Source organism: Brassica rapa, chromosome A02, assembly GCF_000309985.2.
Source record: "Brassica rapa cultivar Chiifu-401-42 chromosome A02, CAAS_Brap_v3.01, whole genome shotgun sequence".
NCBI classification, from domain to species: domain Eukaryota; kingdom Viridiplantae; phylum Streptophyta; class Magnoliopsida; order Brassicales; family Brassicaceae; genus Brassica; species Brassica rapa.
Window position 1 is genome coordinate 17482483 of NC_024796.2, and position 142324 is coordinate 17624806.

General features: G+C 34.7%; 12 protein-coding genes, 5 long non-coding RNA genes, 1 other non-coding gene and 2 pseudogenes across 38 annotated transcripts; 11 read left to right on the plus strand and 9 right to left on the minus strand.

Moving 5' to 3' along the window:
• Positions 1 to 789: 789 nt before the first annotated feature.
• On the plus strand, positions 790 to 4070 carry LOC103853500 (hydroxymethylglutaryl-CoA synthase). The gene is made up of 12 exons (XM_009130401.3): positions 790 to 1037; positions 1625 to 1731; positions 1813 to 1945; positions 2034 to 2177; positions 2268 to 2426; positions 2496 to 2569; positions 2655 to 2730; positions 2818 to 2873; positions 2954 to 3041; positions 3123 to 3263; positions 3371 to 3520; positions 3614 to 4070. Exons 1-12 carry the CDS (start codon positions 975 to 977, stop codon positions 3806 to 3808), a joined length of 1386 nt encoding a protein of 461 aa, XP_009128649.2. The 5' UTR covers positions 790 to 974; the 3' UTR covers positions 3809 to 4070.
• Positions 4071 to 8158: 4088 nt separating this feature from the next.
• Positions 8159 to 10335, minus strand: LOC117131968. The gene is made up of 4 exons (XM_033285231.1): positions 9588 to 10335; positions 9408 to 9504; positions 8678 to 8737; positions 8159 to 8589 (listed from the first exon to the last, which is right to left on the minus strand). The coding sequence occupies exons 1-4, from the start codon at positions 9917 to 9919 to the stop codon at positions 8209 to 8211; spliced, it is 870 nt and encodes a 289-aa protein (XP_033141122.1). The 5' UTR covers positions 9920 to 10335; the 3' UTR covers positions 8159 to 8208.
• A 5459-nt stretch (positions 10336 to 15794) lies between these two features.
• On the plus strand, positions 15795 to 21680 carry LOC103853501. Of its 3 annotated transcripts, none has more exons than XM_009130402.3 (15): positions 15795 to 16809; positions 17239 to 17807; positions 17875 to 18123; positions 18210 to 18325; positions 18401 to 18499; positions 18600 to 18687; positions 18786 to 19015; positions 19093 to 19277; positions 19358 to 19557; positions 19653 to 19985; positions 20061 to 20162; positions 20248 to 20545; positions 20634 to 20782; positions 20863 to 21147; positions 21300 to 21488. In XM_009130402.3, the coding sequence occupies exons 2-15, from the start codon at positions 17289 to 17291 to the stop codon at positions 21486 to 21488; spliced, it is 3042 nt and encodes a 1013-aa protein (XP_009128650.2). In that variant the 5' UTR covers positions 15795 to 16809; positions 17239 to 17288. The 3 variants fall into 3 exon arrangements, with proteins under 3 accessions (XP_009128650.2, XP_009128652.2, XP_033141500.1); XM_009130404.3 differs by lacking the exon at positions 15795 to 16809 and adding an exon at positions 16884 to 17156; XM_033285609.1 differs by lacking the exon at positions 15795 to 16809 and having other exon boundaries at positions 17289 to 17807; positions 21300 to 21680.
• On the minus strand, positions 21650 to 24247 carry LOC103853502. 8 transcript variants are annotated; one of them, XM_009130406.3, is made up of 9 exons: positions 23990 to 24247; positions 23621 to 23743; positions 23376 to 23447; positions 22888 to 23218; positions 22738 to 22791; positions 22550 to 22647; positions 22225 to 22350; positions 22061 to 22150; positions 21650 to 21975 (listed from the first exon to the last, which is right to left on the minus strand). In XM_009130406.3, exons 1-9 carry the CDS (start codon positions 24047 to 24049, stop codon positions 21865 to 21867), a joined length of 1065 nt encoding a protein of 354 aa, XP_009128654.1. In that variant the 5' UTR covers positions 24050 to 24247; the 3' UTR covers positions 21650 to 21864. The 8 variants fall into 8 exon arrangements, with proteins under 8 accessions (XP_009128654.1, XP_033141510.1, XP_009128653.1 ...); XM_033285619.1 differs by having other exon boundaries at positions 22738 to 22782; positions 23376 to 23463; positions 23616 to 23743; XM_009130405.3 differs by having other exon boundaries at positions 23376 to 23463; positions 23616 to 23743.
• Positions 24248 to 26766: 2519 nt separating this feature from the next.
• Positions 26767 to 28892, minus strand: LOC103853582. Its single transcript, XR_004455586.1, has 2 exons — positions 27877 to 28892; positions 26767 to 27673 (listed from the first exon to the last, which is right to left on the minus strand). It is a non-coding gene; the product is annotated as an uncharacterized LOC103853582 (long non-coding RNA).
• Positions 28893 to 36944: 8052 nt separating this feature from the next.
• LOC103853505 lies at positions 36945 to 43923 on the minus strand. 2 transcript variants are annotated; one of them, XM_033285616.1, is made up of 4 exons: positions 40292 to 43923; positions 38723 to 40242; positions 37828 to 37945; positions 36945 to 37726 (listed from the first exon to the last, which is right to left on the minus strand). In XM_033285616.1, the coding sequence occupies exons 2-4, from the start codon at positions 39575 to 39577 to the stop codon at positions 37224 to 37226; spliced, it is 1476 nt and encodes a 491-aa protein (XP_033141507.1). In that variant the 5' UTR covers positions 39578 to 40242; positions 40292 to 43923; the 3' UTR covers positions 36945 to 37223. The 2 variants fall into 2 exon arrangements, with proteins under 2 accessions (XP_033141507.1, XP_009128660.1); XM_009130412.2 differs by having other exon boundaries at positions 38723 to 43923.
• A 9859-nt stretch (positions 43924 to 53782) lies between these two features.
• On the minus strand, positions 53783 to 60009 carry LOC103853506 (dehydrodolichyl diphosphate synthase 5). Of its 8 annotated transcripts, none has more exons than XM_033285626.1 (7): positions 59160 to 60009; positions 58963 to 59028; positions 58501 to 58695; positions 56784 to 58403; positions 54626 to 54848; positions 54453 to 54520; positions 53783 to 54390 (listed from the first exon to the last, which is right to left on the minus strand). In XM_033285626.1, the coding sequence occupies exons 4-7, from the start codon at positions 56936 to 56938 to the stop codon at positions 53946 to 53948; spliced, it is 891 nt and encodes a 296-aa protein (XP_033141517.1). In that variant the 5' UTR covers positions 56939 to 58403; positions 58501 to 58695; positions 58963 to 59028; positions 59160 to 60009; the 3' UTR covers positions 53783 to 53945. The 8 variants fall into 8 exon arrangements, with proteins under 8 accessions (XP_033141517.1, XP_033141516.1, XP_033141515.1 ...); XM_033285625.1 differs by having other exon boundaries at positions 58501 to 58746; XM_033285624.1 differs by having other exon boundaries at positions 58963 to 59067.
• Positions 60010 to 60758: 749 nt separating this feature from the next.
• Positions 60759 to 61992, plus strand: LOC117132086. The gene is made up of 2 exons (XR_004455578.1): positions 60759 to 61324; positions 61405 to 61992. It is a non-coding gene; the product is annotated as an uncharacterized LOC117132086 (long non-coding RNA).
• A 1655-nt stretch (positions 61993 to 63647) lies between these two features.
• Positions 63648 to 66523, minus strand: LOC103853583 (annotated as a pseudogene).
• Positions 66524 to 84369: 17846 nt separating this feature from the next.
• LOC117132259 lies at positions 84370 to 84475 on the plus strand. The gene has a single exon (XR_004455819.1). It is a non-coding gene; the product is annotated as a small nucleolar RNA R71 (small nucleolar RNA).
• A 2020-nt stretch (positions 84476 to 86495) lies between these two features.
• Positions 86496 to 88946, plus strand: LOC103853509. The gene has a single exon (XM_009130415.3). It carries the CDS (start codon positions 87972 to 87974, stop codon positions 88317 to 88319), a length of 348 nt encoding a protein of 115 aa, XP_009128663.1. The 5' UTR covers positions 86496 to 87971; the 3' UTR covers positions 88320 to 88946.
• LOC103853507 (plant UBX domain-containing protein 8) lies at positions 88560 to 91520 on the minus strand. 2 transcript variants are annotated; one of them, XM_009130414.2, is made up of 10 exons: positions 90992 to 91520; positions 90856 to 90917; positions 90530 to 90779; positions 90358 to 90453; positions 90162 to 90283; positions 89866 to 90049; positions 89421 to 89741; positions 89134 to 89277; positions 88990 to 89046; positions 88560 to 88859 (listed from the first exon to the last, which is right to left on the minus strand). In XM_009130414.2, the coding sequence occupies exons 3-10, from the start codon at positions 90746 to 90748 to the stop codon at positions 88752 to 88754; spliced, it is 1251 nt and encodes a 416-aa protein (XP_009128662.1). In that variant the 5' UTR covers positions 90749 to 90779; positions 90856 to 90917; positions 90992 to 91520; the 3' UTR covers positions 88560 to 88751. The 2 variants fall into 2 exon arrangements, with proteins under 2 accessions (XP_009128662.1, XP_009128661.1); XM_009130413.3 differs by having other exon boundaries at positions 91151 to 91519.
• A 2820-nt stretch (positions 91521 to 94340) lies between these two features.
• LOC103853585 lies at positions 94341 to 95594 on the plus strand (annotated as a pseudogene).
• A 95-nt stretch (positions 95595 to 95689) lies between these two features.
• On the plus strand, positions 95690 to 97121 carry LOC117131969 (F-box protein At4g00893-like). The gene is made up of 2 exons (XM_033285232.1): positions 95690 to 95795; positions 96664 to 97121. The coding sequence occupies exons 1-2, from the start codon at positions 95690 to 95692 to the stop codon at positions 97119 to 97121; spliced, it is 564 nt and encodes a 187-aa protein (XP_033141123.1).
• A 327-nt stretch (positions 97122 to 97448) lies between these two features.
• LOC117131970 lies at positions 97449 to 97916 on the minus strand. Its single transcript, XM_033285233.1, has 2 exons — positions 97907 to 97916; positions 97449 to 97819 (listed from the first exon to the last, which is right to left on the minus strand). The coding sequence occupies exons 1-2, from the start codon at positions 97914 to 97916 to the stop codon at positions 97449 to 97451; spliced, it is 381 nt and encodes a 126-aa protein (XP_033141124.1).
• A 4980-nt stretch (positions 97917 to 102896) lies between these two features.
• Positions 102897 to 105229, plus strand: LOC117132091. Its single transcript, XR_004455584.1, has 2 exons — positions 102897 to 103910; positions 104118 to 105229. It is a non-coding gene; the product is annotated as an uncharacterized LOC117132091 (long non-coding RNA).
• Positions 105230 to 105332: 103 nt separating this feature from the next.
• Positions 105333 to 107219, minus strand: LOC117132085. Its single transcript, XM_033285631.1, has one exon. It carries the CDS (start codon positions 105938 to 105940, stop codon positions 105491 to 105493), a length of 450 nt encoding a protein of 149 aa, XP_033141522.1. The 5' UTR covers positions 105941 to 107219; the 3' UTR covers positions 105333 to 105490.
• A 2130-nt stretch (positions 107220 to 109349) lies between these two features.
• LOC103853510 lies at positions 109350 to 113324 on the plus strand. Its single transcript, XR_004455582.1, has 2 exons — positions 109350 to 110277; positions 110483 to 113324. It is a non-coding gene; the product is annotated as an uncharacterized LOC103853510 (long non-coding RNA).
• An 11778-nt stretch (positions 113325 to 125102) lies between these two features.
• On the plus strand, positions 125103 to 130685 carry LOC103853512 (osmotin-like protein OSM34). The gene is made up of 2 exons (XM_009130418.2): positions 125103 to 129425; positions 130154 to 130685. The coding sequence occupies exons 1-2, from the start codon at positions 128968 to 128970 to the stop codon at positions 130491 to 130493; spliced, it is 798 nt and encodes a 265-aa protein (XP_009128666.2). The 5' UTR covers positions 125103 to 128967; the 3' UTR covers positions 130494 to 130685.
• A 1892-nt stretch (positions 130686 to 132577) lies between these two features.
• On the plus strand, positions 132578 to 134148 carry LOC103853514. Of its 3 annotated transcripts, none has more exons than XR_630266.3 (4): positions 132578 to 133353; positions 133471 to 133566; positions 133656 to 133826; positions 133913 to 134148. It is a non-coding gene; the product is annotated as an uncharacterized LOC103853514 (long non-coding RNA). The 3 variants fall into 3 exon arrangements; XR_001957660.2 differs by having other exon boundaries at positions 132580 to 133353; positions 133471 to 133561; positions 133690 to 133826; XR_001957659.2 differs by having other exon boundaries at positions 132581 to 133353; positions 133471 to 133561.
• Positions 134149 to 142324: the final 8176 nt, after the last annotated feature.

The window sequence follows — 142324 nt, forward strand, 5'->3', positions numbered from 1 at the left end:
TAAAACCGAATAAACCGAAAACCGACAGTATATAAACCGAACCGAACCGAAGTAAATATGGATTTAGAATGGTAGTTATATTTTACTAACCGAAATACCGAAAACCGAAAAAAACCGAACCGAAACCGAACCGATATCCGGATTAAACACCCCTGAGTTTGGTTCTTATGTATATGAACCTAAAAATATCTAAATAACAAATGTATTTGAAACGGATTTGGATATTTATTAAAAGCTGATCTCAGCATTCGGTAGGTGCTTAGGTGCAGAAGTTATAAATGATCAATATTAGAGAGTTATACTCAAAAACTAAAACCAAAAGGATCAAAACTAAAATCAATAAAATGGGAAATAAACAAGATTTAAAAGAGTAAATAAAGAAAGAAAGAGAAGCACGAGGGAGAGGAGCTAAGTCACGAACCCTGTGTTGTCCAAAACCCGGAGGAAACAGTCCCCTGCCCTCGTGCCCAATCTCACGCACTCATACAAACAAACCTTTTTCTTAGTTTCCAGGTATTTAATTATTAATTTTTAAATAAATTCTTCGTTTTTTCTCAACTGTTATCAAATAAATTCTCTTTTTTTTTAATCTATACATTTTTTTTGTTTAACATGTAATTGTCGTTTGAAAATGTACTTTTAGTAATATATAATACTTTACATAATATTGGATAAATTAAATCAACAAAAGTTGAATATTTGAAACCAAAATATTCATGAAGTACAACTGTACAAGTAATATGCTGACGTAAAAAAAACAAGAAAGCACAACTAATTTTAAATTAATTTAAACAGAAATTAGCGAAATATTTCTCCTGGAGTTGTTTATTAAAACAAATTGAGTTTCATTTCTGTTTTCAACAGATTCATATATTTTCTGATATACACAGCTTCTCTAAACTCTCTCTCTCTCAAAGACCGAACCTTCGATCTCATTCTCTGGAGAAGAAAGTTCAATCCTTTTTGATTCAACAATGGCGAAGAACGTAGGGATATTGGCTATGGACATCTATTTCCCTCCCACCTGTGTTCAACAGGTTCAGCTTTCATTTTATTTTCGTTGGTTTAGTACATAGTTCAATTCATACTCTGTTTCTTTCGGATCTTTCTCTGTTCTTTTTTTTTTTTAATTTTAACATAATTGAACTCGCCTTTTGACGTTTTGATTTTCATAAATCTTCATGAAAATTTCCGAACATGATTTCGAAATCTTATACATCTTCTAGAAGAATTTTCTAGGGAAGATCTCATAGCTTTCAGACAAGACTTATGTTTTGTTCTCTGTCTCTGGGTTTTGTAATGCCGCTGAGTTTTGGTGGTACAAGTCAGAAGATGCTAAAGTTTTTTTTTTTTTTCCTCTGTAATTGTTTTTATTTTATTTTGATTAAATGGTATCTACTTGATTTGACATTAGAGGTTTGAAGGTTCTTTGATCTTGAGATTTATACAACTTTGTGGTTCTTATTAAGTTGAGATTCTTTTCCATCTACTTGTAGATATTTTATTTTATCAGCTAATATAAAAAAAGTGATCGACAACATTTTGTTTCAATCTCTCTTGTTTTAGTTCTTGATTAAAGGTTTGAAACTATGATTGATGAGTTAGATCAATATCTATTTTGTAGGAAGCTTTGGAAGCTCATGATGGAGCAAGCAAAGGGAAATACACCATTGGACTTGGTCAAGATTGTTTAGCTTTTTGCACTGAGCTTGAAGATGTTATCTCAATGAGGTAAAAAGTGTTTTCTTGGTTTGCTTAAGTATTACTCTCATGCAAAGACTGAGTTTCTATATGTTGATCTGTGTTTCTTAGTTTCAATGCGGTGACATCTCTTCTTGAAAAGTACAAGATTGACCCCAAGCAAATTGGGCGTCTTGAAGTAGGCAGTGAGACTGTCATTGACAAGAGCAAGTCCATCAAAACCTTCTTGATGCAACTCTTTGAGGTAATTATCCTTTGCTCAAGCTTCTTTTTTTCTTTCTAAAAAAGACAGCTAAAGTTTTTCTTTTGCTTTTTTTTTTGTGAATGAACAGAAATGTGGAAACACTGATGTAGAAGGTGTTGACTCGACCAATGCTTGTTATGGTGGAACTGCGGCTTTGCTAAACTGTGTCAATTGGGTTGAGAGTAACTCCTGGGATGGACGCTATGGCCTTGTCATTTGTACTGACAGTGCGGTATAACATCTGACCATAGAAACACTTTTTTTAATGCCCTGAGAGTCTTTGCATAAATCTTCACATGCTTATATATTTGAGTGCTTTCAGGTTTATGCAGAAGGGCCCGCAAGGCCCACTGGAGGAGCAGCTGCCATTGCTATGTTGATAGGACCAGATGCTCCTATTGTTTTTGAGAGCAAATTGAGAGGAAGCCACATGGCTCATGTCTATGACTTTTACAAGCCAAATCTTGCTAGCGAGTACCCGGTACATCTTCAATGCATAATCTCAAGTGTTTGGCACAGAGAATGAAAATTCTTATTTGTGTTCTTGTAGGTTGTTGATGGTAAGCTTTCACAGACATGCTACCTTATGGCACTTGACTCTTGCTATAAACATTTATGCAACAAGTTAGTATTTTTGCTTTTTTACTGTTACAAAACTCAGATTCTTTCTTCTGGTGTTCTGTATTGGCTTACTACAAAATTTTACTAGGTTTGAGAAACTTGAGGGCAAAGAGTTCTCCATCAATGATGCTGATTACTTTGTCTTCCATTCTCCATACAACAAAGTAATCTCTCAATCCTCCAAGTAGACTAGTTTTGTTCTTTCTACCTGAAATATTCACTTACCAATCTTCTTGTCTTTGCTATTGCAGCTTGTGCAGAAAAGCTTTGCTCGTCTCTTGTACAACGACTTCTTGAGAAACGCAAGGTTCTTCAATCTTGTTCTTCGAACAAAGAGCTCTTTACTTGTATATATTTATGAGTAACATATTTGTTTCTATACTGCAGCTCCATTGATGAGGCTGCCAAAGAAAAGTTCACTCCTTATTCCTCCTTGTCCCTCGATGAGAGTTACCAAAGCCGTGATCTTGAAAAGGTTTTTCATCATTTTCCTTTTCTGATTGTTTTTGATACGGGGAGTTATAATATAGCTCAATCTTTTGGTCTGTTTTTGCAGGTGTCACAACAACTAGCAAAAACGTATTATGATGCTAAAGTGCAACCAACGACTTTAGTACCAAAACAAGTCGGTAACATGTACACTGCTTCTCTCTACGCAGCATTTGCTTCCCTCGTCCACAACAAACACAGCGATTTGGTAACTAAAACAAAACAAACTTCCCTTCTTCGAACCCTATTGAAACCCATTCTTACATTTGGTTTTGATATTTTTTACCTTTGTGTTTGGACGTTCTTGATATATAGGCGGGAAAGCGGGTGGTTATGTTCTCATATGGAAGTGGTTCAACCGCAACAATGTTCTCATTGCGTCTCTGCGAGAACCAGTCTCCTTTCAGCTTATCAAACATCGCTTCTGTAATGGATGTTGGCGGTAAATTGAAGGCTAGACATGAGGTAACTAAAAAAAAAACAAAAGGGTGCATAATCTTGAATGTCCGTAACACTTTGAGTGAGTTGTATCTCCTTCTTGGCCTTGTTAATTTGCAGTATGCACCTGAGAAGTTTGTGGAGACAATGAAGCTAATGGAACATAGGTACGGAGCAAAGGAGTTTGTGACGAGCAAGGAAGGCATCTTAGACCTTTTGGCTCCGGGGACTTATTATCTGAAAGAGGTTGATTCATTGTACCGGAGATTCTATGGCAAGAAAGGAGACGATGGATCCATAACCAATGGACACTGATTCTTGAAAGCATAAATCACTTGAAAGATTGTGTCTACTCATTGCTCTTTATGTTTACTTTCCAAAATTCTAGACGTTTTTATAAGGTTCTTGTTACTTTGATTTAGCGACAGTTTGCATGCTCTTGTTTTTATTTATTTGCCATTGATTCTCTGAAGCTTTTTTTTTTTCTCTTAGTGTGTGTTTTAAATAAGCCCGTTAATTTTAGGAATTATTAAGATGTTATAATAATAAACCTTTAAATTATTCATCATGTGGATTATTTATGGTGTTCTTCTTTTGGTTTGCTCACTTGTTATCTGAACGTATGTCAATTTTAGATTTTTAACTATGATAAGTGAATTTGTACTATGGTAAATGCGTAAACATAATGTAAAAATATGTATGGTCATATGACTAATATTAATTAGGAAGAGGTGTCAAAATAGGTTTAAATTAATCGATCAATCCAAACCAGTCCAACCTATAGATTTTAATGGGTTAGAAACTTGGATGTTAATGGATTAGTAGGTTTAATATGTTGGATTAAAATGGTTTGGACTGAAATGAGTTTGACGCTCTAACATATAAGGCAATGAACGTGCTCATCATTTCTATTACTATGATGATAGCTTCTGAATATTCCCTTATTATTGGATCTTATGTTATAACAAAATATTGGAGTAGATTATTGCCTGTAATGTCTAAGCTTTAGTTTGTGCTAGTTTCTGAATACATGGTTACATGCTTAATTATTAAGCTATAAGTATTATTTCCTATTGATTAGCATGACTGGTTTAATGTTAATTGATGATGTATGTTAACACTACAAACACTATTGGCTTATGTATTGTAGTACAATGGTAAAGGCGAGCTGATTATTATTCGATCAGGTCCGAATGGAGTGGAGAAACAATCCGTAAACAACCAAAGCGACATCATCACACATCCACCAAAAGAGTAAGTCTTAATTGTAGTTCAAACTAATTATCTCTGATATTTATTTGAGTTTTAAGAGTCTGAAATATATTACAAATGGTCCAGATAGATTCTGAGTTTTCGAGAAACTAGAAATAAAAAAGAAGAAGTTAATTCAAAAAGTTGTTGATATGTCTCCTCTTTCATATTAAAGAATAAAGAGTTATAATCTTTAGTGCACTGAGACAAGTTTTTAACTGATTCATTAGTTTCTATATTTGTGTTTTTTACATGAAAGTCTATATAAAGACAAAGAAATGGACATGTTCACATAGTGTTGTTTTCAATGAAAATATTTTGTTTTAATTTTACGTTTTTTTAATTCCATTCATTTTACTTTTGTTACTTCTAAATTTGCATAATTATATATATTCGTTAATGACTTTATCATTTAAAAATTACATAATTATTTACTTATTTTAATTAATTTGTAATATTAATAATATTTAGTAATGAGTTAACTCATTAAAATTATTACCCCATTAATCTAGATGAATTCCATAAATGATTTAGTTCATATGGATATAGATTGGTTTGAGTTGGTTTATCCATTTTGACACATCTAATATTACGTGATGATGTGGTTGACTTCTCACACAAGTGTAGCTGATTATATACAAGTATGGTATGGTTAGATGATTAATATTATTTGACTACAAGTATAGTTGATTAAAGTTTTTGGATATGCACATATGGTTAGGTAACTAACATTAGGATATTATTATTTCTTTGTTATAAGTAGAAAAGAAAGAAAAGAATTGGTGTGTCTTATTCCATGAATAATGAGATGGGCAGTTGACAAAAAAAATCTATTAATGAGTTCTTTATATAGGAATACAATAGAATGGTTTAGTTTGGAGACCAAGTACAAGTAAACCTTGGTGAATAAGTAAATTTATTACTTTCTATATTTTACATTACATAATATTCGTCACATTTCTCCTTGATGTCCATTATACCAAAGTGCTTTCAAAACGTCATTGATGCCGCCTCGTTAAAAACTTTATCAGGAAAATCCAATGAGAAAAACCATGATTAAGGGAAATAGAGTGTAACATGTACTGACTTCCCCTCATGTGTACATACATCGAGTTCTATGAGAGGCGTAGTTCGATCAGAATAACTAATTTCTTGAAAGTAACAGTGGTTAACGCCTTGGTGAATAAGTCAGCAGAATTGTCACTTGAACGAACTTTTAGGAAACGAACATCACCATTCTTCTACATTGCATGTCTTGATATGATTCATGTTGATTCTTGATAAGACTCATAATCTTAAAGAATTTAGAATGATGATAGACTTTCATTTTTTAAATTATAACATTCCTTTTAGGTGTCTATCATTTGTGTGTTCTTTGTTGTCTCGTTAAAACCTTGTCATGGAAAAATCCAGTATGATAAAAATCAATAGTACAACCACACATATTATTACATTTTTTCCCCTGGAAGCAGTATCTTCGGGATATGCATTCCGGAAAAATAAATTTCTTTAAGAAATTGAGCTTAGCAGAATAAACTCTTTTAATTTATATTATAATATTTAGAGTCTTTAGCCTTCTCGTCTATAATTCTCTTTTGACATATACAACATTTTCTTGGTTTATTTGAACATTCAATACACTTTATACTACCTTTTATTTTACTCACACTTGTTTTCTTTCATCTTTAGATAATTGAATATCTCTTTTTTATCACCATTTTTATTTTCTCAACTTCAAATGAAAGTGTGAGTTCTAAAAAAAAACTCTTTGGATCTTGACCTTGACTATAACCATATATATATATCTACATTCATGTATACCACTTCTACTTTCACTTTTTACCAATATTTTTTGTGTGGATTTTCTTTTTTCAAAGTGTTAAATTCTTTTTAAGAGAATGAATCATAACCAACTAGACGTGATTTATAATCTTACATCAATAACTCATTGTTTTTCTTAGTCTCAAGGAGACAAGATACAAGTATAAACTTCTTTAATCTCATTTCTTAATCATATGTCTTTTGGACAACATTACTGATGTGAAAAATGTATTTTTCAATATATATGCATCAATACTATTAAAACAGGAACATGACCTATTGATATAGGTGTGGTCCAACTATTTTAATACAATTATTAAATTTTCTTATTAATCATTTAAGATAAATATTATATAAAAAACATATATATAACTAAAAACATAAATATAAAAATTAAATTTCAACAAAAATGTAAAACAAAAATATACCCGCCCTTTTAAGGGCGGGTCAAAATCTAGTTTTCTTTTAAACTTAACATCCAACATAATTAAGATTTATTTACAGATTTTAGGTCTTGTAATCTTTAGATGCAAAATACATAATGAACTTTAAGTAATCACATTCATTTGATCATACCTTTCTTTGGATTGTTTTCTAAAACTTATGGATCTTTACGGTCAAGCATTAAGCTTAAAACCCTCGTATATACAATGGTAATAAAACATAATGATAAAAATAATTCAAATTATATAAAGATATGTATTATAATACAACCTTATTATATGAGGAAATAAATAATATTTATGTAGTAATTATTTATATGGACTTGATCTTTCTTTTAATGCTATTTAACAAGGTTTAATCAATAAATCAATTTAGTGAACAATTGTTATATCACATTTCTCAGTTTTCATATAAGTTATTTTTATCTAATCAAATTTCAGTTAACCTTGTATATAATGCATGAAAAAAATACTTATCTCAATACGCAAGCAATCGAACAGACGACCAATTATTAGAAATAAACAGATTAATTACAAACGAGTTTATTCAGACATTTATCTCTTTAATTTTAAAGCTATATTGTGATATGGTCGAGTATAAAAAAAGTTAATGAAACAATCACTACAAGAAAACACAAGTTTTACGAGGGCATTTTTCCTCGTTACTTCGTCGTAAAAGCAGTGTTACGAGGAATTAGCGAGGAAACCCGTTTCGTCGTTATACGTTTGTCGTAACGCATATATCCTCGCTAATTCGTCGTAACATAGCGAGGAAATTATTTCGTCGTAAAAGCGAAGGAGAATATTTCGTCGTAAAGACCACGCTAAGATTCCTCGTAAATACCACGAAAAACTTTCCTCGTAAAACCCACGTAAATAAATACTCGTAAAATAAACGTAAATACCTTGACAGCTTTCCTCGTAAAGTAAACGTAAATACCTTGATAGGTTTCCACGTTATTTCCTTGTAAATTATTCCTCGTAAAAACCACGTTAAGCTTCCACGTAAAGAAGCCGCAAAATTAGCTACGAATTTACTTCGTTTCTTTATTTTATAGAAATATAAAATATTATAATTAAAAAAAAATTTAAATTATTTAAATTATTAATAAAATAAAAATTCTTAAAAAATCAAAACCAAAATATTTTATATATAAATAAGTTTTTAATTCATAATACAAGAACCAAAATTAAAAAGAACTAAGGGTGGTGGTCGTTAATCGTCTGGTAGAATTCATCACTCCTCGCCATTACATCCGCCTCGGCATGTGAGTCGTCGGTTGGTGACTGGCCTGGGATAGGATTTTGTTGTCGCATGGTCCTCAACAAAGTCTCCCATTCCGGATTTGTGGCCGCTACAACGTCCAAGAAGCCCTCCAGTCCACCCATACGAGCTGTGAACGCAGATTGCGTCAAGCTCAACTCGTGACGCAGCTGAGTAGACTCTCTACGCAGCTCTTCGGACTCCCTACGCAGCTGAGAGACTTCATCATCCCGTCGCTGAACATAAGACGATGTCGCTCTCGGAACATCGTTGACGGAACCAATCCCCAACGTCAGTCCCTTTTTTTTAGGGACAACCTTAAAAACAAAAAATAAATTTTGTTTGTAAAAATTTAAAGTTAAATTAAATGAATATTAAAAAAAAATAAAATTTTAGAAAATTTACCTCCTCGTAAAGCTTATCCACTTCAGGTATAGATAAGACGACGGGTAATCCATCGGTGGACTGCTGGGTCAGCTGGGTCTGGCGTTCTTCAACCCGAGCAGCCAAATCGTTGTAGATTTGCTCGGACTTGCCATCTATAAATCGGCCCGCCTTGTTCTTGTGGGTCCTCTCGTAAAGTTGCATAAGAGACGTAAATTCTCCCGTCTCTTTGGCCTAAAAAACATTTAAGAAAGTTGTTAGAATATATATAAAAATATACTAAAAATTTAATATAATTAAATTTTTAATTACCATTTCCAAACGGACACCGGCGTGGGGTTTTTGGCCCGTAGTGTGAAGCATCGGCCCGTTCCCGTGCTCATCGACTGTGTTACGGGAGTTAGAGCAAAACTGGGCGATTCTAATGGAATCAGGAAGACGCCAATATCGGATGAGGCCATCCCAGACATCCGTGGTGAGCTCAGCGGGTTTGCCACGCTCATACCCCTTCACGATCCAGTCACCCTTCCAGTTGGAGACCGTGTCCAACAAGCGAACTTTCGCCTTCGCGACAAACTTCTTCCTCACCCTCTCAGTGATCCCCAAGGCCCAATTATATTTTTGCTGTTGGAAAAAATAATTTATAATTAATTTTTCAGAAAAAATATATATATAAATAATGAAAAAATTTAAAGATATATAATTAATTAATAGAACTTACAGCGTAAATTTTGAACCACGTCTTTCTGACGTAGTGATGCGTCTTTTTCCAGTTCGGATGTGCCATGGAGAAGTAACCTTTTATCGTGTCGGATACGTCCGATGCAAGACATTCGTCAATCCCAAACCTGGAAAACACAAATTTAAAATATAAATTATTTTTTAAAGTTATAAAAGAATTTAAAATGAATAAAAAAATAATGAAACATACCACAAAGTTCCGTCCGGTCGGTCGGGGTCGATGACTGGTAAACCTTCTCTGCCTGGCAGACGGAGAATGTCCTCTACGGTGTACTGCGAGTAAGGAGCACTCGGAGGCACCATCAAATCGGGATGAATCTCGGCGGGCATCGGAGGTGCCATCGGAGAAGCCACAGGAGGAGGAGCCATCGGGGGAGGCACGTGAGGAACCGATGGTGCACTAGAAGAAGGAGATCCAAAGACTCTCTGAGTGTACTGAGTCTCGGGGACAGTTTCCTGACCCGAAGAACCGGGAGCTGAAGAATACGACGGGTCTAAACGACTACCCGGCTCACCGAACATCTCTCTGTAATGGGCAGTAAGTCTACCTTTTCAAACCTGAGAAAAAATTTTAATTTTTTAAATTTTTGTAAAATACTTCCCAACATTATCCACCTAATCAACACTAAATAACATAAGATCCGTAAACCTATCTAAATTCCCTATACTAATCACCTAATCTATCCTAAACTAATCAAACTAGAGAGGAATTAGAGAGACTTACCATTGCTGCGAAATAGGGAGAAATTGGAGAGGAAGTGGAGAGGAAAGAAAGAGCGAGCTCGCTCGGGGATATATAAGATTACTTGTCCTCGTTATTTCCTCGTAAAGTTACGAGTAATTACAGAGGCCCGCGTTTTCATTTACGAGGAAATAGCGACGAAATACAAAGGCCCGCGTTTTCGTTAACGACGTTTTTACGAGGATTTACGTTACGTGGAATTAACGAGTTAACTTGTTACGAGGAATTAGCGAGCTTATATTTTCTATAAATACCCACAACTTTCCTTCTCAAACCACACACAAACTCACAAAACACACCCTATCTCAAATCACACACCTCACCAAAATGCTTTTCAAATTAGAAATATTTGAAAAAAAAAGAAGAGAAGAAGATATTAGAATTTATGTGGGTGAGACTTAAGTCTCGCCACATATAATTCCAGTATTTTTTTTTTTCTTTTTTTACTAGTTTTTATACTATGAGGAAGTAGCAAGTCCTGCTTTTCACCAATTTAGAAAATTTGGAAAAAAAAGAGGAGAAGAAGATATTGGAACTCATGTGGTTGAGACTTACGTAAGTCTCGCCAAATGTGATTCAAGTATCTTTCTTCTCTTCTTTTTTTTAGTATTTTTAATATTTTCGTCGTAATATCGTCGTTAGTTTACGACTCGTTTACGACGATTTTGGCTTACGTGGAATTAGCGTGTCCTGCTTTCTTTATTTTTTTAATTTTGTCGTAAACTTCTCGTGGCCTTACGACAACCTTACGACGATTTTGGCTTACGTGGAATTAGCGTGCCCCGCTTTCTTTATTTTTTTTTAAATTTCGTCGTAAACTCCTCGTGACCTTACGACAACCTTACGACGATTTTGGCTTACGTGGAATTAGCGTGCCCCGCGTTATTTATTTTACTTTTCGTCGTAAGTTCCACGCTATGTTACGAGGAATTAACGAGTTCTATGTTTAAATCCCTAAAATCCGAAACCCCAAACCCCATCTTCCTTATCTTCTACTTCATATATTCCAAACCCCAAACCCATCTACCCTTGAACCTCAATCTATTCTTTCACCTCAAACCTTATTTATAATATATTCCAAACCCCAAACCACAAGTCCTTATTGGAAGTGTTTCATGTACGTTTGTTGGAAGTAGCTCCGCAAATGCAAAGGGCAGTAGTCGTTGCATAAAGACATGACAATCATGACTCTTCATCCCGGAGAACTTTTGACCCTTTTCAACACATCTAGAGAGATTTGAAACATACCCATCGGGGAACTTCACTTCTGATGCCACCCAGTTGAACAACACCGACTTTTTTTCTGAAGACAGTCTGAATATCGGAACGGGAACTTGTCCATTGCTTTTAATATGTAACTCGCTTCTTGAGCAAATATCCGGCAAGTCCAACCTCGATTTTATGTTGTCTTTTGTCTTCTCTGGAACATTCAATATTGTATTCATGATGTTCTCAAAGAAATTCTTCTCTATATGCATCACATCGAGGTTGTGGCGCAGAAGAAGATCCTTCCAATATGGCAACTCCCAAAATATACTCTTCTTGTGCCAGTTGTGATGAACACCGTAAGAATCAGGCATATTACGAGGGACATGCCAATTACCACCCCAACGAACTGTTTCGTTAGCTCCGTAGTAGTCGATTTGTGCTTCAATTTGTTCTCCAATTAGATATGGTGGAGGAGTGTCTCTCACAACCCTTTTGTGCCTAAACAAATTCTTGTTTCTTCGGTAAGGATGGCCAATGGGAAGAAATCGACGATGACAATCAAACCAACTTGTCTTCCTACCATTCTTCAGTTGAAACGCATCTGTCGTTCCATTACAATATGGACAAGCTAATCTCCCATGTGTAGTCCATCCAGACAACATCCCATATGCAGGAAAGTCACTTATGGTCCACAAAAGCATAGCTCGCATCGTAAAATTCGTCTTCGTTGAACAGTCATACGTCCTCACCCCTGTTGACCACAAATCCTTCAACTCTTTTATCAGTGGTTGTAGGAAAACATCCAGGGACCTTTTTGGATGGTTCAGACCAGGTATCAATATCGTCAAGAATAGCAACTCCCGTTGCATGCACATCTCCGGTGGCAGGTTGTATGGCGTAAGAAAGACTGGCCACAATGAATATTGTCTCCCTGACATTCCGAACGGACTAAATCTATCTGTGCATAATCCGAGATACACATTCCGGCTATTGCTAGCAAAATCCGGATGTACTTTGTTGAAATGTTTCCAGGCTCTTGCATCTGATGGATGAGTCATCTCACCATCCGTCTGAGTATGCTCGGCATGCCATCTCATCTTTGCAGCAGTCTGCTCTGATTGATACAATCTTTTCAATCTGTCTGTAATTGGTAGGTACCACATCCTTTGGTACGGTACCCTATTACGTCCCCGTCCTTGCGGCTTGAATCATGGCTTCTTGCAGAATCGACATTCTTCTAGCTTCTCATCATCTCCCCAATAGATCATGCAGTTGTCGATGCAGACATCTATCATCTCCGAAGGCAACCCAAGACTATAAACCAATTTCTGAATCTCATAATAAGAATCAGCAGACACATTGTCTTCCGGCAAATACTCTTTAAACAAGTCCGCCCATTCGTTCATGCAACTTTCAGGTAAATTGTGATCAGTTTTAATATTCATCATTCTAGCAGCCAACGACAATTTAGAGAGACCTTCTCTACAACCACTGTAAAGTGGTTGATTTGCCGCGTTTAACATTCCGTAAAACTTTTTTGCATCTATATTAGGTTCTTCATCTTCATCATGAGCTACGAATGCATCAGCTACCATATCATGAACCCTATCATAATCTACCATCTCCTCCTGATGGTAACTATGTTCATTATGCAAATGATGATTAACCGGTTCTTCCTGAAAATTGCTATTACTACTACTAGCTTCATTCTGATCATAATTAAAACCTTCCCCATGTTGAAACCAGATATAGTAATTTGGCGTGAAACCTCTATTTATTAAATGCTTCCAAACATTTTCACGGTTTGCCAATTTCGAATTGTTGCATTTCCGACAAGGACAAAACATCTTACCACTTTCTTGGGCGAGCGGTGTTGAATCTGCTTGGTGCATAAATGTCTCCAGCCCCGCAAGGTATTCTTTCGTCACTCTCCCGTTAGCATCTCTATGCATATACATCCAATTCCGCAACTCGTAAATAGTCCCAGAGCCAGCCATTTTTTTTTCTTTCACGTTTTTTGTTGTTGGTGTGTTTAAAATGATGTTCAAACATCCATATTTATAGGAAATTTCGAATCTGGTAGTTGTAATTTTACTATGAAATTACGACGAAAATTAATTGGATGGCCAAAAAAAAACGTGAGCCACCTACCAAGTTGGTGGATTCAAAATTTCCTCGTTAAGTACACGTAAAATATTTCGTCGTAAAGAACTCGCGAAATTTACGTCGTCTTTACGAGGAAATAGTTTTTCCTCGTAAAAGCCACGTCAATTTACATTGTCTTTACGACGAATATGTTTTGTCGTGACCTTACGACGAAATAACGATGCTTTTCTTTTTCCACGTACTTTCCTCGCAAAATCAACGTACTTTTACGAGGATTGTTTTTCCTCGTTAAATTTCCTCGTTAAGCCTGCGTTTTTTTGTAGTGAATATGTTAACCAAATATGAATCTCGACTAAACAAACCACTTTAACCCAACAAAATTCTAGATCAGTATTTACCAAAGCATAAGAGTAGTAAAGAGGATAATACGCACAACCAAATTAAACGAAATCAATCCACCGCAGATCCACATTTATGAATCAATAAAGCATTTAAGCAAATTAAACATCGCGGTGTGCAAGGTTACAAAACTGTCCCAAAACCAACATGAACTAGCATGCCATGAAATTATTTATGCAGCCATTTATGAAACAATTATGACATCTAGATATATTACTGAAAATATTGATACGTTCAGCAAAGCATGACTCGATTTAATATTCAAGCATGTTAAATCACATCTAAAGTAAACATACTTATGTCATGTACATGTAATAAAGCAAGATCGAGCATAAACAAATTACGATTGGTTAAAGCACAAGTGATACTTAGCTCGAGAGAAGAAAAAAGCAAGGGACGGAGTGGAAGCTATGTCTACTGAGATTTTGAACTTTATTTAGCGACTAGAGTTTCGTGCTGATAACGTGTTATAAGTAGAAAAAAGAAAAATAGAAATTGATGTGTCTTAATCCATGAATAATGAGTTCTTTATATATGATATAATAAAAAGGTTTAACTTGGAGACCAAGTACAAGAAAACCTTGATGAACAAGTAAATCTATTACTTTCTATATTGGACATCACATAATATTCATAACATTCTTGTTAATTTAGCCAACTGTGTTGCTTTTCTTCCACTAGAGAGCCAAATTTTAACCAAATAATCAATTTTCTTAAACTTAACTTGGTACATTTTTTTCTCTTTTTATAACTTTTCTCTAAAGAAAGAAATCTTTCGTCTTCTTCGCGCTTAGTCCCTCTGGTTTCCGGGATTCTTGCAGGTGTCGTGAGGGACACATCCTTCTATTTTTGGATGGTGTTTCATCTTTGATTTAGTAGATCTTTTCTGGTTTTGATGTGGCGGTGTTGGTTTTTTTTTGGCGTTCCGGTTTCGTTTGGTGGTCGTTCTTGGTATGAAGGTCATGCATGTTTGGATCCGGGGAGGACAATACCCGGTTTTGTGTTTCCACTTGGCTGTGTGGTACCTATCCATCTCTATGACCCTTTAAGCTTTCGAGATTTTAATCGACGGTGGAAGGGAAAGTGGTGAATCGTTATTGTGAACTGGTTTTGGTAGAGGTTGAACTGATGGGACCAATGAGTAAGCTCGTCATTAGAGGATGGTGGCCTTAAAAGGGTCTACGGCAGTGGCTGACTACAACGGGAGGAGACGGATGGACCGGCTCCAACATCTCCTTTTTCCCTCTCGATGAGTCTTCTTGTCCATAGTGCTTTACCTCCATTTTTTCTTGGTTCCGCTCAGGTTGTGTTTTCGATGGAGCTTGTACAAATCCTTCTTGTGCTTTGTCTTCTCCTCGCTTTCATGGTAGCCTTGGCGGTTCTCGCTTCCGGTGAGTGTGTGCTTGCGGCAGCAGCTCTGGTCGATTGGAGCTAGATTTTCTAGAGATCTTCGTAGTTGGATTATTTTGTGGATTTAGTGCATTTTGAGATTTTTTAGATCCAAGTCCATTAGATTTTTTTTGGAGTTTTGTACTTTTTTTTTCTTTATATATATATATATATATTTTAGAAACATAATGAAAAGATATAGTTATTGAAAAAAGTTAGCTTGTATCCACGATTCACACATGGTTTAGCCAAACCGACCATTTTTAGCCAAGCCGACCATGTCCACTACAATACTCACACTTTCCTCCTCCCCTAGTTGAATAAAGCAGCTGCCATTTATGTTCCTTTCTGGAAAAACTTCACCATCTATTCCAAAGAAATCTATGTGTAAATGGTACTGTTAGACCTTTGTTTTTCATTTCATTAATTATTTTGTTACTTTTAAAGCCAATAATATGTGCATTAAAACACCTTTGTTTTAAAATGATGTTAACATTTGTAGTTTAACATGTGAAGTCACAACATAAAAAATGAGAAATAAACAACATCCACTAGATAGAACTAGAAGAAAAGAAAATAATAATACTTGTGGTTGGGGTAGGTTTAATAAATGTGCACAGCTCAAAGACATTGCATGTGTATTTGAGTTTATGAAATCTAGCATTTATTCACCTAACACGTTTATCTATTGACTCACAAGGTTAATTAACTTATTTACACACTTTTTGTATAAGTTTTTATTTACCTAATATTATTATTTATAAACTTAATTAGTTAACCATAAAGATTCAACAATCCATTTTCAAATAACAAAGCCTAATATCATTTTTCTTACTTGGTTCGCTTTTCTTTAAGACATTGTTGATATGGTTCACCCAAGCCGACCATATCCCACTACTGCTACCATATTCCATCTCGTTTATCTAAACATCCTATAGACTTTTTATTTTCTGAAACTCTATTATTAAAGTTTCTCTAAAGGATTTTCCACCAAGAGTTGTGTGAAAAGAGAAGTCTCTTAGTTTATTATTATAAAAAAATAAAATATCAGATTAGAAAACAATTAATAGATTATTACATTACTTCGATTACAAGTTCCACAAAAATGTACACGCAAATAATCTGTAACTAAGAAAAGATTCGGACATTTTTGAAGGGAGAAATGGAATCATTCGTTGATTCCCTCCAATCCATTTATATTATTTTATTTATTTATTATTTATCTTTTTATTTATATATAAAAAAAAAGAAACTGAAGACGAAAATGGCGATCAGTGTGGAAACCGCCTCTTTCATATATATTCCTCTTCTCTCCCTCTCTCACACCAAAAGGAAAGAAAAAAAAAAGAAGTTATTCAAAGAAGCAGAGCCACGTGACTCGTTCTACGCTTGACTCATCACATATCATTCTTCTGTAAAGCTTCAATTTTTCAAAATTAGGGTTATTGTGTGTATTTGGGCGTAAGCTCCACCGCATTGCTATTTGACAAAATCAATTCCGATTATTTCGATTTTGCTCCAAACGGGTTTCGAGATTTCACCTTGATTCGTTGCACCCAATTCACAGGTATGATTAGTCTTCGTTTCTCTTAGTTAAAAAGTAACGAAAAAGTCTCCGCCTTTTTTTTTTTACCAAAGTTCATAATTGCTTTTGAAATTGGATGTTTACAGCTTTTATTGAGAATGTTTTTGTTGATGGGTCAGAGTTTTTTCTCATCTTATGTACTCAGACTCAGAGTTAACAAGTCCAGGTTGTTTGTGTGTTGATTACTACTACATCTTTGGAAACTTGAGTTCTTGGCTATTAAATTGCTTTAAGAAGCTTAGTTTAATACAATCAGTGGTATTCAGGGCGGGTTCAGACAGCAGTTTTAGATTCTCCTCCAAGTGAAATTTGAATATCCAATATAACTTGTAACCGCTTTATCAAAACTTACTGTTTCATTAGTGGATCAAAATGTCCTAAATATCTTCTTCTTCTATTCTTTTTGATTAGGCACAAGGTTTTGTTTGAGCTTTGACCAAGAAACTCAAGAACCACATGATATGGGCCCTGACAAACACTCGACTCGTTTATTGAATACCCTCAAAATGGAGAGGGTCAGAACGATTCTAACCCATACTTACCCTTACCCGCATGAGCATTCTCGCCATGCTATCATTGCTGTGTTTCTCGGCTGCCTATTCTTTATTTCTTCCGATAACATGCACACCCTCATAGAAAAGTTTTCCCTCAAGTGGTGGTCCATGTACGCATGCCTGCTCGGATTCTTCTACTTCTTTTCTTCTCCTTTTATTGGCAAGACCATCAGACCAAACTACTCCAACTTCAGTCGGTGGTACATTGCCTGGATTTTAGTTGCAGCTTTGTATCATCTTCCTAACTTTCTGTCAATGGGTTTGGATTTGAGGATGAATTTGTCCTTGTTTTTGACTATTTACATTTCTTCAATAGTCTTCCTTGTTGTCTTCCACATCATTTTTCTTGCCCTTTGGTACGTTGGTCTTGTTTCTCGCGTGGCTGGAAGACGCCCTGAGATCTTAACCATTCTTCAAAACTGCGCTGTAAGTTCGCAAACTAAATGCAGTTTTTACCTTAAAACTTAAAATTTACTCTCTTTCATCCCTGCAGGTTCTTAGCATGGCCTGCTGCATCTTTTACAGCCATTGTGGTAATCGAGCTATTCTCAGGCAAAAGCCTCCTGGAAGACAGTATTCTAGCTTGTTTTCATTCTGGAAAAGAGAACATAGGCACAATACATGGATCGCACAATTAATTCGTATGAATAAGCTGAAAGACCAAGTGTGCTCCTCGTGGTTTGCTCCTGTTGGATCTGCAAGTGACTATCCACTGTTATCCAAATGGTTCATTTATGGAGAGGTATCTCTTTTTAAGCTCTGAGTATGATTTATTTGTTCACCCCTTTTTCAAATCATGTTCCTACCTTGTTTTTTTTTTCTTTTCAGATTGCGTGCAATGGTTCGTGTCCTGATTCATCTAGCGAAATTTCTCCCATATACTCATTGTGGGCCACATTTATTGGTCTTTACATTGCCAATTATGTAGTGGAGAGATCAACAGGGTAAGTTGCTTGATCAACTTTGGTCTTACATTCCCATGGGCATGTTTCATCTATAGGTTCTGTTATGCTTTTTAGGTGGGCTCTGACACACCCTCTGTCAGTAGACAAAGTTGAGAAGCTGAAGAAGGAGCAAATGAAACCAAATTTCTTAGATATGGTTCCTTGGTATTCAGGGTATGTCTATGCCAAACTAATATTTCCCTTTATTGCTTAGGAAAAAAAGCAAGACACTTGACTGACCAGGTGCTGATTCCTCTAATTATATATATTTCAGAACATCGGCTGATTTGTTTAAAACTGTGTTTGACCTCCTCGTATCAGTAACGGTCTTTCTTGGCCGCTTTGACATGCGGATGCTGCAGGTATACTTCTTTTCTTTATGGTAATTTGATTCTTCTTTCTGCGGCCAGACATTTATGATAATTACTTTTTTGCCTCTTTTTTTTTGGAAAATGTTTAGGCTGCAATGACCAAATCTTGTGATGGAACCAAGAGGGAAGAACTTTTATATGACCACCTTGCTAATAAGGACAATTTTTGGTTTGATTTCATGGCGGACACTGGTGATGGTGGGAACTCATCATACGCTGTAGCGAAACTTCTTGCTCAGCCTACTCTCCAAGTCTCGGTGGATGGTGAAACTAGACCGTTGCCTCGGGGTAATGTACTGCTTATTGGAGGAGATCTTGCGTAAGTGCTTTACATATTCTCTAGCTTTCGGCAGTTCTAAATGTAACCGCTGATGTCTTTTCGATGTTGTACCTCAGGTACCCCAATCCATCAGCGTTTACATATGAAAAACGTCTCTTTTGTCCATTTGAGTATGCGCTACAGCCTCCCCATTGGTATAAAAATGACTCTATCGCCGTTGACAAGCCAGAATTACCTGAGGGAGTGAAAGATCTAAAGGATTATGATGGTCCCCAATGTTTTCTCATCCCTGGAAACCATGGTGAGTTCCAGGCCCCACCTTCATTTTGGTTTGTTCTCCCATTTCCTCTGACTATACCATTTTATTTATTTATTTCGTAGACTGGTTTGACGGACTCAATACATTCATGAGGTATATATGCCATAAGAGTTGGTTAGGCGGCTGGTTAATGCCCCAGAAGAAAAGCTATTTTGCGTTGCAGCTACCTAAGGGATGGTGGGTGTTTGGTTTGGATCTTGCACTTCATGGTGATATTGATGTTGACCAGTTCAAATTCTTCGCCGAATTGGTGAAGGAGAAGGTAACTTTTTTTATATCATATTCTAGATTATATAGTGGCTTTGTCTTTTCAGATTATTCAATTTTCCTAAAGTTTAAATATTTTTCCTCAATTAGGTTAAGGAGGATGATGCAGTGATCATTATCACGCATGAACCGAGCTGGCTTCTTGATTGGTACTGGAGCAGCGATACAGGGCAGAACGTGAGGCATCTGATATGCGACGTTTTAAACTACAGGTGTAAACTCAGAATGGCAGGGGATTTGCATCATTATATGCGACATTCATGTACTCAATCAGATGCGCCTGTCCATGTCCAACATCTTCTTGTTAATGGCTGTGGAGGAGCTTTTCTACATCCCACCCATGTGTTCAGCAAATTTTCAAAGTACTATGGGGCTTCCTATGCAAGCAAGGCTGCCTACCCTTCTTTTCATGATTCTAGCAAGGTAAAACTTTTATTCCTCCAGTTTCTTTTACTATGCGCTCTGATGTTAAATGGTAGTGGTTTCTGCTGTTTGCAGATTGCTTTGGGGAATATTTTGAAGTTCCGGAAAAAGAACTGGCAATTTGATTTCATAGGTGGCATTATATACTTTATCTTGGTCTTTTCATTGTTCCCTCAGGTGCGTTTTAAGCTCGGTCTTCCTATTTAAACAGTGCACAAGAAAATTGATATCTCATTCCCTCTCGTTCATCAATTGGTTTCAGTGTAAGCTAGCCCACATCTTACGAGGTGATTCGTTTTCTGGACACCTGGAGAGTTTCTTAGGAACAGTGTGGAACGCTTTTGTGTATGTGATGGAACAATCATACGTGTCGTTTACGGGTGTCCTGGTGTTGCTAATCACTGCAATCATATTTGTGCCCTCAAAGATATCTCGGAAGAAAAGAGTGGTAATCGGAGTTCTCCATGTTAGTGCTCACCTGATGGCAGCTCTGATTCTCATGTTGATGTTGGAACTAGGCATAGAGATCTGTATTCAACATAATCTACTTGCAAATTCTGGTCAGTCTCCATTCACCATATATTGACTTGTTTGGGGTTTCCATGGCAAAGTGAGTTGTCTAATTTGTGACACTTTTGTTCAAAACAGGGTATCATACATTGTATCAGTGGTACAAATCAGTGGAAAGCGAGCATTTTCCGGACCCTACTGGCCTTAGAGCCCGTATTGAACAATGGACGTTTGGCCTTTATCCAGCGTGTATCAAGTATCTTATGTCAGCATTTGATGTTCCTGAGGTAATTACTGTAATTTTGTTTTGTGTCTTAACCGAGAATCCAACGTGAAAAGCCGATCTTGAGTGTGCTTTCATCATCAGGTGATGGCGGTTACCCGGACCAACATATGCAAAGAAGGAATGGAATCTCTGTCCCGAAGCGGAGCTGTCATATATTATGCTTCTGTCTTCCTTTACTTCTGGGTCTTTTCAACACCTGTGGTGTCTTTGGTGTTTGGAAGCTACTTGTATATCTGCATCAACTGGCTCCACATCCACTTTGATGAAGCTTTCTCTTCACTCCGCATTGCCAATTACAAATCTTTCACTCGTTTCCACATCAAAGAGAATAAAGACATTGAAGTATTCACTCTCGCGGTTGACAAGGTAAAAAAGAGAACACTCCACAGTTGCAACAAAACTGATATTGAAGATGCTTAGATGATTGTGATGAACCAATCTTTATGGACACTGTCGTTGATTAAATGCATGTTTAAGGAACTTTAACGAGAATTATGTGTATATGATAATGAGTGTAGGTGCCAAAAGACTGGAAGCTAGACAAAGATTGGGATGCAGAGCCGAAACAGAGTGGGGTGATGAGCCATAAGAGAGAGTTTCCAAGTAAATGGTGTGCATCATCAGCGCAACAAGACCCTGTTGCTACCGTGAAAGTAGTTGATTATTTCCTTATTCATAGATCACAGAACCAAAACGGAGAATGTTAGATATTGTTCAGTTCCTTGATTGTTTCCCTCTTATATGTATAAATTTAGAAATGTAGTGAATGAATGGGAGATTGATGGAATACATATAGATGGCTTTTATAGGTTCTAAAGTCTAGTATTCTGTACACTTGTTTATATCATAGTTAAACAGACGAGTGATATACAAAAAGAAATGATTTTATTGTTTCTGGATTTTAAAGTTACAAGTGCCACAACATTCTCTAACAAGCTACAAGGTAACTTTGGCTCTTTCTCACAATCAATACAACAATCTTATCATGCCCTTATCTTAAGACCCGTCCTAGTATTACAGATCAAGTGAGAACAAAAATATAGTGGATGGCTCCACAAGATATAAAAAGGGTTAAGGGCATTTTTATGAAGAAGGTGCGTATTCTTGGATGGCTGTTGCTAACTTATCCCTAGCCTCTGCTGTCTTTGTCCTTATCAGGAAGGTTCTAGGTGTTACATTCTCGTTGGAATCCTCCTGTTGCAGGTTAGATAAAAATGAGAGAAACTACCAAACCACCATGAAAACGCTAAAGAAAAAGCTTCAGCAGATTCTCATTTACCGAGGAGTGAAATATTGCAACAAGTGCGTTCTTCTGTGCATTCGTCTTGATTCCAGTGTACAGTAGAGCATTAAGAAGCAGCTTCCCGACCTAGTTAACAAAATCAGTTTAGAATCTATGGACCAAAGTTGGAAGTTAACTGTGTATGTGTATTGAAATCATACATCGTTTCGGACAAGAATTGTGGGTTTAGATTCTTTTGTCCCCTTGTCGACGCCTTCTTTGCATTTTATGCAGAGATTCCCAGCTCCTTTATCTTTCCATGCACCTTTATCTGTTGGGTCATTTGACTGCATAATAACATTGATACACAGGTTATAATCAACCAATTACTACAGTCACAGCAAGAACAGATCATCAAGGTAACTAAAGTAGAGAGAGAGAGAATAAACTCTTTTACAAGTCTATGACAGACAACTAAGACGACTTTGATGATGACACCCTTAATGGTTTGCATACATACGTTATTCATATTACTTTGATTATTACCTTGACATAAAGTTTGCATTTGACTTCATGGACCACAGTAACACCCTTCTCTTCGGTCTTTCTGACAGATGGGCTGCTCGGTTGAGGTTCTTCATCTTCTGCAGATTTGAGAAAGAAGACAGGTAATTCACAGCATAATCTTTCAAAGACGAATGGTTATGAAGCAGGAAGAATAGTGATAAGCTCACCACCGTCTGCATCTTCCGGGGAATCCCGCTTTGTAGGTATGGACACTGGAGTAACTAATACCAGAAAACAAGGAAATTAGAGGTTACGTCTCTGTGATATAAACTATTGTCCAGAAAATGATTCTTTAAATGGCAAAAGTATCTAGATACCTCTGGATGAAAAAGGATTTTGATTATTAGAAAATGAGAAAGAAGGTTGGCTATTGCTTTTGGCTAGACCAAACTGGCCACTACTAAAAGATCCACTTTGGCTATTGGATGCTAAACCAAATGGACTGCTGGAAAAATTGGAAGATTGATTGGTGGAGAAGATGCCAGGTTGAGTGTTTAAAGCAAAGAGGCTGTTATTTGAAGCTGGTTTAACGTCGTTATTCTCGACTTCACCCACCTGTTTCTTCTCTGCTCCAGTAGATTCAGGGGACACATTATCCCCCTTTCCCTTACTTTGTTTTACCCAGTTGACAACATCTTTAAACTTTTCCTGCAAGAGAGAAAATGGACGTGAAGTAGTGAAGTAACCAAAAGAAGTAACCAAAAGAAGCACGACATAGCAATAGACAAAACCATACCCTAACCAAATATACTTTTCATGTTGTGAAAAAAAAAGTATCATGATGTAACTGTAGAATATTTATTACCAGAATGTTGGAAGCATGGCTAATGTAGTCATGCATCCCATCTTCCCAGAGTTCATCAGGATGATTCTTCAGCTGCATTTGCACCCAACTGATTGATTATACATTGAAGCATAATTAGGTTCTTGTTGAAGTCATATAACCAAACAAACAAACAAAAAAAGGGTAATATGTTTCAATTAACTATATAGAACACCCAACAAGTACAAAGACAATAACTTAATTTTTTTTCCAAAAATTCACCTTACAAATTGATTATTAAGAGCTCTGACATGCTTCCTAGCTAACTCAGCTCTCTGTTTATCCAATGACGACGAACTATGCTGAGTAGTACCAAACAAGGTTCCTTCCACTGGTTTTGCATTCTTAAACTGATTATGAGATTGAGGCCACAGATTCAGTTCCAATAAAAGTTAACCCTTAAAATTAAAAGAAACAAAAAAAAAAACCAAACCAACTGGTTCAGCTACTACTTGGATTGAAAGATGGAGACTTTATATTCATATAAGTCATCCAATACCTATAGAGAGCTTGCTAAAACGTTACTAATCAAGAATACCCAAAGTGTCAATTTTTTAATCTGACTTGTTAACGAGAAAAAAAAAGAAGAAGCTCACTGGAGATTGGTTGACTTCGGGAAACGATTCGGAAACAGCGGCGCGTTTGAGTCCCCTCATGATTCAGTAACGGCGTTTTACTCGGCGGAAGGAGAATCGAACAAAAATGAGGCAGCTGGTAAATGGGGGAAATTTTATTTAGGGTTTTATTGTGCCTTTCTTCAAATTTTAAAAAAGAGAAATGAAGAAACGAAGATCTTTTGCAGATGCTTTTCCCTAGGAAATATGCTTTGTCAATACAATACAAGATTTTTTCTAAAGTTTGAAACTTATTAAGAATTCAATAAATGTTTATAATTTAATTTTTCTTTTATTTTATTATATACTAGGTGTCTTGCCCGCACATGCGAGCATAATATTCTTATATTTTAAAAAAGATAAATCAAAAATTAAACTTTATATTTTATATTTTATAATAAAAAATATTATTTCAGATAAAAACACAACATATTTAAGAATTATCTTATGTTTTAAAATGTATTTTATTTTTGAGAATTTTATTAAATTTACTTATAGTCAATTATCAGATATAACATATAAATAAAATATTATTAATATATATATTCATTACTTTTTATCAATATATATATATTTATTGTTGTGTTAAATTTTAAAGACATTCACATATATTTTAGAAAATACATTTATTTGTTTGATTAGCATTTCATTATAAATTTTTTAATATCTAACTATAAATTTTATAATAAAATATTATTTTCAGATAACAACAGAATATATGTAAGAATTATCTTATGTTTTAAAACATGTTTTAATAAAATATTATTTTCAGATAACAATAGAATATATCTAGCAATTATCTTATGTTTTAAAACATGTTTTTATTTTTGAAAATTTTATTATTTTTATTTATAGTCAATTATCTAATATAATATATAAATATAATAGTATTAATAGAAATTCGTTTTTAATTATTTATATTTTAGATAATTCTTATTATTATTAATTTTAATCACTTATTTAATCAGATATATTTTAAATTCATTTTTATTTTTGACTATTTATATAATTTTTTCATTAAGGATATAAACGATTTATTATTAATTTATTCATTTTTTAATCAGATAGATTTGAAATTCGTTTTTATATTTTGACTAATTTATATAATTATTCATTAAGGGTATAAACTCATTAAGGGTATAAACGATTTATTATTAATTTTAATTATTTTTTAATCAGATAGATTTGAAATTCGTTTTTATATTTCGACTAATTTATATAATTATTCATTAAGGGTAACAACGACATTAACCGCTCTAATTTTTAACGTGAGAGCTCGATTGCAAAAATTTACTTCGCCAATAATAGTCTAGATGTCTTATCCGCACATGCGGGCATAATCTTCTTATAGATATACTAGGGTCGGCCCGCCCTACGGGCGGGATATATTATTTTGAAAATAATTAAAACAGTTAAAATAAATATTTAATATAAATTTTTATTAACTTAAAATTAAAATAGTAGTCTAGTTCTGTATTTGTTTTCCTTTTTTTTAAATCTAAAGAAACTCTGCTATCTTGCAAATTAGTTATGTTTTCTTTTTTTTCTTTGGATGGCTTTACATCAGTTCTTGCTGAAAATTCATGTTGTTTACTGTAAGTTATTATCACTTATGTGGTGCATATTATATTTATTATTATTGATTATATATATATAAGTGAGAAGTTATTAATATTGTATACTTTGTGGTTGAGATGTAAGAGTAAATTGTAGTATTTGTTAACTTGTTTTTTTGGTCTTTTTCGTATTTGTTATGTTTTTAACTTTAAAATTTTAGAAGTTATAAATTGGTAAATTTTCATTGAAACTTATGATTGGCGTTTAAATAATTATACCATAATACAAATGATTACAAAAACATACGGTTTATAGAATTGTATTGGATTATGAAGACTATTTTCATATTTCTGTCACAAAAATAGATCATAAGGAAAAAAATGACCAAAATATTTTATTTAATAGGTAAAAAGATCCTAGTATTTTAAATTTATAAATACAAATAATAAATAAAAATTTATTGTTTCAGATTATATGTTTTTAAATTCGAATTTTTTTATAATTTTTTTCGCCATTTTTTTCCGTAACCCAAGTTGTTCTTTTCATCTCTGCATCTCAATACATGTTTTGCTGATACATCTTCTAAATTCCGAGTCTTCTCCTCAAACTGTGTTTTTTTTGTATCTGCAGTTCAAGCACTGATCTGTAGAGTCACATTTTAGTCATTCGGCTTTCAAGCCAGAGATTTTCTAAAATTTTAGGAAAATCACGAAATGCTCCTTCTTCTTCTTACTGATGATTCATAAGAATTTCTTAAGAGAGAAAGAGAGAACTTAGCTGTTCACACAAACCTTAAACTTGAAGCTTCCTGCAGTTATGGCCAATTTCTTGTGAGATTAATTTTTTTTTCAAAGACGTGTATAAAAGAATGATAACATTTAGAAAATAGAAGAAGAAGAAGCATTGGCGAATCGCGAATGTTAGCATGGCATGGCTGAGCACTACCCGTGTTCAGAAAGGTCTCGCACCCACGTCCCACGCCGTCTTCAGCATATTAGCTCAAATAAGATTTTTCTTTCTCTATTTATTTCAGTTTTGGTTGAATAGTATAATAAGCATTGCTTTATCATGGTTTCGCAGATATACTAATTAAGTAATATGAGTGCATTATAAGCTCCTTTATGAAATATATACGTTTTATCGAATCACAGAGACTCTTAAAATATGTTTTGAGATACAGAAACAGTGGTGAAAATACTCTGTTTTTTTTTTATAAAATTGCAAACAACGTATTCATATTTACTTACTGAGAATAACATCCGTGAATATTAACTACATAGACCAACACAACATCTAAACAAAGGTGAGTTGATTATACAAATTGAAACATTGGAAAAAAAAACACCAAAGATGATGAATCTTGAAATAGTAAAAAAAAAAAATATATAACTCACGAATCAGTCTCGTGTTTGACTTTAACATTGAACCTTGTAATCGTTTTGTTCCAAACAACAAATATGACTTGTTGTATAGTAACAAAAAATATCATACGTCTTTGTGAAGCACTGCAGCCAAACACCACCAAATTTACGTTGGCCGTTGAAGCACACACCAAACAGAAACTCCTGTAACAATACGACCACCATATCCATCAATAGACGGAGGCTCCGACCTCAGTCTCCACAGACCCGTCTCCGCTTCTTGCGACGAACATGCTCCATAGTCTTTCATCGCCGTTTGCTTACTCTCAGTAGACAAAGACTCTTCTCTTAACCATGATTGAAACATTCACGATTCCACAGTTATCCCCAAACTCTTCTCTTAACCTATAGCTCAAGAAATTCAAACGACCACGGTCTAGCACAAATCTATATGATCAAGATATCAGTTTCATCATCATTTGGTGTATATCAGTACATGATTAGCACAAGTCTATATGATCAAGATAATTTTTTTTACTGGTGGTTTAAAACAAAGAAACCTCAGATGATAATAGCAACAACCAGATGATGATGATATGATATCTTCCTGGAGTTTAAACGCAGAACTAACCAGACAGATTCTTAAGCGTTGCAACCAGAGACCATGCATCTATGAAGTATGACGCCAGATTTGTCCCAGAGTTGTCATCGTACTTATCAAGAAAGGATGTTCCAGATATGAACATGGCTAAAGAATAGAAGCACAAACGGTTTCTAAATTAATCTTTCAGAAGATTGTTAACTGAGATCCGAATATAAAAGTTTCATATTGTTCAATTTAAGAACACTATGAACATGAGTTTAAGAACATAAGAAGACTATGAAGAACACTATGGACATGAATTTATGAACAGACGAACACTATGAACATGAGTTTAAGAACATATTCACCTTTGAAGAGCATAACTCGTCACCGCGTTTGACATTCATGTCTTCCCAGAATCTGAGCAATCTAACCTCAACAGCGGAAGAACAACATTGGCCAAACTTCAGATCAGAAAGAAGAATTGATGAGGAAGCCATTTTAGCGGAAGTAAGATTGCTTCGTCGTTTTCAAGGAAAGAGGGATTAACTTTATAGAGGCAGAGAGACCGACTTACAGAGAGATAAGATGTATTCAATGTCTGATTGGTTGACGGTATTAAGAAGTTTGTTAAAGCGATGTATTAATGACTTCTAACGTTTCGAAGGATAAGAAATGAAGCCGTAAAGACGCAATCAAATTTTCTAACAGAAATTTTGCAAGACCATTCAACTCACGCCTCCTCCAGGAACTCCATTGTTGGTGGTGAAGATGCTCACGGATCGAAGACTAAGATGAACCCTAAAATCGAAGAAGAAGCTAGTTTCGATCTTATGGGCTGTTCTCCACATCGAAACATAAGCCTAAAACACATAGCAAAGCCCGCAATAATTAGAGTTCTAAGTTAAATGAAACGATGCGTTTTGAGAGAGGGAGATGACGTGTCGCGCTCTCCTTGCACGACTTTCCACGCTGGATCCTAGGTGGCGCGTTCTGGAGAGAACCAAACAATTTTTTATATAATTAGATATTATTTTATATTTTGTTAATTCAAAAACAATATGTTAAGTTATTATTTATATTCTTAACAAGTTTATACAAAAGATAAAATAATTTATATACCACCAAAAATTTCATTTAAATATATATATACTAATTATTGTGTTGAAGTTTTCAAAACACTCATATATTAGAAATGTTTTAGAATATATTTTTATACAAATGTTTTTTCTTCATTAATATTTAATTATATATTATTTTATATCTTAATTTTTATAATAAAAATATTATTTAAAGATAACAAGACAATATATAAGTATTATCTTATTTTTTAGAAATACAAAATATTATCTTGTTTTTGTTAATTCAAAAACAATATGTTAAGTTATTATTTATATTCTTAACAAGTTTATACAAAAGATAAAATAATTTATATACCACCAAAAATTTCATTTAAATATATATATACTAATTATTGTGTTGAATTTTTCAAAACACTCATATATTAGAAATGTTTTAGAATATATTTTTATACAAATGTTTTTTCTTCATTAATATTTAATTATATATTATTTTATATCTTAATTTTTATAATAAAAATATTATTTAAAGATAACAAGACAATATATAAGTATTATCTTATTTTTTAGAAATACAAAATATTATTTCAAGATAACAACAAAATATATGAGAATTATCTTTTTAGAATTAATATTATTAATATAAAATTCGTTTTTAATTAAATTATTATATATAAAAATTCATTACGGGTAACAACGATATTAACCGCTCTTAATATTTAATTATATATTATTTTTTATCTTAATTTTTATAATAAAAATATTATTTAAAGATAACAACACAATATATAAGTATTATCTTATTTTTTAGAAATATAAAATATTATTTCAAGATAACAACAAAATATATGAGAATTATCTTTTTAGAAATTTAATATTATTAATATAAAATTCGTTTTTAATTAAATTATTATATATAAAAATTCATTAAGGGTAACAACGACATTAACCGCTCTAACTTTTAACGTGAGAGCTCGATTGCAAAAATTTACTTCGCAAATAATAGTATAGACTTTCCAATAATTTTTCACCAATGAAATTTAATCAATTCAAATATTTTTATTTAATATTTTTTAAGAGTATAAAACATACCTTAAAAGTTAAATCTATAGAAAATTTATCTTTGTGGAACAAGTAAAAATTTTAAAACATCTTTACTTTCAGGAACGGAGGAAATATTAATAAACATAAATTGAAAAATAGTGGAAAACACATCAAAACAAAAATCTACTAGTAAGCATTTTTTCCCAATTTTTTTTTTGAAAACTCCCAAATTACAATATAGCTAGGATGTTTTCATACCCTATCTTATTTTATAAACTAGTGTTTTACTCACTCCTGAAACTGCGATATGGGACTCCATGTCAGAAAGTCGAGCTCCTACGTACATTGTGCGACGTGTCCATTTAAATGAAACTCTGAGTTTCATTAAATCAGATTTGTTATGTATGGGCTAAGCCTGGGCATTCAGGTACCCGTTCGAGATCCGAACCGAGAACCGAATGAGTATCCGAAGACATCCGAAATGTAAATATATATTTACAAATATTATTTATAATTATATGTATAATTATTTTAATAATTTACATTTAAATTATAAATTAAAGATATTAATTATTTTCAATACTTTTATGTATTTTCGGATAAAATATGATAGTTTGGATAAAAAATACTCAAACAAAACCGTATATAATGAATATTTTTGGTTATTTTTTGGTACTTTTGGATAGTTTGAATACAAAATTCCCAAACCGAATTGGGTAATATAGTTACTTTGGGTACTATTATCCGAACCCGTTTCAGATACATTGCATTCAGTTATTTTTAGGTCGCTCTAAAAGCAAAGAGTGTAGCTACTAACAACTTATTAAGCCAAACAACCGTTAGAAAAAGGAAGGTAAGCTAGACGAACATCATTACAAAATCTGCTAACATAGGAAAATCAATCACATGTGCATGTTTCATGTCTCCCACAACAGATATTCTCAGATTTTTTTTCAAAACCAACAACCTCTAAATAATTAAATGGTTAAAGGATCTACAAAAATATGGGCCAACGCGACGGCCAACCCTTCACAAAGCAAATCACTTTCAAAGTGCCACATTGCCGTAATAAACAGAGCATCAATGTCTTTTCAGGAGGAATGAAGGATCAAGCTCTTAGGCAGGTAGGAGATAACAACAAAAACCCACGGTTAATCAATATGAAAAGTTTGAAAACACAGTCATAAACCGTTGACTTTCGCTTTCTGTGTTTTTGTTTTGCAGCCGTTTTAGAACTGTAACCATGGTTGAAGTAGAAATTTATTAAAGCTCAACAAAATCATTAGGTATCCTTCTTCCAGGTGGATACAAGGATTGACCGTCCAATGACATTAACACACACACGCTATATTTTGTATAACCGTCCAAGACTTATCTTACTCTGCTGATCAAGTGCCTCGAGCAATATCTAAGAGAGTTTTATTCATTTTTGAGTTATCATGTTGTCTTAAGGAGGTATACTCCTTTTTTGGTACAAAATCCTGCTACCTTTTAGTTTGTTTCTCAACGATATTGGATAGGTTAGTTAGTGTTGATTTACTCTCCCACATTTGTTGTAGGGTGGTGCATGGTTATGCATACCCAACAAACAATGCAGAATGGTACAAGATTTTTGAAAAGAACGAGCCTGAGCAGCTTTCTTTTCTGTGCCAGTACTGTTATATGTTTTTTATTCGTTCATTTTCAAGGTTGTGTGTCTGAAAATACTTATTTTAAGTAACTATCAATTACATGAAAATTGTTGCTTCTTTGACAATTTCTTAGGGGGTTGGTGATGTTTTGTTTTATATTCTAAAACAGGGTAAGTATATATTTATGACAAACATGAGTCTAAAGTGTATATTTTGGTGGATAACATAGACGAATTATTTCTATTATGTCAATACCAATTGAATCAATGTTATTAGCTGTGAATTCAAACTTTTTGGTATTTTCCATTTCTTCGGATGATATGAGGAGTCAAGTATTTTCTTCATTGGTTACAATGGTGGCAGGTGTGGAATCCGCTATTGGGTTAGCCATTTTCGTTATAATTTTTCGAGTCCGAGGGACTATTGCTGTAGGAATTATTAATAGCATTCAAGGTTAATCAAGATACAAAACTGCAAATGACATAACAATTCACATGGTGATGCCATAAAAGCAAAAAATCAAAACAAAAATTACTTACAAACAAACTAACCAATAACTTAAATTAATAAATCTTAGCAAAAAAAAAAACTTAAATTAATAAAATAGTATATTTCAATACCAACAAACATTCATTACGCAACGTCTCTATATTGAAATAACATGGAACTAATATAATCTTTATAATGCCACAAAGAAAGTGCCATCTCAATAATCTGGAAAATCGTAGCCGTGATTGTTATTACTATACACAAATGGAAAAGTTCTTGGAGTTAGTTTTATGGTGAGTAACAAGTGTCTACACTCATCGACCACTATTCATTTTTCACACTTTACAGTTTCAATGTTTTTTTATTTTGATTAGCTTTGCTTGACTACCTTCTTCGCATTCAATATAACAATCTATTTTTAATAAGAAATACAACTTCAAATAATCACCATTTCCACTCCAAAAGACTATGATTTCAACATATAAAGTGATTACTCTTATAACATACACACAAAAATTTATCCACAACTCAATCCTTCCGAACTTAAAATATTACAAACCACAAATAACCCACCAAATATGGGATCAAAGTTTTGTAAAATGAAACAACATGAAGACCATTTGAAGCCCGCAGAGCATATCAATGGCACATCTCTTTAATATCGAAACAACTAATGTTTTTCATAAAAGACAAAAATCATTATCATACACATCTTTTGCAAATGCAAACTTAAAACACAAGCTATAAAATCATACAAAAAATAATAACCTAGATCACAAGTAAAATATATCCTCCCATAGGGCGGGCCGATCCTAGTTTATCGTATTATAGAGTTAAATCAACCTTTGTTTTGTCTTACCAGAAACACGTTTATATGAATATTATATGCAATAAGTTAATTCATGTTATGACTATTGTCTACTGAGGAAAAGCTAGAAAACATGGTGATAATTCAAATTTTCAGCTTGGATTCATTTTTTTTGAAATAAAGTTAAATTAATTTAACCAAAAAAAACTTTTTACAGCACAATTGCTCTTGCTTGAGAAAACCAAAACTATTTGGTTTACATCATATCTTTTGTTATCTAAAAAGGAACCATGTTGCCATGGCCTTCCGATAGATTGAATCCTCCTTTGTTTTCCAACTTGAAATATGGTTTTTGACCTGTTTGTTGATGAGCTAAATAAAACTAACATCTGAATCAGCCGCTTCACCAAACTTTCTACCATACAATTCCTTCCAAATAGAATATATGGAGGCTTAAAACACATATCTTAGGAGGAATATAGCTCAACCTTACTTCTCCTAATCAGTATCATTATAACTTCTCAATCTTTTGAATACAGCGTGGACAGTAGTTTGTGTGTGAGATTTTTCCAAACTTCTTCAAACTATCGGCAGTTATGGTTTTTGTTTCTGGCTTTGTCTTGCATAAACCGCACAATGTCAAAACCTCAAAACCCCTCTGTTCCACTGTGAAATACGATATCTAGTAGGAAATCTATTTTGAATCGCTATCCCAGCTGTAAAAGAAAACTTTGGGGGTGTTGTGTTGAAACCAAATACCTCGGTGCCAGTCCACCTAAGGGTGTGCTCCACGCATGAGGTACCGTGTTTTTTCCGTTGACAAACCAGGATTATATTCATTGCTCCTTCAGAGCCTGACAACATCTCCTTTATATGATTCATTGACAAGCAATTTAAGTATGTAAAAAATCGGTTACTACGATAAGAATAACATAATAAAAGTCTCTAAGCCTGATTTCCTGTTTTCGAGTAAGAAAAGTGGATGAAGCAGCGCGGATTTAGTAGATCGAGTGGAACAAAAGTGGATCTAGCATATCTAGCGGTATAAATGTGGATCACATAGATATAGAAGTATAAAATATATGGTTGAATGGTAAAAACAGATAAAAGTGGTTCAATACATTGTATAAATTTGAAATAATTTATATAAATGTTTAAATTGCTATATATTTTTATAATTAAAATTCATTATTTTAAAAATACTGATAATATGATAAATATAATAAATATAATAAGTATACATTTTATATTCAAAATATAATACATGAATACATTTAAATGAAATTCAAATAAGAAAATAATATAAACTTTTGATAGTAATAGTCATTAATTAATTATACTAAATTTAAAATTATTATATTATGTCATTTTAGACAATATATATTTTATTATGTCAAAAATTAACTATAATAATACATTGATAACACTTATAAAAAAAGTTTTTATATAAATTTTTATATATTACTAAAGCTAAATTTTCTATAATTTTCAATATCAGTTTGTTAAAAATACATATTTCTAATAATAATAGTAAAAAATACATAAAATACCATAAAATAGTTCATTTACTCCAAATATACAATATTTTTCTGTATATAGTGGAGCATATATATTTTTTCTTTGTAAATTCTCACCCACAATTTACTGTTACGTTCCAGATTTGTTTAATTATTATATTTCTGGAAAACTACTATGCTTCGTTGTAAATGTAAATGACCAAATTCGGATAAGAAAAGCGGATCAAGCACTGCTGTTTAAACTGATCTAGAAGTATAAAAGTTGTTCAAGCGGATCTAGTAGTCCAAAACATATTTTCAAATGGTGAAAGTGGATGAAAATCGTCTAAAATATTATACAATTTTTTTTTAATAATTTATAATTTCAGTTAATAAAAATATTCAAAATATAATATAAAAATAATTTTTATATATAGTTATTTTAAATTTTAAATTAAATATATATTTCTTGGATGAATTAAAATAATTCTAATTTGGGTAATATTTTAACCATTATGTATAAGAAATGTTGTATGTGATTTGGTTTATTAATTTAAATAATGATAAAAATATATAGTAGATAGTTTAAAATAAAATATCTTATTCAACATTAAGAGATCATAATGTTTCAAATAGATAATCAAAAATATAAAGTATTGACTGTCATTACACCTTTTTTGAAGTGTTTTTACTGTTAAGGACAGTTCATTAATTTTGTTACACTTGCTCACACATTTGAACCACTTGTAAATCATATTTTTAGAACACAAATTTTGTTATTTTTTTCTAGAATGGGAAATTTTAGGTGGAGCATCCATGTTGGCATGAAAACCACTTATTAATCCACCATTCATGCTCCGACTGGAGATAGCGGACCAGCATTGCGGATCTAACGGATCAAGCGGAATAAGTGTGGATCAAGCATTTCGAGTGGTACAAGTGTGGATCAAGCGGATCTAGCAATTCAAAACATATATTTGAATGGTGAAAGTGGATAAAAGTGGTCCAAAGTACTCTAATACATATAAAATTTTATAATACTATTTATTTCATAATTAAAAATACTTTATAAAAAATATTCAAAATATAATAGAACACAGAAATATATATTATTCTTTTGAGTTTTAAAATTAAATATGTATCTGATTTTGGATGATTTTAAAATAAATATATTTTGATTAAAAAAGTCGTGTAAAATAAATTTTAAATTATTTTTCAAGGAATTGATTTGTTATTTACTTTTGAATTAAATTAAATTATTTCTAAAATAGTTGTTTTTGACTTCATTGAATATTAAAAACAAAATAAAATAAAATATATTGTCATAACTAATTCAACATATCTCCTCATTGAATATTTTTGAATATAATATATAAACTCTTATAGATATTAACTATATATAAATATCAATGTGCAAATTTAATATTGATGTGAATTATTAATTTAGTTTATTTAATATTATGAAAATATTATTTACTTAAGTGTAAATATTAATTTAGTATTGTTATTATTAATTTTAATTGGATAGAAGTAATTTTATCAAGATAATGAATTACCTATATATAGATTATTAAATAAAATCATAAAATTATATTTAGTACAAGCGGTAAACTTAACTAGTAAATATGGGTAGTTAAAATGCTCCACTTGCGATTTAAAAATTTAGAACAAACAATAATTTTTTTTTAAACAGTCTAACTACTTATTCACAGAAATACTACCTTTTTGTTGAATGGTGAGAAAAAAAGTGGATTCTAAATATATCTGTTCCCTCCACTAATTATTCATCTCACACTCAAACCTTCAAACTCAAAGGCTGCAACTAGAATGCATTTTTTGGAATTAAAACTTCCTGAATGCTTAATCCATGTGCATTCCAAAAAAATTTCACCACTTACAATTAAAAAATAGAATATGTATTCAATTTCATTCCATAACATTTCATACCATTCTAAAAAAAAATTAACTATCATTTGAAAAATCATTCCACATCAAAAACGTTTTGGAATAAATGGAATGCTGATACATTCAATTAAATTTCAGAAATAATAATTTCTATCTTTACACATATTCCTTTTAGTTGTTACCAGTAACACCAAAATTGTAAATGCTTCAACCACCTTGTAGTAGAACCATCTTTAGTTCTTTTTCCCAGTCAAAACCTCAGTTTCGAATTTGTGATAATTAACCATCTCAAATTATAAGTTCATAAATATAAAAAAAATCATTTTCTTTTAGTTATTTCAACATTTCAAAAAAAAAAGATGTTATAGCTATCAATAACATCATGATATATTGGCAATGATAAGTGTTGTCAATGGTTTACAAAAAGGTTGATGATAGTAATTTACAGTGTTCTAAAAATAGGTTTAGTGGTGCCTATGCTCCGTCTTGTCAATAATTCAAATGTGAACAAAACGATGCATTCAAAAAATTGGTCTATGCTTCTTCCTAAACATTAATCCAATAATCTTTTATAAGACGCCTAATCTCCACCTAACGGGTTTTTGAACATTGATAATTTATATGAGTACAATAGACATCACTTGACTATTCTTATGTTAAACACATGTTTCGTTTTTCTTTTAACCCGGAGGTGTCTGACAGTCCAAATAATCTTCTAAATCCGGAACTAGATATTGCTAGCACTATATATGGGTGTAAATCCATGTTCTAAACAACGAGCATCTAGTCAGATAAACGGATGGAGATACAGTCGGCAATGGGAGAATGTGGTGAATCAAACATGATCGGCATAGTCCTACGGTGAGATGCAATTTACCAAACTAAAGCGTGGAATATACGAAATTGCCGTGAAATAAAAAAGTCCAGATCAATTCCTTGTTGAAATAAATAAACATAGGCTCATTAAAAAACTGAAATCGTGTCTTTAGGAAAAGATGGAATCCATTGATTGTGTAAAATACTATAGGAAATAAAAAAAAGATTTATGAACTAAACACATAATGACTACGGACTCTAACTCTCACTCTAGACTCTTAAGTTTGAAAAACAAATGTATAAGCTGATAAGTATTCCCCTTATGTCAAACAACATATAGTTTTATTCTGATATAACATATTTCTAATACATTATGAAATCTAATCTTCAACAAAATGTCAAAATCTTAACTTCTCTCTGCCCCCCCCATATAAAAAAAACTATTTATCACGAAGCTAAGTCGCTGATAAATTCATCCACCAATAAAGTGAAGAGTCCATTAGCCAAATCTTCAACCACACACTCGCTCTCATCCTCATTAATGCAACCCCATTTCATTTCCTTCACATAAACTTGTCTCATCTCTCTAACTTCCCAGCTCATAAACATCTCATCTTGTCTATCCATCACCCAATCTTCTACTATTTTCACCATTAACGCCTCTTCTTTTGGCCCAATATTATCTTCTTGAAAATAATCTAATAATAGATTATCCGCTACGTTAGAAGCCAGTAGTATGTTGTTTGTTTCACCGATTGTTAACTTCAGCAGAGCAAACAAGCGGTTTGCTCGGCTTTCTGATTCGTCCTCTTCTGTTTCTTGAGTGTGATATGAGTACTCATCTTCTTCACTCTCTACTTGCTTCTCTATGAATTTCTCCAAGTTTAGTGGCTCAAGACGTACAAAACCATTAAACCTCCTGCTTTTTCTTGCAGTTTTCTCGTATGTATCTGCGAATATTAAGCTTATTAAGTTAGTTCTAACAACATATTTTCATGTAGTTTATAACAATTTCTTACATATTTGATGAATAGATTATTGATAAAATTACCTTTTTGGTGGGAAATATGATCAGTGATTGCATCCTCTTCATCATCATCATCGTCTTGAAAAGGACACTCCAGGATCGATACTGGACTAAGTTGTTCCTTTTCTTCATTCACACTTTCCTAAAAAAATTGCAATTAAAATCAAATTAGTTTCAAATTTGATCACACAACATTATAAAAGAAAAAAAACATTACAAAAAATGATCAAAAATAGAAATAGTCACAACAGAAACAAAATCATATGGCAATAATAAGTTGACGAAAGTCAACCATTGCCATGACCACATCATGTCTCTCTACCTATCTGTCTCTGCCCCCATACATTAATTATGGTCGGATCCTGCCTTTTATCTTGATTGATATTATAAATTTATAAGTTTTTTTTTTTAGTTGATTGAGATTATAAGTTTTATACTTGAAAATATCATTTTTGTGTTATCAAATCCAAGAATTAATCATCGAAGATTTCTAAATAAATTTCATGAACGTGGGTGCTAAATTAAGAATCATTCTTAGATATTATAAGCATTACAACTTAAATGTGTTAATTTATGCATAATAACCAAACTAATACTAGTTTCTTATGAAATTGTGTACGAATATCTTTGACCTTGAGAGTAATTAATTGCGTACGTGTAGTACCATGAAAAAAAACTCGCGGGATCATGTGCCGTATAATCCGCATTAGAAGCTACGTATGAAAAATCTCAGCCCTCGATTTCATCACTAAACTAAATCCTACACCACACGTGAGTTGCACGCGTTCCCCGACAAGTTTCAATATATGACCTATTTTTTTATTTTTCTTTAATTATCATTAAAAAAAAATCAAATGCATTCACACTGTACAGTTGTACACTGAAGTCCCGAAAGAAAACGATCTTTTAACGAACTAACCTCTCTGTTACACATGCTGTTGCCGTTGACAGATGATCCGTCACAGTCACGTGCGTTTAAACTCTCTTCGCTCTCAACCACGGCGTCGTTTCTGGTCGACACTTCTTCAGCTTCACCGCTCGTCGTCGGTGATGAGACCGATGAAGAAGAAGACTGCACAGCCTCCGACGACGACGAGTTCGTGAAAAACACGCTACCGGAACTCGACGAGTCACAACCGGAGATAAGTTTCTCGGTGGTGATGACCGCCGCAGCTTCGGAGGCCGAGAATGTTGCTGCCTCGTCGGCGACGGCGGAGATTTGAGAAACCAGATCGGGCGGTTGATCTAAATTCTCTTCGTCAGGGAAAAACGCGGCGGATATCCACCATTGAATCTCTCCGTCTCCGAGTTCGACCGTTACTTCACGGCGAGATTGACTTACCGGTTTTCTCCAGAAGCGTTTGCTCAAGAGCCGTTTAGAGAAACTTCTAGAGAAAACGCCTTGTTGTTTCTGATCTCCTTTCCGTGACGTAACGGTTGCATGGAATGGTATAAGTTTCACGGCGTTGAGAAACGCCGTCGAAGCTTTATGAACGGCGTGACTTATGGCCGTTCCGCAACTCGTACGGTTTCGTCTAGTGAGACGTGGCTTGTGGTGATGATGATGGCTCAATCCTGACCGTTTGATCTCAGCGTCGAGGAGACGACGAACGGTGGATGATGATGAAGGAGGTTGACGACGAGGGAACGATTTGAAGCCGTTGGATGAACAAGAGCTGAGGTCATCGAGTAAGTAATCTCTTAACATCAACGGCTTTAAACGTCTCTTGCTTGTGGAAAGACGTTGGTCAGAGGAACAGGTGATCGACGCCATTCGATTTTGAGCTTCTTGTGTTTGTTTTCAGTGGTAAGATTGAGAAAACAGTCAAAAGATATATAGTGAAGACTGTGAAGTCCGAAGAAGCTTCTATGTGAGGTGTGTGATCATAAAACCGAGGCTTTTAAATTTTTTTATAATTAATATTTGAATTTGAAGTTACGTTTATTTAATTATTAATTGGCTTAGATTTGAAATCAGAATCTACTAATTAAGTAAGATTTAGAAGTGAGAGAGAGACCAGAAGTTGACCTTGTAATAAAACAGGAGACGAGATTCATGCGGCTAAAATACAGTTTTTGCCTCTCACGTGTGTGTGTGCACGTCAGTATTTCGAACCTCTACGTCCTTTCCTCAACACACTTTTCTATTAGATTTACGACAATTTATATTTTAATATATACCTATTAGTGTATTTTCCAGATCCATATTAGCAGGTACCAACTGTTACATCGAAACTATAATAAATTTCTGATTTGTTTATAATCGATTTTGTCTCTAGTAGTAGGTAGACATTGTGACTGATAATGTCGTTGCTGTGTTACACCAAGAATTGTAAAAGGATTAGAGCAGTAAACCAAGTTGTTTGAAAAAACAAAAACTTATAAGAAAAAGAAAAATTCTTTCAAATAGATATTTTAAAGTTTTTGTTATAAAAATAGCTATTATTTTGAAGTTTTTGTTACAAAGATAGCTTAAGAAAAAAAAGACCAAAATAGTTTTATTTTATTTTATTTTGAAACTCTATCTTAAAAATCAAACCCTTTTAACTCTAAACCCTAGATTTAGATTAGTTAACCGTAAGATAAAAATATATTTTTATTTTGGTCATTGAATGCTATTTTTGTGAAAATAAACTTAAAAAAACTATCTTAAGAAATTTTTCTAAAAAAATGTGAGTAAAACAAGAGAAAAATTAGTCCAGACTTATTGTGATCAAATGTCGAATTGGTTCGAGAAATGAGTGTGGTCGTCTGCTGATCTTGTGTAGATTTGGTAGATTTGCTTTTATAATAAACAGTTCAGTATATATATATATATTATTTTTTTTAATAAAGGATTTTACTTCACATATATTTTTTGCTTCTATATATAATATATTGGATAATATTTTGTAAATATTGAGTATGAAAAGGTATTCTCAAAGTTGGTAGAAATTTGTTAAGTTTCTTTAATTTCAGTTTAATATAATTTAAAGTTGCAATTAATATCTATTGTATCAGATATTGGGAGGGTAAGACAAAATTATGAAAAAAACACAAGAGAAAAAAATTAAAATAACATTAGTAGACTATTGTATCAGATAATTTTCTAATCTGAAACTTATATATATATATCTAGAAAATGTAAAAAAATTCAATCAAAATCTGAAACCTTCAAAAATTTAAATTTACGCTAAAATAGCAAAGCAAAACATAGTTTGAATCTATAATTTTATTTAAATATAAACACAAAAAATACATTTAAAATTTATAGATCTAAATTTTAAAATTCTGAAGGGGAAAAATGAAATTCATTAAAGAAAACACCTGCAAAAAAAATACTATGAAAATATAAAAAATTAAAATTATATTTTAATAGGCTTAAGCTGATTTGAGCTTCCTAGCAGCTACTGCAGCTAGCTGAGCTTAGACATTCAACTGATTGAACTAATCCAGCTAGCTAATATCTAGACTTGAGCTCAATCCAGCTGGTTTTGTCAGCCAAGCTTGGTCCCTTAACTCAGTCAAGTTCATTCTTATGCTTCCCTTGACCTCTTCACTAAGGTCTATTATTTCCAAATTTAACCCTTCTCTCGAGACCGTGGAACACTTGCTTTAACGTCTTTTGACTGATGTTTGTTTCCTCTGTAGAAGCCGGTAAACCGGACTGACGTAAACAATAAAATAAAAACGAAGTTAAGGAAACAGACGAATATAAAAAAAACAAATACAAGAACGATAAGAAATCGTATTCACAAACAAACATGGAGTCGAAATATGATATCTTTTCTTAACTCAAAATATTCGCTCCGTTAGTGAGACGAGACTGTACGAATATAGAGTCCTAGGATACAACAATGAATGAAGAGGAGAGGCGATATTTAAAGAGACAGAGAAAACCCACTTCCTGCAACTGCTGCTGCACGTGGGCGAGAATCTCGCGGAGATCGAGGGAAGTTGAGTTGCGAAACTTATGCCCCAAGACTCTCTTATCTCGTTTAAAACTTTCGAGAGGATAAAATGCATGACGTTTTTATTTTCTGGACAAACTACTTATCGTTTTAAATAAAATTGCATGTTGTTCCTGAAATGAAAGGCAAAACGTTGAGCTTAACTTGGTCCAAAAATAATCTTATTGGGCCGGAGGCCCTCCACCAAGACCCAAGACCCATGCCCAAGCCCACGCTGAACCGAGCCGAGTCGGCCGGACAGCGGCCGCCGCGCGTGGAGAGCCTTCCCCTCTCTCCAAGCTGTTTACACACTCATAGCACATGAGCTTATATATATTGCTCATTTCTCTAGCTACTCCTCGATGTGGGATGTTTCTCATATCTCTTCATTAAAGCCAATAGGCTTTTCCTTATTGCCATGAGGCCCATTTCGTTTTCACTTCATACAATTATTTAAAAGCCCATTGATCTTAAATAATTAATCTAACAATCTCCCACATGAATATAAATGACTCTAAACATATGAAGACTCAATATACTCTTAAAAACTCTACTTATTCTAATCTTGACTAGACTAGATAGACTTATCGAGAGCGTTTGCAAAAAATTCACTGTGTTTGAGTTGGTGGCATTTTAAGCCTTGAACCATTCATAGTTAATATATGTCGGGTTTACTCTACCAGAAGATGAACATGATGTCTTGAACCAACCGATATGTAGACCGAGACAACAAGCATAACGCAGCTTTATTTTCTCGAAGAACTTAGTTCTCTATTGTGTCCATTGTGGCCCTGAACTATTCCTGGTTTTCATGAGTGAACTTAGAGAATATAGCCTTGCAATCATTCTCCTAGAAACGGCCCCATTTCACACTCATTAGGTGATTGACCATGAAAAGTATTGAGTAATACTCTGCTTTGGAAGCTATGGAATCATTAAAAGCTTATGCTTATCCTTCTCACATTTGTTAGCACTTTTATCATCTTAAGAGCTGGGAAGAGACTTGTCTCAAGTGCTTTGGTTAGATTCAGTTTAATTTTGTTTTTCCTTGGAACCTACATCTTGGGATCTCCAGTCATGATAGGTAGGGTTGCAATCAAACATCCTCCTTCGTTATACGCTTTAAACCCATTCCTTTTGATGATTTAGCAACAACATCTCGTGGCAAACCTTTTGTAAATGGATCCGCTAGGTTGTTAGCCGATTTGATGTAGTCTATTGTGATTACACCAGTTGAGATAAGTTGTCTAATGGTTTTATGTCGTCTTCTGATGTAACGAGATTTACCATTGTAGAGATTACTCTGAGCCCGAACTATAGCTGATTGACTATCACAATGTATGCGTATAGCTGGCACATGTTTCTCCCACATAGGAATATCTTCCAAAAAAATTCTAAACCATTCAGCTTCTTCTGCTGCTTTGTCTAAGGCTATGAACTCATATCACATAGTGGATATGGCTAACACTGTTTGTTTGGTAGATTTTCATAATATTGTTGCTGCTCCTAGTGTAAAGACATATCCACTTATGGATTTTGAGTTTTTAGAATGTGATATCCAGTTCGCATTACTGTATTCTTCTAAAACTGCTGGTTATTTACCATAGTGAAGCCCAAAATCTTTGGTGTAGCACAAGTAATTGAGTACTCTCGTTATAGCTTTCTAGTGTGTATGACCTGGATTACTTGTGTATCGACTAAGTACGTTTACTGCATGCGCTAGATCTGGTCTAGTACAATTGGTCAAGTACATGAGACTTTTGATCACACGTGCATACTCATTTTGTTAACCCGCTTCACCTAAATTCTTTGTCAAGTGCATTTGGGGATTTAACGGAGTTTTTGCCGTACTATTAAAGTAATTTTTAAATCTCTCTAATATTGTTTGAGCATAATGAGATTGGGTTAAGGTAATTCATTTGAATTTCTTGTGACTTTAACCCCGAGAATGACATTTGCTAATCCTAAGTCTTTCATCTTAAATGTCCCTTTGAGCATGTTCTTTGTTTGATTGATAATTTATTTATTGCTTCCAATAATGAGCATATCATCTACATATAGACATAGCAAAACATACACATTTTTGGTTGCTTTGTAGTATATGCATTTGTCACATTTATTTATTTTGAAACCATTTGACATCATTGTATTGTCAAATTTTTCGTGCCATTGTTTAGGAGCTTGTTTAAACCCATAAAGTGACTTCACAAGTCGGCATACTTTGTCTTCCTCTCCGGGAATGACAAAACCTTCAGGTTGCTTCATGAAAATTTCCTCTTCTAAATCACCATTTAGAAAATCAGTTTTTACATCCATTTGATGGATTTCTAGGTCTCTTAAGGCTGCGATTGCTATCATCAGTTTTATTGATGTTATTTTCGTTACTGGAGAATATGTATCAAAATAGTAAAAGCTTTCCTTTTGTCGGAATCCTTGAACTACAAGCCTAGATTTGTATTTTCCACCAGGTTTTCGTGTCATTATCCATTTATTTCCTAATGCTTTGCAGCCAGGTGGTAAATCTGCTATGTAACATGTATAATTTTGCATGATAGAATCAAATTCACTCCTGACAGCTCTGTTCCAAAATGGAGTTTTTGGTGAAGCCATGGCTTCTGCCAAAGTTTTGGGAACATTTTCGAATAAAAATTCCATTAGGAAATCTTTACCAAAAGATTATTCCTTTCGAGCTCTTTTGCTTCTACGAGGTTCATCTTTTTCTTCATTTTCTGAAATATCATTTATAGAAATATCGACGTTTGTCTTAGTTTCTGAGTTCTTGTCATTGTTTCTTTCTTTTCGAGTTCGTTTTGAACCTTGTTTTTCCTTGTGTGGAAAAATATTTTCGAAAAAGGATGCATATCTTGATTCTATGACTGTTTTTTCATGAATGTCTGATATTTCAGATTTATGTACCAGAAATCAATATGCATTACTATTATGTGCATATCCGATGAAAATGTAATCCATAGTTTTAGGTCCTATAATGACCCTTTTTGGTGGCGGTACCGCAACTTTTGCCAAGCACCCCCCCCTACGAAGGTAAATTACCTTTCCATAATTCATATGGATTTTTGCCAGTTACTTTGTGTATAATTTTATTGAAGATATAATTAGTGGTAAGCAACGCTTTTCCCCACATGTTCTGGGGTAACCCAGATTCCTGCAACATTGCATTCATCATCTCTTTTAGTGTTCAATTTTTGCGTTCAGCAACTTCATTAGATTCTGGTGGGTAAGGAGCTGTAGTTTTTTGGATTATGAAGGTCACATAGTACTTTTTCCCACCTCTAGTTTGTATTTATTTTAAAGCACATAATTCAGTGTGAATTAAATCTAGAGGTTTGTTAGTTCTTTCAACACGAGGTGATGGCGTTTTTGTGAGCTTAGCCTGTACGCATACTTCACATTTTTGTTTACTTGTTTTGCATTTATGAATTAGATTTAAATTCATTAATCTTTGTATAGATTTGTAATTTACATGGCTTAATCTTTCATGCCATATATTAAAAGACTCAACCAAATAAACAACTGGCTCTTTCTTATTCATTGAAACTTTTGGAGATATAACTTTCGGAGAGACTGTCATTAAATTCATCTTGACAAGTCCATCCTTAACATACCCATTTCCCAAATACATCCCATTCTTCTTAATCACGAGCTTGTCTGCCTTAAGACTTGTGGCGAATCCATTCTTGCTGAACAAGGTACCCGATACCAAGTTCTTCCTCATGTCAGGCACATGCTTCACATTCGTCAAAGTGACTTCACGTCCAGATGTTATCTTCAAAACCACATTGTTGTGGCCTTCAATCTTGGAGACTGCAGTGTTTCCCATAAACAGTTTCTCCAGAGTCTTGCTTTTCTGATAAGTGTTGAACATCGCCCTATCAGTGCAAATGTGGGTTGTCGCTCCTGTGTCATACCGCCATTCTTTGGGGTTGTTGCCGTCAACCATGTTGTCCTCAGTCACCATTGCAACAACATCCTCCTCAGTAAGATTCGTTTGATGCTTCTCATCTTTCATCTTACTACGACACTCAGCAGTCTTGTGTCCCACTTTGTGGCAGTAGTGACATTTCCCCTTGAATTTCTCCACATTTGCATCATTGATTTCAATGTCTTTGTTCTTGAAGTTTTTTCCAGAAGCCTTTGAGGGCTACAACAGTTTTGGAAGGCTTGGCAGGAGAATGAGTGTCTGCCTTTCCTTTGCCTTTGTGCTCAGCCATGTAGACACTATGCTCCTTAGCAGTGACCTTGTCAGCAGTTCGGTTTTTGCATTCCATCTGAAGCCTCATGATGAGCTCTTAGAAACCCATCTTTTTCATCTTGTGCTTCAAGTAGTTCTTGAAATCCGCATAGTTTGGCGGAAGCTTTTCAATGAAGCTGAGAGTTGTGAATGTCTCGCAGATGGACATTCCTTCAGCAGCGATTTCATGGCAGATGAGCTGAAACGCCTCCACCTGGTCCATGATGGGTTTTGAGTCCACCATTTTGAAGCCGTGGAATTTTGAATCCACATACTTGTGGCAGCCAGAATTCTCACCTCTATACTTCTTATCCACGGATCTCCACAGCTCCTTCGCAGTGGGAATCTCACAGTAGATTCGGTACAATGGATCAATGAGGCAACCCAAGATGTATCCTTTGCAGACAAAGTCGGAATGCACCCAGATATCAACACTTGCGAGAATGTGCACATCATCAATCCCGTAAGGGACAAGAGGCTTGTCCTCCTGAATGAATTTCTCCAGCTTCAGTGTTGTGAGGAAGAAAAACATCTTCTTCTGCCACGTTTTGAGGCCTTTGCCCTCAAACTTGTCTGGCATCAGTCCTTGAGTGAACACGCTAGGTACAGACGAAGTAGTTTGAACTACCACTGGACCACTTGTGGTTCCTGAAACTGAATCCGTCTGACAAAGACCATCACCGAATAGGCTATGGCGCGTGGTTTCATCAGCAGCATTACCCATTGGAAGGGTAGTTGTTGTTGTTTCTGCAGCGGTTGACGCTGTGATGTTTCCAACATTTGTCACTGTTGCATCAGTTGCTGCAACGTTGAGTGGTGGGGTGTTATTATCGTTCGTTATTATTTTTCCTGTAGAGAAAAAAAACATGAAGGCGAATCAGTACTCCATTCAACACATAACATATTATTTTAAAGAAAAATAATGGTTTTAAAATCGATGGTCATTTTTGGTGTTTGAACCAAATCATATACTCCCTCTGTTTTTAAAAGATGCATATTTTAGATTTTTCACATATATTAAGAAAACTCATTAAATATGCATTGTTTTTTGTGAATAACAATTTTCCATAACTTTAAACCAATAAAAATTCAATAAACACCATTAATTTTTTTGAAACTTACAATTTTTCATAAAATCATACATTGAAAAAGTAAAAAATGTATCTTTTTAAAACAATTTTTTTTTCCAGAACATACATCTTTTAGGAACGGAGGGAGTAGATATTATTCTGAAAAAACGTTTTGCAAACTCGCTTAGAAAAGCGTTTGCAGAAACTGTTTTGTATAGATTTAGAATGTTTCATAAAGTCGCTTAAGAAAGCGGTTATGGAAATGATTCGTATACTTTTGTTTCAAGAATCGTATATAAAAAATGTTTCACGATAATGCTACAAAGCAATCCGCAAATCGTTATGAAATAAATAAGAAACGTATCGCGGAAGTGCTAGAAAGTAAATCGCAAACACAGTTATGAGATAAGAACAAACATTTTGCGGAAGTGCTAGAAAGCAAATCGCAAACCCTATTATGATATAGGAACAAACTTTTCGCGGAAGTGCTAGAAAGTAAATCGCAAATACGATTCCAAAACCCGTTTTTATTAATTGTTTCTCAACCCGATTAGAGCATTAACCATAAAGCGATTTTGAGTTACTATTGTAGAAGCCGGTAAACCGGACTGATGTAAACGATATAATAAAAGTGAAGTTAAGGAAATAAATGAATATAAAAAACAAATATGAGGACGATAAGAAATTGTATTCGCAAAAGACATTGAGTCGAGATATGATATATTTTCTTAACTCAAAATATTTGCTCTGTTAGTGAGACGGGACTGTACGAATATAGAGTCCCAGGATACAACCATGGCAGACGAATCATGGCTCACTCGTGATCGCCCTATCGAACTATAAACTCTACGAAACACTCTCGTATTTATGACTTACACTAAGAGATTTTTTCTGTTGGTTTTGATACAGAAAAAAAGTTAGAAATGGATGAAGAAGAGATGCAATATTTAAAGAGACAGAGAAAACCCACTTCCTGCAACAGTTGCTGCACATGGACGAGAATCTCGCAGAGATCGAGAGAAGTTGAGTTGCAAAACTTATTTCCCAAGACTCTCTTATCTCGTTTAAAACTTTCGAGAGGATAAAATGCATGACGTTTTTATTTTCTAGACAAACTATTTGTCGTTTTAAATAAAATTGCATGCTGTTTCCGAAATGAATGGCAAAACGTTAAAGTCAATTTAGTCCAAAAAGAATTTTATTGGGTCGGAGATCCTACACCCAAGAACCACGCTCACGCCGACCCGAGCCGGCCAATGTTTACACATTCATAGCACATGAGCTTATATATATTGCTCATTCCTCTTGCTACTCCCTGATGTTGGATGTTTACCACATCTCTTCATTAAAGCCAATATGCTTTTCCTTATTGCCATGAGGCCCATTTCGTTTTCACTTCATACAATTATTTAAAAGTCCATTGATCTTAAATAATTGATCCAAAACCCTCGCCCATGGTGCGTCCCGTCGATCTTCGCGAAGATAGAAGACATGATACTTCCATAGTGAATAAACCAAACAATTTGAATATTCTTGTGTTTCAAACCCAGAAAGACATAACTATGACAACTTCCTTAACTTTTTTTCTAATACGGAAACATTGGAAGTAAATGACTGGAAAACGCCCAGATAAAAGCTTGACGAAAAATCAGATCTCGATCAGATCTGCTGAGATATCACAAGGAGCGAACACAAACCACAACCGATTCCACTAACCACAAACATTTGAGATGGGGAAAGATGGAACTGGAGCAGCAACACCACGGCAAAGAGAGACCACCTGCAAATTCATAAACAAGACTAAAAGCACATTTGGCAAAGATGGGAGCAACCAAAATGGAACCACTTAGAGCACCTCCAACCATTAGAAACTAAGTGGGATTCTAAAAAAATAAAAAAATAAATATTTTAATTAAATGACTAAATTTTCTATTTTTTTTAATTCTAAAATGCTAAATACAAGACAAGTGGAAGGTTTAAAATTTAGAAGTGGTTCTAAAAACACTTGTTTTCGAACTTTTCTTCACACTCTCTCCTGTTTTCTTTTTTTTTATTTCTTTATTTTTAGTGGTGGGGTTCTAATTAAAGAACCTCGAATGGAGATGGTCTTATTTACCTAGCGAGAAGACATGGCTTTTGAGAAGAGAGAGAAAAGAAGATCGTTATTTAAACTCAATATTTAAGAGATAATTACTCGATTAGTTGAGAAAAGTTTTGATATTACTAGAACATCATACATTTTCTGAATATTATTCAAATGTTGGTTAACCCCTAGTATATTACAATAAACACCTTTGGTTAGTTGATATACCATAGATTTTACCCATTTTTAGCCATGATATATAGGTTTTTTAGAAACTATTCATTATGTTTTGGAGTCTTTTTAGTATATTTACAGTTTTAGAAGAAAATTGTGATTTTGGTGCATTTTGGAGATAAATTTAAAAGAAACCCGTAGCTGACCATAGAACCAATGCCAATCCAAAGGTCGACAATCAGAGATAAACATCGGTCGATGCACATCATATGCCGTCGATCGACAGCGAAGCGCGCAAGTTCCGAGTAGGTTTTCAGCCGACTTAAGTCCCAAGTCACAACACATTTACAGAAATACCCTGGCCAATTTTAACATAATATTTATGTGCTCTGTCATTTTCCTAGGTAACATATGCTCTCATATTTTCTACTTTTCACAGCAAACAATACTTAGGGTTTTTAGTATATTCTGAGAGAAGATCAAAGACTCATTCAGAGATTTGTATTGGAACTCCAATATATCTAACTCTATTCTATTTAATCATTTTATTCTGTCTATGTTCATGAATTCATTTTTATGTCTCAGTAATTCATCTGTTATATTTAGGGTTCAAATAGGTTATGAGGAATTAGCCCAAAATATAGAATTACTAAGGTGATAAATATCTTTCAAATAATTGTGATTAATGCATGTGTTCTAGAGTAGTTAACTATAACCTTGAACTTAGGATTGTAGACAACTACGACGGTATGTTCTGCACCAGAACTAATTCCTTTGAGCTAGTATTGCTAGAAACAAACGAAAGTTGATTTAGACAATACTAGTGAACCTATCGATTAACTCGCTAAAGCCTGTCTAAGAGAACATCGATCGACGTTTTTACCATAACATCGATCGACGTTCGATCCGTATCAACAAGAGACAACTGAGATATTGGACTTAGTCAAAACATAAGAATCACATGCGAAAACTGGATATCTTTACACTAGAAGTCGAGTTCTACGATTGACAACCTAAGTATTTTATACTTCTATAGTCCTAATTGCATGAGTAGAAACCCTAGATCTAGCGCTTTCATTTAACTGTTTACAAACTTCAAAGCCAATCAACTGAACAACTGTCTTGTTTGCTTTGCTTGCTATTTACTGTTTTCATAATTTACCTAGCTTAATCACTGCTGATTAAGATCTATTGTATGCCCTAGCTCCTTGTGGATTTTATCACTAAGTAATATAACTGAAACTTTTATTTGAGAGAGTAAATCACTCCTTAGGGTAATTTGAGTGATATCAAATCTGGTGCCATTGCCGCGAAGCTTTGATCGCCATTAGATCTTATCTTGTTAGATTTAGTCTAGGTTTTTCTGCTATTCAAGAAAACTGATAAAAAAATTTCTTAATTTCTTTCAAGTGCATGCCTAGTAGTACCAAAAACAACAAGGAAAAATCACTGTTATTCTCAGACCATGCACTCCTGGAACGCACGATCCGGAAAGAAAACAGAACTGCATCGATCGACAACAACTTCAGTTCGTCGACCGACACTTCTCAAAAAACGTCGACCGATCCTACAAATCCGTCGACCGACACTTCGCGCTTGATTTAGCTGTTACCACCAAGATCTCTTACATCCTGAACTAAAATCAAGAATGCGTTCCTGCGCAATTTCTTTGATGAGTCATGAGTTGAGGACTTAAAGAGCAATAATGCTACACACATGAACCTACATAATCATTCAGAAGCTCCTAAATCAAATTCAAGTCCTATCAGAGAGACTGTCCACACCATGGATTCAACGAAGTGCAGCTGCTCATCACTTTCGTTAGAGTCATTGCGTTGGCATATCAGATGGATCTGAACACTTCTAGTGAAGGAAACTTCAACACTAGAAATCTAGAAGAGGTTGTGAGACTGATTGAGAACTTGGCATCCAACAATAGTACCAAGAACACTGATTTTTAGAGGAGAAAAATAGGCACCCTAGGAATGGAGTAGTTGGATGATGTTAAGGCAAAGTTGAAGGCAAAGTTGAACAGTGTTCACAAGCAGAGATTTAGAAGAGGATATGAACTTCTCAAAAGAATCCTGGAAATCAGGTTATTTGCAAATGGACAGATGAGTAACTTCTACCAGATGAATATAAATAAATCGCTAATCTTCATCCTAGACCAAAATACAAATTATTAAGTTGCCATGAATCACGCCCTCACCTTAGTTTAATCTCAAGGATTCGAAGACTCTGAACTACCTAGCGTTTTCAAGCGATGAACTCCTTAGCTCCTCCTTGCTGAATCCCTCTTCTCGGACTTCTCTCTTTACCAACTTGTTTCTGCTCTCTAACTTCTCTCTAATCTTGCTTTTTGAATTGTGTGAAAAAATGAGAGCTCAAGGGGTCCTTATATAGGATTTCCCAAACTTTCTCACCAAACCGGGCACTTAATGCCAGTCTCCTTATTTGGCTTGGTCAAAGATCACCATCAATGGCTTGACTTGATATCTTTGATTCTTTCTTTAGCTGACTCCCGCAGATCCGACCTTCCTTTTGTTTTACCCCGCAATTATGGTAGTCAAACTTTCCTTACTTGGAACCCGCATTATCCAACAACCAAACATTGTTTAATTGGTCTTGCGGTCTTGATTTCTCTGTATGTATGCTATGATCATTCCATGATCGGTTTACCATCGCTAAACCCATTCTGGATATTTTCCATGGGCTCATTGAAGATCCGACACTTAGTTAACAGTACATTTATTCTTCCAGTCTTCATGAATACAAGTGTCTCTACACTTAGAAAAATATGCTACTTGTAGAATAAAACCTCTCCGGTTCTATTTTCTTCAAAATTGAAATACTCCGGGAGCGGGTCGTTACAATACCCCCATCGTAATCTTTGTATCTAGATTCTACTTCTGAGCATTCTACACTGAATAACCTTTTCTTCTTATCTCTCGCACTGTCATTCCCACTAATTGCGCTATTCTTTTTCTCAGTAATCTCCACACATAGATGTAGCTGTTCGATTTTCCTTAGGCTTAAAAACACCATTCAGTTGTCGAGTAATGGAGACATAAACTGGTGGGGTATCGTGTGCCATTGTTTTCAAAGCTTTATTCGAGAACATGTAGGTCAACCGAATATGATGGGTTGAATCCTTCAATCCGTAATCATCGAGTACCAACTCCGCAAGTTCCACCTGTGTTGCTTCCTCATCTATATGCATAACTCTACCCCCTCTACCGTCGGCGTTGAATACATATCTGTTTGTCTTGATCCAATTACTGGAAACAATAACCGGATCCATATGATCTCCGATAAATATGAGACAAAAGAACAAGGGTTGAAGAAGATAGATGAAGAAGAAGAAGAACAAGACATGGCGTCTTTAACATAAACCCTAATTTGACTGTCGTAACATTAATAATGACTTGGAAAATAAATGATGATGACATGGAAAATAGAAGCTGATGCCATGGAAAATCGGCAAGGCAGCCACAAAACGAACTTAAAACTCAGCCTTAATAAATCATCCATAACTACAAATTTATGTCAGTTGCAACGTGAATACTATATGAGTAACTAATATTTCGTTAATAAATCAGCGGTGACAAGGCTGTAAAACATTAAGTCAGCTGTGTCGTCAAATAACTCAGCTGTCAAATAAATGTTATTCTAGTAATTAATCTTTCACTAATATGTCAGCCGTAATTAAGCTGAGTTTACAGTTAATCCAGCTCATTACAGCTGAAAATACGAAAACCAGCCATAACTACCTCCAATAAGTCAGCCGTACATTAAATAACTCAGCCATCCAATGTCACTAAATCAGTCGGAGAAACACAACTCATCCATGTCTTATCTAAAACTCAGCCAAGTTTTCGAGAAATCAGCCAGCCGATGTATAATTCAGCCGTAACAAATGTTCGTAAGTCAGCCGTTATCTCATAAATCAGCCTCATTTCTGTAAATCAACCATCATGTGTGGCTGATTTATGCATGGAAGTCAGTCCATATCTCATAAGTCAGCCGAGTTTTATAAATCAGCTGCAATGTAACCGTAACTCAGTCGTTAATACCGTCGTTGTGTTTTACGCCTGAGTTCATTAATATACGTTAGCGATTTTGTACGTGGCACCCGATTTTTCCGACGTGGCTTTAAAAAGTAATAGCATTTTTGTAATTACGTTTTTTGTCATGACATAATAAAATGGCACAATGGAGATTTAGAAATTGGTAGTAATAAAAAAAGTTTTACATGGTTTTGGTCATTTCACCTAATTTGTAGGATGATTAAGTTAACTTCCCAATAATTAAAGATAATATTATGTTTATATATCGACGGTTCAAAGCACAATGTAGTGATCTACCTAGTACTTTGTTTGTGTTAGTGCTTGTCCATGTATGCAAACCTGCATGATGGATGTTTTTGAGTAAACAAACATAAAATTGATGCATTTACCTACGTGGGTTAATACGATATTATTCACACAATAAGATTTTAAAATTATAAACTTACAATGATGTTTATTAGAAACAATAACAACTGAAGTAGCATCTTGAACTAGTAAACGTGAAAACAAACGCATACAGTTTTGAGTAGTTAAACCATTTATGAATAATACATAAAAAAAACTGAAAGTTTAAACCCTTAGACCGAATCGCCTCTGTCTCTTCTGATACCAATCTAAGGCCTCGAGATACTCAGCTCCTCCGAAGTCAGGCCATAGAACACTAGGAAAGTAAAGCTCTGTATAAGCTGATTGCCATAGGTAGAAGTTACTAATCCTTTGTTCTCCGCTTGTTCTAATCAATAGGTCAGGATTTGGGAACTCACTACAGCTTGTCATCAACTCTTTGTCCATCAAATTTTCGTCGATGTCCTCTATATTGATCAGCCCGTTTTTTGCCTTTTCAGCAAGACTTTTGCATGCTTGTAAAATATCGAACTTTCCACTATAGTCTAACGCCATAATGAGTTGCTTCTCTTTGTTGTTCTTTGTAGCTTCTTCTGCTTCTCCTATCAAATGTAGAAGTGACTCCGGAATATTCGTCCGTTTTCCGATGACCGAGACTTTGACGCCATATCTAAAAGAAGAATGGAAAAATTAACTTATAAAACTTAAAAAGGATAAAAACATGTTCAGTACCTGCGCAAGTTAGGCATCTCAGACTTGACGATTTTCTCAAACATGTCCATTATGTACTTAACTTCATCCTGATCAAAGAGTTGATTACTAAAAGGATTAGACAGATGGAAAATATACGAAAAATCTTGAAATGATATGACAAAATGATCCGTCTCTCATATTTTTATAATTACCCCGGGTCTTCCCCAATTTTCTGTGGAGAAAGCAAAGAGTGAAACAGTGTTAATCCCCATAGAGAAATAGTCCTTAACATTCTCCATAACAGTTCTCGCTCCGGCTTCTTGACCTTGCGATGGCCCGAGTCCTCGTTTCTCTGCCCAACGTCTGTTTCCGTCCAATATGATCGCCACATGCTTTGGCATTCTCCCTCCTTTCTCCTTCTCTCCGGTTGTACCGCTACAGATTAGTAATAACAAAAGAAAGCAACACATTGAGCAAAAACCGTTTTCCTTGACATCCAACACATATATATTTTGCTCAAAAAAAATATTATATATATATATATATATATATGAGTTTACTATACAAAACAAAATTATAATATTTCGAAGAGGTATTTTCTATCAGTTAATTATCAGTCCATGAGTCCCGGTTATCTATAAAATTATAAACTTAAAAGTATAAAATGTCAATTTTTTTCATTTAGCAATATGAACTTGTGCACTAGAATACATTGAATAAACGGTTTATCCAATATGGACCGGATTTTGGCGAGAAACATAAATTTATTGTTTTAAACGGAAAATCGATTTGCTATTTTGGGAGAAAAACATATTTTTGAAATCTTTGTTTTAGTTTATTTTTGAACTTCAGTTTTATTTTGAATAATTTGTATGAAGAAAAATCATGGGCAAAAACTTAATCCTCTTAAAGATGAATTATGTCCGGCCCATTGTCTATGGTTTTTGGTTTAGTTTTTGGTTTTTGTTTTTGCAAAAACCATTTTTCATCCAATCAAATTTTAGTTTTTTGTTTTTGTAGAAACCATTTGATTTGCCAATCAAGATTTCTAATAAATAGATTCCCTAAAATGTAGGGAAACTAGTTTTTGAAAAGTTTAACCAATTTGTGAAGAAAAACCAAAAACCAACTTTTGTGAGCTTTTAAAAGGAAAAACGAATTTTGATTTTTTTGGGTAGAAACTACAACATTTAATTAATTAATAATTAATAAATAATATTTTCATAAAGATAAATAATCATACAATTTTTGGTACATTAGCTATAATTTAAACAATAATGTGATATTTATTTGTGCTTAATATCTGTAAAATAAATTTATATAGTTTATAAATAATATTAATTAATTTTAAAGCTTAGTTATTAATTTCTCTATATAAAATAATAGAATAATTTTAATAATTACTAGTCACATTAAAAATAACTAAAGTTATAAAAACATAATATGTTTTAGTAATACAATATATTTTATTAGTCATGAAAAATTAAAATAGCCATTCAATTTTAAGAAAATATAAATAATTTATATGAGAAATTTTATATTAGTTTCAAAATTTTAAGTATTTTTATTTTTATATAATTTATAATATTTAAGAAAAACTATTGCTATTTAAGTTTATAAAATTAAAAATAATTTATATAAGAAAAATTTCTAAATAGTTTCAAACTTTTAAATATTTTTAATTTTTTGCAATTTATATAAATTTTATGATAAATATTTTATTATAATATAATTTTTTATAAAACTATAATAATTAAAATATGTTATTGTATTTTATTTTAAAATAATTATCACAATATTTTGATAATTTTAATTGTAAATATAAATATTTATTTCTATTTTGCTGTATTATTTCAAAGTAACGCATTAATTAATTTTTGAAAAATAAAAACATACTGCAAAACCAAAAACCAAAATCAAAATCTAAAAACTAAAAAGTAAAAACCAAAAACTAAAAACCAAAAACCAAAATCTAAAAACCAAAAACTAAAATCTAAAAACCAAAAACTAAAACTAAAAACTACTGAAACAATCATCACCTAAGTGTTTTTTTTTTGTAACTAAAAACTAAGTGTTTTGGGATTAAATTTTTTGCTATATGATTAGGTTAACCTTTTTTTTAAAAGTTGAATCCATGTTAACATCCCAAGATACACCAAATGACTTTATCTATATAGTCTAATAGTTTTTGTAGGTTGGTTGAGGACGGACATTTTTGGCTAGCTAGGTTGTAGTTTCTGAGATTAGTTAATACTTATCAGATTTGACTGAGAGATACCATTTATTTTAGCAAAATATTAAGAATATTATTAATTTTTATTAATATATATTATCATGTACAATGAACTAAGATTAGCAGAAGCACCCTACCTCTCTTCTTTATCATTGCATTGAGAAGCTGTGGTTTTGATGAATCTGCGGATATTTGTAATGGAGAGGGGAACACGTAGACGCCAAGAGACGAAGAGACAAGGCATGACAATAAGAGAAAGAAAAGTCAAGACAATAGAGAGTAGAGACAACATTGTTTTTTTATTTGTTACTAATGGTTTGTATTTACGGATCAGTTACTTCTCTATTTATACATACTTCAAGGGCTCTGGGTTCAATGACGCACATGATCAACGCAACTCTCTTTCTCTCTCTCTTGCTCTCTGTCTTTCCTTCATGCCACGGAGAGACAGATCATTTTTTTCTTTCTTTTACGGGAAGACAGATCATCTGAATTAAGGTTATTGTTTACGACACTTGAATATCACTAAATGATTTCATCACAAAATTTTCTTATTAAACGAGGGCCACATTTTTGACCTTTTAGATTGCTCTAACCTTTGTATTAGTTAATTACATCAATGATGAAAACTCCTAAACTATTAAAAATTATGGTATCCCAAAAGACAAACTGTGGTATTATAAATTTGATATTAGTAATGTCGAAGCTAATTTAATATATATGTAGTAATGCTCTTCCAATTTGTTTGCATGCATAGTTTTTTTGTTCGCTTCATAAAAAGTAATAATCAAACAAGCAAGCACTAGAGCCTAATAAGAACGCACGTTAGCATTTAGTACGCTCGTGACGATTACATGCAGTTACTTAGTTTATAGAAATAATAGCTTATTCTTTTTTCTATAAAGGTTTTCATATTAATTTTTTTGTTTCTTTTGTGTAATGTACAAGACAGCTAGAATTTTTTAAAAGACCTACGAAAAAACAGCCAAAACAACTTTAAACAAAAGTAAGCCTGTTATACTCAATCTACAAGCATCTCCAATCCATCTCTATAATAAGATAGATTTGAGATAGTCTAATAGCATGATTATTGGAGAGTATCTTTCCAAAGGTTGTTAACTAATTTAATATTGATAGATTTCTATAATTTAGTAAAAGGTTAAATGTAAATCCCAAAAGTTAATGTAAGCCACTAACAAATCAAAATGTATAAAAGGGTATCTAATTTTTTTTGTTTAAGGCATCATTAGTGGTGAGAGACTCCACAAATCTCTCATAAATTATAAAAAATGAAATTGATTACATAATTATGTTTTAGCTAAAATCAATCATTAAAGAATTGACATGTGTCAATAGAGTACTTCATGATGGTGTCAGAATTTCTTTACGAAGAGACTCTCTCTTATTTCACTTCTTTCATAATTTTTTATTGTTAGAAACTGCCCTAGCAAATCATGTAGAAACTACCAATGCTAATGACATTAGGTTCGCTGCAGAGAAACTATTTAGTTTCTCAATTCAAAGCGTTGATAGATTTCCCTGACGATGAAACCTAAACAAGCATAACATAAGTCGTGAGAAAAAAACTAAAGCCCACAACATTTGAGTAAAGTGACTGAAGCCATACCTCAGTGTTGGCATGCACAACCTATTGAAGTTCATAAAGTAACATTGAGTTAGATCTGTGTGCTCCTGACAGTATGATCAGTAAAGTAGTGTATTAAATCAACTCATGGAACTTTCCTCCATCTAAATTCCTGCTCATATGTCCAAAAAATCAAATTTTCATGATCAAATTGTTTCTTAAGATTAATCCATGCCCTGAATACATATATGAAATGGTTGCAGTGATACCTTATTTACTGCCAAGATATGAGGGAGTAATTGTAGGGGCACCATCACCGGCAAACTTGAACTCCTACAAGTCCTTGCAGTTCAATCTTGACCTCACAACAAGCCCATGTGATCTCCATGGTAAGATGATTCAACGTTCCTCCTACAAATTTTTTCCTTCGCGTTCACCGTCCACACAAACTCAACCAATGCATTCTGCGATTTTGAAAAGAAGAACCCAAACCGTCACTCAATAAGTGATGATCACTGCCAAAACATACCGAGAGAGATCTATATAAAATGCTCATCATCCCCTATAAAAAAAATCCTAAGATCCACACAGCCAATTGAAAACACAAAATATGCGAAGGTGTATGGTAACTGAAAGCTAGATGAAGAATTAAAAATAACATAAATCGCACTCCGTATGAAATGAAAATCAAAGCAGAAGCATGAGTCGAGATGAAAAGAGACTGGACAAACCTTAGCGTCAAGGAGCACCACCACAGCGTTTCAAATTTCTAGCTTCCCAAAGTCGGAGCAGTCGCACTTCGGCAGTGGAAGTACAACGGCCAGACATTAAATCAGCTGGTAGGATAGATGAGTTTGCCATTCTATTGAAAATAAGGTTCTGGTGGTTTTGGAGTTGTGAGGATGAGTTCTACGGGATGAAAGTTTACCTTTTTTATAGCTGGAGATATACCGATTTGGTGAGAGTCAAGATGCATTGAATGCGTTATCGTTGATGGAGTGGGGATAAAGAGTTAAGAAGGTCGTCAATGGCGTTCCTTCAGTGCTTCGCGTAATGGTTGCCTCCAGAATCTACACCGTGTATTGCCCTAATTACATAAAGAAGAAGATGATGCTATGAACCTATGAATCTATAAGAAGCAAGTGTTGAAGAAGGAGATATAAAGAAGAAGACGACGACAAGAACCCTAGTAATCTGAAACAACCATTGTTGGAGGGGAAAGCTCCAGCAGTCGACATTCGGGATTGGTTTTTTGTTACTTTTCTCAGCCAAATCTTAATCCACCCCAACACGATAAGCCCAAGCAACTCGTTCTGGTCCAATTAAGAAAAAAGGAACACGTGTTGCGCTGTGGGTTAACGACTTAATGATGTGGCACTCTCACAGGAGGTATAACACTTCATTATTATATAAGAAGCTATTAGGTAATTTTGTACCTTTATTTAAGGAAAGAATGAAAACATTAATTGTACATTATTAATTAATTTTATGATTAGTTTAATGAGAATTGTAATGTACATGTTCAGATAAACCAACGTATTTCTCTAACGGGTTTGAGAAACATTATAGTGATGACAAGTATCATAGCTAAAATGTTTCAATGCTTCTCAAATAATGGTTTAAAGCCAAATATAAAAGTTTATTTGAAATGAAATCTTCTAAAACCATATTTATTTTTTTTAACATCAAAAGTCTATTCTATTACTCAAAGCTTGAGATGATCTGGGGGAACTAGACCGAAGTAAAACAACCAACAAAAATCAAAGCACTATAAAATATACACGATAAAATAGACGAGCAATCCTAGCTAAGCCAATTTTATTTGAAGTGGAACCATCCAAACAAAAAATTAAATTATTTAAATCCAACCATAAGTTATCTTAAACTAGAGAAGCCTAGTAAGTAAAAGAATAGGCATAGTGTATTAGAGTGTGTAAAAGAATGTACGAAAGTTTGTTTTTCATAAACTTAAAAGAAAGCACAAAGTACCTGAGAAAAGTACAAGCAGAAAAAAATGACGAATGGAGTTACTGGAAAATGGAGCGGCGGGGTAAACAAATATTGTACATCAACACAACATTCCAGCGTAATTGCAATTGTAAATGCAACCGCAAACGCAATCACTGTTACAAGCAATATTTTTAAATCCGATCCGGACACTGAACCAGATGATTTACTGGGTTGCTGGGTCACTAGATCGACCGTGGATGAACTACAGATTAATAAATGATTTAGTTTTATTATATAATAATATATCAGCTATGTAAATAAAAATATAGAAACTAAAGTTTAATATTTTATAATTTGTTTTAAAACATAAAATAATAGTTTGGATATTTATATATTTTATATTTAAAAACATTTAGAAATACTTAACTTTAGTTTTTATATTTATATTTTTATTTGACATACAAAATATCAAAAAATAGTTTAGATTATTTAAAATTTTCTCTAACAATATAAGAGGTATGACATCTAAAAAAAACAAGACATTAAATTTATAAATATTTAAATGTCTAATGTGAATGATAAATTAAAGGGAAAATTTTACTTTTACACTTTATTGAGTACCACTTTTCAAATATACACTTAGAAAGAGGTCATTTTCATAAATACACTTTTCATTAATGACCAAAAGACCATACTAGCCCTAACCTTATCTCTCTCTGGCGATCCTCTTTTCTTCCTCTCTCTCGCGATCTTTTTTCTTCCTCTCTGCCTCCGATTCACCGGAGATCCACCATCTCTCTCTCGCGATCTTTTTTCTTGTGGATCTTCACTCTGTTTACGAGAATCACTTTGTCTTGCGGATCTTCACTCTGTTTTCGCAACGTTCTCGATGGCTTGGGCTGCAGATCTAGTTTGAGAGAGTATATTTGTGTGGTTAAAGGTTCAAATCGATCCTCGTTTGCTCTCATTGGGTTCGAGAACCGGCAAATTGAGGTGCTGTTGGCTTCAGACTCGAGAACCGGCGAATTTCTAGTATCAGCAGACGTTCTGCAAGGATTGCTTACTGTGGTCTCTTCGCACTTTCCTTAATCGTATCATGGATTCTCCGTGAGGTTGCTGCTCCTCTCATGGAGAAGCTTCCTTGTAAGTTTTTTCTCTTTTACTTGTATTATGTCACTGTAACCTTTTAGTTTATGGAGTTAATGATTGACATTATTGTGTAGGGATTAACCATTTTCACAATACACCTGATCGGGAATGGTTTGAGACTGATGTTGTCTTGCGTGTCAGCTTAGGGAACTTCGTGTTTTTCTCGATTTTATAGGTTATGATGATTGGTGTGAAGACTCAGAAAGACCCTCGTGATGGCATACACCACGGTGGTTGGATGATGAAAGTCATCTGAAGAACTGATTTTGGGTCTTGCTTAGAGTTATATAATTTGGTTGCGAGGTCTTTCGAGTCCCTCCAAGCTTGAAGCCCCTTTAGTCTTTCCTCAAATGCAGCCATCACAGCTGGCCTGTGCTTGCTTCTTAGTTCCTGCAATCTACTTTCGTTTAAATCTTGGTAACCCATGCAAGCCGTGAAAACTAGCTGGCTGCTATCAAACGTTGAGCCAGTCATTGATTGAAGCAAAGTAATCGCATCTCCAGCGTCCTTGGTTGTAATTAGTGTAGGACCTGTGTTTACTGGGTTTGTTTAGTAAGTCCATAAGACTTAATCACATTATATATCAATATGGACACTGACTGAGGTTTAACCGAGTACCATAAAACTCCAAGTGCTGTTCTGAAAAAGCATTACACGGTTTCCTTCAAACAGAAGCACATCCCACACTCTGAGAACTGTTATAGCAAAAAGAAACGTTAGAAAAAAATAAAGAACTGATCAATAAAAAATCTGGCAAGATCAAGTTTGGAACCTGACCACTTTCCCATGGAAGCATATTGATGAAGATGGAAAGAAACCATGGCGCTGTAACACAAGAGTTTATAAATAAATTTATTAGTTTTTATAAGACAATTTATAGATTATATATAACGGTTTATAAATCTTTTCTTAAGACATTTATAAAATTTTATAAAACAATTTATAGATCATATATAAGGATTTATAAAACCATTTATTAGGTTCATAAATCTATTTATAATTGGTTATCAAAACAATTTATAAGGCTTTCTAAATATCTTTTAAAGTATAATTCATTTATAAGACTTTATAAGATCAGTCTATAAGGATATGTATAACAAACTTGAACTTAGTTTTCTATAAGGCTATATAAAGATTATAAACAATTTATAAATGTTTATGAATCATTTATGAAGATTTATAAATCATTTATAGATAATTTTTAACTTATTTATAAGGGTTTATAAATCATTTATAAAAATATATTTATAAACTGATTTATAATGGCTTATAAGTTGGTGTTTCTAAAACCGCTCAGAAAGACTATGCACACAAAAAAGCTTTGAAAAACATATACTTTTGTATCATCCCATGTGAGAAAAATTCTGTGAAAATCTCAATGCATGTTTCCATGCATTTAAACACAATCCTCTATACGACCATAATATAAATTAACTATAACTTCGTTATCATTATTTTGTTCTAAAAAGATAACACATAAGCACTTTCTAGTTTCTTTGGCATTAGTGCAAGCCAATCTGAGCACACGACAAACATTTATAAAATTCATAAATCAGTTTATGGACACTTACAAATCGATTAAAACCAATATAAATCAATTCATAAACGCTTATAAATAAGTACATATAACTTTTATAAATTAGTTCATAAGCCTTATAAACCGGTTCACAAACCCTAATAAACATTCATAAACCTTTATACTCATTTATGATTTATAAGCCTTTCTAAATATTTATAACTAATTTATAAACTTTTATAAAATTATTATAAATTATTATAACTGAATTCTAAGCTCTTATAAATGATTTATAAATATTTATAAACCCTTATAAAATAATTTTTAAACTCGCATAACTAATTTATAAACTCTTATAAATTAATTATAAAATATTATCAACTCTTATAATATTATTTTTAAACTCTTATAAAATTATCAATGAGCACTTGTAAATGATTTATAAGACTTACTAGATCATTATGAATTTTTTTAAAGGCTTATAAATTATTTATAAGACTCATTTTAAATATTTATAATTGATTTATAAATCATTACAAAATGATGTATAAACATTTATAGCTGAGTATCAAAATATTTTAAATGATTTAAAACTCTTATAAATAATTTATAAGCCTTTATAAATAATTATAAGCCTTTATAAATAATTTATAAGTATTTATAAATATTTATAGCTAATTTATAAATCCTTTTAAAAAAATAAAACCCTTTCAAATTGATTTATGAATCCTGAGAAATAATTTATAAACCTTATAAATCATTTTATGGTTTCTTTTGAATTTAAATTACCCAAATCCCTCACATATGTGCAATTCCCAGCTATTCTGTACTTGAAAACAAAAAATTCTAGTTCTACTTTCAAGTAAATGGATACTCGTTATTATATCTCTGATAATCAAAATGATTGGTTCATAACCTAAAAATATATTAGATTACGCACCAAAAAACTATTTCATAAAAAAGCATATGAATACAATAACTACTAAATATTCCAAGGCCACATGTTCCAGTGCATAACCAAAAGTTCGGTTTCATCTGCAAGCTTAGTCGTTTTCTCCAACTCTTCCACTGCTGCTTTGGCAACGTTTATTTTATTCTCCGCCTCTACAACTTTACATGTGCCGGTTATGCTGCTTCGTCGATCATCTCTTGTGAAACCGAAGGGGATTGATTAATGTATGATTGCTGGGGTTTTATGTTTGTCTCCTTTGGTTTTGGGGTTGGGGCAGGTGTTGTTCTAGTTGTTGTTTCTGATCCATCTGGTAGCTTGTAGAAGTTCAGTAACTGTTAAACAAGATATATTTTAGAAGATGTAGACAAGGCATGAAAGAAACAAGAAGTCTTAAAAGAAACATGTGACAGAGAAGAAAGAGAGGAGGCGTGCTTCAAAGACTTACAGGTTTTGAGTTGCTAACCTTTGGAAGTTTTCCCTGAGCTGCAAGCCTCCTCAGTCTTGAGCTAAGGACTCTTCTAAAAGTTGGCGGCACTTCATGCCTTGGCTGCTCTTTCCACAAATAAACCACAAGCTCTGTTAGGAAAGGTTGTGGCAACCAACTTAAAAGTAGAATCAAGAGAACTATAACAATGTGAAAATAACATAACTAGCTCTCCCTTATATGTAGATGATTAAGTCTCTACCAAACTGTTTATCAGTTTATGAGGTTCTGACTTCTGATCAATGCAAAAAAGAAGCGCAAAGAGAAACTTGTCTCTAACCTCGATGAAGCTGAAGATGAAACCGACATCAGATCCATTTGGATCCGCTAACTCAGAGATAGCTTCAAATATCATCGCGTCATACCTGAAAATAGCAATTCATTCAGAAGTTTAGCAATGCATGAATTAATCTATTTTAGGATTGATAGGGTATATCATCTGAGGACAAACCTGGGAGCGTTTTTGTTATCCACAACAAAGTTATCAACGCTAAAGTCAGAAGAAGCACTGTGTGGAAGGGAAGTAGCTGGCGAAGAAGAAGAAGAGTTAGCATAAGGAGGTGGAGTAGCGGTAGCAGCAGTAGGTGAAACAGAAGCCAAAGTAAAGAACATCTTGAAACTGCTTTGTAACCTGGAAGACCATTGACAAGCAATTCAAATAACCTGATCTCACAGTAAGAACATCTTGAAACTGCTTTGTAGCTCCCATAAGTTTTGTTTTCAAGTCATCACAAAATGTTTAAAATGTTTATAATGATTTATAAGAATTTATAAAAGGGTTTACAAAATCACTTACAGGTGTTTATAAAGATTTTATATAGAATTTATAAGGGTTTAAATAAGTTTATAAAAAGTTTATATAAGATTTGTAAGGGTTTATAAAAGGTTTTAATGGGTTTTGAAGAGTTTATATAGGGTTTATAAAAAATTATAAAGGTTTATAAAACCATATAAATATTTATATAACTATTTCTAAAGGTTTATAAAACCATTTATGAACCATTAATAAATTTTATAAGAGCTTATAAAAGTTCCCAATGTGCTTTGATAGTAATCCCACAAGTATACCCCTGTTTGTTATAAACTGCAATTGCGACCATGAACATGAGATATGTACTGAAACTAAATTTTTCTTCACGTCAAGTTTGAAATTCCTAGCCAAATGCTCAAGTGATAAGCATAGGGATGAACTTATAAGCACATCACGAACATATCTCAGTTGAAATTAGATTTCCAGAATACAATGTGCACAAAGGGAGTAACAAACCTCTTCGGCACGAATCAGGACATCACTGGCAGGCATCAACCCAGAAGAAGGCACACGAGGCTGCTAGATCATTGCTGCAACATATCGTTCCAAACATTTGAGAATCTCTTATTATCAAGAGTGAGCAATCCAGTCATCCAGAATGCACTCGCATATACCTTTAGAATGTGGCATCATGAACCGTTTACCCTATGTGACCGCTGAAAGTAACAGACATACTTGACCTGGCTGCTCCCATACACACTGTATGCACCTGCACAAGTAAGAACCATCAACCAGCTCACACAAAAACACTTCGGAGACAAAATAAACTGTTCAAGTTTGTTTACTTATATGCTTGCATTTCACAAGCAGTTTAAAGATTAAAGTTACCTCATTTTTAAGTTGCATCAAAGAGTCATAGATCGCAAAACCTTATGATTCCATTCCAACCTGCTCAGTCAACCTCATTCACCAATAGTACAAATACTGAGAAAAAAGATCTTAAATCATTCACAAAGAGTTCAAAAACTAACAGTCTCGCCATCGTCACGAGTAGTCCCAGTGGAGTTGATGTAAATGTATACAGGCTCCTTGGGATCCAGCCACTGAAGATACATTAGCTCTGCCACAACCATCTCAGTAACCACCAGCACCAGCTGAATAAAACACAAAAAATTTTCAATCAGCACCACAACACCAGTTTAAGTCTACGCAGTCAAAAGAATCACTTACAGACATTCCAATGTAAACAATTCTCCCGTCAAGAAGCATAGATGGTAAGTCTGGTGGAGGAGTTCTTGGCATGTGCTAGTTATACGCCATTGATCTTTCAACCTAATTTCAAACTGATACCACTCAAATTACCCTAAGGAGTGTTACTCTCATCAAAAGAGGTTCAGATGTAGTACTTAGGGATCAAATCCACAAGGAGCTAGGGAACAATTAAATCTAGTGTTTATTAATTCTAAAGGTTGCAAATGTTTAAATGAAATAGCATAGTAACAAGCGAGTAAATAATAAATGTAACTTGGTTGGAAATGATATTAGATGCAGGGCCACTATTCAGGTGTTGGAGATTATAATACCTATAAATGCCTAACTGTTGCATGCATGATATATTAGAGCTCAATCGCTTAACTCAGTGATCAGCTGTCGCATGTTTCACTGGTTAACAGACTAGATCTCGTGTCTCAACGGTTAGTATGTCGACAACGAGAGAGTGTCGATCGATGGTCTATTAAGACGTCGACCGATACACCTTTGCCAACGTCGATCGATAGTCAGTTGAGGACATCGATCGACGGGTTCTAGCCAGGCCTATGCGCGAGTATGATATGCCCTATTAAGATACTAAATTTGTGGTTAGTCCTCTCTAGCAGTCCTAATATGATAGATAGATGTCAGGATGGGAAAACAAGGGTGCTTCAGTATGCAATCCTATGATCAAGTTCTAGTTAGCAAGGCTAAAACAAGCAATGAATACAAATCTATCATGAATATCACACAAGGCAGATCTATAGTTTGGGGCTAATCCCACAAACCTATCTGAACCCTGGATCTAATAATTGAACTACTCAGACATAGCAAAGCAATTCATAACAATAAAGAAATAGAAACTCATAGTATAGATGAAAAGAAATGAAAACAAGGAGTTCCAATCATAAGTGATCTTCTCTCCAAAACTCTCTTCTCTCTCTCTCCAAATGAAACTTGTAACAAAACTAGGTCTAGAAACTTCTTCTGCCGTCAAAACACTTAGGCAGTATATAATCTACTAGGTTAAAAACTCGCCAGGCCATTTTGGTAATATGGCTTGGCCTTGGGTTTTAAATCTGCTGAGTCCAAATGTCGCGTGTCTGATGTCTCGACATCGATCGATGGTACTTGTGTACATCGATTGATATTAATCTTCATCTGTCAAGGCATCTCCTGGTATCGATCGATAGCACTGATGCAAATCTACGTGGTCAGCTCGGGTGAAATGTCCTTTAAGCTCCAAAATGCTCCAAAGTCATAGCTTTACTCCGAAATGCACCTGAACCTGAAAACATACCTAGAAGAGAAGAAAACATAGATATATATAGTAAAACACCTATATACCATGGATGAGAACGGGTCAAATCCAAGGTATATCAACTCCCCCAGACTTACCCTTTTGCTTGTCCTCAAGCAAAACATACATGCAGTCTCTCTGAAAGAGGTTTGAAAATATTGGGGACTTAAGATTTTAAGGCCTAGAAATCTTTCCTCAACAATTTTGCAACCACATTTAAAAAGTCCTAATCACAAAAGTACACTATGCAATATCCTAGCTTAGCAACCATTTCTAACATAACACAACTCATCAGTTCACGTCTGACATCCCCTCTACTGATTTCATTTCTTAGCATAAATATAAAGTGAATGCTTTTACCTTGGGATTATCGATCACATGATGCAAGGATTTCAGACATGTATTTGGAGCTGCATGTAAAAGTTAGTTCCTAGTTTCTCTCTCTCTAATTTTCTCTCTTGAGTCAAAGTCTGCTTCCATTGCAGGATCAGTGACCAAGATTGGACAGGCTTCCATGAATCAAAACTTAATGGTGGCTGCCACCAAGTTCTGTTCACTTCTTTTTGACCTATATCCAAGAGTTCTTTGCGAAAGCGAGCCTTGAAGATTGCCGCCTCCAAGTCCCGTTTCGAACTCTTTTATTGGAGTCTTTATGAATCAAGCATTAATGGTTTTAGCCACCAAGCCATGTTCAGACTCATCCTAATTAAACAATAGATCTTATTTATTTATTATTCTTATTATTATTATTTTTTAATAGAACTCACTAACTAATCTAGGGTCGAAATTTAGAGAGAGAAAATGTGATAAATAATCTACACCAGGCGTTACCTTCCAGACCTGTCTGAAGAATCCGATCCCATGTATACCAAGCCCGAAGATAAGCGGTTATGTCAGGTTTAGTGTTAGAAATCAGCTTTGGTTACTTCATACGGTTCAAGGCAAGTGTGTAGTTGATAGGTTGATCTGCTTTAGCATCTTTAGTGCTATCTGCAATCAGTAAATCTAAAATAGTGCTAAGATTATAGTCCTTATTTTCAATAGCTAAGCATAATTTATTAAAATTCATTTTTATATAAGAATAAAATAAATTATATCAGTAAATCTCCCCCCCAGACTTAAATTACACTGTCCCAGTGTAACTCAGCCGGAGTTATGATGAAATAGTTCATGATGTACGAAATGTAACAAGTAGGGAAGATACATCTGACCGGATTAGATATCGATCGATGGGAAAATGTTACATCGATCGTCGTGTGGTTGTCTATGTCGAGCGATGTCGACGTCTCGTCGTCGGTCGATATTCAAGTCCTCCTACTTGGGTCTCCTAAATCTGAAAGAAATAAAATGAAAGTAAATAAATGCTAGTTAATAAAACCAAAATAAAATACCTAATAGTGGGTTGCCTCCCACTCAGCGCTTGGTTATAGTCATTTAGCTTGACTGTGGTAGTGATCGGTTATTGGGTGGAGAAACAGCTGCTTGTTGGAAAACAAGCATCCACGCCATCTCTGCACATTCTGGACCAAGATGCAATGAAACTTCTTGTGGCCTCATCATTTCTTGTCCATTTGTCATCCATCTTCTCAAGTACATTGGAGATGTTCTGTAGCCTTTTTTGAACGTTGTCAATGCTGACCTGGTGCCAGCCTATGTTGTCATAGGCGTATGCTGAAAGTTCTGTCAGTTCCTTTTGCATTGACTCTACTGTCTTGTGTATCGGCTGCTCGCTGATTGGTGTAGACTCGGCGTCGATCGATGCGATTATGTGTTCGTTGGTCGATCTCGGCGAGTTGCCATCGATCGATTTTGCTCGCGTCCTGTCGATCGATGCTGATATCTGGTGTTGAGCTGCGAGTTGCGTCTGAATCACTTTGACTTCTTTCTGTAGCCATTCTGCGTGGCTGTCTAGTCCACTGATTTTGTTGTCGAATGGAAAGTAGATGTCATCGCAGCATTTGTCAAATCGTTCCTCCATGGTATCTAGAGCAGTGTAGATCTTGGATGTGATCTTGTCAACCTCTGCTGCTATGTAAGGAAGTAACTCCACATATTTCTTGCCATCGATCCAAGGCCCTCGTAGCCTGTCGATCGATGCTGATTTTGCCTGCAAAAAAATTTGATTAGTAATGTTATCAATATCCTTTTGGGCATGAAGTAATTGACTAGACAATTTATTTAAATCTATCATGACTGGTGATATCAATCGGTCATGCATGTCCTCGTAAGTCTTTGTTGGGGTCAAAAACGGTTACGACAAATTTAACATTCAAAACGTCCGAGGAAGAAAATAAGAATTCTTTCGATGAATACTTTTCGAAATAGATTCTTTCTTACGGAAAAGCTCTACGGAAGAAAGAATCGAGAAGTCCGACGAAAAGCTCAAAACAAGTCGTAGCCACTCCCGAGCGTCCGTCCCGCTCGGTCGCTACGTAGCGACCAAGCCCAAGCCAAGCCCAGTCGCTACGTAGCGACCGAGCGTCCGTCTTGCTCGGTCGCTACGTAGCGACCGAGCGTTCGTCTCGCTCGGTCTCTACGTAGCGACCGAGCGTTCGTCTCGCTTGGTCACTACGTAGCGACCGAGCTCAGCCAAGCTCGGTCGCTACGTAGCGACTGAGCCCGTGCCAAGCTCGGTCGCTACATGGCGACCGAGTGTTCGTCTCGCTCGGTCGCTTAGTAGCGACCGAGCGTCCGTCTCGCTCAGTTGCTACGTAGCGACCGAGCTCAGCCAAGCTTGGTCGCTACGTCGCGACCGAGCGTTCGTCTCGCTCGGTCGCTACGTAGCGACCGAGCGTCCGTCTCGCTCTGTCGCTACGTAGCGACCGAGCGCTTGTCCCGCTCGGTCGCTACGTAGTGACCGAGCTCGAGCCGAAGCTCGGTCGCTACATAGCAACCGGGCTTGAGCCAAAATTCGGTCGTTGCGTAGCGATCAAGCTCTTCTGAACGTCGGTACGACACCAGTCCATGCATTCTCGTCAAAACCTTCAAATGCTATCTCCCGAAGACCGTAGCAGGCTCAGTCCATGCTTTCCGCTATTCTAAATCATCGATCAGACTTTGCGAATTAAAAACCGTGGAAAGTTCGTTCTTTATCGAAAAAACTCGTAGTAAACGTGTCGAGTCGGAAGACGGCCCAAAGGGACCTAAAACACGACTCGAGGCCCATCCTACGATTTTCTTAACCAAAAGCCCGTAAACCCCAGCACGGTTTACGCTTGGTCCCCAAGGAAGGATAAATGTCAAGTTTCCGCGGATAAATACGGAAGTTTTGAAGATAATTGTGAAGATCGGGAAAAATAGAATATCTCCATTTTTATGCTATGACGGCTTAAGGGCAGAAGAGTAAAAGCGTAAACCGACCTTGGAGCTAGTATATAAGGAGTCCTAGGCGAGGAGCATGAGGGGAACTTTTTTCAGAGCAAACTTAGCACTTAGAGCAATTTAGGCATTTTCCGTTTTTGTTATTTCGAGCTGCGACTCAATTAGGTTTAGCCGTCTTAGGGTTGCTAGAACTAGGAATCTCGCCGACAGCTCTCGAGCCTAGGCTTATACCTTGTTGTAAACGCTCATACGCAAATTCGGAAATAAGATCTTCTTTGCTCTCTTTTTTTATTTCTTATACTTTATCGTTGTTATTCTCGTGTTCTGATTGCTTGACATGTGGTAATTAGCAGATATCCGGGTCCTCTGGGAAATTAGGGTTTTCTTAGTTTCCTTATTTAAACGGAAATCGACAGTGCGAATTTCAGTTCCCACAGTCTTCAGCCTCTCATTCATGGCTGAGACTTTAGCGTCGAGCGATGTGAAGGTACACATGTCGATCGATGTGGCTGGTTGTTGGTCCTTCTTGCGAATGGTGTCCAGATCTTGCTGTAGTAGCTCGATTTTAGTGCTTAGCCAGTCCACGTTGTTGTTGAGAGGGCAGTACACGTCGTTTATCCTCGTGTCGATGTATGAGACTTCCCATTCATCCATGTGTTGTGTTGAACATTGCGGTTCTGCAGGGATTTGGGCTGGAGGAAGACTGACGTCGATCGATGTTGCATGTGGTGCGTCGATCGATGCTGAGGTCGTAGCTTCCTTCTCAAGTTGCTGACGTAAACTCTCCATTTCTGTCCTCATTTCTGCCATACTTCTGAAAAGCTCATTGTAGCCTCTATCCAAGGGCTGATGTGTATCTTCTACCAATGTTTTGAGCTCCTCTCCCTGTTTCTCCTGAGCTCCACAAATACCAAACACCATCTCATCGATTTCATCTTTGGTGTAGAGTTCTGGTGCCAGTCTTGTGAGTGTGAAGGAAGTGGCATGTTCTGGAAGACAGATGTGGCTCTCTTCAAAAAGAGAGGCTCTTTCCAATAATTTCCTGATGTCGTCCTTTGTGACAGGTATCATCTCACCAGTTACGCCTCGTGCGTGTCCACACTCATCTCTGTAGACTCCATACTCGTCCCTTTGTTCCCAAGTGAACTTTTTGGCTCCGTACATGTCAAAAGCGCGGTTCCCAAATTCATACCGTCTGTCGATCGACGTCGGGTCATCTTTATCGATCGACGTTGGTATTACCCTATCGATCGATGTCTCCGTTGTACCGTCGATCGATGCTTGCCCTTTTGGTTGGCGTGATAGATCTGGATTGATTTCTGTTGTGGCGACTCCTACGTGGTTGTTAGGATCTGTTTGAATGACGTTTGGAGTTCCACGTTGCTGTGAGAATAGGTTGTCAGGTCCATTGGCTACTTGAAGGATATCTGCTATGTCCTCTCTGGACACTTGTAAGATCCTTCCATCCATTGCATGTGCGTTGCCATCTGGGTCCCTGAAAATACCAAATTCATCAAGTATTAGAAAACCGTAATCAATGTTTGCATTATCATTCAATTTAGAAATAGAAAGATTGGGGTTTAGAGTAGTATCGATCGATGTAGATACAGTTGAATCGATCGTTGGCAGAGTAATTTATGCAGAACTTGTGTTCTTAAGATGATTGCTCTTCATGGATTTTTCTGTTGATGTAGATGGAAGAGTGTTCATCTTTTTTGCTTGTGTGTTTGCTCTGGTGTGTGGAGGTGGTTTCGGGGTTGCAAAACGATTTATATAGGTATCTATAAACCTAGTTGGGGAGGAAATATTCTCCTGCTCCTGAATTTTCGCTGCGACGCGAATATCGATCGATGTTCCTGTGTGAGTGTTGATCGATGTGAGCGGTTGTTTTGCTGGACGAGGGTGGGTATCAATCGATGTGGAGTGCACAGCATCGAACGATGTTGGAATCGTGTTGGTGAACTCATGTGTTTCGAATCTTTCATCCTGCAAAGACATTTCTATTGCACGTTCTTTCCAATAATCCTCATCGTATCCCTCTGTATGTTCCTAATTAGGTAAAGTAATTACAGTGTCAACTGCAAAACTTTCATGGAAACCACTGTCTGCCCAACTGCCTATGGAATAATCATCATGTCCTCTCTTGCTTGGAGGTTGGAAGGCAAAGTGTTGGTAACAATGATTAGGTGGAGCGAAATGGTCAAGTGGGTGCATTAAGTCGAGTGACGTGTTGTTGCGGTCATCGGTCACCGCAGACTCATTGGAATCGATCGATGGAAAGGTTGGGGTGTCGATCGATTCTGAGTACTCTGTTTCGTACTCTGATTCATACTCTGCTCCACAATGGCATGCGTCAATGAAGCCAAGTTCTTTCTCGTAATCCACAGAGTTAATGACCTTTCTCTTAGGTCGGATGGGGTCGTAGTGGATGTTTGGGTCTATGAGCGTTAGACATAATTTTTTTTTGTTCATGTCACATACAGCTCCTATTGTAGTTAGGAAAGATCTTCCAAGCAGAAGTGAAGAGTTCCAGTTAAGCTCGATGTCTAGGACATGAAAATCTACAGGGACAAGGGCATTACCAATCTGTACCTCCAGATCTCTTATGATTCCTCCTGATCGTTTCTCTGAAAGATCCACGAAGGTGAAGGATTCCATTGAAGGTTCGATGGTCAAACCAAGCTGGTCTGCCATGATCCTAGAGAGGATACTAACTGATGCTCCTGTGTCACACATTGAATGAAGAAATTCAACACCCTTGACTACGCATGGTATTGCAAACTTCCCAGGATCACTCTTCTTCGTCAATGTGATCATGTGTTTCATCTTATCTCTGACTTGATGAAACATTCTCCTAATGTCCTCCTCAGTTACCTTTGTTTCTCTGAAGAACATCCACAACCGGTGTGTGAAATAAGCTTCATCAAAAGGTTTTTCGATTGGGATTCTGAGGACTCTTTTAGTGAAACCATCCATCTCCTTATCGTTAGCTTCCCTCTTAAGGTTTTTAGGAATCTTCTCCTTTCTTTTCCTTAACCTTCTCCCTTCAGCTTCTTGTTCTTCTTGAACTGATTCTAGTGAACTATTTAAAGGGTTGGGTTTTAGTTCGGGTGGGTTAGCTAATGGTTTAGGTAGTGGTCTGAGTGCGTTGATGTAATCATTATCGATTGAGGGTAACCGCACTCGGTATGTCAGAGGTGCCTGTCGATCGATGGGAGGTGTGTTGTGACGATCGACGTCGGACTCACTCTGTCGATCGATGGTTGGCTCAACCGATCGATCGTTTTTATCATAGAAAGGGGAGGGTGGGTGAGGATGCTTAGCCGCGAATTCTTCATAAGTTAGAATTCGAACCGCATTGCATTCAGTCGGCTTAGCGGATGACGTCGATCGATGACTGGAGTAATCCGTCCATCGATCTTCATCATTGTTGGGGTCAAAAACGGTTACGACAAATTTAACATTCAAAACGTCCGAAGAAGAAAATAAGAGTTTCTCCGAAGAGTACTTTTCGAAATAGATTCTTCCTTACGAAAAAGCTTGGCGGAAGAAAGAATCGAGACGTCCGACGAAAGCTCGAAACAGGTCGTTACGCAGCGACTGAACGTCCGTCCCGCTCGGTCGCTACGTAGCGACCGAGCGATCGTCCCGCTCGGTCGCTACGTAGCGACCGAACTCAAGCCAAGGCTCGGTCGCTACGTAGCGACCGAACGATCGTCCCGCTCGGTCGCTACGTAGCGACCGAACGATCGTCCCGCTCGGTCGCTACGTAGCGACCGAGCTCGGCCAAGCTCGGTCGCTACGTAGCGACCGAGCGATCGTTCCGCTCGGTCGCTACGTAGCGACCGAGCGATCGTCCCGCTCGGTCTCTACGTAGCGACCGAGCTCGAGCCGAAGCTCGGTCGCTACGTAGCGACCGAGCGATCGTCCCGCTCGGTCGCTACGTAGCGACCGAGCTCGAGCCAAAGCTCGGTCGCTACGTAGCGACCGAGCGATCGTCCCGCTCGGTCGCTACGTAGCGACCGAGCTCGAGCCAAAGCTCGGTCGCTACGTAGCGACCGAGCGATCGTCCCGCTCGGTCGCTACGTAGCGACCGAGCTCAGCCAAGCTCGGTCGCTACGTAGCGATCGAGCGATCGTCCCGCTCGGTCGCTACGTAGCGACCGAGCTCGAGCCAAAGCTCGGTCGCTACGTAGCGACCGAGCTCGAGCCAAAGCTCGGTCGCTACGTAGCGACCGAGCGATCGTCCCGCTCGGTCGCTACGTAGCGACCGAGCTCAAGCCGAAGCTCGGTCGCTACGTAGCGACCGAGCACTCGTTTCGCTCGGTCGCTACATAGCGACCGGGCTCGAGCCAAAGTTCGGTCGCTGTGTAGCGATTGAACCTTTCCGAACATCGATACGACACCAGTCCTTGCATTCTCGTCAAACCTTCGAATGCTATCTCCCGAAGACCGTAGCAAGCTCAGTCTATGTTTCCCGCTATTCTAATTCATCGATCAAACTTCGCGGATTAGAAACCGCGGAAAACTCGTAGTAAACGTGTCGAGTCGGAAGACGGCCCAAAGGGACCTAAAACACGACTCGAGGCCCATCCTACGATTTTTCCTAACCAAAAGCCCGTGAACCACAGCATGGTTCGCGCTTGGCCCACGAGGAAGGATAAATGTCAAGTTTCCGCGGATAAATACGGAAGTTTTGAAGATAATTGTGAAGATCGGGAAAAATGGAATATCTCCATTTTTATGCTATGACGGCTTAAGGGCAGAAGAGTAAAAGCGTAAACCGACCTTGGAGCTAGTATATAAGGAGTCCTAGGCGAGGAGCAAAGAGAGAGAACTTTTTCAGAGCAAACTTAGCACTTAGAGCGATTTAGGCAACTTTCCGTTTTTGTTATTTCGAGCTGCGACTCAATTAGGTTTAGCCGTCTTAGGGTTGCTAGAACTAGGAATCTCGCCGACAGCTCTCGAGCCCAGGCTTATACCTTGTTGTAACGCTCATACGCAGATTCGGAATAAGATCTACTTTGCTCTCTTTTCGATTTCTTATTTTTATCGTTGTTATTCTCGTGTTCTGATTGCTTGACGTGTGGTAATTAACAGATATCCGGGTCCTCTGGGAAACTAGGGTTTTCTTAGTTTCCTTATTTAAACGGAAATCGACAGTGCGAATTTCGGTTCCCACAGTTTGGCGCTAGAAGGAGGGGGACTTACGGATCAATCTAACCCGCAAAAACCACTCAACGATCAGGAAAGACATGCGAGATTCGACGTGCGCGAATGTCATCTCATTCAGGGGGGAGAAACGGTCGATCGAGCCAAACCTCGGAACGATCTCCTTGTTATCGAGTTGACAATTCGAGATATCGACGTCGCTAGAGTACTAATCGATACCGGAAGCTCGGCCGATATCATCTTCAAAGACACTCTTGAAAAGATGGGGATCAGTCAATCCGAGATCGCAAAATGCCCAAGCCCACTGCTAGGGCTTTCGGGGGAAACGACCATGGCCTACGGATCGATTAGACTCGCTGTCAAAGCCGGAACCGTGACAAACATCACAGAGTTTCTAGTCGTCGACCGCCCCGCATCTTACAACGTTATCATGGGGACGCCATGGCTGAACACCATGCGCGCAATCCCATCAACCTACCATCTTTGCCTCAAGTTCCCGACCCCTAACGGAGTCGAGGTAATCTGGGGAAATCCAAGAGTTTCTCAGGTTTGTTTCGCCGCGGAACTAAAACGAAAGAGACCGATCCTCGAAATTACTCCTAAGAAAGCGGAGAAAGAGACCTCCAGCAAAGATACGCGAAGTCAGGATTCAGCGGAATTCTTCTGGCAATCTCGTATCTTCGCAGCTCTAGATGAAAAACGCGAGCCAACTTGTGAACCCGTGGTAACGATCTGTCTCGACGAAGCCTTCCCAGAACGCTGCGTCGAGATCGGAGCCAATCTCCACGAGCCTTTAAAGACAGAACTCATAACCTGTCTTAAAAAGAACCTTAATACTTTCGCGTGGGCTGCGGAAGATATGCCAGGAATCGACATTAACATAACATGTCACGAGCTGAACATCGACCCAACATTCAAACCCGTCAAACAGAAAAGACGGAAGCTGGGACCCGAACGTGCTACCGCAGTAAACGATGAGGTCGAAAAACTGCTTAAAGTTGGGTCGATAACGGAAGTAAGATACCCCGACTGGCTCGCCAACCCCGTAGTAGTCAAAAAGAAAAACGGGAAGTGGCGAGTTTGCGTAGATTTTACCGACCTAAACAAGGCATGTCCAAAGGATAGCTTCCCTCTACCACATATCGATCGATTGGTAGAAGCAACGGCGGGCAACGAACTCCTATCCTTCATGGACGCTTTCTCAGGCTATAATCAAATTAGGATGAATCCCGACGATCGTGAGAAGACTGCGTTCATTACCGATCGCGGAACCTATTGCTATGAGGTAATGCCCTTCGGCCTCAAAAACGCTGGAGCAACTTACCAACGACTCGTGAACCGAATGTTCTCCAAACAACTCGGAAAAACGATGGAAGTTTATATCGACGACATGCTTGTCAAATCCCTCAAAGCAAGGGATCACGTGTCACATCTCGAAGAATGCTTCGCACAACTAAACTCCCATAACATGAAGCTCAACCCGACGAAATGCAGATTCGCCGTGGCATCAGGAGAATTCCTCGGCTACTTGGTCACCAACCGCGGTATCGAAGCAAATCCAAAACAGATCAACGCTCTAATCGAGATGGCTTCGCCGAAGAATAAACGGGAAGTCCAAAGACTGACCGGCAGAATCGCAGCACTTAACCGATTTATCTCACGATCAACAGATAAGTGCCTGCCCTTCTACGACGTCCTGCGAGGAAATAAAAAATTCGAATGGACGGAAGAGTGCGAAAACGCCTTCCAACAGCTGAAGCGTTATTTAGCTACTCCTCCAGTCCTCGCAAAACCCGTGGAAGGAGAGCCTTTGTTCTTGTACATCGCGGTATCGGCAACAGCCGTAAGCGGAGTCCTGATCAGGGAAGAACGCGGGGAGCAGAAACCTATTTTTTACATAAGCAAAACCTTGCTGGATGCCGAATCTAGGTATCCGTTGATGGAAAAATTGGCATGCGCGGTCGTAACATCGGCCCGAAAACTACGACCATATTTCCAATCCCACACGATTGTTATCCTCACGACTTTTCCCTTACGGACAATTTTGCATAGCCCAAGTCAATCAGGCCGATTGGCGAAGTGGGCGGTCGAGTTGAGCGAGTATGACATCGAATACCGACCAAGGACGAGCGCAAAATCACAGGTGCTCGCGGACTTTTTGGTCGAACTTCCAACGGGAGCAATAACCAACGAGGAACCAAATTCCACCTGGCTCCTCCACGTCGACGGATCTTCATCCAAGCAAGGATCGGGTATCGGGATCCGTCTCACATCTCCAACAAGCGAGATCCTGGAACAATCGTTCAGACTGGAATTCCATGCCTCAAACAACGAGGCCGAATACGAAGCATTGATCGCAGGTCTACGTTTGGCTCACGGCTTAAAAATACGCAATCTCCACGCTTACTGCGACTCCCAGTTAGTGGCCAGTCAATTCAGCGGAGAATATGAAGCCAGAGACGAACGGATGGACGCGTACCTCAAACTGGTCCAAGGTCTAGCTCAAGACTTCGACTGTTTCGCCCTTACCCGGATCCCCCGTTCCGAGAATGTCCAGGCGGACGCCCTCGCGGCCTTAGCATCAAGTTCCGATCCAGGACTCAAAAGGGTAATTCCGGTCGAGTTCATCGAACATCCGAGTATCGGACCCCCAGTCGTTGTCAATCTCATAGAGGGTCAAGACGACGAGGAAGAAGAGATTACGATACCACCACCATCGGAGCAATCCGATTACGGTTGTGATACCCCATGGCTTCAGACGATTCGAGACTACATTATCGACGGGCAACTGCCCGCCGAAAAATGGTCAGCTCGCAAGATCCGAACACAGGCCGCACGCTACGTAACAGTGGACGGCGAAATCTACAAGTGGAGATTCTCCGGACCGCTCCTGACGTGCCTGGAAGGAGAAAAGGCGAGGAAAGTAATGGAGGAAATACATTCCGGCTCATGCGGCAACCATTCCGGCGGAAGATCACTAGCCGTGAAAATCAAACGCCACGGGTACTATTGGCCAACAATGATCGGAGATTGCGAAAAATTCGCACGAAAATGCGAAAAATGCCAAAGGCATGCGCCAACTATCCGACAACCCGCCGAAGTTCTTTCCTCCATCACGTCGCCTTATCCCTTTATGCGCTGGGCCATGGATATTGTCGGACCTCTGCATAATTCAAAGCAAAAGCGTTTCCTTCTAGTCCTTACCGATTTCTTCTCAAAATGGGTAGAGGCGGACTCGTACGCGAGTATAAAAGACGTCCAAGTCGAGAATTTCGTATGGAAAAACATCATCTGTAGGCATGGAGTTCCTTACGAAATCGTAACCGATAACGGGTCTCAATTTATTTCCACCCGATTCGAGGCATTCTGCGAAAAGTGGAAGATACGACTCAACAAGTCAACTCCCAGATATCCGCAGTGCAACGGACAGGCTGAAACAATCAACAAGACCATTCTCGACGGACTGAAGAAACGCTTGGAGGCCAAAAAAGGTAGATGGGCCGACGAACTCGAGGGAGTCCTCTGGTCTCACCGTACCACCCCAAGGCGAGCAACGGGAGAAACTCCCTTCGCCTTGGTATACGGCGCGGAGTGCATGATTCCCGCGGAAGTAGAATTTCCCGGTGTTCGAAGAAGGTTCTTACCCGAACGAGAGGAACTCAACAATGCTATGCTCTTGGACGATCTCGACCTCATTAACGAACGCCGGGATCGAGCGCTCATCCGAATTCAAAACTACCAGCACGCCGCTGCGAGATACTATAACTCCAACGTACGGAACCGAAGGTTCAATCAGGGAGATCTGGTCCTTCGCAAAGTCTTCCAAAACACCGCTGAACGAAACGCGGGAAAACTCGGAGCAAACTGGGAAGGTCCCTATAAAATCGAAAAAGTCGTCCGACCAGGTTCTTACGAAATAGCCAACATGCAGGGCATAAAAATCCCTAGAACCTGGAATGCGATGCATCTCAAAAAATACTATCACTAAACGAACCAACTCGCAATCACTGAACTACGAGACGGCTTGATCTCCGCAAGGAGTACGTAGGCAGTTTGCCGAAAGGCAAATTCAGCTGTCCTCCCTTATTAAAAAGGGGGGAGTGGGTACGTATACTCGTATACTCCCAAAAAATCGAAAAACTTCTTACCGCACTTTTGGTGTTTTCGACTTATCAAAACATCCTCACCCGCGAAATCGCAACGAGGTCTTCGGAAATTGGTCGGCCGCTTGGGAGAATCGAACCTTTAGCATCGCGAGACGTCGCAAAAGATGCCTCAAAATTGGTTTCTTCCGAGCAAACGAAATCTCCGCAAAAAGACACATATATGCACACATTAACATTTATTTTGCGCAAATTAATCAAAACAACGGCACACGCCACCAAGTCCGATGCTGATCACATCGAACTCACAAACGTCCTAAACAGACATAGCCATCTCATGGAGATGACTCTCTTACATCCGACACAAGGATAATAGCGCTATAAAAGAAATCCGAAATTTTGGTCTAGCACTTCCGGTCTCCGGAGAGATGCTCGATTCGTATCAAACAAGTCGTATAAGCCGAGAACTTTTCGCGGACTTTACATCGATACGAATCAGGAAGAAATCGCGACAGGAAAAACGATAGCCGGTTAGTCACCGCACAATCCTTAAACCGAAAGTAAACCTAGGTCTTGCCCTAAACCCAGCGCACTGGTCTCTAACATCTCAAAGGCATGATATCGAAAGATAAGAGATTCTTAAACCACGCCTCTATGTTTACGTTCGATACCTTCAGCGCCCCCGCAGAGTTCACATCTCGCGGAAGAACTCTCGAAACAGGTCTCGAATAAAACATTTCACAATCGAAGAAGGATATGAGACGACAACTCATCACCTTCCTCCCCACTATTCACAAATTCATAAAAAACGTTATCCGATTATCATACCATAAAGCCGCGGAGCGGCAGGGCATCCATAGCCTCTTGGATCCCGCGGCGCGCTAGTCCAGCGTCACTCTCGATCTGACGCTGGAGTCGACGCACCTCCGAGGATTTGGCCTTCCTGGTTTTCTTTTCCTTAAGCAAGGAACTCGCCGTCTTCCCGAGGTCCCTCTCAAGCTCTCCTATCTCAACCTCGAGCTTCGACACTTTCGCAGAGTGAGAGTCCTCGACAGCCGTCAACATAGCCTCGGTTTCGGACCATCTGCCCTGAAGCTCCACCAACTCCCCGGAAAGACGACTGGTCTCAGAACCACATTCGCTGATCATCCCATCGATCAACGATATGAACTGCGAACGGTAAAAATTCTTAAGACTAAGTCCATGAAAAGAATGCACGAAAGACGATCGAGAATTCAAACAAGAAACAAACCTTTCCGCGAAGTCCCGATGCTAGGCTCGACCCACCTCGCTGCGAAGTCTCCCCGTCACCGCTCTTGGCCAGTTTCCTCTTCCGACTCTTAGGCTGAGTAGCCTGGACAGCGCTAGGAGCACGCAATGCCAGAACGATTTCTTTTCTGGCTGGAGGCGGAGGCATAGAGTCAGCGGCCTTCTCTTTGTCCTCGACGAGGATCGGAGTCGTGGAAGATCCCGCAGGTAGGACTTGCGGGGGAGGAGCCGCGACGCCGGTCCCATGACACGGGGCAACGACCTGCGCGGAGGAAGACGGAAACTCGGAGCCAGTCTGAGCCAATTCTTTCTCGGCTTGGCGACGAACTAGTTTCTCTCGGAAAGAAAGATGACCGGCAACACAAGCCGGCACTTCCGCCGGAGAAGTTGGAACCGGAGCCGGAGAAGTGGCCTCACCCATCTCGACGTCGGAATCCTTCTTATCACCTTGGGAGGAAGACATGTTGAAAGGAAAGTTATGAAACTAGAGAGGTTTTTGAAGAAAATGAAGGAGGAAAGGTGTGAAGAAAATGAATGACAAGAGCTCACTACTTATAGAAGTATGGGTTCGGAATGTCGCCTCGACAACTTTTTTCCGCGGAGTTTTAACTGTAAATTTCGTCCAATACACTTAACCTTGTCAAAGTCATCTATCCGCCCGCTAGAGTCACAACTCTAACGGGCTGGGGGGCTAACTGTTGGGGTCAAAAACGGTTACGACAAATTTAACATTCAAAACGTCCGAAGAAGAAAATAAAAGTTTCTCCGAAGAGTACTTTTCGAAATAGATTCTTCCTTACGAAAAAGCTTGGCGGAAGAAAGAATCGAGACGTCCGACGAAAGCTCGAAACAGGTCGTTACGCAGCGACTGAACGTCCGTCCCGCTCGGTCGCTACGTAGCGACCGAGCGATCGTCCCGCTCGGTCGCTACGTAGCAACCGAACGATCGTCCCGCTCGGTCGCTACGTAGCGACCGAGCTCGAACCAAAGCTCGGTCGCTACGTAGCGACCGAGCGCTCGTCCCGCTCGGTCGCTACGTAGCGACCGAGCTCGAGCCGAAGCTCGGTCGCTACGTAGCGACCGAGCGATCGTCCCGCTCGGTCGCTACGTAGCGACCGAGCTCGAGCCAAAGCTTGGTCGCTACGTAGCGACCGAGCGATCGTCCCGCTCGGTCGCTACGTAGCGACCGAGCACTCGTTTCGCTCGGTCGCTACATAGCGACCGGGCTCGAGCCAAAGTTCGGTCGCTGTGTAGCGATTGAACCTTTCCGAACATCGATACGACACCAGTCCTTGCATTCTCGTCAAACCTTCGAATGCTATCTCCCGAAGACCGTAGCAAGCTCAGTCTATGTTTCCCGCTATTCTAATTCATCGATCAAACTTCGCGGATTAGAAACCGCAGAAAACTCGTAGTAAACGTGTCGAGTCGGAAGACGGCCCAAAGGGACCTAAAACACGACTCGAGGCCCATCCTACGATTTTTCCTAACCAAAAGCCCGTGAACCACAGCATGGTTCGCGCTTGGCCCACGAGGAAGGATAAATTTCAAGTTTCCGCGGATAAATACGGAAGTTTTGAAGATAATTGTGAAGATCGGGAAAAATGGAATATCTCCATTTTTATGCTATGACGGCTTAAGGGCAGAAGAGTAAAAGCGTAAACCGACCTTGGAGCTAGTATATAAGGGGTCCTTGGCGAGGAGCAAAGAGAGAGAACTTTTTCAGAGCAAACTTAGCACTTAGAGCGATTTAGGCAACTTTCCGTTTTTGTTATTTCGAGCTGCGACTCAATTAGGTTTAGCCGTCTTAGGGTTGCTAGAACTAGGAATCTCGCCGACAGCTCTCGAGCCCAGGCTTATACCTTGTTGTAACGCTCATACGCAGATTCGGAATAAGATCTACTTTGCTCTCTTTTCGATTTCTTATTTTTATCGTTGTTATTCTCGTGTTCTGATTGCTTGACGTGTGGTAATTAACAGATATCCGGGTCCTCTGGGAAACTAGGGTTTTCTTAGTTTCCTTATTTAAACGGAAATCGACAGTGCGAATTTCGGTTCCCACAATCATGGTCTGTCGATCGATGCGAGTTCATCGACATCGGTCGACACCATTGAGAGCTGCGGAGACTCATGGAGCTTTCGACTTCAAAGTCTCCTTCCTCAAGCTTTTCATTTCTCACCACTTGCCAGAAATCATCATCTATGATGGCATTTACGTGGTGTTTCCCTTTGTTGGCTTCTGCCTCTCTAGAGAAAGCTTCTTGCCCCTTTTTTAGTCTCGCCCGTCTGAATTACTTGGGTTTCAAGTTTTCTCATCTGAGTCCCTAAGGTCTCGATTTTGGTGTTCAGATTGTTGTAGGCGGACTATTTTACCGTTGAAATCCACGGTGATTTGTTGTTATCCCAACAGTACTCGATCAAGCATTTCTTATATCTCGCTTTCCTGAGTCGAGGGTGGTGGATTTTGGTAGTAAGAGTTCGAGTAGTTTTTGCTGTTGTTGAAGGGTTTTTGAAATTGTGAACTTTGGTTACTTCTTTGACCATTTCCAAAGAAGTTTTTGTTTCCGCCCTGGTTTCCAAATTTCTGGAATCCGGTACCTTCGATGTAGTTCACATTTTCTTCTCCTTCCGTATCTGCTACTTCTTCTTCAGCTGAACAGACTTGCTTCCTAAGAAGCTCGTGCACCACATCTAACTTAGCTCTTACTTCGTCCATCTGTTTCTTCCCGACAGAGGCTACAGACTTCTTCCGTTTAGAGTCAGTGTTTTTGGTGTTGTTGCTGTTAGCAAGGTTTTCGATAAGTCTCACAGCTTCCAACGGATTCCGAGTAGTGAAGTTTCCTTCACTCGCCGTATCAAGAGCCATTTGATACTGTAAGGCGAGACCTCGGAAGAAAGTGCTTAGCAGCTGCACTTCGTTAAATCCGTGGTGTGGACAGTCTCGCTGGAAGAACCTAAATCAAATCCACACATCTTTGAAGGAGTCTCCAGCCTTCTGCGAGAATGTGGAAATTTTGTTCCGAAGTTCTTCAGCGCGCGCCTCATCGAAGAAGTTTCGTAAGAAAGCATTCTTGATGTCGGCCCAGGATGTTAAAGATCCTATTGGTTGCTGCCTAAGCCAGTGCATCGCTTCTCCATTCAGCGTGTATCTGAAGAGCTTGCACAGCAGGTAATCTTCGGGGACTCCTTCCATCCGAATAGCAGCGATTAGATCCTCGAACCGTTCCAGATGGTCCATAGGATGCTCGTGCGGTAACCCAGAGTAGGGTATATGCGACACGAGAGTGTAGTATTGAGGCTTCAACTCGAAATTCTGCTTCTGGATCTCCAGAAGTCGAATAGCTGATCTGTTGGAATAGTACTCATCTGGGCGATTGTAGTCGGCCAGTGGTTTCGATCGAGCGTCCTCATCTACAGGTTGAGCAGCTCCTGTAGCATCAGCATCAGGGATTACAGTCCCCTGAGCATCTATTTTTTGACATGTTGCATTACGCAGATGACCGGTCTGGTCATACAGGTTTCCGTTCTCGTCCTGTATTAGAATAATAATTTTTACCATTTTTGACGACACGGTATCGATCGACATACGCGGTGTAGTATCGATCATTGTCGAACGATTGGGATCGATTGACGATGATGGTCTGGTGTCGGTCAACGGTTGGTTGTGCGTATCGATCGACGACGAAGTTGTTGCGTCGAGCGATGTGGCACGTTGACCTCTACGGATGGTGCGTTCCAAATGAGCAGGATCGTCTGAGAACAGAAAGTCTTTCTCCTTATTGCTTCTGGTACCGCTGGGCATGCACCTGAAAAGACAAGAAAAAAATTATTAGAAAGGGGGTAGAGAAAAGAATAAGAATCAATAAAACTAAATCTAATGGCGATAAAAGCTCCCCAGCAATGGCGCCAAATTTGATACCACTCAAATTACCCTAAGGAGTGTTACTCTCATCAAAAGAGGTTCAGATGTTGTACTTAGGGATCGAATCCACAAGGAGCTAGGAAACAATTAAATCTAGTGTTTATTAATTCTAAAGGTTGCAAATGTTTAAATGAAATAGAAATAGTAACAAGCGAGTAAATAATAAATGTAACTTGGTTGGAAATGATATTAGATGCAGGGCCACTATTCAGGTGTTGGAGATTATAATACCTATAGATGCCTAATTGTTGCATGCATGATATATAGAGCTCAATCGCTTAACTCAGTGATCAGCTGTCGCATGTTTCACTGGTTAACATACTAGATCTCGTGTCTCAACGGTTAGTATGTCGACAACGAGAGAGTGTCGATCGATGGTCTATTAAGACGTCGACCGATACACCTTTGCCAACGTCGATCGATAGTCAGTTGATGACATCGATCGACGGGTTCTAGCCATGCCTATGCGCGAGTATGATATGCCCTATTAAGATACTAAATTGGCGGTTAGCCGTCTCTAGGAGTCCTAATATGATAGATAGATGCCAGGATGGGATAACAAGGGTGCTTGAGTATGCAATCCTATGATCAAGTTCTAGTTAGCAAGGCGAAAACAAGCAATGAATACAAATCTATCATGAATATCACAACAAGGCAGATCTATAGTTTGAGGCTAATCCCACAAACCTATCTGAACCCTGGATCTAATAATTGAACTACTCCGACATAGCAAAGCAATTCATAACAATAGAGAAATAGAAACTCATAGTATAGATGAAAAGAAATGAAAACAAAGAGTTCCAATCACAAGTGATCTTCTCTCCAAAACTCTCTTCTCTCTCTCTCCAAATGAAAGTTGTAACAAAACTAGGTCTAAAAACTTCTTTTGCCGTCAAAACACTTAGACAGTATATAATCTACTAGGTTAAAAACTTGTCTGGGCATTTGGGTAATTTGGCTTGGCCTTGGGTTTTAAATCTGCTGAGTCCAAATGTCGCGTGTCTGATGTCTCGACATCGATCGATGGTACTTGTGTACATTGATCGATATTAATTTTCATCTGTCGAGGCATCTCCTGGTATCGATCGATAGCACTGATGCGCATCGATCGATTAATCTTCCTCTCGTCGACCTCTACGTGGTCAGCTTGGGTGAAATGTCCTTTAAGCTCCAAAATGCTCCAAAGTCATAGCTTTACTCCGAAATGCACTTGAACCTGAAAACATACCTAGAAGAGTAGAAAACATAGATATATATATAGTAAAACACCTATATACCATGGATGAGAACGGGTCAAATCCAAGGTATATCACAAACCAACAGATATGATGAAACAATGAATCAATTGATGTGTCAACTATAAAACTCAATAAATCATAGTTTTGCTCAAGTCAATTTTGAATACATCACCATTAAACTTCCAAACTCAAGAACATAACGAAGTTAAGGCTTAATACTTGACGATCCATTAAATAGCCTAGGTATCCATCATCTAGGGATTGGAATTGGAAGGGATGAGTTCACCTGAGCAGGCGAAGACATGAGCTGAGGCGAATCGAAAATGTCAATATGCGGCGGCGAACTCGTAAGAGGAGGCGTTTGATCACCAAAGGCTTAAGCTGCTCGACACGTTACGAGCTGCCGGAGCCATCGGATCTTCACCAGACGAGCATGACGATGCAGCCGATGAGAACAGCTATGGAGGTGAATATAACAATGGCGAATTGACGATTCTCGATGAGCATCGAGCTCAATTCGGTGGCGACGGACTCATAAGCGGAGGCGTTGGCCAGGTTGGAGACGATGATGGGTTCTCCATTTCTTTTGATTAGTTAGGGTACAATAGTCTTTTACCTATTAAAATTTTAATGATAAAATTGAAAAGTGTAAAGTTGAAAAGTGGTATTAGGAAAGTGGTATTAGTGGCAATTCCCCTAAATTAAAATTCAAATACAAAATAAACCAAAAGTAAAAAATCACTGTAATAAATTGTCAATAACGAAAATAAACTAACACAAATCACATCAACTAATTTTGGTTCTCTCTGCCATCATTCACTTTATTTTCTTTAGGTGGCATAGTGAAATCTTCATCAAAATCTAAAAATCACAAATATAAAACTAAAAAGAAAAAACCTAACCTTTTTTTTTATCAGCACCTAATTTCTTAATTAGAAATTTAAAATATAAAACATAATCTAAAAACATAATTAAAAACTTAAAAAAAAAAGAAATAAAAGTTATTTATTGGTTCAACCGGTATCAAATTTTGGGTTTTTGTGGGTTTTTAAATATTGGAGTTTTCACAAAATCCAAACCGATTTTTTTCTGGGTGATTCAACCGGGTCTGGTTTCAAAACAAAAGCACTACTCGCATCACCGACTGCGATTTCACAAAACGACATGTGATAAATGGGCTAGTATTGTTAGTTTAATGGGCTTTTCGACACTTGCTCCGCAAGCTACTTGTCTTCGTTGAGCAGAACAGAAAAAGGAAATTGGTAAAACCTTTATCGTCTATATAAACAATCTCAGACTCCTCTCACTCGCACCAATCCGCATTCTCTCTCTTTCTATCTTTTAAATTGTCTCTGAAGAAACAATGGCTATTTCCGATGATCTTCCTCCTCAACTTACGAAAGATGTCAAGAGACGAAGCAGAAAAAGAAGAACCGTGAAAAGTAAAGACCTTGAAGTACTGATCAGCGTCGCTACAAGGGCCGCTCATATCGCAAGAGACAAAGGGTTTCACGTCGTCTCTCCTGAAGCCATACGATGCGTCGAAGTTCTCAGAATGATGCGAAGCTTGCCGTTGACTCCTCGGGTTATCGTCAAAACAGATGCCTTGCGCTCTCTTCGATTCCTCGCCACTAACGGTAACCCTAAAATCAGATCAGAGTCGAAGTCCCTTCTTAATCACTTGAAGGGTGTGCTTGCTGCAAGTAGTTGAAGAAAAGGGTTTTCCTTGGAGAGAGTATAAAGACTAGGGTTTAATTTCTGATAACAAATTTTGTTACCAATTCTTGTTGTCTAGTTCAAAATTTTGAACATGTTTGTATCAAATTGATTGGTTACTATAACAAAGTTGCATGGCTGAGGAAGACAGAGAATGGGTTAAATAGAGATGATATTTTAATATGTAACACTTGTCCTGGTTTATCTCACCCTTGTTCTTATCTGTTTACGCATGTTCTCAGTTTGGACTTTTTTTTTTCTGCAGGCAATGTAACGTATGTACAAGTGAAACGCCTAAAACGACGATTGTACGAATACTTTATGATAACACCCAACAAATTTGTTTTTCTTTTATAGAAAGAAAGATGAAAAAATAACATGAAAGACGGAAGACGAATGTAAGAGGAGGGTGGAGTATATTTTGTGCTCAGATGAGCTCAAGGAACAATGCTTCTTGTTTGCTGCTCAAACCAAGATGGTTCAGAGTGGACTCACTTTCCCCATCCCCAAACGCATGACGAGGGTAAGGTCTCACCTGTTTCATCACCACACCAAAACTTAGACCAAGGACAACACCCGGACAAGCATAGCGTATTTGGCTTTACACTATCTTTACGCATTAGTAATGAAGAGAGATTTTATTGATAAAGATGCAGATGTTTTACCAGTCTGTAAGTCTTGGGTTTCACCACTCTGGCTATGTCTATGAAGTCGAACAGAGACTGCAAAATAAAAATAAAAACAGTTATTTAGGTCTCTGGTTTTTGAGTGAATGCAATAACAAAGTGAAAATTGGATTATTTTTTCACTTGGAGTTTGTCGGATCTAAGGAATCGGCGGCCATGTCTAGTTCCGTCTGGCATCCTGACTAGAAGAGTAATAGCATTCTCTTCGTCTGCATGTGGTTCCTTAGGTAGAGAAGCTTCTTTTGCATCTAGTTGCCTCTCTAGCTCCTGCATGCAACAACATTCAGAGGAAAATACGATAATCGTTCACTAATGTGCATTTGGTTTAGCTGATCTTGTCTATATAGTTTTCAGTCAAAATCCAAAATCAAGGAACTTGTTTCAACGAGGCCTTAGAAAGAGGTACGTACCTGTTCCTCCTCGTGTTTTCTTTGAGCTTCCTCCAGAAAAGCCTGTCTAGCAGTTTCTTCCTCTAACTGACGTGCCTCAGCATCTCTAACGGATTGTAGTTCTCTATCTCGGTCCGCTTGCAGGGATGCAAGATACTCATCATCCTGCTGTTCGCGTATCAACCTCTGAGCTGTCAGTGAAGGTGAAGGTGGACGTGGTGGTGCCCTCTGCTGAGGAAGTAAGAAGGGAAGATGATTATATCCAGTTTCGGGAATTCCACCAAACATGGCTGCCTCGAGCATGACAGCTTCATCATGTTCCTCAGACGAAATGCCTCCCCACTTGAGCATATACAAATAAGAGTATCAGTACTAGCTACTCTAGGATTCTAAGCGCTAAAAGTAATGCATGTGTACTAACTAGTCTTGTCCCAGTGCAAGAAGCAAAAACAGATTTTGTTGATACCTCAGAAGGAAACCTATTTCTATTGCCATTGTCCGCTTGATTATCTCCTTCAGGACTCGTGCTCCGGGAACGATCAGCATCAGGTTGGGCCAGAGATCCAGATGCCACACGTATTGGCCTGTGTCTAACAAGAGGTTCCTCATCATCAGAGTGATCCTCAAATGGTGAGCTAGGTGCAGCCAATCTAGACAATACACAAAATACAATTTGTTAGGCCTCAGTTTTCGACAAGGGGGAGATATTAAGGTCAGAGATAACAAAGTAGTAAAAAGCAGAACAGAAAAGAAGCAACAAACCTTCCATTCAGGGCTTGGGTACTACGTTCAGGTCCTTGAGCAGCAGCCGTTTCAGACGCTCCTGTTTCCGAGGTTGAGGCGTTAAACCCTCCTTGATTGCGCAAAACTTCTTCCTCCCCTGACTGCACTCACTTATGTTATGTTAAGAAAATAGATCCAAAGGGAAGATGAAGCAAAAAACGAGACAACCACAGACCTTCAATGACATTGTGACAGCTTTTGCTATGTCATCACCATCTCCCATGTGAGACGAAGACGGCGGCCTCTCAATGGGCAAATGATTACTTAACACCTATATAAAAAAAAAATAATAATAATAAGCCAAGAAAGAAACAAAAATACAGGTCATTCTCTTTGGAAAAGCTTACCTTTTTTGAGGCCTCAATGGCAGCTTGGATCATCTCTTCTTCAATATCATTGTAATCTTGAATATTATTGGGTGCAGGTATAACTTGGCTACTTGTTCTTGTTGGAACATCATCATCATCATTAATAATAGGACTAGGAGCATCATCTGATGGCCCAGTGCTATCCCTAACCTCTATAGGTATCACTAGAGGAGCCGGAATCACATCATCTATTTCCATTGCATTGTCTAGAGGGATGTTCACTGGTACTCTGCACAAAGAAGAAAATTATAAATTTTCAGAAGAAAGAGATGATAAAAATAGTGAGATTGGAATGGATGGCATACGAATTTTGACATCCCTCGCTGTAATATGCATTCACAGCTTGACTAAGATCACCACTATTCTCCTGCATTTTCAATATCAATCAATTAGATATACTACTCAATCACATATCTATACATATCAATTTTGAACTTTAACTCAATCAGATCATCCAATCCAATGACCTAACATTCTGAAAATCAATCAGAGATCAATAGCCGATGATCGTGTCTCACGAACTTTCAATTTGGCTACTCTAGAAATTCCAATAAAGCAGACAACACATAGAGCATCTAAAAACATGGAAACAATAATAACCTGGAGCTTCTGAACGGCGACGGATACTGAGGCCCCCGTGATGCTAATGAAAGTGTCGATTGCTTCCTGATTCGGTGTTGCCATTAGAGTCCAACTTTTCTTAATGATTGATTGATGTTCCTTCTTATTGTTTTCCTTCTCGATGGGATGGAAGAGCATAGGTGACTAGGCCCGCGCATTTTAACCTCAATCCCAAAACCCAAATCCTAACAGGAACCACCTAAAACTATTCCATTCGAAACCTAACAGAAAATTTACAAATATCTTTCGGTCCAAAATTCTTTTATCCGAATAAAACAGAACCGAAAGGAATCAATCCGGATAGATCCAGACCCCCAAAAAACAAACTCGAATAGATCCGATTCGAAAAAAAAATCGATATGTACCCGACATAAGAAAAAAAGGTATATCAGAAACTATGATTTTTTGTTTGTATTTTATATATATTATTTTATTATTTAGTTGAAATATTTTTTGTTAACAATATTTATTATTATTTTGTAACATTTTTTTAGTTATATAAGCTTAAATGTAAAATTTAGATTTCAAAAATGTTTTATTTTAATTATTAATAGTTTAATTTAAGTTATTTTGTAAAATTTTAGATATTTATGACAAACATCGACTAAGTTTGATGGAGTTTGGGTGTTTCATATCATTTTCAGATCTTAAATACTCGAATTCAAATCCGGACTCGAAAATTACGGATACTTTACAAGTATTTCAATTTTAAGATCTTAATTATTCTTTTTTTTCATAATAATCTGCGTTCACAATACTAAAATAAATAGTGAAAATATACTTTTATGATATTTGAAATGTATAGTATTCAAATTAAAATCAGATAATATCCTAAATAGGATTAGTTATAGGTTTATCACAAAATAGTAACAAAATATAATAGTCATTAAACATATAAAAGGTATACATAAAAGTATACAATTATCTACAACTACATGATAAATAAATATTAAAATAAAAGTTTCAAAATTATTATTTCCTTTCAGTTTAATCTGACTTTTATGTACAACAGATTTTCTTTCTTTTTAGTTTACTTTTCAGTAAAGGATCTACCCATTTTGTAGAATGAGTTCTTAAAAATGTAAGAAATATATTTCAATTTAAATTAAAAGAGTCTATTTTGATCATTTTAAAGACTATTTTGAGATATGTTTTAAAATAAAATAAAAATTATAATAAGAACTATATTATGTTTAAAAAAAAAAATAATAGTAGTTGCTGCCCAAAAGAAGGAATTTTTTTAAACATTGTTAATACCGTCAGCAAAACAGTAAACCATAAATCCTAAATAGTAAACCATAAATCCTTAACACTAAACCTTAACCCCTTGGGTAAATCCTAAACCCTAAATCATAAACACTAAACACTAAATCCTAAAAACTAAACTCTAAACGCCGTCAGCAAAACTATAAATCCTAGACCCTAAACCTTAAGATTTACCCAACATTTTAGAATTTATCCAAGGATTTAGGGTTTATCCAAGAATTTAGGATCTAGTGTTTAGGATTTATGGTTTTGTAACAATGTTAAAAAAAATCTTTTTTTTGACAGCTAGTTCTATTTTTTATTTATTTTATTTAAAAAACATATTATGATTTAACAAATTTTTATTATTATTTTTTTTTAGAACAATGAATATGAGATGGTAAACTGTTATTAGTTGGTGAACCTACAACTCAAGAAAAACTCACCATTAAATATTTATATGACAAAGATTTTCATTAAAATATAATATAGTAAATAATTATCTACTGTAATAATATAGTATTCAAAATTATAATGTTAATTTGATTACAAGTTTTTTACTTTTTACTGATTATTATTTAATTATGCATTTTCTATTTTAAATTTTGTAATTTTATGATTAAAATTCTTATTTTCGGGTAAGGATACAACATACATAAAATTCTCTAATGTTATGGTTACATAGGTTAATGGTAATGTTAATTCTATAATAGTTTATATACATATATAACTAGGATGAGACCCGCGCCCTGCGCGGGATGAGTTTTAATTTTTAAATTTTATAATATTACATATATATTGGATAATATTGCTATTTTCCATAGGTTTTTTAAATATTTCAAGAATTTTGCTTAGAATGCATAAGATATACGACAAAACCAAAAATATAGTAAAGAAATAATAAGTGTATTGTATTTATATAAATGATGTGGACCTTACAGCGCAGAGAGAGAGTGCCCGATCGGATCATAAATATTTGGTAGAATAGTATTACTCCATTGTCGATGGGCTTCTTTTGGATTTTGTTGAGACATTTTAATTCTTATATTGATGGGCTTATCTAAATCATATATGCTAATGGATCATTATTAATTATCAATTTTAATCTAATTACTTCTTTTTTTTGAAATACAACCTAACAAACCGATAATAAAAATCATAACATTAGAACTCTTTTCTCTTGCCATCGAGATTTCAAAAAGGGGGTTAGGGTTCACCATGTTTGATTTCTAATCGACGATCAAAGAATTCCAGTAGCAAAACTTACACAAACGGTTCATGTATATGAAATTATTATCTTCGAAGTCTGCTTCGTTCTCCTTGAAGTTAATCATTCTGCGCCGGTAACCGTCTTCGACATCCCCGAGACGATGAATAGCTAATTAGCTTCTCCGACAGATACTGAGTCACAGATCGATGTTATAATATTTGACCTCGTTAATCTCTCTATCTCTGACTAAACTCAAATGTTAGTTCCAAAATTCGTACTTTGTAATTTATTGTGTTGGACACGGGATTTTCCCAAAATGTATTTAGGTCCGTCTTCCTAGTAACTCATAATATAAAAGCCAAACGAAGTATATTAAATAATATGGAATGAAAACATTGCAAAAAGCATCATAAACAAAACTGAAACAAACTTACTATGTATTAATTTCTTAATATAATAAACTCTCTGGCTACGAACATATGTATTAATTTCTTGGTTGGCAACCACTTCACGTTTTGAATTTCAATTATCAAGTTAAAATAATTTTATTATAAGGTAACGTGGGAAGATAAAATATTATTAAATCTATTGTTTATGTCTTAGTGAGAAGAGAGTGACGTAAGTTAGAAATTTTATTATAAGGTAATGTGGGAAGTTTAAGAGCACGATATATTTGGATGGGAATAGCATTTTTTATAAATACTCTAAGAAACTATGAATAGTTTAATATGTTGGCTGAGAGAGAATGTGGAACTGCCATCTAAGTATGGCATCCTTGTAAATTTTTTCTTTTTCCAAGGTTTCTTTTTCAAAATGTTTCTTCATTAATAAGTAAGAGATATTCATTAAAGGTAACGATCACTTTTAGTTCCTACCAAAAAAAAAAACAATCACTTTTAGTTTTAAAAGAAGATAACTTTTGAAGCCCGAGTTTATAGCGAAATAAATAATCGTCCGCACATTAATGAATAAGATGAGACGCAAAGAACCCTAGAGTTATAGATTCCCATTTTCAAGTGTGTGAACTGGTTGTGTTACCAGAGAAAGCTTATAGTGTTGCTTCTATGTGTAGATATCAGGGCCACCTGAGTTTCTAAACAACTGTATAGAAGCTGATGAAGAAGCTACAGCTAGAGATGCTGAGCACGCTAAGCGTCTTACCCGAAAAAAGAAGAAAGCTAAACCTAAAGGTACCCCACCAGTGCCATTCACATCCCCATGTTTAGTAGGTTCACTGGATGGATCATAGAGGGATAACATGAAAATAGATGTGAAAGGTTGATTTAGTAGCTTGTTTGGGTACACCTTAAAGCATACGTATGGTGAAATAGCAAACCAGGAACTGAGTTTGTTGTCTCTATCTAGTTTGGTTTTCTCGGTTAAGCACTGACTGTTTCAGCTGGTTTTGTAGGTGTTGTCGTGGAAGCAAAACCTCAACTAGTAGGGATCCATGAGAGAGTAAGAAACGATTTCGATGCAACCAATCCTAATGCAGAAGAAGCTGCAGATCTCTTAAGGTATAAATTAAGTCTCTTCATCATATTCTTTCCTATTATCACATCCGAGCTTCATTAGTGTTTTCTTTTCATGACTTTAGGATGTGTCTGCAATGTGGAGTGCTGAAAACATATACAAGCGCGAGAGTGATGGTATGCCCGGTTTGTGGTGACCGGCCGTTACCGGACTCAGGACGCCAAGAAGAGAGGCTCTGCGATCAAAGATAAAGAGAAGAGCAAAAGAATGAGAGGACAATCCTCTCACGCTTCTTGGAAAAGTGAAACCGAGATGCAACTAAGGCAACATTTCAATTAGTATGCTTCAGAACCTTCTTCTCCTTTTTTACTACATTGTTTCTCCATCCAAATCCAGTTTCTGTAACGTAACTTGTAACACAAAAAGATCATCTACAAAATTATTGATGTTAAGAGAAATACACAATTTTTTTTAAGAACTCTAAAATTAGAGACTTGCAATGGAGGATATAAAAGTAGAAATTTCTTAACAAAGTCTCTTAGCCTAATAAACTCCTTAAATACTAATAAAAATTGGTTAAGAGACCCTTAATGGGTATCATGGATAATGATGCTCTTAGTCATCCACCATTGCCGCCACCTCCGTTCTGGCCATGGCGTCACCGTCTCCATCTTCAACCACCGTCGCCAGTAAAAGGTTCGTCATTCTCAAGCAGTTCTACAGCCTATAATATTCAGTTGTAGTGGATTTGACAAGTTCATTGGAATATGTTTTTACCATCTTTCTCTAGGAAATTGTATTCTTTGTTTTTCTTTTTGTGTCAGTGTGAGGTTTGACCAATGACACATAACAGCATTCACTTTTGCTTCTTTGAGGCTGATTCATATGATTGTTGTTTTGTAGAACTAAATCTAAGAGTGAGGAAGAGGCAATAAATACGAGTATCTTAAATCTTCCATCAATTCTCTTGGAAGTAATAATGTCTCGTCTTGTCTTAAAAGACAACATATGTGCATCAGCTGTTTGCAAGTCATGGTGTGAAGCTGCACTTAATTTCTACTAGAGGAAAAGCATCCTTGGCTTATGTGCTTTGATAATCGTTGCAGTTTGTTTGAACTACGTGATCCGGTACGATCGAAATTGTACACTTTGCATCTGCCAGAGCTGGCTGAATCAGCCGTGTGTTACATAAAAGACGGTTGGTTACTTATGTACACTTCTAGCTCCAAGGACATGTTTTTCTTCAACCCGTTTTCTCGGGAGCTCGTAAGCTTGCCTAAGTTCTCAAAAAGGAAGAAACTCATAGAATGGCAGAGGCAAATAGAGCGTTTGCACATTTTCGTTGCCATTGCAGGCAGTCGCGTTCTCTAGTCCTCCAACATCGGATAACTGTGTTTTGGTAGCGTTAGACTTCGTTACATCAGTTCAAGAGAGAAGGATAGTTATCAGCACATGCCATCCTGGAGCAACTGAGTGGACCACCGAGGCCTTTCCTACTGTTTTACCGTTTTATAGGCATAGCAAAATTGTCTACTGAATGAACAATTTTATTGCTTTACCATAGGAGGAGGCTACTTGTATTCCTTTCACCCATCTTCCCGGACATGGTTTCGTCATCAAGATGCATATGTGTATCATCAACTACGAGGTGAATGGGACAAGAGAGAAACTTTCTTGGCAGAGAGAAAAGGAGAGCTCTTTCTCATGTTTGCATGCAGTAAGGAGAAGCCACTAGTGTTTAAACTAGTCTCTTTGCAATGGGAGGAGGTGACTAGTACTGAGCTTGATGGTTTCACAACCTTCTTCAGTTCTTATAACTCTGAGTTGAGAAGTAATATCCCATTGATGAGGAACAACCTCTGCTTCCCATGGTTTGGTGACAAGCGCAAGCGATGTGTATCCAACTTTTTTGATAAAAGCAGGTATAATCCGCCTAATGCAAGTCTTAACTGGTTAGAACTTATCCCTTGTCACAAGAGCCTCTGGATTGTTCCGCCGAGTAACGTTTTTGACTATTTGTGAGAGCTTTGCAAGAAGATTGATTAGTTTTATATCTCTTCAGATAGACAAGTAGCCTTTATTCCCCCACTACCATTGTTTTTTAGTTTTAGCTTCTTCTATTTCTGATCCTAAGAGAACACTTGTGACAATTTTAGCAAAAAAAAAAGAAGAAAAAAAAGAACACTTGTGATAAATTTGAAAGTCGCACACTCTATTGAATATATTCATAATGACAAAAAGAAACAAGGAACAACATGAAATCAACAAAGACACTTTTTAAACAGTAAAAGAAAAACCTAACACAGCCTTGGTCGTTCCCAACAACCACCTCATCGCTCAAGTTACATATCAAACGTCATCGTTAGCACCGGGAAACCTCGGGACGATAACATCAATCCCGACTCGTATCCTCTCAATCTCCGGCGAATCAGACTCGGACTCGCGCTTCTTTAAATCAAAGATTTTGAAAGTTAACGTATAAACAATGTCAGAGTAAGAAGGGACTTGGATCATCTCAAGAATCTGAAACACGTTGGCTTGTATCTGCTCCCTATCGCCACCGATGAGCCAATCTCTATCGAACTCGTGGGTTTGACGAAGGATTCGAGTTTCTAAATTGCATAAGTCTTCGTCTGAATCTGAATCAGAGTTTGGTTCGGGGGCTCGCCTGTAAACCAATTTGATAAGATACAACTTGGAGAAGAATATGACGTGGCCATCTTCACCATGATCAAATCAATAGTTTCAATAGTTTATCTTTATTTATTTTATGTTTAGTGGAAAGGTGTAGTGGATGTGTTAGTTGCCCATGTCCATGTTCACGTAGTAGTTAGTTTGTTTCCTTACTTTTGTATTTAAACATGAGTTGGGAAAGAGAACAAGAAATAAAAAGAAAATTGTAGTAACTTGTGTTTTGTTCTATTTAGTTTGTTCTTTCACAAACTCTCTTAGCTTTGAGGAGGGGCCTTAATTGGCATCAAAGCAAACTTGTGTTCTAAGGTATCAAAGGGGTTGATTAAGTTCACTCCTAACAATTGGTATCAGAGCACTTCTATCCTGCGGCTTCGCTTCACCGATTTGATCCGGACCACTTAACTGTGGTATCAAGTCAAAACACATTCCACCCAAAAAAAAAAAAAATCTTGTTGTCATCTATGTTATGGGAATCAATGGAGAGTGCATTGAAGATTTAAAGACCAACCTCCTCAGCAAAGTACATGATGAGATCCAAAAGATGAAGATTGATATGATGAAGCAATTCATCAATCTTGGAGAAACCATAAACCATCTAGCGGAGATAGTAAGAGAGATGAAAGCTGGTGATGGAAGAGTCAATGGTGGTACTGCATCTCAACCAGCTACACGGATCATGAAGGGTGCAGCGGATCTGCAGGTTCCGGAAGAATCCATGGAGCTGTACGACTGGATCTATGGAGCTCCTATCTTTGATGTCTATGACGATGAAGAGCCAAGCTATGATGTCTTTGATGATGCGGTTCCGATCAATGGTGATGAAGACTCGTCCTTTCTAGGCTTTGAGTATATTGAAAAAAATATTCAAGCCATGGATTCGAAGATTGTTGAAGACTCAAGCTTTGCTCCTTTACCGAACAAGGACATATTCAAAGAATTCATTGATGTGTCCCATATTGAAGCCGTTATCACACGAATTTGGATCCAAAGCGTTGCGCACAAAACATATGGGCGCTCCATTACTGCTCCTACGCATCCAATCCAGAGCCATGAACTGCCTACCTCAAAACCAAAGATGCTCAACGAAGAACAACCAGTTCCTGGTAAACCACCACCGTCATGTGTATTCAGAAAAGGGGTTCTAGCTACAAGTCATTCACCTCCACTCCGCCACAATGCGATTCTTCTTATCAAACCTGAACGTGTCTTCCAAAGTCGGCTTGTGAGACAAGAAAGCTATGTGGAATCAGAGAAGCTTCCATATTTTGTGTCAAACCTTGAGGACAAGGTTGTTTGGAGGAATGGAGTATTGATAAGATACAACTTGGAGAAGAATATGACGTGGCCATCTTCACCATGATCAAATCAATAGTTTCAATAGTTTATCTTTATTTATTTTATGTTTAGTGGAAAGGTGTAGTGGATGTGTTAGTTGCCCATGTCCATGTTCACGTAGTAGTTAGTTTGTTTCCTTACTTTTGTATTTAAACATGAGTTGGGAAAGAGAACAAGAAATAAAAAGAAAATTGTAGTAACTTGTGTTTTGTTCTATTTAGTTTGTTCTTTCACAAACTCTCTTAGCTTTGAGGAGGGGCCTTAATTGGCATCAAAGCAAACTTGTGTTCTAAGGTATCAAAGGGGTTGATTAAGTTCACTCCTAACACAATTCGAAATCGAAGACAAAGGAGAAGTTAGGGTTTTTTAGGTTATGTTGAGTGTCGGTGAAGACTGGGTCGAAGGAGATGAAGGTGTCGGGTTCGTCGTCGCAGTACCCATACCAAACCATGATTTGTTATTGTAAGAAAGATTTATGAATGCCAAATTGGATTCGTTGTTTAGGGACGAGAATAGAGAGAGAGAGTTTAAAGAGAACAGAAAGAGTTAGAACTCTGAATCACTTGTTTAGAGGTCGAGAAGTATACTCATATTTATATTAGGTTTTATTTCCTCTTTTCCGTTTAAGCGCTTTCCTTTTTTCCTTTTTATTATTATTATCTTAGATTTCCTTCTTTCTAAGTTCTGACTTTCCGCTTTCGCATTTGACTTGTCTAATTATATTTAATGATTAGGGCGCATTGTATTATATTTGTGGTATAAGCTTTGTATTTTGATTTGGAGATAATGGTATTTGAAAATACAAGCTATTTGATATAATTGGTATCGGTGGTAAGTGCCAATAGGATTAAATTCTGTTTTATTGTAGTTTTTATGTGTTTATGGATTTTAGGATACTTGTTTTATTTTGGTATTTAGTTTGATAGTAAAAGCTGTTTTGATGGACTGATTCGATAAAAGTATAATAAATAGCTGAAAAATTACCAGATTTTTATATCAGATTATTTAATATAAATTTTATACTTAATATATATATATATATCTTATTATATATATAAAGCTTGGTTCTTCAAAGTTGCTAATTAACATGATCGCGACATATGGCAACTATGTATTTTATGATTGTGACATGTGATAATCTATCTCATAATTAAAAAAATATATAATAAGATATTAACAAAAACGATTTATTAAAAAGTAATTAAAATATTATTTAATAGTAATTTTCCTTTTTAAAATCCTAATCAAAAGATAGTTGCAAAAGACTATTTGATACTCCCTCTGTTCCTAAAAGTACGATGTTTTACAGAATTTTGATGTTTCAATATATAAGATGTTTTCATTTTTTAGGTAACTTTTACTTTATTAAAAACTGTTTACCCAATTATATTTTAATATTCTATTTTATACTTGGTTGAATACTATTAATTTATAGTTTTAATGATATTTTCTAGACAAAAAATAGTTTTCTTAATATATGTATTTCTACCTAAACATCTTATATTTAGGAACAGAGGGAATAATAATTTTTCTTATAATATTTGTGATATGTGTTTAAATATATAATGATTAAACATATATATAATAAGATAATAAACACGAATTTTGATAAAAACTACTTTTAAAAATTATTTAAAGTAATTTTTGTTTGAATATTTAGCAGTAATTATTTTAGAAATTGTCTTTTTACAAAATCTTAAAAAAAATTTTGAAAACCATTTATTTAAGATAATTTTCCTTTTCTAAAAGCTTGGTTCTTCAAAATTGTTAATTAACATGATAGCGACACATGGCAATTATATATTTTAAAAATGTGACATGTGTTAATCTATCTCATTATTAAAAATAAATATATTAAGATATTAACAAAAAAAAATTTAATTAAAAAGTTATTAAAATATTAGTTAATAGTAATTTTCATTTTTTATATCCTAATCAAAAGATAATTGCAAAAGACTATTTGATGATAATTTTCCTTATAATATTGTGACATGTGTTTAAATATATAATAATTAAAAACATATATAATAAGATAATAAAGATGAATTTTGATAAAAACTACTTTTAAAAATTATTTAATAATAAAAATATTTTTTAAAAGATATTTAGTAGTAATTATTTTAGAATTTTTCTTTTTTTCAAAAACCTAAAACAATATTTGAAAATAATTTATTTAATATAATTTTCTTTTTCTAAAATTTTAATGAAAATATAATTATAAAATATTATATTAAACTTGGTTCTTCAAAATTGTTAATTAACATGATCGGGACACATGACAATTATATATTTAAACTATCTCATAATAAAAAATATATACACTAAAATAATGAAATTTTTTTTTCTTAAAACTTAATTATATATATTATTTAATAGTGTTATTAGTTTTAGTATTTTTTATAAAAAACTTGGTTTTTCAAAGTTGCTAATTTACATGACTATAACAATGTTAGTTATATATTTGAAAATGTGATATGTATTCAACTTTCTCATAATCAAAAATATATATACTAAAATAATAAGACGATTTAAAAAAAAATATTTAATATAGTCTTATTATTATCATTATTTAATGTTTGTTTTAAGAGATACTGATAGAGAATTATAAAAGATAAATATTAACTTTTAAGAAAAAATGTTAAACAAAAACGAATTGTAAAATCCTAGAAGTACAATAAATTATTTAGAAAAAAACATGAATAAAAACTAACTTTTAAATAAATAATATGACCTTTTGAAAACCCTAATTAAAAGAAAATTTTTAAAAGTACTCTTATTGTCTTATAGGTAATTGACTTTCCTTTTTAATAGATAACTTTGTTTGTTAAAAAAGTATGACCAAAAATAGTTACAAATATTTCACATTTATATTTAGGTTTAAGCTTCCACATATTAATTATAAATATTATTTAATAGTGTTATTATTTTTAGTATTTTTTATAAAAAACTTGGTTTTTCAAAGTTGCTAATTTACATGACTGTAACAATGTTAGTTATATATTTGAAAATGTGATATGTGTTCAACTTTCTCATAATCAAAAATATATATACTAAAATAATAAGATGATTTTTTAAAAACAATAAAAAATATTTAATATAGTCTTATTATTATCATTATTTATTATAATGTTTGTTTTAAGAGATACTAAAGATAGAGAATTATAAAATATAAATATTAACTTTTAAGAAAAAATGTAAAACAAAAACGAATTGTAAAATCCTACAAGTACAATAAATTATTTAGAAAAAAAACATGAATAAAAACTCACTTTTAAATAAATAATATGACTTTTTGAAAACCCTAATTAAAAGAAAATTTTAAAAGTACTCTTATTGTTTTATAGGTAATTGACTTTCCTTTTTAATAGATAATTTTTTTTTGTTAAAAAAGTATGACCAAAAATAGTTACAAATATTTCACATTTATATTTAGGTTTAAGCTTCCACATATTATTTTACAAAACACAATAGATAATTGCTAGATATATTCTGTTGTTATCTGAAAATAATATTTTATTAAAACATGTTTTAAAACATAAAATAATTTTTAGATATATTCTGTTGTTATCTGAAAATAATATTTTATTATAAAGTTTATAGTTACATATAAAACAATTTATAATGAAATGCTAATCAAACAAATAAATATATTTTCTAAAATATATGTGAATGTCTTTAAAATTTAACACAACAATAAACATAAATATATTTTGATAAAAAGTAATGAATATATATTAATAATATTTTGTTTATATGTTATATCTGATAATTGACTATAAGTAAATATAATAAAATTCTCAAAAATAAAATATATTTCTAAAACATAAGATAATTCTTAAATATGTTGTGTTTTTATCTGAATTAATATTTTTTATTATAAAATATAAAATATAAAGTTTAATTTTTGATTTATCTTTTTAAAAATATACTTAATAATTTATTATGTTGTTTTGATTTAATATTTATAAAAAGATAAATATCTATAACAACACTATGCACGTATGTGCAGACAGAACACCTAGTAATAAAGTATTCAAAATTATATTTTTAATTTGATAACAAAATTTTATTTTTAAATGATTATTATTTAATTATGCATTTTCTATTTTAAATTTTGTAATTTTATGAATAAAATTTTTATTTTCAGATAAGGATACAACATACATAAAATTCTTCATTCGACTGGTGACCATTCTGGAAACAAGAGGAACGAATAGAAAATGAACGTAGAGGAATTGAATTACAGGAATGAAAAGGAATGGTTGTTCCATCCCATATTTAATAAGGAATTAATTTGTTCTTTTGTCTACAAAAAAAAGGAAAGGTACGGAATGAGAAGAAAAAATTATTCTTTATGAATGGTGATTTTTTTAAAGAATGTTCGGGAAAACATTTGTTCCTTGTCGTTGTTTACATAGGTTTATGTTAATGTTAATTCTTTTTTTTTAACGCTGATTTATTACGATCTTACAATTATGATATATGAAAGATTACATAGACGATTCGACAACCACTTTTAGTTTATGTTAATGTTAATGTTAATTCTATAATAGGTTATACATATATAAGATTCATTAAAGGTAACAATCACTTTTAGTTTTAAAATAACTTTTAAAGCCCGAGTTTATAGCGAAATAAATAATCATCCGCACATTAATGAATAAGATGAGACGCAAAGAACCCTAGAGTTATAGATTCCCATTAGTCATCCACCATTGCCGCCACCTCCGTTCTGGCCATGGCGTCACCGTCTCCATCTTCAACCACCGTCGCCAGTAAAAGGTTCGTCATTCTCAAGCAGTTCTACAGCCTATAATATTCAGTTGTAGTGGATTTGACAAGTTCATTGGAATATGTTTTTACCATCTTTCTCTAGGAAATTGTATTCTTTGTTTTTCTTTTTGTGTCAGTGTGAGGTTTGACCAATGACACATAACAGCATTCACTTTTGCTTCTTTGAGGCTGATTCATATGATTGTTGTTTTGTAGAACTAAATCTAAGAGTGAGGAAGAGGCAATAAATACGAGTATCTTAGATCTTCCATCCATTCTCTTGGAAGTAATAATGTCTCGTCTTGTCTTAAAAGACAACATATGTGCATCAGCTGTTTGCAAGTCATGGTGTCAAGCTGCACTTTCTGTACGGGTAGAGGAAAAGCATCCTTGGCTTCTGTGCTTTGATAATCGTTGCAGTTTGTTTGAACTACGTGATCCGGTACGATCGAAATTGTACACTTTGCATCTGCCAGAGCTGACTGAATCAGCCGTGTGGTACATAAAAGACGGTTGGTTAAGGACATGTTTTTCTTCAACCCGTTTTCTCGGGAGCTCGTAAGCTTGCCTAAGTTCTCGTTGCCATTCCAGGCAGTCGCGTTCTCTAGTCCTCCAACATCGGATAACTGTGTGTTGGTAGCGTTAGACTTTGTTACATCAGTTCAAGAGAGAAGGATAGTTATCAGCACATGCCATCCTGGAGCAACTGAGTGGATCACCGAGGCCTTTCCTACTGTTTAACCGTTTTATAGGCATAGCAAAATTGTCTATCTCAATGAACAATTTTATTGCTTTACCATAGGAGGAGGCTACTTGTATTCCTTTCACCCATCTTCCCGGACATGGGTTTGTCATCAAGATGCATATGTGTATCATCAACTACGAGGTGAATGGGACAAGAGAGAAATTTTCTTGGCAGAGAGAAAAGGAGAGCTCTTTCTCATGTTTGCATGCAGTAATTAAGGAGAAGCCACTAGTGTTTAAACTAGGCTCTTTGCAATGGGAGGAGGTGACTAGTAATGAGCTTGATGGTTTCACAACCTTCTTCAGTTCTTATAACTCTGAGTTGAGAAGTAATATCCCATTGATGAGGAACAACCTCTGCTTCCCATGGTTTGGTGACAAGCGCAAGCGTTGTGTATCCTACTTTTTTGATAAAAGCAGGTTTAATCTGCCTAATGCAAGTCTTAACTGGTTAGAACTTATCCCTCGTCACAAGAGCCTCTGGATTGTTCCGCCGAGTAACGTTTTTGACTATTTGTGAGAGCTTTGCAAGAAGATTGATTAGTTTTATCTCTTCAGATAGACAAGTAGCCTTTATTTCCCCACTACCATTGTTTTTTAGTTTTAGCTTCTTCTATTTCTGCTCCTAAGAGAACACTTGTGACAATTTTAGCAAAAAAAAAAAAGAAAAAAAAAGAACACTTGTGATAAATTTGAAAGTCGCACACTCTATTGAATATATTCATAATGACAAAAAGAAACAAGGAACAACATGAAATCAACAAAGACACTTTTTAAACAGTAAAAGAAAAACCTAACACAGCCTTGGTCGTTCCCAACAACCACCTCATCGCTCAAGTTACATATCAAACGTCATCGTTAGCACCGGGAAACCTCGGGACGATAACATCAATCCCGACTCGTATCCTCTCAATCTCCGGCGAATCAGACTCGGACTCGCGCTTCTTTAAATCAAAGATTTTGAAAGTTAACGTATAAACAATGTCAGAGTAAGAAGGGACTTGGATCATCTCAAGAATCTGAAACACGTTGGCTTGTATCTGCTCCCTATCGCCACCGATGAGCCAATCTCTATCGAACTCGTGGGTTTGACGAAGGATTCGAGTTTCTAAATTGCAGAAGTCTTCGTCTTCGTCTGAATCAGAGTTTGGTTCGGGGGCTTGCCTGTAAACCAATTCGAAATCGAAGACAAAGGAGAAGTTAGGGTTTTTTAGGTTATGTTGAGTGTCGGTGAAGACTGGGTCGAAGGAGATGAAGGTGTCGGGTTCGTCGTCGCAGTACCCATACCAAACCATGATTTGTTATTGTAAGAAAGATTTATGAATGCCAAATTGGATTCGTTGTTTAGGGACGAGAATAGAGAGAGAGTTTAAAGAGAACAGAAAGAGTTGAACTCTGAATCACTTGTTTAGAGGTCGAGAAGTATACTCATATTTATATTAGGTTTTATTTCCTCTTTTCCGTTTACGCGCTTTCCTTTTTTCCTTTTTATTATTATATCTTAGATTTCCTTCTTTCTAAGTTCTGACTTTCCGCTTTCGCTTTTGAATTGTCTAATTATATTTTTTTTATTATTATTATCTTAGATTTCCTTCTTTCTAAAGTTCTGACTTTCCGCTTTCGCTTTTGACTTGTCTAATTATATTTAATGATTAGGGATGTGTCCGTGCTACACGCGCATTGTATTATATTTGTGGTATAAGCTTTGTATTTTGATTTGGAGATAATGGTATTTGAAAATACAAGCTATTTGATATAATTGGTATCGGTGGTAAGTGCCAATAGGATTAAATTATGTTTTATTGTAGTTTTTATGTGTTTATGGATTTTAGGATACTTGTTTTATTTTGGTATTTAGTTTGATAGTAAAAGCTGTTTTGACGGACTGATTCGATAAAAGTATAATAAATAGCTGAAAAATTACAAGATTTTTATATCAGATTATTTAATATAAATTTTATACTTAATATATATATATATATATATATATATCTTATTATATAAAGCTTGGTTCTTCAAAGTTGCTAATTAACATGATCGCGACATATGGTAACTATGTATTTTATGATTGTGACATGTGATAATCTATCTCATAATTAAAAATATATATAATAAGATATTAACAAAAACGATTTATTAAAAAGTAATTAAAATATTATTTAATAGTAATTTTCCTTTTTAAAATCCTAATCAAAAGATAGTTGCAAAAGACTATTTGATACTCCATCTGTTCCTAAAAGTACGATGTTTTACAGAATTTTGATGTTCCAATATATAAGATATTTTCATTTTTAGGTAACTTTTACTTTATTAAAAACTGTTTACCCAATTATATTTTAATAGTCTATTTTATACTTGGTTGAATACTATTAATTTATAGTTTTAATGATATTTTCTAGACAAAAAATAGTTTTCTTAATATATGTATTTTTACCTAAACATCTTATATTTAGGAACAGAGGGAATAATAATTTTTCTTATAATATTGTGATATGTGTTTAAATATATAATGATTAAACATATATATAATAAGATAATAAACACGAATTTTGATAAAAAACTACTTTTAAAAATTATTTAAAGTAATTTTTGTTTGAATATTTAGCAGTAATTATTTTAGAAATTGTCTTTTTACAAAATCCTAAAAAAAATTTGAAAACAATTTATTTAATAGAATTTTCCTTTTCTAAAAGCTTGGTTCTTCAAAATTATTAATTAACATGATAGCGACACATGGTAATTATATATTTTAAAAATGTGACATGTGTTAATCTATCTCATTATTAAAAATATATATATTAAGATATTAATAAAAAAATTTATTAAAAAGTTATTAAAATATTATTTAGTAGTAATTTTTCTTTTTTATATCCTAATCAAAAGATAATTGCAAAAGACTATTTGATGATAATTTTCCTTATAATATTGTGACATGTGTTTAAATATATAATAATTAAAAACATATATAATAAGATGATAAAGACGAATTTTGATAAAAACTACTTTTAAAAATTATTTAATAATAAAAATATATTTTAAAAGATATTTAGTAGTAATTATTTTAGAATTTTTCTTTTTTCAAAAACCTAAAACAATATTTGAAAATAATTTATTTAATATAATTTTCTTTTTCTAAAATTTTAATGAAAATATAATTATAAAATATTATATTAAACTTGGTTCTTCAAAATTGTTAATTAACATGATCGGGACAAATGACAATTATATATTTAAACTATCTCATAATAAAAAATATATACACTAAAATAGTGAAATTTTTTTTTCTTAAAACTTAATTATAAATATTATTTAATAGTGTTATTAGTTTTAGTATTTTTTATAAAAAACTTGGTTTTTCAAAGTTGCTAATTTACATGACTATAACAATGTTAGTTATATATTTGAAAATGTGATATGTGTTCAACTTTCTCATAATCAAAAATATATATACTAAAATAATAAGACGATTTTAAAAATAAAATAAAAATTATTTAATATAGTCTTATTATTATCATTATTTATTATAATGTTTGTTTTAAGAGATACTAAAGATAGAGAATTATAAAAGATAAATATTAACTTTTAAGAAAAAATGTTAAACAAAAACGAATTGTAAAATCCTAGAAGTACAATAAATTATTTAGAAAAAAACATGAATAAAAACTAACTTTTAAATAAATAATATGACTTTTTGAAAACCCTAATTAAAAGAAAATTTTAAAAGTACTCTTATTGTCTTATAGGTAATTGACTTTCCTTTTTAAAAGATAATTTTGTTTGTTAAAAAAGTATGACCAAAAATAGTTACAAATATTTCACATTTATATTTAGGTTTAAGCTTCCACATATTAATTATAAATATTATTTAATAGTGTTATTATTTTTAGTATTTTTTATAAAAAACTTGGTTTTTCAAAGTTGCTAATTTACATGACTGTAACAATGTTAGTTATATATTTGAAAATGTGATATGTGTTCAACTTTCTCATAATCAAAAATATATATACTAAAATAATAAGACGATTTAAAAAATAAAATAAAAATTATTTAATATAGTCTTATTATTATCATTATTTATTATAATGTTTGTTTTAAGAGATACTAAAGATAGAGAATTATAAAAGATAAATATTAACTTTTAAGAAAAAATGTTAAACAAAAACGAATTGTAAAATCCTACAAGTACAATAAATTATTTAGAAAAAAACATGAATAAAAACTAACTTTTAAATAAATAATATGACTTTTTGAAAACCCTAATTAAAAGAAAATTTTAAAAGTACTCTTATTGTTTTATAGGTAATTGACTTTCCTTTTTAATAGATAATTTTTTTGGTTAAAAAAGTATGACCAAAAATAGTTACAAATATTTCACATTTATATTTAGGTTTAAGCTTCCACATATTATTTTACAAAACACAATAGATAATTGCTAGATATATTCTGTTGTTATCTGAAAATAATATTTTATTAAAACATGTTTTAAAACATAAGATAATTTTTAGATATATTCTGTTGTTATCTGAAAATAATATTTTAGTATAAAGTTTATAGTTACATATAAAACAATTTATAATGAAATGCTAATCGAACAAATAAATATATTTTCTAAAATATATGTGAATGTCTTTAAAATTTAACACAACAATAAACATATATATATTTTGATAAAAATTAATGAATATATATTAATAATATTTTATTTATATGTTATATCTGATAATTGACTATAAGTAAATATAATAAAATTCTCAAAAATAAAATATATTTCTAAGACATAAGATAATTCTTAAATATGTTGTGTTTTTATCTGAAATAATATTTTTTATTATAAAATATAAAATATAAAGTTTAATTTTTGATTTATCTTTTTAAAAATATAATTAATAATTTATTATGTTGGTTTTGATTTAATATTTATAAAAAGATAAATACCTATAAAAACACTATGCCCGCATGTGCAGACAGAACACCAAGTAATAAAGTATTCAAAATTATAATTTTAATTTGATTACAAAATTTTATTTTTAAATGATTATTATTTAATTATGCATTTTCTATTTTAAATTTTGTAATTTTATGAATAAAATTTTTATTTTCAGATAAGGATACAACATACATAAAATTCTTCTTTCGACTGGTGACCATTCTGGAAACAAGAGGAACGAATAAAAAATGAACGTAGAGGAATTGAATTACAGGAATGAAAAAGAATGGTTGTTTCATCCCATATTTAATAAGGAATTAATTTGATCTTTATTTGTCTACAAAAGAAGGAATGGTAGGGAATGAGAAGGAAAAATTATTTCTTATGAATGGTAATTTCTTTAAAGAATGTTCGGAAATGCATTTGTTCCTTGTCGTTGTTTACATAGGTTTATGTTAATGTTAATTCTATAATAGGTTATACATATATAAGATTCATTAAAGGTAACAATCACTTTTAGTTTTAAAATAACTTTTAAAGCCCGAGTTTATAGCGAAATAAATAATCATCCGCACATTAATGAATAAGATGAGACGCAAAGAACCCTAGAGTTATAGATTCCCATTAGTCATCCACCATTGCCGCCACCTCCGTTCTGGCCATGGCGTCACCGTCTCCATCTTCAACCACCGTCGCCAGTAAAAGGTTCGTCATTCTCAAGCAGTTCTACAGCCTATAATATTCAGTTGTAGTGGATTTGACAAGTTCATTGGAATATGTTTTTACCATCTTTCTCTAGGCAATTGTATTCTTTGTTTTTCTTTTTGTGTCAGTTTGAGGTTTGACCAATGACACATAACAGCATTCACTTTTGCTTCTTTGGGGCTGATTCATGATTGTTGTTTTGTAGAACTAAAACTAAGAGTGAGGAAGAGGCAATGAATACGAGTATCTTAGATCTTCCATCCATTCTCTTGGAAGTAATAATGTCTCGTCTTGTCTTAAAAGACAACATATGTGCATCAGCTGTTTGCAAGTCATGGTGTGAAGCTGCACTTTCTACTAGAGGAAAAGCATCCTTGGCTTCTGTGCTTTGATAATCGTTGCAGTTTGTTTGAACTACGTGATCCGGTACGATCGAAATTGTACACTTTGCATCTGCAAGAGCTCGCTGAATTAGCCGTGTGTTACATAAAAGACGGTTGGTTACTTATGTACACTTCTAGCTCCAAGGACATGTTTTTCTTCAACCCGTTTTCTCGGGAGCTCGTAAGCTTGCCTAAGTTCTCGTTGCCATTCCAGGCAGTCGCGTTCTCTAGTCCTCCAACATCGGATAATTGTGTGTTGGTAGCGTTAGACTTTGTTACATCAGTTCAAGAGAGAAGGATAGTTATCAGCACATGCCATCTTGGAGCAACTGAGTGGACCACCGAGGCCTTTCCTACTGTTTTGCCGTTTTATAGGCATAGCAAAATTGTCTATCTCAATGAACAATTTTATTGCTTTACCAGAGGAGGAGGCTACTTGTATTCCTTTCACCCATCTTCCCGGACATGGGTTTGTCATCAAGATGCATATGTGTATCATCAACTACGAGGTGAATGGGACAAGAGAGAAATTTTCTTGGCAGAGAGAAAAGGAGAGCTCTTTCTCATGTTTGCATGCAGTAATTAAGGAGAAGCCACTAGTGTTTAAACTAGGCTCTTTGCAATGGGAGGAGGTGACTAGTAATGAGCTTGATGGTTTCACAACCTTCTTCAGTTCTTATAACTCTGAGTTGAGAAGTAATATCCCATTGATGAGGAACAACCTCTGCTTCCCATGGTTTGGTGACAAGCGCAAGCGTTGTGTATCCTACTTTTTTGATAAAAGCAGGTTTAATCTGCCTAATGCAAGTCTTAACTGGTTAGAACTTATCCCTCGTCACAAGAGCCTCTGGATTGTTCCGCCGAGTAACGTTTTTGACTATTTGTGAGAGCTTTGCAAGAAGATTGATTAGTTTTATCTCTTCAGATAGACAAGTAGCCTTTATTTCCCCACTACCATTGTTTTTTAGTTTTAGCTTCTTCTATTTCTGCTCCTAAGAGAACACTTGTGACAATTTTAGCAAAAAAAAAAAGAAAAAAAAAGAACACTTGTGATAAATTTGAAAGTCGCACACTCTATTGAATATATTCATAATGACAAAAAGAAACAAGGAACAACATGAAATCAACAAAGACACTTTTTAAACAGTAAAAGAAAAACCTAACACAGCCTTGGTCGTTCCCAACAACCACCTCATCGCTCAAGTTACATATCAAACGTCATCGTTAGCACCGGGAAACCTCGGGACGATAACATCAATCCCGACTCGTATCCTCTCAATCTCCGGCGAATCAGACTCGGACTCGCGCTTCTTTAAATCAAAGATTTTGAAAGTTAACGTATAAACAATGTCAGAGTAAGAAGGGACTTGGATCATCTCAAGAATCTGAAACACGTTGGCTTGTATCTGCTCCCTATCGCCACCGATGAGCCAATCTCTATCGAACTCGTGGGTTTGACGAAGGATTCGAGTTTCTAAATTGCAGAAGTCTTCGTCTTCGTCTGAATCAGAGTTTGGTTCGGGGGCTTGCCTGTAAACCAATTCGAAATCGAAGACAAAGGAGAAGTTAGGGTTTTTTAGGTTATGTTGAGTGTCGGTGAAGACTGGGTCGAAGGAGATGAAGGTGTCGGGTTCGTCGTCGCAGTACCCATACCAAACCATGATTTGTTATTGTAAGAAAGATTTATGAATGCCAAATTGGATTCGTTGTTTAGGGACGAGAATAGAGAGAGAGTTTAAAGAGAACAGAAAGAGTTGAACTCTGAATCACTTGTTTAGAGGTCGAGAAGTATACTCATATTTATATTAGGTTTTATTTCCTCTTTTCCGTTTACGCGCTTTCCTTTTTTCCTTTTTATTATTATATCTTAGATTTCCTTCTTTCTAAGTTCTGACTTTCCGCTTTCGCTTTTGAATTGTCTAATTATATTTTTTTTATTATTATTATCTTAGATTTCCTTCTTTCTAAAGTTCTGACTTTCCGCTTTCGCTTTTGACTTGTCTAATTATATTTAATGATTAGGGATGTGTCCGTGCTACACGCGCATTGTATTATATTTGTGGTATAAGCTTTGTATTTTGATTTGGAGATAATGGTATTTGAAAATACAAGCTATTTGATATAATTGGTATCGGTGGTAAGTGCCAATAGGATTAAATTATGTTTTATTGTAGTTTTTATGTGTTTATGGATTTTAGGATACTTGTTTTATTTTGGTATTTAGTTTGATAGTAAAAGCTGTTTTGACTGACTGGTTCGATAAAAGTATAATAAATAGCTGAAAAATTACCAGATTTTTATATCAGATTATTTAATATAAATTTTATACTTAATATATATATATATATATATATATATATATATATCTGATTATATAAAGTTTGGTTCTTCAAAGTTGCTAATTAACATGATCGCGACATATGGCAACTATGTATTTTATGATTGTGACATATGATAATCTATCTCATAATTAAAAATATATATAATTAGATATTAACAAAAACGATTTATTAAAAAGTAATTAAAATATTATTTAATAGTAATTTTCTTTTTTAAAATCCTAATCAAAAGATAGTTGCAAAATACTATTTGATACTCCCTCTGTTCCTAAAAGTACGATGTTTTACAGAATTTTGATGTTCCAATATATAAGATGTTTTCATTTTTTAGGTAACTTTTACTTTATTAAAAACTGTTTACCCAATTATATTTTAATAGTCTATTTATACTTGGTTGAATACTATTAATTTATAGTTTTAATGATATTTTCTAGACAAAAAATAGTTTTCTTAATATATGTATTTCTACCTAAACATCTTATATTTAGGAACAGAGGGAATAATAATTTTTCTTATAATATTGTGATATGTGTTTAAATATATAATGATTAAACATATATATAATAAGATAATAAACACAAATTTTGATAAAAACTACTTTTAAAAATTATTTAAAGTAATTTTTGTTTGAATATTTAGCAGTAATTATTTTAGAAATTGTCTCTTTACAAAATCCTAAAAAAATTTTTGAAAACCATTTATTTAATAGAATTTTCCTTTTATAAAAACTTGGTTCTTCAAAATTGTTAATTAACATGATAGCGACACATGGCAATTATATATTTTAAAAATGTGACATGTGTTAATCTATCTCATTATTAAAAATATATATATTAAGATATTAATAAAAAAAAATTTAATTAAAAAGTTATTAAAATATTATTTAATAGTAATTTTCCTTTTTTATATCCTAATCAAAAGATAATTGCAAAAGACTATTTGATGATAATTTTTCTTATAATATTGTGACATGTGTTTAAATATATAATAATTAAAAACATATATAATAAGATAATAAAGAAGAATTTTGATAAAAACTACTTTTAAAAATTATTTAATAATAAAAATATTTTTTAAAAGATATTTAGTAGTAATTATTTTAGAATTTTTCTTTTTTCAAAAACCTAAAACAATATTTGAAAATAATTTATTTAATATAATTTTCTTTTTCTAAAATTTTAATGAAAATATAATTATAAAATATTATATTAAACTTGGTTCTTCAAAATTGTTAATTAACATGATCGGGACACATGAAAATTATATATTTAAACTATCTCATAATAAAAAATATATACACTAAAATAATGAAATTTTTTTTCTTAAAACTTAATTATAAATATTAAATATTATTTAATAGTGTTATTAGCTTTAGTATTTTTTTATAAAAAAACTTGGTTTTTCAAAGTTGCTAATTTACATGACTATAACAATGTTAGTTATATATTTGAAAATGTGATATGTATTCAACTTTCTCATAATCAAAAATATATATACTAAAATAATAAGACGATTTAAAAAAAAAAATTATTTAATATAGTCTTATTATTATCATTATTTATTATAATGTTTGTTTTAAGAGATACTAAAGATAGAGAATTATAAAAGATAAATATTAACTTTTAAGAAAAAATGTTAAACAAAAACGAATTGTAAAATCCTAGAAGTACAATAAATTATTTAGAAAAAACATGAATAAAAACTAACTTTTAAATAAATAATATGACTTTTTGAAAACCCTAATTAAAAGAAAATTTTAAAAGTACTCTTATTGTCTTATAGGTAATTGACTTTCCTTTTAAATAGATAATTTTGTTTGTTAAAAAAGTATGACCAAAAATAGTTACAAATATTTCACATTTATATTTAGGTTTAAGCTTCCACATATTAATTATAAATATTATTTAATAGTGTTATTATTTTAAGTATTTTTTATAAAAAACTTTGTTTTTCAAAGTTGCTAATTTACATGACTGTAACAATGTTAGTTATATATTTGAAAATGTGATATGTGTTCAACTTTCTCATAATCAAAAATATATATATTAAAATAATAAGATGAATTTTTAAAAAAAATAAAAATTATTTAATATAGTCTTATTATTATCATTATTTATTATAATGTTTGTTTTAAGAGATACTAAAGATAGAGAATTATAAAAGATAAATATTAACTTTTAAGAAAAAATGTTAAACAAAAACGAATTGTAAAATCCTACAAGTACAATAAATTATTTAGAAAAAAACATGAATAAAAACTAACTTTTAAATAAATAATATGACTTTTTGAAAACCCTAATTAAAATAAAATTTTAAAAGTACTCTTATTGTTTTATAGGTAATTGACTTTTCTTTTTAATAGATAACTAGATTTTGACCCGCGCTTCAAAAGCGCGGGTTTTTTTTGGATTGTATACAAAATTTGTGAATTAATATTTTGAAATTGTTTTATATTATTTTGTTACAAAATCATATGATATCGAAGAAGATAATTTGTTTACCTTATATAATTCATGAATTTGTTTATTTAAAATTTATATGTACACTTACAAAACTCTCCCTTGGACATGAATATTTTACCAAATTCAGAAAACCAAATTGAAATAGATCTGGAAATATAGGTGCAGTTTGGGTCCAGGTTTACATATTAAATTTTTGGATCCGCATGTCTCTTTTCGAGTCCAAATCATACCCTTTACCTGATCGGATACCCAAGTGCCTAAAATGTTTTGTGTATATTAGGTATATTTGAGTATTTTATATATGTTTTAGTATTACAAATATTGTTTAAGTTTTGGGTTCAGGTTTTCGATTTTAGTTTCGGGATTTGGGTAAAAATTTCAATTTATTTTAAAAAATATTTTGGGTATTCGGAAAATTGGCTTTTTTAATTTCTCGGATCATAACGGATCGGTTCATTTTGGATCTTTTTGGATATTTCAATATTTTCGAGTATTTGTTTGGGGGGAGGGGGGTTTGGCAATTTCAAATCTTTTTGGTGTCCTAAATAATCAAACCAATCCAAATCTGATACGTACCCAAATAGTACATTGATTTTATAGATATTTGAATTATGGATTCAAACCGACCCGGATCCAAAAGGAACCAACCCAAGCTTGAACCAAAAAAATACCTAGTTATGTTCAAAATGTCTGAACCCAAAATAAAATGATCCGTACCTACCCCAAAACCCGATGCTCAGACCTATTCTTTTTTTTTTTCCCCATCAATATTTTTATTAATGAGAGGGGGAAGCCCAAAGACAAAGCTCACCAACCAGAACAACAACAAAAAAAAAACAAAATAACAAAAAGCCCAAACAGACGGGCCAGCTAACTTTTGTGTGTATTTTAAAAATGTTATATTTGCTGAATTGATGAGACTTAAGAGTTATTTGACATATTTTTGGCTAAGTTAATAGTATAAATTTGTAAAGTTTTTAATAGTTTTAAACTTATTTTAAATAACAAATTTTATTATAAATGATTTTTATAAAAAGTTAATTTAAAGTAAAAGAAAATATAATTTTGTTTTTAACAGATGGTTTGATTTATTAAATTTAATTTTGCAAAAATTTGGAACTATGTGATGCGTTACAGATATTGTTCTACTATACTAATAATATATTAAGTTGATCTACCACTAAACTTGATATAAGTCTGGGTGTGGCATATGTCTGTTGCATGTCATAGATATTATTCTACTATACTAAATAGTATGTTATATAAAAGAAATGTTATATGCCATGAAGAAGGTGATTAATTAGTTGTAGTTGTTATATATATTGTAGTTGAACATGTCATGATCATATTATTTCACACGTACAAATATATAGTGTAACCGTAGATTTAGTTATTAAAGATAGAGATATGAGTCCAATATATAAGGGATGAAAAATAAAGTTGTAATATATTGTAACAGATAAAATATGGAGAATAATAGAATTTTATTTGATTGCTATAAAATAGGTTATAGTTATAAGATTTGGTTATATATAATAGGTTGGACTAAAAAATGAAAGGGTCCAAACAACTTTTTTAAGTAGATTTATTAAAACTTCTTCCCTTTTAATAGTATTGATTTTTTTTGTTAAAAAGGTATGACCAAAAATAGTTACAAATATTTTACATTTATATTTAGGTTTAAGCTTCCACATATTATTTTACAAAACACAATAGATAATTGCTAGATATATTCTGTTGTTATCTGAAAATAATATTTTATTAAAACATGTTTTAAAACATAAGATAATTTTTAGATATATTCTGTTGTTATCTGAAAATAAAATTTTATTATAAAGTTTATAGTTACATATAAAACAATTTATAATGAAATGCTAATCAAACACATAAATATATTTTCTAAAATATATGTGAATGTCTTTAAAATTTAACACAACAATAAACATATATATATTTTGATAAAAATTAATGAATATATATTAATAATATTTTGTTTATATGTTATATCTGATAATTGACTATAAGTAAATATAATAAAATTCTCAAAAATAAAATATATTTCTAAAACATAAGATAATTCTTAAATATGTTGTGTTTTTATCTGAAATAATATTTTTTATTTTAAAATATAAAGTTTAATTTTTGATTTATCTTTTTAAAATATAATTAATAATTTATTATGTTGGTTTTGATTTAATATTTATAAAAAGATAAATATCTATAAAAACACTATGCCCGCATGTGCAGACAGAACACCTAGTAATAAAGTATTCAAAATTATAATTTTAATTTGATTACAAAATTTTATTTTTAAATGATTATTATTTAATTATGCATTTTCTATTTTAAATTTTGTAATTTTATGAATAAAATTTTTATTTTCAGATAAGGATACAACATACATAAAATTCTTCATTCGACTGGTGACCATTCTGGAAACAAGAGGAACAAATAGAAAATGAACGTAGAGGAATTGAATTACATGAATGAAAATGAATGGTTGTTTCATCCCATATTTAATAAAGAATTAATTTGTTCTTTATTTGTCTACAAAAAAAGGATAGGTAGGAAATGAGAAGGAAAAATTATTTCTTATGAATGGTGATTTTTTAAAGAATGTTTGGGAATGCATTTGTTCCTTGTCGTTGTTTACATAGGTTTATGTTAATGTTAATTCTATAATAGGTTATACATATATAATATTCATTAAAGGTAACAATCACTTTTAGTTTTAAAATAACTTTTAAAGCCCGAGTTTGTAGCGAAATAAATAATCATCCGCATATTCCCATTAGTCATCCACCATTGCCGCCACCTCCGTTCTGGCCATGGCGTCACCGTCTCCATCTTCAACCACCGTCGCCAGTAAAAGGTTCGTCATTCTCAAGCAGTTCTACAGCCTATAATATTCAGTTGTAGTGGATTTGACAAGTTCATTGGAATATGTTTTTACCATCTTTCTCTAGGAAATTGTATTCTTTGTTTTTCTTTTTGTGTCAGTGTGAGGTTTGACCAATGACACATAACAGCATTCACTTTTGCTTCTTTGAGGCTGATTCATATGATTGTTGTTTTGTAGAACTAAATCTAAGAGTGAGGAAGAGGCAATAAATACGAGTATCTTAAATCTTCCATCAATTCTCTTGGAAGTAATAATGTCTCGTCTTGTCTTAAAAGACAACATATGTGCATCAGCTGTTTCCAAGTCATGGTGTGAAGCTGCACTTTCTACTAGAGGAAAAGCATCCTTGGCTTATGTGCTTTGATAATCGTTGCAGTTTGTTTGAACTACGTGATCCGGTACGATCGAAATTGTACACTTTGCATCTGCCAGAGCTGGCTGAATCAGCCGTGTGTTACATAAAAGACGGTTGGTTACTTATGTACACTTCTAGCTCCAAGGACATGTTTTTCTTCAACCCGTTTTCTCAGGAGCTCGTAAGCTTGCCTAAGTTCTCGTTGCCATTCCAGGCAGTCGCGTTCTCTAGTCCTCCAACATCGGATAACTGTGTGTTGGTAGCGTTAGACTTTGTTACATCAGTTCAAGAGAGAAGGATAGTTATCAGCACATGCCATCCTGGAGCAACTGAGTGGATCACCGAGGCCTTTCCTACTGTTTAACCGTTTTATAGGCATAGCAAAATTGTCTATCTCAATGAACAATTTTATTGTTTTACCATAGGAGGAGGCTACTTGTATTCCTTTCACCCATCTTCCCGGACATGGGTTTGTCATCAAGATGCATATGTGTATCATCAACTACGAGGTGAATGGGACAAGAGAGAAATTTTCTTGGCAGAGAGAAAAGGAGAAGCCACTAGTGTTTAAACTAGGCTCTTTGCAATGGGAGGAGGTGACTAGTAATGAGCTTGATGGTTTCACAACCTTCTTCAGTTCTTATAACTCTGAGTTGAGAAGTAATATCCCATTGATGAGGAACAACCTCTGCTTCCCATGGTTTGGTGACAAGCGCAAGCGTTGTGTATCCTACTTTTTTGATAAAAGCAGGTATAATCCGCCTAATGCAAGTCGTAACTGGTTAGAACTTATCCCTCGTCACAAGAGCCTCTGGATTGTTCCGCCGAGTAACGTTTTTGACTATTTGTGAGAGCTTTGCAAGAAGATTGATTAGTTTTATCTCTTCAGATAGACAAGTAGCCTTTATTTCCCCACTACCATTGTTTTTTAGTTTTAGCTTCTTCTATTTCTGCTCCTAAGAGCACCCGCAATAGGAATCCTTAAGGGAGAGTCCTTAGAAAAAAAAAATTAAATAATTGATGGACCCCACCAAAAGTTAAGGATTCAATCCTTAAAACTTCTAAATAAGGATTCTTTCTTAGTGAATCTTTGCACTATTTGTGGGTCCCGACGACATGTGACGACCTGCGATTGGTTGATATTTATTTTTTCTTTATCTAAAAAAGAAAAAATAATAATAATACTTAAAAAATCAAAATACACTTTTTTAAAGATTCTCTTTTGAGTAACACCATTGCGGGTGCTCTAAGAGAACACTTGTGACAATTTTAGCAAAAAAAAAAAAGAAAAAAAAAGAACACTTGTGATAAATTTGAAAGTCGCACACTCTATTGAATATATTCATAATGACAAAAAGAAACAAGGAACAACATGAAATCAAGAATCTGAAACACGTTGGCTTGTATCTGCTCCCTATCGCCACCGATGAGCCAATCTCTATCGAACTCGTGGGTTTGACGAAGGATTCGAGTTTCTAAATTGCAAAAGTCTTCGTCTTCGTCTGAATCAGAGTTTGGTTCGGGGGCTTGCCTGTAAACCAATTCGAAATCGAAGACAAAGGAGAAGTTAGGGTTTTTTAGGTTATGTTGAGTGTCGGCGAAGACTGGGTCGAAGGATATGAAGGTGTCGGGTTCGTCGTCGCAGTACCCATACCAAACCATGATTTGTTATTGAAAGAAAGATTTATGAATGCCAAATTGGATTCGTTGTTTAGGGACGAGAATAGAGAGAGAGTTTAAAGAGAACAGAAAGAGTTAAACTCTGAATCACTTGTTTAGAGGTCGAGAAGTATACTCATATTTATATTAGGTTTTATTTCCTCTTTTCCGTTTACGCGCTTTCCTTTTTTCCTTTTTATTATTATTATCTTAGATTTCCTTCTTTCTAAGTTCTGACTTTCCCCTTTCGATTTTGACTAAAAGCATGATTAACCCCAGTTTTTTAGATCTAAACTACCATATAAGATCTACGTTTGATTGTACCATCTAAACTACCGTATAAGATCTACGTTTGGCAATATTTTTTGCGTCATATTATAGATCTTTTGTAAATCTTTTCTTCGTTAATTTGTATGTATTTTCTAAAAATGGAAACCCATACTTCGTAATATTAAAGTATTAATGAATTATTTAATCAAAACCATTGGACCAACTAGATTTTCATGCGTAAGTACTCACACGATCAAGTGGAGAAAAAAATGTTCTAATTTCTTCATCCTCATGTTAGTGCTCACGCTATTTTTCGGCTATCTTTCTTTTTAAAGTATTACGCTTTTGTTAAACCAAAAGTAGTTGCAGTATGGCTACTTTGGGATGGAATAACAAAAACTCATTACAGTAAATTAATATGTTCTCTTAATTCAATTTTTTTATTTTCGTTTCTTAACCATTTGCTCTATGTAAATCATTGTAGTTTGTTGAGTATTTAAATGTATACGGCAGATTTTGAAAAGCTGTGTTCATTTTGTTGACGGCAGATTTTGAAAAGCTGTGTTCATTTTGTTGACGGCAGATTTAGAAAAGCTTTTTTGTAGATATTATTTGATACGTTACATGCGTTTTTCGTTATCTGGTTTTTGATTTGTCCATGGTTTCTAGACCTTTAGGCGGAGCTTACAGGACCCAAGCGATGTATAAAGCTGATAGCATGAAAGCAGCAATTGCAAATTGGTTGATGCATTATTAGCATTTTGCTTGCGGGTATTTAAAATGTTTGATTCAGTGATATATTAAAATTTTAATCATTAGTTAAAAGTTTGGTTTATGTATTTTTAATGGTTTAGTGGTTTAATGTTTTTTTTTTGTCTATACTCTATAGCCTTTTTCAGCATTTGAAAGGTTAATCAAGGATTGTAACCTAACGGATGATTGTTTGCATATTTCGAACTATTTTTTTTAGTTTTGTTTCTCAAAAATTCAACTGGCAGACAATTTAGTTTGTTTGTTTGTTTAAGAATAAAAAATAAGTTCTATATTTAGGTAAACTTGTTTTTCTTGTATGTGTTTCCATTTTACAAATAAAATCCTTAATATCCTTTTAAGAGGTTTGTTGGTGATCGTTCGGTTTGGTAGTTTTAATTGGTTTTTTAGTTTTAGTATTCTTATATAACACCACTGGTTTCTTTTGAAATATTAAATATAATAATAAAAGAAGTTCTCTAACTAAAAACAAAATCGAAGTTCCCCTCACTTATATTATAGGAAAGCTGGATAAACTCTTGAAATATTAATGTATTTTTCTAAACACTTTTGTTTGAGTGAAAACAACACTATTATACACCCAAATGAAACAGCTAATATTGGCATGGAGTACATGTTACTATTGTGCTGCAGTTTGCACTATTCAGTGAGTTGGTTAAATGGAAACAATATTTTCCTATCAATTAATTGGGACCATGGATGGCTTCTGAGATTGTTGATATAATAATTCGTCAGAACGTGAGATGTGTTATTGTAATGTTTTGTTGTGTTTGCAATTGTTCGTATTGTTGGTATAATGAGAGGATAATTATTAATCATAGGTCTCTATATGAGGTTGTTCGTTAGGAAGATGTATTATGACTTGTTCCACTTTATTATTACGTTCGTTTTGGTATAATTTTTGGCCCGCCGGCTTTACTGATGGTTGTTTCACTGTTTTGAAATTGTGTTGGTATATCCTGGTTATGTTATCTAGCTGCAAATTCGAGATGAAGCTATGAGGTTGATGGGTGAGCGGCGGGTTAGAGTGGATTGTAGATCCGTTGTGCATTGACGTAGTTCGTTAACTCGGACATGGTAGTGGAGTTGAGCTGTTGCCTTTTTGATGTTGAGTTGTTGTCTTTTATTTGAATAGAACACATACATTGCATTCTGAGATGGACTCATTGTTTGTAAAATGGTGGTTGGGTTTGTTTCGAATTTCGAAATGTACTCATCAGTATTATTAGGAACACTGGTATTTAGTGTTTAGTGTAAATTAGTAGCATTATTATGGGAACCGAAATTCGCACTGTCGATTTCCGTTTAAATTAGGAAATTAGGAGAACCCTAGTTTTTCAAAGGCCCCAGATATCTGCTAATACCACACGCCAAACAATCAGAACACGAGATAACAACGATAAAATATAAGAAATCGTAAAAAGAGAGCAAAGAGAAGTCTTATTCCGAATTTGCGTATGAGCGTTTACAACAAGGTATAAGCATGGGTTCGAGAGCTGTCGGCGAGATTCCTAGTTCTAGCAACCCTAAGACGGCTAAACCTAGTTGAGTCGCAGCTCGAAATAACAAAAACGGAAAGTTACCTAATTGCTCTAAGTGCTAAGTTTGCTGTCAAAAAGTTCTCCCCCATGCCTCTCGCCTAGGACTCCTTATATACTCCCTCCTAGGTCGGTTTACGCTTTTCCCTTTCTGCCCTTAAGCCGTCATAGCCTAAAAATGGAGATATTCCATTTTTTCTGATCTTCGTAATTATCTTCAAAATTTTGTATTTATCCGCGGAAACTTGACATTTATCTTTCCTTACGAACCAAGCGTAAACCGTCTTATGGTTTACGGGCTGTTGGTTAAGAAATCGTAAAGTGGGCTTCGAGTCATGTCTTAGGTCCCTTTGGGCTGTCTTTTGACTCGAAACGTTTATTATGGCTTCTTTCGATAAGAAGCGATATTTCCGCGGTTTTATACCGTAAAGTTTGATTGATGACCTCGAATGTCGAGAAAAATGAAATGGGTTTGCTACGGTCTTCGGGTGATAGAATCAAAGGGTAGACGAAAATGCATGGACTCGTGTCGCATTAAACAATTCGGAAAAGCTCGGTCGCTATGTAGCGACCGAACGGTACGCATGCTCGGTCGCTACGTAGCAACCGAGCTTGGCTCGAGCCCGGTCGCTACGTAGGGTCCGAGCTTGGCTCGAGCTCGGTCGCTACGTAGCGACCGGGCAGTTTGCAAGTTCGGTCGTTGCGTAGTGACTGAGCTTGGTTCGTCCGTGTTCCGATCGTCACACTCGAACCTATCCGTGGCTGGTTTAGATACGTTTCCGTTACCTTGGGACAGCTTGTGTTTGATCCAACCGGGACTTGAACAAGGTTTTATCTCGAGATCATGTGTCGTGACATTCTTTTTACCAAGCATAATTTGTCGCGGAAAGACATTGACACTTGTTTTTGCGGAGGTTTGGATATTAACTTCGTTGTAACCGTTTTCGACCCCAACAGTTATTTTTTCCTGTTTTTGGTTTTGAATCTTCAGCATCATGTTTCTTATGATATTATTTTTTTAGCCAGTTTGAAAAGCAGTTTGAGGGCTCTCTCTCCTTGGTTAGTATTTCGTTCATTGGAGGCAGAAAATTCGAGTTTGTTCCCAGCACTTAAACTCGCTCGATGGATCCCTTAGGTGTGACGGACCTTCGTAGATGTTGGTACTTTCTTGGAGGTAGAAGTTTAACCAGCGGGGCTAGCGTTTGCATCAGTTAGAGGGGATTGTGGTGATGGACATGAGGACTTTCTGCAATTACAGGATCATCGCTAACTCATATGGTGTTTACTGGGACACTTCTGGTCAGCATAGGACATGGCTTCAGAGTTTTGTTGACAGCACCAGGCATGTTCGTCACCGGAGTAGTTGCAACAGCTACAAAGGTCAAAGCAGGCGCAAACCAGACCAAACGGTCGACTAAATCCAGCTTTTATGGTTGCAGCAAATCACTATGTTCCATGCCAATTAAAGGTGAGGCTCTTCCTCCTCATTTGGCTAGATCCTTTTACAATAACACATCATAACTAACCAAAGCTAATTGCGAAACATTCTGCAACATAATATTAACAATATCTTATAGGTTTGACAATAATTTATTCCAAGAAAATAATAATAATAATTTATTCTTAGAAAATTATATAATTTACTCAGGGTCACTTATTTATATATTTATCTATACAAAGCTTTCATAGCTACCCAACTAAAATAGTGTTTGAAACTTGCTTTTAGCTGCTTTTGTGTGGACGCGAAGATTTACCTTAAAAGAAAAGTTAATGAGCAAAAGATAGTAAGGTGGAGAATCAACGTTGGTCAGATTGAAGCATTCATCCGACTAAAAGACGGACGAAACCAAATATTTGCTTTAGATCCAACGATTGGAAGCAAAAGTAGTTGGTAGACAAAAGGATGTGAGTTTTGTAAAAGTTTAACTTTGCTATATATCCTTTTTCATATAACTTCTTTTGAAATCCGACCACGTTTTGCTATCATCCGCTGATTACAGAATCTACGATGACTCTTGCTGCTACCAGCTCTACAAAACACTCATTCATAGCTGGTATGTACAGAAAAAAATGTAGTTTTTTTTTATGACACCTCCCAACCCAAAAAAACAAACATAAAACGACATGATTTTATAGCATTATTACCTCTGGCGTATTGAGAGTGAGACAGTTAGTTTAATAAATTTGTCATATTTCTTTCCTGATGTCTCTTACTCGAGCTTTACTGTTTTCTTTACTATCTTGGCTTAAACTTGTCTTTTCACTACTACCATCCCCGTGCTGCTCTCTCAGCGTAGTAGTTGCTGTCGAATGATCACTTATTGAACTCTGTTAAAATCCGCAGTTATTGGCGCTTTGCCACGATGTTAGAGGCAAAGTGTAATTTTCTAGTTTTATTATTTTCACAGCAAGGTTTTCTAGGATTTTGATAGATTGGAGAGAAGATACAAAGTTATAATTTGTGATTGAAACTCCATTAATATCTATTTGCTATTCTAATGAAGTTTTCTTACTTAATTGCTCTTATGAATTGCTTAGCCATGTCTGAGTAGTTCCATTGTTAGATTTTAGGGTTTAAATAGGTTAGGAGGGATTTGCCCCAACTATAGATCGCTGATTTGTGGTAATTGTCATTAGGATTGTTCATTAATGCCTGTCTCTAGATTAGCTACCTAGAACCTGCCTTAGGATTGATAGATAAAAGCGAGAGCTTCATTCTGATCCTGAAAACATTCTAACTAAGCTAAGTTTCTTACTATGAGTAAGGCGAGAGCTGATCTAGTGATCTTAGTAAGCATTCAATCAACCCGCACAAGAGCTTGACTAGAGCGTCGATCGATATCATTATTGAATAATCGATCGACGAAGCAAAAGGTGTATCGATCGATATCCCTATAGGATCATCGACCGACACTTTCTATTGATCGACATACGATAGTTGATATCATTAGATCTAGTTAATAGACAAGTACAAACATTGCGAACGCTGATGGACTTGTTAACGAAGTAGTTGAGCTTTACATTATCATGCATGCAACTCATTAGGCATCTGTAGGATTATAATCCCGAGTTTCCTCAATAAAAACCCTAAGTCTAACTATTTCCTTTTTAAGCACCAAAACCTCAATCAATCTATTGAACAAACACTTGTTCAATATAAAACTGCAATTTACATTTAAATCTCTGAAACCATTTAGCTTAACAAATCATATTAGATTTCTTAGGTTCCCTAGCTCCCTGTGAATTCGATCCCTAAGTACTACAACTCGACCTCTTATTTAAGAGAGTATAAATCACTCCTTAGGGTAATTTAAGTGGTATCAATAGGAGAAGCAACTTGTGACCTCATTAAAAACCTTGATTGGAAAACCCAGTGGGACAAAACCAATTAAGGAAAAAAAAGAATATACACAAGCTACTCGCCTAGATGATAATCAGCTTGAAGGTGGAGTAGCTTGAATGGTGATGAGTGTGTCTTGGCCGATCAAGCCTCGTTCAAGACCTTCTTCTTGCTTTGAAGTTGTCTTAAGCAAACCTCCACTAGCTTCATTGAGTTTCTTGGTTCTGGAACTTGTCATAGGACCATTAGGAATGGTTAAGACATCCTCATCAGTCGCCTTGCCCATGATCTCATTATCCTCGTCAACTAGCTGGTCCATGATCACATCATCCGGCATAAACCATGAATCCTTGTAACCACTTGGGGATAGAGTAAAACCGGTTGCCTATCAACTGCCTAGTCCAATTGGTCCATCCCTTGGCCGATCAAACCATACGCGTGTCCGGCCCAAAGGCCCTATTACCATCCCCAAACCATTATATTCGATCGCACATACAAAAGAAAGAAGAAGAATATAATAAAATACAAAGAGAGAGTAGGATATAACCGTTCGCCCATGACCTTAGACTCGATCGGACCAACCGAAGATCCTAGTCGATGGATCGCTTGCTTACTCCACTGACCTTGGATGTGTGCTCTGGTTGGTTGGAGTCCTTCTCTAAACCTTTCTCCTTGCCTTTTCTATCCATCTCTAATCGCCCCTTATTCTCTCAAACGATCTCTCTCGCCAGGAAAGATTCACCACCACAACCGGCTTTGTCTTGGTCGATCTCTCTCTCTCTCTCTCTCTCTCTCTCTCTCTCTTTATTTCTCTCTTCTCTCGGTCTTTGCCTTTTGTTTCTTTAGAAACTGATGAATGAAATCGACCAGAAGGTCCTCTATTTATAGATAATTGGGTCGGCTAACTGCCATGGGTGAACAGGTGCGACTTGTTGGTCCAATAGGTATAACCTGTTCCATAGTCCCATTTCGCCATAACTGCTTCCTAACGGGCTGGACCTGGGCCTAGACCCATTACCAAAGCATGTGGTTGGTCGCATGGACCCCTCGGCCCATTAAAACCTTGGGTCGACCACCTTGCCCGACCCAGGTCTGGACCCGGACTAATGGTCCAAGACTCGAACACTTAGTCCATCTGAGCTGAAATGACTCCCAGCTAATCCACCTGAGTTAGCTAGTTCATCCAGCTAGTTGAGTTGAATCACTTTACCCGAACTCTGACCGAGCTTCGTCTAGGTGGTCGAGCTTCGTGTTTGTATTGCCTAGCTACCGTTAAACTTTTCCAGCTCTCTTATCCTTGTTTCTATTTTTATTTGGCTAAGTCTCATCCTTCTGATGCACTTAACCTTCTATTTAGGCTATGGTATGCTTGCCTTCAGGTCATACGACTGGCTGGCACGTTTCCTCGAACCATGGCCCATCCCGACGATCCTAAATAGGATCTGGGACATGACAGTACTATCCTCCAAAAATTAACTTGGAAAGAAGACTAAGAATCAAATTAAAATGAAACTTAAAAGAGAGCCATGCTGGTGGTTTAAAACAGTACCACAGAGGATGAGTCTTCAGCAGCAAATACCACACAAATCAAATCTATAACATAAAAATTCATGCTAAATAGAACGCAAAGTCTTTTCCTTTTTTGAAGAAAGAATGCAAAGTCTATAACAAAAAAAAAATCATGTTAAATGGAATAAGAACTCCTCAATATATTTAAAAATAAATTTAATCAAAATTCTTACTAAATAAAGCGCTATCTGAGTTTTAATTATCTAATTCATATCTATAAAAAATAAGAGCGAAAATACCTTTCTCCGGTGGTTTTACTGTTTCACAATACTAAAAACAGAGCCGTTTGTTGCGGAGAAATCATGTCTATCAAAACTCAAAAGTGACCTATATGCCGAACCGTCTATTGATCCGAATGTTAGGAAAAAAGCTACACACGTGGAATTCTTATCTGTGAAATTGTTCATCAGAATTATATGTGTTGCAGATATTAATCATCGTATGTAATTAATATGATATATTGATATAATCGATGATTTGTGCTTAAAAAAACAAGAAAACCCAGATGTTGTTGTATATGCATGATTAACTTCGGTCTCTTACCTGAGATTCTTAACTCACAATTTGATTTTTTTTTTACATTTTCTGGCTAAAAACGGTTTATTTAAGAGACGGTTCTTAGCTTTTCTTAATTAAAATCTAAGAAAAACTAAGAACTGTCTCTTAACCGAAGCTAAGAACTCCAATTAAGAGACTGGATTAATCATGGTCATAATAGCATGATTAATCCGGATTCTTAATTTAAAGTTTTTAACTCATGATTTGACATTTTTTGAGTTTTTTTTAATATTTTTTGGTTAAAAACCGGTTCTTATATTTCTTATTTACAAAAACGGTTATTAGCTTTTTTTTAGTTAAAAGCTAAAAACAGGGCTAAGAACCCCACCCTAAAAATCCGGATTAATCGTGGTCTCTAATCCTACACAATCTAGAAACAACACTGTAACGTTAGTTCAATTAGTCAAGCCGCCCCTACCAGTCCATCATTTTATATTTATAAAAATATAAAAGCAAATTAACATTCATTGTATAGATAACTTCAAACAGGCAAATATTAATCAAACAAACAAACCAATACATTGACTTTACCTCTATAAAATCTATGCTAAATATCAACAAAAAGATCACACATACACAGACCACAAGTAGTAAAACCAATATAAAAATGACAAACATCTCACTCTCTACATTCATATTCTCCATTCTTTTACTCATCTCCACCGCGACCGCCGCAACATTCGAGATCATTAACCAATGCGGTTACACCGTATGGGCTGCCGCAAGTCCTGGAGGGGGCAGGCGTCTAAACTCAGGCCAGTCGTGGACATTAAATGTTCCGGCTGGAACGTCTATGGCACGGATCTGGGGTCGGACCAATTGTAACTTTGACTCCTCGGGGCGTGGCCGATGTGAAACAGGTGACTGTACTGGTGGACTTCAATGTACCGGTTGGGGGCAGCCACCAAATACGTTGGCTGAGTATGCTTTGAACCAGTTCAACAACTTAGACTTCTACGACATTTCACTTGTCGATGGATTTAACATTCCTATGGAGTTTAGGTAAGAATATTATCTCACGATAATCTCTTCATAAATTTGAAATATTCAGGAAACTTTTCGGATCATAAACGTGAAATCGGCGGTGTTCAAAACCTCAATAAGCGAGTAATAAAAAAGTTGTGCGGTAAAAAAAGATCGGTTCAGTTTTAATTTTCGTTGAAACATTCTAACGATTGAATATGAAAATGGGAAGAGAATGAAACAACCTTTTGCTTTTGTATACAAGTATAAAACAATCATAAAAGTTTGAAAAAGTAAAGGAAAAATTAAATACTGCGTGCAATGGAAAAAATCTTGCTTGCTAATTAAATCGTGTAGGCACTATGGAAGCATGCAGAAAATCGCTTAGCAAAAGAAAAATCTGAACAGTTCTTATATATTGATAACATTAAAATCGGTGAACCCTATGACTTTGGAACCGCCATTAAGTTTGCATCCTATAATTTGCAAAAAATTGTTTTTCTGTGAATCGAATCGTAGACCTAGGGTAAAAACTATTAAATCTTGACCAATAGACGACCGTACTTTCACTCTTCTTTCTATAGATATGAAAAGATAATTTCTTTTTCTTGACCAAAAAAAATAATTTTTTTTTCGAAAAAAAAAAAGAATCGATGACTCTTTACTGGTCGAGAAAAAAAACGGTTACAGTTGAAACTCTATTGTATAAAAACGTTTTGAGTCGATAATGAATATTTTTTTTTGTTGGTGCCATATTGTATCTCCAGCGCAACCAGCTCAAATTGCAAGCGGATACTATGCACCGCAGACATAAACGGACAGTGTCCTAACGTGTTAAGAGCGCCTGGCGGTTGCAACAACCCGTGCACGGTTTTTAAGACGAACGAGTACTGTTGTACAAACGGGCAGGGATCATGTAGCCCCACAGGCTACTCAAAGTTCTTCAAAGATAGATGTCCCGACGCCTACAGCTATCCACAAGATGACCCGACCAGCACTTTTACTTGCAGTAACACTAACTACAGGGTCGTGTTTTGTCCAAGGGCTAGGCTCGGTGCTACTGGGACGGACCAGCTCCCCATCCAGATGGTCACTGAGGAGAATTAATAAAAAGACGAGTCTCCATTGTATGTATGTGTGCATGAGTGTGTACGCGTGACTATCACGCTTAATGAATAATTATGAAGGCAATAATAATCAAGTTGAAAGAAAAAAATTTGCACGAGACCATCTCCAATGTATTCATATATTTTTATTTCTAAAATAAAGTAACTCTAAAATAAATGTGTATTTTTTTAATATATTCTTTTATTTTTGCCTCTAAAAATGAATAATCACAAAATATTCTATTTTTATTTTACAACAAATACTATTATTTATGAAAGTTGAAAATTAACTCTATTTAATTTTATTTTTATTGTGATTATTGTTTTGTATCAATAAAATGGTTCGCTGTTTGTAAAATTAGATCGAGTAACATTTTTCACAACACATCATATTAAACTCAACCCCCACACTTATCTCTATAGATAGGGGTAAGCATCTATCTATCTATATATATATATATATATATGAGAATTCGGCCAAAAAAAACCTCAACTTTACACGAATTGCCAAAACAAACATGAACTTTGGGGCTGGCCAAAAAAACACCAAACTTTCATTGACTTTAGAATTAATTAACAATGTTTTCGCTGACTTGCCAATTTAGCACGCCGTCAACAAATTTAACAGAAATATTTGACGTCGTTTATTGTTGACGTTAAGTGAAACGACATCGTTTTCAAATGAGATGAAACGACGTCGTTTTACACGATTTGAAATTAAAAATATGTAAACCCCTGGATTCGAACCCAGGTTGGTTGGTCAAATGGGAAGGTATTTTACCACTGGGCTACTGGCACTTTTAATGTACATACTAACATGTTTACTTTTATTTGGTACATATTAAATATAAAAAATTCTCTAAAAACTTAATAAGATCTTTAAAATTCCAAAAAAATTAAAAAAATAAAGAAGATTTTTATAAAATTAATTTTGAAATTAAAATTGAAAATGAATTTTATTTTTCTTTTTAAAAAATAAAAATTCTTCCAAAATTTTCTAAAAAATTAAACGAACTTTAAATTCCAAAAATTGAAAAAAATAAAGAAATTTTTTATAACATAAATTTTGAAATTAAAATTGAAAATAAAATTTTATTTTTCTTTAAAAAAAATAAAAAAATCTTCCAAAAATTTCATAAAATTAATTTTGAATTAAAATTAAATATTTGTTTTTCTTTAAAAAATAAAAAAAATTCCAAAATTTTCATTTTTTTAAAAAAAAAATCCAAATTTTTAAAAATTATAATAAAATGCAAAAAATTAAAGTTAGAATTATCAACTTTTTATGTGTGTATAATTAATTTCAACTTTTAGCAAATGTATTAAAAATTGAAAATTTTGGAAGATTTTTTATTTTTTTGAAAAGAAAAAATAAAATTTTATTTTCTATTTTAATTTCAAAATTAATTTTATAAAAAATTTCTTTATTTTTTCAATTTTTTGGAATTTTAAAGATCTTTTTAAGTTTTTAGAAAATTTTGGAAGAGTTTTTATTTTTTAAAAAGAAAAATAAAATTTTATTTTTAATTTTAATTTCTAAATTAATTTTATAAAAATCTTCTTTATTTTCTTTATTTTTTTGGAATTTTAAAGATCTTATTAAGTTTTTAGAGAATTTTTTATATTTAATATGTACCAAATAAAAGTAAACATGTTAGTAAGTACATTGAAAGTGCCAGTAGCCCAGTGGTAAAATATCTTCCCATTTGACCAACTAACCTGGGTTCGAATCCAGGTGTTTACATATTTTTAATTTCAAATCGTGTAAAACGACGTCGTTTCATCTCATTTAAAAACGACGTCGTTTCACTTAACGTCAACAATAAACGACGTCAAATATTTCTGTTAAATTTGTTGACGGCGTGCTAAATTGGCAAGTCAGCGAAAATATTATTAATTAATTCTAAAGTCAATGAAAGTTTGGTGTTTTTTTGGCCAGCCCCAAAGTTCATGTTTGTTTTGGCAATTCGTGTAAAGTTGAGGTTTTTTTTGGCCGAATTCCCATATATATATATATAAAGTTGTGTTTTTTCTCTCCTGAGACATGTCAGATTCCAGGTCACAAAGTCTCTTTCTGTCGAGGCGACACATGTCCTCTGTAAACAAAACTCAGCGTTTCAGTAAGGCGCCATCTTAAACTCTGCGTTTCATGGACAGCGAGACCAGCCGCAAATTTTTTTAGGGTTTGGTGTTTCTTCCACAATGAATCGAAGGCGGTGTCTATATTCCTCTAAAATGGCTAATTAATCAATCCTTTTTCTGAATAGAAGTCAACCCTATGTTTTTCAACCGTGGAGGTGAGATTGGCAGAAACGTCAAACGCGGCGGAAAGACTTTCCGTCACCTGCTGATTCGGAAATCAAGTGATTGAATCATGAGCAGGGAGAGATGGGTTTGGGTTTGATCTTGGACTCGACTAAGGATGATGAACCAGATCCATATACTCGCGGATATGGTGGTTGCTTAGTCCCGGACCCGATATTCTTCTTTTTAAAGATCACTTTCGCTTGAATTTTATTTGTTTATGTCCTCAACTTCTGCATTTTTTAATGTTTTGTTTCATGTACTCTTCAGTCTCTTCGTTATGTAGCTAAGTACTGGTGTTCTCTTTACATCTTTTTGCTTTCAGGAAGTGAATAGAGAAATCATTTGATGAATGGTTCCTAAAGGTATTATTTTTGTTGTTGTGTTATTGCAGTTGCTTTGTCGATGACAAAGAAGAAAAGAAGGGAGGGAGCAGAAGGAGAGTATTGTTAATGGTATCAGAGAGACTGTCAAAAACTCTGTCCCTGTTTCTCTTTTGAAAACATGAAAAATATCAAATTCAAGGAGTTTAGACAACAGTTTAGACACAACGGAAGGTCGGTTTCTTTGTTTTGTTATGTAGTTATGAATAGATGGGTGTTGCTTGAATGTAAGTGAGATTAGTATACGTCACAGTCGGTCTTTGATTTGAATTTTTGTTCCTATTGGTTCAGGTTTTTCCTCGGCTAGAACAAATTGATGCAGTTTGCTCTTGGTCCTTCTGCTTGAGATGAAATCCATCATGCCATATTTAAAGCTTCCAAGGTTGTGTACTCAGCTTCTTACAATAATTGTTTTATATTACTTGGTCTTTTTTTGCCAGTTGCATTCTTACATATGTTTTGGAATTTTATTTCAGCTTCTTTATGGTTATGATGAACTGCTTATTACAGATATGCCAACAGAAGAGGTTAAAAGGTATCATAACTCTCTCGGAGACCTTTTTTTCCATTTTGCTTTGGTGAAACCAACTATGAAAGGCTTAAACTATATCTATCTCTCCTGATCATCTCAGACAAGGGACTTCCAGGTAAATAAAACCGAAGAAACCCAACTGTTACGTTTTTGTGATTTTCTGATAAACAAAATGGTAACTGGGTAGTTTTATTTTTGAAGGTAAGAAGAGTCTATACATAAGGCTAGGTTGCCGTGGTGATTTGCCCAATATACAACCGCCGGGATGGGATCCGTCGTCTGACACCGGAGCTCATCCAAGCTTCTCATAAAGTATTCTTTAAACAATGCTCTTCTTTTTTCTCTTCTATTAAAAAAACCAGCAACAAGCGTTGTAAAGAATTATCACTTTCATGACATTGATAATTTCTATAGAAGACGCATATTTGATGATTTAAGTTTTGACTATTTGAGTAAAATCAGGTCTGATGTATAACAAAGAACAGAAGCTGTTGATCAATAAAAACAAATTCAAATTGAGAAAATATCAGGAAAATGTAGATTAGTTCCACAAAGAGTACACTAAACGGAAACAAGTTCCTTTTGTCTTAATTTTATTATAAAATCAGACAGCAAAAATAAGTCAACACATTTTTTCTATCCCCATCTTTAACAGCCACATGTGACTGGTTCCATTTTCAAAGCAGTGTGTGGTAAGCGTTGAAGAGCTGTAATGGTGGTTTTCAGAAGATGATCATCTCCAACAATCATCCTCAGCTTCTTTGAGAATCCCTCTCGAGATATCTTCTTCTCCTGCCAAGATCACACAGATTGGGTAAAAAACACAATGACATATGGGTAAAATAAATGTAAGGACTCGAATAGGTTTACTACTACATACCCTAAGTTGTTGATAATAAGCAGTGATCAAGTCCATGTCTTTCTGAGCAATTTTGCTTGAGATTGCCTTGAACAGCAGAAGGTACGACATTAAAGTAGATACACTACAATCTTATAAATTCATCTATGCCTACTCCGATTACTAAATTCTCGGTACATAACCTACCTTGGTGTAGATACACTACAATCTTATAAATTCATCCATGCAGCCATTGAATCAGACATTATCGGCTAGCTTGGAAGCACCCACTGATATAAGGAGAAGCTGATTAAAGAATAAAACTGATCAAGTGATATGATGCACCCACTGATATAAGACTACTTACAATGGACATGTTGAATAAATTTTTCAACTGTTGAATGTTTGCAATGGCCCTGTTGAAAAAAATAAAAATATTACTTGGATTGTTTGCTGTTGAATTTATTCAACATGTTGAAAGCCAAACAAGTGGGATCCACCATAATTTATGTTGCTTTCTTTTGGTTGTTGATAGTAATTAGATTTTTCATTTTCACCTTTCTTATTATAAGTCATTTATTCTACAACAAATTAATTTATTTATTTTATTACACTATATCAAAATTTATAACTTTTGATGATCTATAAATAGATACTAGTTTTATATGATTTGGACATGTACAAAAAAGTATCATAAGTTTTAAACATTTTCCATCAAATTATATTATATTTTTATTAAATAATTCATACAGTTTCAACTCTAACTATTTTTATTTAATTTTATAACTATTTGTCTTTTAAAAACAGTTGTTTATGTTTTAACTGTTATTACTAGTTACAAAATCAGAATGCAAAATATGAAACAAATAAATAGATAAGGTGTTGATTTTGTTTTTTTTTTAATAAAAATCATTATGAAATATAAATATTAGATGTATATGTGGAAGAAAGAGAAGATGATATGTTAAGGTAAAAGTGTAAAATAGGATGTTGAAAAAACTAAACCAATGTACATAGTCTAAGGAGAAGCTGATTAAAGAATAAAACTGATCAAGTGATATGATTTCTTTAGAGAAAGTATTTGATGAAAGTCGTCCTTTTTCAGTTTCGTACTAATAAAAAGATTAAATGCTGACATTTAAGTTGTTTTGTCATAACCAGTAAATGTTAGAGTTCAATATGGTATATCAAGTCTAGAGAAATTTTAAAACATTATGGTAAAAATATAGATGACAACACATTCAAAGGAAATAAGTTATGGAATATATATGTGTAGTATGTTCTCCACTATTTTTACATTTTATTAACTTAAATGGATTTAGAAATCTCATATATATGATTATGAATGTCAAGAACTTGCTTGAAGAAAATATGTTTACTAATAAATATCTCACTCTCATCACTTGAATTGGTTTTGATCTGCATCAATGAAAATATGTTTTCGCTAAAATTCTTTTTTGAAGAAAACAACTTTTTTCTTTCTTTTTTGTAATACGAAGAAAATAGCTTTAACTACAAAATTAATGTATAAACAGAAAATAATCCCAGCATTTGTAAATATCTATCAAATATGTAAATCTATATAAACACTGAGATATATACTTTCCGACCAACATTCCACTGTGAAGCAAATGATTTTACCTTTTCAAATAACGACTGCAACATACTCATACATGAAACAGTTTCCAAAAACAAAGATCAACAGGAACCCAGAAACTTAGAGAAAACTTTTTTTTTTGGTAAAAAAAACACAAACTTGGACAAGACCTTTAAAAATAAAGTTTACAAAACCTTTTAAAACTAAATTTGACATTAATTTTTAATTTCCTTTACTACTAAGATCAAATCTACTAAGACACTTGGCCTTCATTTTCTCTCATTAGTATTTAATTTTCAATTCAGTCAACAGATGATAATATAGTGAAAATACATAATCTCTGCAAAATAGTTGATATTTTTTCCCTAACAATTGCATAATATATTTTGCCAATGATTTGAAAAGAGAAAGTGTAATTGTTGTTGATTTCCTAAAATTTTAAGTATTTTAAACATTATTTACTAAATCAAGTAGAAGAACTCAAAGAATTTATAACCCTAAGAGTATACCAAAATGTTACGATTATAGCATGCTTTTATGAGATGAGAAAGTAGATTATCTTATTTTCTAATGACATTCAGTTTAATTTATCATATACAAGTGAAGTTTATCGTGTTTATATATAAGTAGGGAGTAACACCTGAAGCAACTTTACATGCTGTAGTTTTTAAGGGAATACTTTTAGAAATAAGCTGATTGGTTTGAGATATATTTCAAATTACATATGTAAAAAATAATTGTGTATTAGTTGTGTTACATGGGTTTTAATGTTATTTTAATAGTAGAAAAATTATTACACAATTCGAATAATTTATAGGATAAAACATATTAGCGGATTCATGTTCATAAAAATAACTCTTCTTTTACAATAATTCTTCTATGACATTTTCTTCAACATATATATATATATATATATATATATATATATATATATTTTTTAATGTGCACATCAATATAATAATAAATAATGATTACTATATATTATAAAACTAAACATTTGAAACTAAAATAAATATTAAAAATATAATGCTATTTATCAAAGAATAGTGAAGGTTACTCAACATATATATATTTTAATGTGCACATTAATATAATAATAAATAATGATTACTATATATTATAAAACTAAACATTTGAAACTAAAATAAATATTAAAAATATAATGATATTTATCAAAGAATAGTGAAGTTACTGCCGTTATAATTTAAAACAAGAGTTTCAACTAAGAGTTTAAAATGATTTGTATTAAAATGATAAGTCCACTGTTATTCAAACAAGGATTTAAAAAAAAATTACTTTAAAATCCAGTGTTATTGAACTTATCACTTTATAAAACACTCTGAAACCCACTGTTATTGAACATAATTTAAGTTAGAGATTTTATAGTGCTTTAAATGTTTTTAGGATGTTTGATAGCGAATTCTTATTTATAAAAATAAAAATTCAAATCCCGTGGGTTTTTTTTTGACCAAACCAAACTTCATTCTTTCTAAAGTTCAAAATCCATTCAAGGAGGAGATACAAGATATAAAGGCGTTACTAGCCAAAGGAGTTGCCATATTACAAGCACATCAAAACACAAGAACAGATAAATTCTTTAACGACAAGATAAATGATCGAATAGTGAATAAGATTCAAAGAACATCAAAAGACCAACTCTCTGAATGGAGGCGAATGAGTTCTTGACAGTCTGACTTGCAGACAAGCTTGGAGATGCTCAATAGAATGGCTGCAACTTGTGCGTCCAAAAGAGCTAGACACTCTGCAACAATTCCAAGAAGGTCACAATACTAGGAGAATAAACCTTGCAATACTGGGAAGTCTTGAGCTTCCAGATACATGTTCTTAAAAGAACTAGAGAAACGGGAAGCTATCATCAACACAAAGCTACATACACAACTATCACTTAAACTAAGCAAAAAGTTAAGAGCAGAGAGAAACGCCATAAAGTATCCCACCAAGGCGACAAGATTTTCAACGGAGACCATGACAACAGAGACATGCGATTCCAAATCAAGCACAACTAAACCCGCATTCTCTTTGTGACTTTAGACTACTCGTCAAACAACACAAAACGTGAGTGATAAAACTTTGAACTACTAGAAACCCAGTGATAGAATCAAAAGCAAAGAACAAAGCTTCACTTGCATACTGCAGAACTATTGAATAACCACAGATCCAAGAACCAGTAGGCAAATAGTTTGTGGTGCCAAAATCGAACATGTTAGAGCTAGAAGGAACCTGATAACACCCGGAATAGAACCTGCATACTGCAGTAAAAGAGTTATTGAAAGACTCAGGAGAACAATTCTAGAATCAATGTGATTTTTGTTAAACAATTCTTGAATCGCATCCAAATCCCATGGTATTAGATGAAATTCTAGTGTTGTTTAACAAAAATCACATCTAATTCTAATATTCATCTAAAATCATCTAAAAATTTACTAAAATCACATAACTTCAAATTCAGATTCAATATAACCTCCTAATATTTGTTAGCTAGATTTGCGTTGAAGTCTATTATATAAACTCATTAGTTACGTGTCCATTCTTGTCGTGAGTCTCTTGATTGATTTTTTTGTGTTGGTGTCAGATTGCGAGTGGATTCAGTTCGTGCGAAGATATAGGTGCATAGAAACAATAATCTTATAGGTCACTACTTTAATAGTGAAAAGTCGTTGAGTTTGACAAATAAAATTATGCCTAGTCGATTCAATAATTAATTATCATATTTGGTCTGATACTTATCTAGATATTCATTTCTAGATGTCCAAAAAATTTATATTTTTGGTGGTTGGATATTCTATCTGATCCGAACAAATAAATATGGGCAATTCTCTCAAATAAACATTTTTAAACTTTTGTCACAAAAATAGATCCCAAAAACTAAAATGATCAAAATAGCATTTTTAATTTTGAAAATTTCAATTATTTTTTATTTTTTAAGATTTAAAATTCTATCTCTAAAATCTCACTCATCAACTCTAAACCCTAAACCCTAAACCCTAAACTCCACCCCTTAACTCTAAACTCTAATATCTAGATTAATTAAATTTAGAGATATAAGTGTATATTTACTTCTTTTGATAAAACATTCAAGTCTATTTTGGTCATTTTTATTTTTAAGATTTATATTTGTGATAAAATATTTTTTAGATATATCCTATGGAATTTCTCAATAAATAAAATAAAAATAATATAATAAAAAATAATAATATTTATTATAAAAATAAAAATTTATTAATTTATGGATACTTTAATAACAAAAATAATAAATAAAATTGTTAAATTTAAATAAAAATAATTATATAATTTTTAATATATAATTATATATGCATATAAAGGGTCAAATCATATATTCGTTCCTAAAAATATTAATAATTATGGTTTGCTTCATCTCTTATGAATATTGGTACTAATATTTATTTTGCTACAAAATTATGAATATCCAGATTTTTTGGTTTTGAATCAAAAATAAAAAGTCGAATTAAAATTTATAGATATTTTGGTGAACTTAAAAAGAACTATGTAAACCAATTTGTGGCTGCTTTCAGGATAAAAGTCGTTCGGTAAAACTTATTAGTTTGTCATCATCATCCCTGTACATTTGAGACTTTTAGACGTTTTTGAGTTTATCGTTTTTTCGTGGGTCTCTATATTCTATGAAAGATTAGGCATAAAAGAATATACCTTAAGATTTACTGTTTTTATATCAAAACATCTCTACCCTTGAAATTGACCAACTTTTCCTGTAATGTGAGCTCTGCAGATAAATTAAGATATAACTGTCCAAAATTTTGTTTGTTAGGTACTTAGCCATATAGGCTGATCACATAAACTTTTTAGTAATCCACGACTTTACTTAGAGATGTATTCAATCTAAAGTTTGAGGTGATTTGATTTTAAACGATTTTTAGATGATTTCAGTAAATTGGAGAGTTTAAAGTGATTTTTATTAAATTACTCTAGAATATCACTTAAAATCATGAGATTTGAGTTTTAATTTTTGTTAACTAAAAATTTCACCCAAACAATCTAAAATCTGTTGAAAACTCTACAGCTTAAAATATTTTCAATAACAATGGATTTCAGAGTACCTTCACTACAAGAAAACATATACTTAATGACGACATGAATCATAGTTAATTCGTCGTAAAAGGGCCTTTACGAATAAATAACCTTGAAAGTCATTTTGTCGTTAATTATCGGTCGTAAACCATTTTTCCTCGCTAAATCGTCGTAAATTTATGTGGAATAGATTTCGTTAAAATGGTTGGTAATAAATTTGTCTTAATATACATGCCATTTAACGACGTCTATTTCCTCATAATACAAACAGAAGAAATCGTCGTAAAGGACACATAAACTTTACGACAAAATTACGTCTACTTCCACGTAAATCTTTTAATTTACGTCGATATAACGAGTCTTTCCTCATTAAATAGTCATTAAGCTTAGCTACACAAATGTACTTCGATTCTTATTTTTTCAATTTTAAAAATTGAAATCATTATATTTTACTAAAATTATAAAAAACTATAAAAAATTAAATTATAGAAAAATCTAAAAATATTTAAGTTTCAAATTTATAATACAATAGAAAAAAGAAAAAAAAATAGCTAGGGTTCGGGAATTCCGGGAAAAAGTCCTGACTCCTTCTCTCGGGTTCCTCCTCCTCTGAGGAGCGCTGTGGCTGTGGATTTCCAAGTCCCGCCCGTCTCGCCTGCAACATTCTGTCCAATTACGGATTTCCATCCGCTAGAACGTCTAGAAAACTTTCGTATGAACCCAACTGAGCTTGTGTCGCGCTCAAATCAGAACTCGTCGCGCTCAACTCAAAACGCAGCTGAGCAGTCTCATCATCCTGTATATGACCATAAGACGATCGCCCTCGGGACATCGTTAACGGAACCGATTCCCAACATACGTCCATTTTTCTTAGGGACAACCCTAAAAAAAAAAGATTGATTTTAGTGATAAAATGTTAGATTAATTGAAGTCGTTATAAAAAAAAATTGTACCACCTCGTAAATCTTATCCACTTCAGGTGTGGATAAAGTGACGGGTATTCCATCGGGGGACTGTTGGGTCTGGCACACTTCAATACGAGCAACCACGTCGTTGTAGATTTGCTCAGACCTAGGATCTACAAATTTCCCACACTTGTTCTTGTGGATCCTCTCATAAAGCTTCTTAAGAGATGGTAGTACTCATGTCTCTTTGGCGTAAAAATATATATGAAAGTTAGAATATATTAAAAATAAATAAAATATATAATTGAAATACTTACCATCTCTAGACGGATACCAGCGTAGAGTTTTTGGCCTGGTGAGTGAAGCATCGGCAAGTTACCATGCTCATCTTTCGTCAGAGGGGAAGCGGAGCAACTGTTGGAGACTCTAATCGACGATGGTTGGTTCCAATAATGGATGAGGCCATCCCACACATCCTTAATGAGCTCACTTGGTTTCCCGTGCTCTTAACCCTTCACCACCCAATCATCCTTCCAGTTTGAGACCGTGTCGGTCAATCGAGTCTTCGCCTTCACGACAAACGCTTTCTTCCCCTTCTCGTTGATCCGTATGGACCAATACCATTTTTGATGTAACAGAAAAATATTAGATTAATAAGTTACAAATAAAAGTATTAAAAATTAAAGTATAATTAACAGTAACTTACAGAGACATTTGAACCACGTCTTTTTGACGTAATCCGGTGTCTTACTCCAGTTTTGATATGTGTCGGGGAAGTAGCCTTTCATTGTGTCGGATAGGCTCTGATCGACATAACCGTCAACCCCAAACCTGAAGAAAAAAATTAAAATTATAAGTTAATTAATGTTCTTATATATTAAAATAGCTTTTAAAAATATTACATACCAGAAAGTATTTTCCGGTCGATCGGGGTCTAAGACTAGTAAACCTTCTCTGCCTGGTTGAGTGAGAAGGTCCTCGACGGTGTATGTATCATAAGGAGCACTCGGCGGCACCATAAAATTGGGATGAATCCCGGCCGCTTGGGCAGGAGGCACCTCATCTGGAACATGATCTGGAGGCGCCGGTGGTGCAGCAAACGGAGGAACCGGTGGGGGAGCAGCAAAAAGAGGCACCGGCGGTGGTGCAAAAGGAGGCGACTAGGAGAGTAGATATAAGATTCAGAGACTGTATCCGGAACCGAA

What these genes read in the sequence shown, in the direction of transcription:
- LOC103853500 (XM_009130401.3), top strand. Translation starts at nt 975, where the DNA reads ATGGCGAAGAACGTAGGGATATTGGCTATGGACATCTATTTCCCTCCC. An exon ending in CTCCCACCTGTGTTCAACAG is followed by an intron (nt 1,038 to 1,624) that starts GTTCAGCTTTCA and finishes TCTATTTTGTAG; the next exon opens with GAAGCTTTGGAAGCTCATGA. An exon ending in ATCTTGCTAGCGAGTACCCG is followed by an intron (nt 2,427 to 2,495) that starts GTACATCTTCAA and finishes GTGTTCTTGTAG; the next exon opens with GTTGTTGATGGTAAGCTTTC.
- LOC117131968 (XM_033285231.1), bottom strand. Translation starts at nt 9,919, where the DNA reads ATGTTCGGTGAGCCGGGTAGTCGTTTAGACCCGTCGTATTCTTCAGCT. An exon ending in CGACCGGACGGAACTTTGTG is followed by an intron (nt 9,505 to 9,587) that starts GTATGTTTCATT and finishes TGTGTTTTCCAG; the next exon opens with GTTTGGGATTGACGAATGTC. An exon ending in GGAAAAAGACGCATCACTAC is followed by an intron (nt 8,738 to 9,407) that starts GTCAGAAAGACG and finishes CTGACCCAGCAG; the next exon opens with TCCACCGATGGATTACCCGT.
- LOC103853501 (XM_009130402.3), top strand. Translation starts at nt 17,289, where the DNA reads ATGGGCCCTGACAAACACTCGACTCGTTTATTGAATACCCTCAAAATG. An exon ending in AATGGTTCATTTATGGAGAG is followed by an intron (nt 18,124 to 18,209) that starts GTATCTCTTTTT and finishes TTTTCTTTTCAG; the next exon opens with ATTGCGTGCAATGGTTCGTG. An exon ending in CAGCATTTGATGTTCCTGAG is followed by an intron (nt 20,783 to 20,862) that starts GTAATTACTGTA and finishes TTTCATCATCAG; the next exon opens with GTGATGGCGGTTACCCGGAC.
- LOC103853502 (XM_009130405.3), bottom strand. Translation starts at nt 24,049, where the DNA reads ATGAGGGGACTCAAACGCGCCGCTGTTTCCGAATCGTTTCCCGAAGTC. An exon ending in CTTAATAATCAATTTGTAAG is followed by an intron (nt 23,464 to 23,615) that starts GTGAATTTTTGG and finishes ATAATCAATCAG; the next exon opens with TTGGGTGCAAATGCAGCTGA. An exon ending in AAATCCTTTTTCATCCAGAG is followed by an intron (nt 22,792 to 22,887) that starts GTATCTAGATAC and finishes TTCTGGTATTAG; the next exon opens with TTACTCCAGTGTCCATACCT.
- LOC103853505 (XM_033285616.1), bottom strand. Translation starts at nt 39,577, where the DNA reads ATGGCGTCGATCACCTGTTCCTCTGACCAACGTCTTTCCACAAGCAAG. An exon ending in ACAGCATGTGTAACAGAGAG is followed by an intron (nt 37,946 to 38,722) that starts GTTAGTTCGTTA and finishes CAATTTTTTTAG; the next exon opens with GAAAGTGTGAATGAAGAAAA. An exon ending in TCATATTTCCCACCAAAAAG is followed by an intron (nt 37,727 to 37,827) that starts GTAATTTTATCA and finishes TAATATTCGCAG; the next exon opens with ATACATACGAGAAAACTGCA.
- LOC103853506 (XM_033285626.1), bottom strand. Translation starts at nt 56,938, where the DNA reads ATGTTGTCTCTACTCTCTATTGTCTTGACTTTTCTTTCTCTTATTGTC. An exon ending in TGCAATGATAAAGAAGAGAG is followed by an intron (nt 54,849 to 56,783) that starts GTAGGGTGCTTC and finishes ACTAATCTGTAG; the next exon opens with CGGTACAACCGGAGAGAAGG. An exon ending in AAAATTGGGGAAGACCCGGG is followed by an intron (nt 54,521 to 54,625) that starts GTAATTATAAAA and finishes CTCTTTGATCAG; the next exon opens with GATGAAGTTAAGTACATAAT.
- LOC103853509 (XM_009130415.3), top strand. Translation starts at nt 87,972, where the DNA reads ATGGCTATTTCCGATGATCTTCCTCCTCAACTTACGAAAGATGTCAAG.
- LOC103853507 (XM_009130413.3), bottom strand. Translation starts at nt 91,309, where the DNA reads ATGCTCTTCCATCCCATCGAGAAGGAAAACAATAAGAAGGAACATCAA. An exon ending in CTGTCACAATGTCATTGAAG is followed by an intron (nt 90,284 to 90,357) that starts GTCTGTGGTTGT and finishes AAGTGAGTGCAG; the next exon opens with TCAGGGGAGGAAGAAGTTTT. An exon ending in GAAATAGGTTTCCTTCTGAG is followed by an intron (nt 89,742 to 89,865) that starts GTATCAACAAAA and finishes TATATGCTCAAG; the next exon opens with TGGGGAGGCATTTCGTCTGA.
- LOC117131969 (XM_033285232.1), top strand. Translation starts at nt 95,690, where the DNA reads ATGGGTATCATGGATAATGATGCTCTTAGTCATCCACCATTGCCGCCA. An exon ending in ACCACCGTCGCCAGTAAAAG is followed by an intron (nt 95,796 to 96,663) that starts GTTCGTCATTCT and finishes GCTTTACCATAG; the next exon opens with GAGGAGGCTACTTGTATTCC.
- LOC117132085 (XM_033285631.1), bottom strand. Translation starts at nt 105,940, where the DNA reads ATGGTTTGGTATGGGTACTGCGACGACGAACCCGACACCTTCATCTCC.
- LOC103853512 (XM_009130418.2), top strand. Translation starts at nt 128,968, where the DNA reads ATGCTAAATATCAACAAAAAGATCACACATACACAGACCACAAGTAGT. An exon ending in AACATTCCTATGGAGTTTAG is followed by an intron (nt 129,426 to 130,153) that starts GTAAGAATATTA and finishes TTGTATCTCCAG; the next exon opens with CGCAACCAGCTCAAATTGCA.